This window comes from Schistocerca gregaria, chromosome 3, assembly GCF_023897955.1.
Source record: "Schistocerca gregaria isolate iqSchGreg1 chromosome 3, iqSchGreg1.2, whole genome shotgun sequence".
Taxonomy (NCBI): domain Eukaryota; kingdom Metazoa; phylum Arthropoda; class Insecta; order Orthoptera; family Acrididae; genus Schistocerca; species Schistocerca gregaria.
In genome coordinates, this window is record NC_064922.1 from 945,475,796 (window position 1) to 945,587,715 (window position 111,920).

Genomic DNA, 111,920 nt, shown 5'->3' on the forward strand with positions numbered 1-111,920 from the left:
CCCTCCACGCTACCCTACAATACTACATTGGTGATCCCTTGATGCCTCAGAATATGTCCTACCAACCGATCCCTTCTTCTAGTCACGATGTGCCACAAACTTCTCTTCTCCCCAACCCTCTTCAACACCTCCTCATTAGTTATGTGGTCTACCCATCTAATCTTCAGCATTCTTCTGTAGCACCACATTTCGTAAGCTTCTATTCTCTTCTTGTCTAAACTATTTATCATCCATGTTTCACTTCCATACATGGCTACACTCCATACAAATACTTTCAGAAATGACTTCCTGACACTTAAATCTATACTCGATGTCAACAAATTTCTCTTCTTCAGTAACGCTTTCCTTGCCATTGCCAATCTACATTTTATATCCTCCCTACTTCGACCATTATCAGTTATTTTGCTCTCCAAATAGCAAAACTCCTTTACTACTTTAAGTGTCTCATTTCCTAATCTAATACCCTCAGCATTACCCTATTTAATTCGACTACATTCCATTATCCTTGTTTTGCTTTCGTTGATGTTCATCTTATATCCTCCTTTCAAGACACTATCCATTCCATTCAACTGTCTCTGATACAATTACAATGCCATCGGCGAACCTCAAAGTTTTTACTTCTTCTCCATGGATTTTAATACCTACTCCGAATTTTTCTTTTTTTTTCCTTCACTGCTTGCTCAATATACAAATTGAATAACATTGGGGAGAGGCCTCAGCCCTGTCTCACTCACTTTCCAACCACTGCTTCCCTTTCATACCCCTCAACACATATAACTGCCATTTGGTTTCTATACAAATTGTAAATAGCCTTTCGCTACCTATATTTTACCCCTGCCACCTTCAGAATTTGAAAGAGGGCAATAAAGTCAACATTGTCAAAAGCTTTCTCTAAGTCTACAAATGCTAGAAACGTAGGTTTGCCTTTCCTTAATCTAGCTTCTAAGATAAGTCGTAGGGTCAGTATTGCCTCACGTGTACCATTATTTCAACGGAATCCAAACTGATCTACCCCTAGGTCGGCTTCTACTAGTTTTTCCATTCATCTGTAAAGAATTCGCGTTAGTATTTTGCAGCCGTGCCTTATTAAACTGATAGTTCGGTAATTTTCACATCTGTCAACACCTGCTTTCTTTGGGATTGGAATTATTATATTCTTCTTTAGGTCTGAGGGTATTTCGCCTGTCTCGTACATCTTGCTCGCCACATGGCAGGGGTTTGTTAGGACTGTCTCTCCCAAGTCCGTCAAAAGTTCTAATGGAGTGTTGTCTACTCCCGGGGCCTTGCTTCGACTCAGGTTTTTCAGTGCTCTGTCAAACTCTTCACGCAGTAGCATATCTCCCATTTCATCTTCATCTACATCGTCTTCCATTTCCATAATATTGCCCTCAAGAACATCGCACTTGTATGGACCCTCTATCTGCTCCTTCCACTTTTCTGCTTTGCCTTCTTTGCTTAGAACTGGGTTTCCATCTGCGCTCTTAATATTCATACAAGTGGTTCTCTTATCTCCAAAGGTCTCTTTTATTTTCTTGTAGGCAGTATCTATCTCACCCCTAGTGAGATAAGCCTCTACATCCTTACATTTATCCTTTAGCCATCCTGCTTAACCATTTTGCATTTCCTGTCGATCTCATTTTTGAGATTTTTCTACTCCTTTTTGCCTGCTTCATTTACTGCATTTTTATATTTTCTCCTTTCATCAATTAAATTCAATATTTCTTCTGTTACCCAAGGATTTCTAGCAGCCCTCGTCTTTTTACCTACTTGATCCTCTGCTGCCTTCACTACTTAATCCCTCAAAGCTATCCATTCTTCTTCTACTGTATTTATTTCCTCCATTCCTGCCATTTGTTCCCTTACACTCTCCCTGAAACTCTGTACAACCTCTGGTTTAGTCAGTTTATCCAGATCCCATCTCCTTAAATTCCCACCTTTTTGCAGTTCCTTCAGTTTTAATCTACAGTTCATAACCAATAGAGTGTGGTTAGAGTCCACATCTGCCCCTGGAAATGTCTTACAATTTAAAACCTGGTTCCTAAATCTCTGTCTTACCATTATATAATCTATCTGAAATCTGTCAGTATCTCCAGGCTTCTTCCATGTATACAACCTTCTTTTATGATTCTTGAACCAAGTATTAGCTATGATTAAGCTGTGCTCTGTGCAAAATTCTGCCAGACGGCTTCCTCTTTCTCTTCTTACCCCCAATCCACATTCACCTTCTACGTTTCCTTCTCTCCCTTTTCCTACTACAGAATTCCAGTCACCCATGACATTTAATTTTTGTCTCCCTTCACTGTCTGAATAATTTCTTTTATTTCGTCATACATTTCTTCAATTTCTTCGTCATCAGCATAGCTAGTTGGCATATAAACTTGTACTACTGTAGTAGGTGGGGGCTTCGTTTCTATCTTGGCCACAATAATGTGTTCACTATGCTGTTTGTAGTATCTTACCCGCATTCCTATTGTTTCATTCATTATTAAACCTACTCCTGCATGACCTCTATTTGATTTTGTGTTTATAACCCTGTAGTCACCTGACCAGAAGTCTTGTTCCTCCTGCCACCGAACTTCACTAATTCCCACTATATCTAATTTTAACCTATCCATTTCCCTTTTTAAATTTTCTAACCTACCTGCCGATCCATAGAACGCCAGTTTTCTTTCTCCTGATAACAACATCCTCTTGAGCAGTCCCCGCCCAGAGATCCGAATGGGGGACTATTTTACCTCCGGAATGTTTTACCCAAGAGGACGCCATCATCAGTAACCATACAGTAAAGCTGCATGCCCTCAGGAAAGTTATTATAAAGTGAAATTCTTAAGATAACAATTTTTTGTGATGCAAAATTATCACACAGAAACATGACAAAATGTTGTTATGTAATGGATAGATTTGGAAAGATATTAAATTACATGGACACACCGACATTTTGCTTAATTGTGTGAGAAATATGAATTTCATACTTTGTAGCCGAAAATCGGAATAAACATTATAGAAATGGGGGTGGGATCACAAACTCGGTTAGTAGAGGAAAGTGTCGTAAATCATGGTTTGTTATATAACAGAGCTATTATATCAGCATCCTCTGAAAGGAAACTAACTGATATACAATCTGGACCAGAAGTTGTCTTTATTGAGTGATTTAAGCTGCTCCACTTGACAAAGGATAACTAATTGTTCATGTTTCTCATGTTGGCACCTGTACTTCATTCGAATTGTGGATATTTACTTCATCTTCTTTGGTGAAGAAGTTTCGGAGAACTGTCTGTGATAACTCTGCTTCAGTAGCACTGTCATCAGTAACATTGCCATGCTGTCATGCAGTTAAGGTGTACTTTAGATTTGACGAGAATCTGTTTGGAGTTTCAGCAAGATTTCCAATCAGTGTTTCCGTGTGGAAACTATTAAAATCATTTCACATTTTAGTCCATACTAAGTAGGGAGCTTCAGTAAAACATCACCAATGTTTGGCATGCTTCTTTCATTGCTTCTGATCTGTATTGTGTACCAAGAGGAATCAGTTCCATTAATCTGATGTAAACAAACAGTTGCCATCAATATTAGTTCTTTAAATTTAAGCCACATCTAGTACGTGGTTCCACAAACATCCTGTTGAACGAACATGTGTAACTATGCACCATAGAAATGGAGATAAACTGCTTCAGTTGTAAAAGGCTTTTACTTTCCCAAATCCATGATTGGTTCCTGGCTAACAGATGCACGTCATCAGGTGTAATATTACCAAAAACAAGCAAGAAAAAAAGAAAGCTAAAGACTTTTTTTCAGAAATGCTTGTAAGCATACAGCATTGGGTACTAATAATAACTATTTCATGTAAAATTACATCTACAGTCAGGCTAACTGAGGTAAGAAACATAGGTAACGTCACAGAAAATTGGTGGTTGGGGAACCAAGTATGGAAACAGCCCACATACTTAGAATGGCATAATACAGAATAACAGGTTTAAATTTAATCACTTGTTGTGACCCCATGTACCATGGGACTGAGTAGAGCAGAGGCGACCACCACAAGTTAAAGCAGGGCATGGAGTGGTGCAAGCTGAGAAAGAAAGGAAACAGGTAAACTAGTAAATCGGTGAGGTTACACTACAGCCATCTATTAGGATGACTAGGAAGTGTCACATCTGCATTGTTAGTACCTTAATCGCCTCTGTTCTGTGGTGTTTCTCATATTTTTCCCCGCAACTGGCCTCACTACAGGTAGAATTTTAGATAATATTGAAAGATGGCAGTGCATCCGAGCAGGCCACTGCAGTGGTAATACCTATTGGGCACTTCTCCTTTTTTATTTTGTTTCAGTGATTATTATACAATTTCATTCGCCTTTGGTGTATCTAAATTTCCCTTAATTGGTATTAATCTGATGGACTATTAGGGTTAGGGTGAACCACTGATTGATCTCACAGTACCTGTATGACTTGAGTAGCAAAAGTAGAATTAAACTTGGCTATAGAGATAGATTTTTGTACGCTGGAGGTGACCATTGCATTAGGGGCGGCCTTAGAACTAGCAGCGAGCGAGCCCGCCAACTCCTTTGTTGTCACCAAAACGGCAGGGCAGTTGTTTATGGGCCACCATTCTGGTGGATGGCTTTGTTCCGATAGCTGGCAAGCAAGAGGGTGGGACCGCTGTGGCTGACTGTAAAATGACACTTCTTTAGAAACTGGTGGCGCCAGGCATCCTGGCGCCAGTCTAACCGCTTTACTAGCGAGTGGACGTGGTATGGGAGCCTCGTCTCCTTATCGCGTGTGCAGGTCCATGTGAAGTGCCATCAAGCTGGCGCCCAGCAGTGTTTATTATAGTGACAGAGTACCTTGTGAGTCGGGACGATGAATTTCTCCAGATGTCGCGCTTCTTAGATGCCGCCGCACCTCGCCAAATCGACGCCCACTGAGCCGTTTTATGGACGATATGAAGCTTGTTTTCACTAGGAAGCTTCGCTAATCTTGTGAAATGCGCCAGAGTTTGGCTGAGGACCTCCAGACACTGTGTGCTGTTTTTATGGAGAACAGAAAGTGTACTGCACTGCAGAGATTTGTTGAGAAAGATTGGGTCTCCTTCCTAGAAAACATGATTGGCACAGTAACCACTGCTGGGGCATGATAGGTTTATTCGAGAACATTGGGGGGAACGCCTGTTTTTCAGAAGGTTTTGAGAAACGGGAGAGGCAATGACTTGCTTCTCGATAGTCGCGGAGCACAGTGGCTAGAGCTCTTCCGTTTCTATGGAGAGAGCAGTTAGTTGTAAAGACATCCGAACACCCGGGCGAAACTTTATATTTTCGCAGATGTGAGACAATCACCCGCAGACGTAGGGGTCATCTCCTGCAGTACGACGCTTCGGCAGCGCCTGCACGCAGACGACAGAATCTCATCTTTCACCAGCTATATCGGTAACATTGCGCAGCTTCGGCAAATTCAGAAGCCTCGCAGTAGTCAAACCCAGTGTGCATTGCATGCTTAATTATATTTTGATGTGTGAGACCATCACACATCAGAGTGTGCTTGCCTAGACTGGAGGCCTTCAACTCGGTAGCCAGTCTCATTTATACGTAAATTCCAGTTCATCTACATCTACATTTACACTCCGCAAGTTAGCGAACGGTGTGTGGCGAAGGGCACTTTGCGTGCCACTGTCATTACCTCCCTTTTCTGTTCCAGTCGCGTATGGTTCGCGGGAAGAACGACTGTCTGAAAGCCTCCGTGCGCGCTCGAATTTCTCTAATTTTTCATTCGTGATCTCCTCGGGAGGTATAAGTGGGGGGAAGCAATATATTCGATACCTCATTCAGAAATGCACCCTCTCGTAACCTGGCGAGCAAGCTACACCGGGATGCAGAGTGCGTCTCTTGCAGAGTCTGCCACTTGAGTTTGGTAAACATCTCTGTAACGCTATCACGCTTACCAAATAACCCTGTGACGAAACGCGCCGCCCTTCTTTGGATCTTCTCTATCTACTCTGTCAACCCGACCTGATACGGATCCCACACTGATGAGCAGAACTCGAGTATAGGTCGAACTAGTGTTTTCTAAGCCACCTCCTTTGTTGATGGACTACATTTTCTAAGGACTCTTCCAATGAATCTCAACCTAGTACCCACCTTACCAACAATTAATTTTATATGATCATTCCACTTCAAATCGTTCCGCACGCATACTCCCAGATATTTAACAGAAGTAACTGCTACCAGTGTTTGTTCCGCTATCATATAATCATACAATAAAGGATCCTTCTTTCTATGTATTCGCAATACATTACATTTGTCCTTGTTAAGGGTCAGTTGCCACTCCCTGCACCAAGTGCCTATCCGCTGTAGCTCCTCCTGCATTTCGCTACAATTTTCTAATGCTGCAACTTCTCTGTATACTACAGCATCATCCGCAAAAAGCTGCATGGAACTTCTGACACTATCTACTAGGTCCCCCAAGTCTATTGCGACCAACCTGAGTTCATGTTAATGAAATGTTATACAGTTGAAGTTTCTGTTTATATGTTTGTTCTCTCTTGACCTTGATATTAGTTAATAAATCTCTTTGTGATACCTTAGGTCCTTGTCATCAATTTTTCAATGACACCCTTTCTCATTCCCTATGACGTCATGTATTTTGTTGTGGATTTGAAGTAATTAAATTAATTTTCTGTCGAGTTAGCCAACTCAGAGGTGATCCACACTGGGGCCACTAGTCAGATTTCTTTGCGCTATTGATAAATGTAGCACCTCTTGGGTGTGGGGGTTACGACATTTTAGTCATTTGGCAGAGAGGGAACTGCCGCCACCACAGGCTAGCTTGCAAGGTAGTTCTTATTTGCATACGTTGCCTTATAGCTTACAAGTATTTGTGAAAACAACTTTCCTTAGCGTTTTCTCTCGCTTGTTTTCAGTAATATTACACCTGATGATTGGTATGTTAACCCAAACCCAGTCTTGATATTGGAAACATAAAAGCCTTTTACAACTGAAGCAGTTTATTCCATATTTACTTACATAGTTGAAGAGTGGAAAACGTCTCTCAGAAAGGTACAACCGAATTTTCATCTGCTTTTTGAAATAGATATATTTTGCTTTTATTTTTGATGGAACTGGATGTTACAGTATTCAGTCTCAATACAATGCCCGTCCGGTCACTTGTCCCTGTATCCCTCATGATGCTCTAATTTGCATAGGAATACTTGTTGCTAAGAGAGCAAGTATGTTTTTTATGACCATTTACACTTATAGAGAGCTCTTGAACTAACAGTTCAAATTAATCTTTGGAGACAGCATTTAGTACAGTTTCAGACTATGTTTTATGCCCACCACCGACTTCAAAAGTGTATTTTCGCTAACATATTGAGGGTAGACCGAATTCGCCTCTATCGTTAATTTTATCAGTGGGAGACCTATTCAAAATGACACACAAGATTTCTTATAACTGTGCGGTAATGGAATCATCTGAGCAAAAGTAACCGATTATTAGTTTATTTTGGTTGTCAAGCATAACCTCTACCGATAGTAACTCACAGGAGCTGCCTGCTTCGATTTAACTACGAGAGAAACTACTGCTAACCGTAACAAATACGCCACCATCAGCTGTATACAGCGTGAAAATTAATAAGACCGACAAACTGCAGGGATGGATTCCTTATAGGAAATTTTGGAGGAAAGGTCCTGTGAATATGTGTCTGGAAATGCACCGTTGCCACAGTAGATGGTGCTGACTAATGACAGATTCTCTGACCACGTGCTATGTGTATTTGCAAGGTCACAGAGTATTGTAAGTACCAGAATGGTCCGGTATTCGTGTTGGGAACAAGCAGAGATGGTGCTTGTTTATAGCCAAGCAGTTGGAAACTGTAACAAAACAACTACCCTAACGGACACCAACCACAACACATATTTTAAGCCCTTGACGGGCGTTTGTGTTATCATGGGTCTCTTCAGACAGACTAAAGTGCAGGGAAGTGGAGGACTGTTCATACACCAGATATGGAGCTTATACTAGGGTTCGTCTCACTATCCTGTAGAACCTTGCCGTCCAAATCTGACGTACGCACATCCCGCTGCTCCCTCCACTTTCGTCTGTTAGAAAGATCCCCTGATCATATAAATGCCGAAAAAAAGGGTTTGAAACGTTGTGTGATGTGGCAAGTGACTGTGAGAGTACTTATTTTGGTATAGCCGTACTGCCTCTCGACCGTTTCCATAGGCTTGGCTCTACACAAACACCATCTCGGCTTTTTGCCGACATGAATACCAGACCATTCTCAGAGGAACTGTCATTCGTCAGCGTCAACTACCACGACAATGATGCGTTTCCAGACACATGTTCATAGGACCTTTTTTTCCCTCCCTTTCGTCAGGAATCCGATCCTCCAGTATGTCGGTTTTATTGATGTTCACAATGTACACACTATCAGTTCAGAACTGTATTAGATCCTTACCAAATATTTCACATGAAATTATCTCCAGATTTAGCCAGCTTTCAGTACCTATAACGATTTGAACTTCAGTGTTTTCTGTTTGTGCTTGAAGCTCTGGTTCTTTCCATAGTAGATCCATGATCTGGGAATTGAGTTTAATGTGTCATCTACATCGATGTCATTAGAGCAAACCACCCACTGTATTAAATGAGCCCTAAAACACACTGCCCTGTGGGAGTGCCGAGTGGAGACACCTCTACATTGTCAGAATGGTGTTGCTGAACTTGTAGAGCGTCGTTCTACGCCAATAAAACATGATTAACAAGTTGATATTTATTCATTCAGCTTTACAGTTCTGCATCTTGTCGTCAGCATAGGCTGACGCCATATGCCATTGACGTGGAGGAATTCTGCTGACTCCTGTTGTTGGTTCAGCTCTGCTAGTACCAGTCCACTACACCAGCAGTTTGGCTGAAGTCTTTTGGGCTGTTGTCTAGCAGGCAGAGCTGTAGCTCGAGATTATGTCCCCGCACTACATTAGAGCGTCCTCTATTCTGCTCCAGAAGACACTGATCCACTGGGATGAAACGACCTGTCAGAAGTTGTCTGGTGGGCTGATCCTGGCACCGCTTGACAGTTTGGCCCTAGCATCCAGAAGTGCATGCAGCAACGATCAGGGACAGAAGCCCGAGATGATCCTCTCAGCCAGCAGTGACTATGATGTTAGTGGTATGTACACCACAAGATATACTGGTGTTGGAAGAAACTCAGTCTCCACTCGGTGATGTGGTAGGTGACGGACATGAAGTCCCTTGAGTGGCAGGTCATGCTTACTTGGATGTTGTCGTCTCGAGAATGGCAAACAGCATATTCACGAAAAGTGCTGCAACATCTTGTACATGGATGTCACTACGCCAAAATAATTATTAAATCGTGTGTTTCGGTATGAAAGACATTAATCCTAATAACAATCTGAAGTCAGAGATAGAAAACTATGGTATTTATGAAGACGATTGGGAGACGACGACATGTTCTGTTCATTATGATCGAATGTGGCCAGTTTTCTTACTAGTTATCAGTGGTCCTCATTCTTCTGTATTTGGTTATCAGTTTGGTACAGACTCTTAACTGAAATGTCTAAGCTCTGATAGGTGTTACTGAATCGATGTACGGCTTGTTGCTCCATGCAACAAATGCTAACGAATACATCTCTGACTCACTCTCCCTCAGTGGACGTTCTGGTGAATGTGTAGCTTGTACCTGGTGAATGTTGCTGATGTTGCAACTTGTAATCAGGCACACGACCGACTTACAGTGTTATTTGTTTCTTTCTCCTACATAGCTATGTCACACCTGTAGCTGACTAGCATGAACTTAAGAAAAAAATTAATTTCTTCTCATTTCCTACTCTATAGTGTGACATTCCCATCTTCTTTAGAAAATTTGTTCTGAATTTTACTTTCTCTATCTATTGTTAAACTAGTCTATACATGTTTTGTATTGCCGGCCGGAGTGGCAGAGCGGTTCAAGGCGCTACAGTCTGGAACCGTGTGACCACTGCAGTCGCCGGTTCGTATCCAGCCTCGGGCATGGAGGTGTGTGACGTCCTCAGGTTAGTTAGGTTTAAGTAGTTCTAAGTTCTAGGGGACTGATCACCTCAGCAGTTAAGTCCCATAGTGCTCAGTGCCATTTGAACTATTTGTTTCGTATTTACAGTTTAATATGGCTCCAAGTTCAAGCTCTTGGTTGTTTCTTGAGCTGAACTGTAATGCTCTTAATTTTAGTCTGTGTTAACTTGATTATCTAACTTTATATTGTCTTTCTCGTCTGTTTTTCTACTATTAATACTCTTTACAGTTTCTGGTCCTAATTCTTATCACTAGTATATATCTGTAGGAGGTAAGCCACCATTAGAGACGAAACACCCTTATCATGAGGATATTATTCATTAAAGAGAGCACTAGTACGGAGGAACTAGTCAATCACAGTGTTGAATTCTCACTGAACTCATGTTGGCTGTCCCAAAGTGCTTCCACACCGCTTGTACCAAAGATGTTCGATCGCTCTAGGATGAATGTCCCCACAGAGCTTCGCTTGGAGTGCAGACAATGTGGGATGTGGCGACCAGTTTGTGTAAACAGGTGTAGGAGTGCCAGGCGCATTGCTGTTTGCGGTGGTGCAGATGTATGTGACTAGTTAGTCTGTGTGTGAGAACTGCAGAGGGCCTGACCAGACCATTTCTTGTAGGGTGTGCAGGAGCGTAACTGTATGGATGGTGCTTGCGTGTGGCGTGATTGGACCATTTCTAGGAGAGGATGAAGTAGTGTGGCAGATGCTATAAACATGCTAGTGGGGTTAGGTTTTGCAATGTTCATCTGATGCAGTCATACTGTGAAGTCAGAGGTGTGGGCCGGTCAGTCGGCTCATACGGAAACGTGGCAGAGCCGCATAGCTCTTGTGGTGGCTGAAGTACCATGTATGTATCAGGATTGTGGCTGTTGAGGTGGGTGTATTCGTCGTCCAGTGATAATGGAGGGTTTTCATCTTGCAGCGTCCACGCTGGTTTGAGACTGTTAAGCAAGGCAGGGATCAATCAAAATGTCAAAAGTATGGGTTCCATATTTCAGCACTTTGGAGGGTCTCAAATGAGGAGGTTGCAGTGCAGGACATGTTGTGTTATCACACAACATCGTTTGGTCACAGTGTTGAAGACCTCTATGAACGAATACCTCCAGTGTGGAGTGTGGTGGCGGTGGAGGGATTCATGTGTCGTGTATGTGATTTTTGAAGCATTCTACCAATATTGGAAGACAGAACTCAGCAACGTCAGTTGGGGTGAGAGTATAATCTACAGAGAGTGCAAAGGGTTCTCCATACACCACTTTGGCGAATGAAGCCTGGAGGTGCTCTTTATATGCAGTCTGTGTGCCTAGTAGCACCCATGAAAGGGCCTCAATCCATGATTCCCTGTAACACAAGAGTGCTGCTTTCATTGTTCCACGTCACTTCTCCACAAGCTCATTGCTTTGTGAGTGGTAAGCAGTGACGTGGGAATGGTTGATCCCAGAGAGGCAGCAAAGAGCGTTAAAAGAGGCTGACTCGAATTGTTTGCACTGGTTGGTCGTAATATGGTCAGGTATGCCAAAGTGAGCAATCCACAGTTCGACAAAAGTCCATTAAGTGGTGGCCGTCGTGATATCATAGAGGGGGTCTGCCTCCACCCAGCAAGCGGTTCTATCAATGGCAGAGAATGTAACGAAATCCTTCAGACTCAGGCAGTGGCCTGTCGATGACGATGCGGACATTGCGACCGAGCCTCCGAATCCTTCCGTCAGTAAATGGGGTATGTTCTCAACTGACTCGCTTGTTTTAACCCCCTCCCCTGACGGAATGACCCACTTCCTAATTCCATATGTATGTCACGAATACGGACTTGTAGCTGTCACGCCTTTGCGCTTACTGCTACGTATTTTAACAGTAAATAGCTCAGTCCTAATGGTAAGAGGTAGTAGTGAATTCACATTATTAATATTTGACGACAGCACAGCTGCCACAAGCTCAGTTCACTTTTACTCCACTCCTACCCTCGCCATTGCACGACATTAACTATGTGCTACGTGGACCTTGCTAAGCTATTAAAGTCACTTGCGTGTACATTTTGACCGTTACTCGCCAGTATTTACCTAATGATTAAAGCACACTCCTAATCAGACTATTTCCCCAAGAGCTGTGACGATTGAACGGGTTCGATCCACGGCCTACAGTGCCCTACAGTTCACACGGTAACACTGCCTACCTGACCCACTTAACTTGGTAGTGAGCTTGTGTATCCAATCATCACTGCTAGCAGCAGTGGATAATCCTATCAGCACAACGAGAGCTGCAGACTTACCGTCGAATCCTCCTGAAATTACTTATAACTACGGTCGCCAGCTCTGAAGGAGCAAAAGAATAAATCAATTTTTGGCTCATTTCAAAGTGGAACGGCTTGAGTTGAATTTAAACTTAATTTTGAATATTACTATTTCTGAACATTCAAGGTCATTCTACAAAGCAAATACTCTTTAAATTTCGGTGTGTTGACTTGGTAATTGCTACCAAGACTATTTATGCAACTTGGGTTAACAAAATTCTATCCTTCAACTTTATGTAATTATTTTGGATATTACTCTTTGAAAAACTGATGTAGAATTACTTAAGTGACATTACTTAAAAAGTTGTTCAGATAAATTTAAGTTAACTATAAAATGGCGACTCATTCTGCTCTTTTCAACATTCTTATTCGCTAAAGTATTCTACAACAAAAAGAATTGTAAATGAAAGAGGCGCTGGTGGCCTCGGTCTGATTTCAGTATACTATGTTTGAGGTTACTACACTCTACAATGAAGAACATGTGTCGTAATTTTTACTCATTACTATATTCTGTCCTCTGTACTTGCATAAAAGAAAACTGGAATTCTCCTTTTACATTTATACAAAGTTCGAATTAACAATTGCAAGTTGTCTTGCCTTGGGTAGACGTGTCTGTGCTGGTGGTGAGATGTATGTGGCTAACGCAGCTCTTCACACCTCATGTCCTTAATGGCAGCTGGAACCACGAGCTGTAGCACTCGTATAAGCTACTGCACGTCCGCCATAAAATCAGGGCACAGCAACTCTTACAATCAGCACCAGTGGCATAGAGGCGCCTTCGATAACCATTCGTCGCGTTTTACTCCACCAACAGCGACGATATTCGCCTCTTCGCTGTTGCACCATCACTTTTGCGTGAGCGTAGTTACACACGTCCGATCACGCCAACACTCCCCAGGCTATTCCCTTGTTCTGTCCCTGTGCCTCCAGCTACCACTAGCGACGCTCGTATCACCAACAGTGGGGGTCTTCCCCTACCACATTCTGACTGAAATCATTTGGTGTTTAAGAAATTTTATATTTATTACCCTGGAGTTCATACCAGTCATAATAATTCACTACTACCGCTTTACAGCATTAAATTATACAGTAATAACTTATAATTGCCAAGAAAAAGAACACATTTGAGTCCCAGAGCTTAGTGCATTGTCTGACAGGTAGCGCTAATTCCCGGTTTCGTCAATAGACGGCAGCAGGGTGCACTCCCTGGCAATCTCACACCAGCGCGCCCGTTTCCGACGCGCGGGCTCGAAATTGCTGGCACCATACCATCATTTCAGTTCCGTTGCAACATGTTTGAAATTTGCTGTCAGGATGGAAAAGTTACATAAGAAAAGTTGAGCATGACATCCAGTGTTTCTTGTTTGGAAGGGTAAACAACACCATGTCCAATGGAGACTGGCATGTTTCACATTACACCACACAAAATGGTCTTTAATCAGCTGTGTCTTTGCCCTGGCCCTAAGCTGGCTGGGGTAGTGAAGCCTGTCCAAAACTTCATGTCGCATGTTGAGGGGGACAAGTGGGCATGGTCTCAAAATGATGTGGTGGTTGTCAAAGACAAAGTGTGTCGTTCAGTCTGAAGGCTCATATGTCCCTCAGTGAGTAGTTGTGTGATGGCGGGGTCGTTTGCTTGTTATTGTGCCACATATGCGTAATCTTATTGTAGGGAGACTGCAGAAAGACGTGAGAAATAATCGACAATGATTTTATCGGCTCGTTGCACGTGTCTTTTGTCTGTCATGCATTGGCTCCACAGTCGAAGTGAGTGAAATGTTTGGGGCTGGCGTCTGTGGATTGATTGCAAATGGCATCGACCATGGGCTTATGATCTGAAAATATTGTTACATGGCGACTTTTGCTGTCTTCATTCAAATAACGAATGGTGAATTAAACTGTTAGCAGCTCATGGTCAAATGATGACCATTTCGATTCTGCGGCCGACAGTTTCTTGGAGAAAAGTTGAAGCAGTTGTGGTACCCCATTAACAATCTGTTTGAAGAACTGCCTCAATTGCAGTGTCGCTAGTGTGTGTTGTGTCAATTACCTATCCTGTTGTGGGTGTGTCCATGTAACAGCTTGAACCAGGCAGTTTTTGGAGAGGTGAAATGCTTCAGTCATTTCTGGGGTCCAAGGTAATTTCCTTTTCCTGCGTTATCCTTTCAAGGCATTTGATAGCACAATTTGCAACTCAGCTTCCTGTGGGAGATATCGGTGGTAAAAGATTAGAATCCTCAGGAATCGTCGTAGGTTGTGGCACGTTTTTGGGCGAGGAAGGTCTTGCATCAGTAGTGTATGTTCAGTTGTCAGTTTGATACCAGCAGCATTAAGAATGTGCCAGAGGAAGGTGACCTCTGTCTGATGAAGTTGTGATTTCATATCGTTACTGACCATTTCGTCCTCCAGCAATGTGGCTAGAACTTGTTCTTGGTGTTGTGTGAGTGCTAGCCTGCAGAATACCAACATGACAAAATGAGTTCATTGTTGAAATACATATAGTAGATGGGGAAGCGGAATAAGAGGCTCCCAATAAACTTCTGCCAAGGCTGTGCAGCATTTTAAACCTGTTTGGCAAAAGAGATATTCAAACAGTGTGAAGAGAGTTATAGTGGCAGTGTTTTGGATGTCATAGAGGTGCATCGGTATTTGTGGGTAGACACATTTGCAATCAATCATACTGAAAACTGTAGATGCTCAAGTGTGTGTAAAGTCCTGCGTGTTGGGAAAGGGGTAGCGGTTACGGTCGAGAGTTGAGATCCCTGTAATCGCCACCCAGTCTCAAAGCGCCACCTTCATTAGGAACAAGCTTGATCCTGCAAGCCCAGTGAGTACATGGACGACAAGTAATTCCTGCTTGAAGAGGTTCGTCAACTGTGACTTTGGCAAACTGTAGATCTGGGGGTACTAACTGTCATGGTTTATGTCAAACTCGGGGTCCACCCATGGTTATTATGCAATGCACGTTTCTGTCGTGGACAGCACAGGTTGTGTCCATATGTGTGAGGCGACAGGGTTGGAAGATCTGTTAATAGAAAATGTGCACTGTTGTTTTCTGATCTTGGGGTGGCCATCGGTGGCTGGCGACGTCTGCATTCGGATGGTGTGTGCTGGGAGGGGATGTGCCCACACGAGGGAAGTGGGGCCATGTCCAGGTGTCTGTTGTCTGCCATGCGCAGCTGCTCATATTCTGCTGCTAGGGCTGTGGTGGAAGCAGCAATGGGTCATCAACGCTCATCGTTTTCTGTTCAGAGTGATTATGTCTTCGTGCTGCAAGCAGTATAGCGCTGATGTGAGTGGAGATTGTGCACTGAAAGTTTGGTGCATTTGTAGAGAATGTCATGGATGGTGTGATCATGGAGTGTGTCAGGTGCCAGCTGTGGAGACATGGAAGAGGCAGAGATAGCTTGCACTCGTTTGCCTGAGATGTGCATAAATTGTAAGACATCAGGCAAGAGCTGATGATGTCGTAAAAAGTCGATTCCAATGACAGGTTCTACCATGTTGGTAACCAACGAGGTCCATGGACACTGGAGTGTGTCTGAGAAGTGCAGAGTGTGTGCAACAGTGTCATATACACTACTGTTGGAGTCATTGGCAACCTGGAGCGTGAGGGTTCAAAAGTCAGATAGGAGAAGCAATGAAGCGAACGTAGATCGGAGCTCTTGTCGATTAGTGTATGTTGATCTGATGTTTGTCCAAAATGAAAAGACATCCATGGGAAACATCTGAGGCAGACTTGTCTGTGTATTAGATATTTTGGTGGGTTGGTGAGGTGTCGCATGCTGGAGCGCCAATTGCGACCCTATTGTTCAATTTGGGTAGCTGCAAGGATCCCAATATTTGTGTGCAGTGCCGACAAATTCTGTGTGATACAAGCAGTGAGCAGGACCTCAAGCCAGTGTGAGTCACATGATGGTGTTGGCATGCGTAGCTGTGTGCAGTGGTGTGTGTTTCTGTGCAGGCGGCAGGATTACTTTGGTCTGCCATGGTTGTGGCCCTTTGTGATTAGTCAGCTGTGTTTGTGCAGTGCCAGAGATATTGCCTGCCACACGTCACTGAGTTGAATCTTGTGATGCTGTTACATTTTGCCTACAGTGGATGACAGCGATCATTCTGTCAGCTGTAGCCAAGTGCCATTCAACTGCCTCCTTCTCATTCGCGATCATGACGAGTTGGAGGTCTGTCATTACCTTCATCAAATACAGGTCTCACAGCATGGCTTCTGATATAAGAGTGGGGTTTGCTGAGGGACGGAGATGGCGCCAGAGGTGTGATAGTGTACTATCACCCAGTCTGATCTGGTACATGACATCTTGAAGTTGTTGTTTGGGTGTGCGGGATTGTCTCTGTAACCACTGTAACCACTCTGATTTGGGCATCTCGTATCTGCTCTCCTCTGGGGGCAACTTGAGGATACCATAAATTAGTTCTGAGGAGCCAAACAGGTAGCTGAACAGATGCATGTACTTTGATCAGTCATCAAAAGTCCCGATTGAATAAAAAATGCACTTGAAGATCATGATCCACCAGCTTGGAGTCTTGGTGTTCAAAAGTCAAAGTTTGAGCTCGACGTCGCCTGAAAATTTCAATTTACATGTGGTCACACTATGTCCATGAAGTTTGTGAGACAAGGTGGTTTCCAGTTATTCAAATGTAGTTGGTTATTGCATGGTGAATTGCGAATGTTGAAATACATTGCGCGGTGTGGGAGACATGGGTGATGCAAACATGGCGTTGCTGAGAAGGTTAGAATCGAAAAGGCACTAGGATGAGCCTTCGAATTCATTGCATTTCAATCATTTAACGTGTTCAGCGTGTGCCACCATTGTTGATGTGACATCAACAGATTATTCGTTCGCTCAGTTTTTACAGTTGGATTCACACACTGTCCACACCGATCCTGCACTGAATTCATGTGAGAGGCTTCCATTGGTAAAGGTATGGTGCCCCTTCCATACAACTGCCTCATTGTCACTAAGTAGTAACCACAATCGAGTTTGGAGACGAAATTGCACACATTTGCGGTTGACATTGAGTTATCAGTGTAGGACGTGAGAGACTACAGTGATTGTAAGCCACTGACAGAGATAACACACCTGGATCATGAGAATACTGCCGGCCGTGATGGACGAACGGTTCTAGGCGCTTCAGTCTGGAACCGCCCGATCGCTACGGTCGCAGGTTCGAATCCTGCCTCGGGCTTGGGTGTGTGTGATGTCCTTAGGTTGGTTACGTTTAAGTAGTTCTAAGTTCTAGGGGACTGATGACCTCAAATGTTAAGTCCCATAATGCTCAGAGCAATCTGAGACTACTATTTATTAAACAGAGCACTGGTACAGAGCGTCTAGTCAATCGCGTTGTCCTGCTCACATTTAAGTCACTTTTCCGCTGTCCCAAAGAGCTTTCACACGTCATGCTAAAGATGTCTGGTCGGTCTGGCACGAATGTCTCCATATATCCATTCCGCAGATATTTGATTGGTCGGTGATTTGTTTGAATGGGGTATTTTGCATTTTAAGCAGATTGTGCAAGTGAATAACATTTGTTGTGGATACGCTGTTATTAGGTTTTACTTGCAATTTCATGATGTTGCTTTACATGTTGTAGCGTCTAGTCAACTGATATTCGTCCATTTTCTGAGACAGGTAACATGCGAAATGGATTCTCTAGAGCAGGCCGCGGTGGCGGAGCGGTTCTAGGCGCTTCAGTCAGGAACTGCGTGACTGCTATGGTCGCAGGTTCGAATCCTGCCTCAGGCATGGATGTGTATGATGTTCTTTGGTTAGTTAGGTTTAAGTAGTTCTAATTCTAGGGGACTGATGACCTCAGATGTTAAGTGCCATAGTGCTCAGAGCCATTTGGACCATTGGATCCTCTGGCTAATATAACATCGGTTGAGAAAAGGTAATCCATATTATTCTTGTGATAGTAACTGAAATATGAAACCATGTCCCTGCTACGTCGCACTTGATTCCATTGATTAGTAATCCGCTATTTCGCAATTTAAATTTCGTCATCCCTGTTCATTTTCCGTTTCTCTAACAATTTACAATCACTCTTTCCAGTGTAAATGTGGAGTAGGCCCTAAATACAGTGGTCTCCAGTTTTCTGGAAATATGGCTGCAGGTCTAGAACTTCCATGACAAGTTGAAAAAGAGAGGGAGGGAGGGAGAGAGAGATAGAATAATATATACTTGCGTATGATAAATCACTTCTCTCGAAAATTTCTCTCCTGTGTTACCACAGATGACGTGTCACTGATCTCATTTGTACTAGGATTGCGGTACACGCAAGGTGCCAATTTTTTCCACCGCTCTGAGTGGAGTACATAAGTTCTAATTAATGTTCACCAACCTACAGTCTGCTTCAGTTGTTGTTCCCTGCACAGAAAACAACACGTAGCTCGTGAATCCGTAGTTTTGACGTTGTAAGAAACTCTTAGTGAGGAATTTATATCATCTGAATAATTTAATTTCCAATTAGTTTGTTTATATTGGATGCCATTAGCTTTTTATTGGCAGAACACGAGAAACTGCACAATTACATTCCACTTTAGAATCACAAATAATTTCTATTCTTCCACAAATTAATGAACTGCGTATTTTCCGTAAATACTATCACACTGTTATCAACTACATGTCCACACAACCATACATTGCTAATAAAGTCTTGGCACTGCCTGCAGCAGACAAGATGTCTGTCCTCCGACACTGGCGAACCAGCTCTCACGTTTACAAACAACACTTTGGAAATTGTCTTAAGTGATACTTCGCCGAACAAGATGCCCGTCCTCCAAGACTGCACAATCAGCTCTGATCTTACCGCCGACCCACATCGCCCGCCATCCAAGTTAGATGCTATCCGAAGATCACCAAAGTGGCTTGTATGCCTTTTCGTTTATCAGCTGTTTATTATTCTGCTGGTTATTAATGCTTGTGAAATAATGGAATGATAACACGCTATTGAGAGATGCTTTAATTTGAAATGCAAGTAAATACGCTCTTTAGTTTGTTTAATATCAATAACAGAAGATACTCATTTTGGCGCGCAACTTCCAAACGCATCAGCCAGTCATGGAGAAGGACCACAATTTAGGCGCTTTTCCTCCCGATACCCGCTGTGAGCAGTGCCGCACTCAATAAACTGCCCATGGGTGGCGTGATGAACTGCAACGCTCCAATTTCGATCCTTGTAACCCTTGAACTGACCGCTAATGACCGAAATTACTTCGTTTCACCATCCTTTCATCACATGTACTTAGGTGACTTCAGAAGCTCCTTTAAATCACTATTCAGAGAGAATAGGAATTAGCATCAATACCCTCCATCCTTAAGATCAGTGCATATCTATGGAATCAAAGACCAGCAAATGAAAAATAATGTTAACCGAATTACCATAACATATATTCCAACATAACCCATGTACACCTAAACTATAAAACATGTACACTAGCCCAATTCTCCCTTCGATTTAAGTTCATACAGTAACTTATGTGTATCTTTTCCTTTCTTAACCAACTTCCCTTTTTCTGGAAATGGTGAAGGAACCTGCAATAATGCATCAATCGCTCCTTTAAATGGCTTCTCTCTACTGATATGGACAACAAATATCTTAGTTGGTAGTTGTAGTTCTGGTGAAGTCATTTCGATGATTTGATATGCTCCTTGAAACTTCGTTGAGAACTCTTTTTTGTTTTGCCCTTTGATGATAACGGTTAGTTAGTGATACCCACAGCCCTATCTTGTATTGTGGTAGTTTACTCACAGATTGCCCAATAAGTTCATGACTTTCCAAAGCCTTAGTGTTGGCACATTTCACCCTCTGCCAAAGTTCTCTTAAACTGTTTTGCAATTTCTTTCACCAGTTCACCTAGTGTCGCTGATTTTCGTTGAGCTGTATCAAAATGTGGTGTTGTCTTCTGCCCATACACTACTTTGTATGGTAAAAGACCTGCTCCTGTGTGGAGGTTTGAATTATATATGCTGACTACAAAACTTAGATAGGTATCCCCACCTACATTTGGCTATTCATGCAATGTCTTAACATTTTCGATACTGTGTGGCGAACTCTTTCTGTTCGTCCATTACCTCGTGGTCAGAATGAAGTTGTACATAATTTCTTGATTTGCAATAAACGGTATAACTGTATCATTAAATTGGGCACAATGGTAGTGCCTTGATCTGTGATTCTGCTCTCTGGTACGCCAAATTTTAGTAACCAGTTCTTTACCATTGCCTGTGCAATGGTGTTAGCTTCCTGACCCAGAATTGTTACTACTACTACATCCCTCAAAAAATGTGGGTACATATTTGTTACTGTCTGGAGTTCTGATGTAAGGTCCTCATCCATCACATCCTACCATTTGGAACGGTTTTTCAACTACTGATAACCTCTGCAATTGCGTTTTCTGATGATTTAAATCCGTTCTCTCCATATACAAGATGCAGTTTTTGACATACTACTGTACATCTGTATGGCGTGTTTTCCCCCCACAATCTTTCTGCGACTCGTTTATCAGTTGTCCTCTTACACCAATGACCTGATAATACATGGTCATGTGCTGGTTGTAATATTCCGGTTTTGAACTATGTGGGAACCACAATGCGTGGATCGTACTTTGTAGACCTGCACAGTTAACCACTATGCATTAAAAACTGAGGTTGCGTTTTATACAGTTGATATTCACTATCAGGTGCCTTTACCTTTTTCCACACCGCTTGACTCTTTGCAAATTCCTGTAATACTGCTATTTTTTTCACTTAAAACGTCCACGTTCATACGCTTTACTTCTGGCTTGTGAATCACTTTGTAATTAAATTCAAGCAATTTGGGTGTCCATGTTGTTAACCGACTCAAAACGTCTTTTAGGTCTAACAAGCACTTCAAGGATGAATGCTCTGTTATCACTTTAAATTTCGAACCTTAAAAATAAAAACGAAAATACGAAATTCCATATATTACTGCCAACAACTCTTTTCTAGTTGTTGAGTAATTTCGTTCAACCTCATTGAACTGTCTATACCACTAATCTGAAACTTCCTGGCAGATTAAAACTGTGTGCCGGACCGAGACTCAAACTTGGGACCTTTGCCTTTCGCGGGCAAGTGCTCTTGCACTAGCCCTCAAAAAGCAAAGGCCCTGAGTTCGAGTCTCAGTCCAGCACATAGTTTTAATTTGCCAGTAAGTTTCATATCAGCGCACACTCCGCTGCAGAGTGAAAATCTCACTCTAGACCAGTGGTCGACAAACATTTTTGCTCAAGGGCCAAAACTAACAATTTGATGTGGCACCTAGGGTAGCAGACTTCCAGGTCTTTCTATTAACTGGAAAACCATGCAAATAGTGTGTTATGAATAGGGCCCAGATTTTAATTACCTAAAGAACAGTGAAATATGCCAGCATTTATGACCTAAAACTTACATAAATAAGACCTTAAAAAATAAAATATGACTTAATTGAAGTTTATTTAAAGCATTCTTGTTTTGTATTTAAGTTTTTATTCACCATAAAGTAATGCAAAATTCACTTCTCAAAATACTGTAAGTATAGTTCTTTCTTTCTGTAGGGTATGTGGCTAATTTGCTCCTAATTTTTGAATGTTTGAATGTTTTATTTTCTAAACACAAAGTACAGTGAAAGAATCATCTACCGAGACAGTGAAACAATGTTTTTATTTCTACATACTATTTAAAGCGTTTCACATTATTTGACACTGTATGTCAATCTTCAGCATCTGCAAATTTGCACTGCATCACAAGATGCATTTTCAGTTTTTTCGTTGTCACAGATCTACAGTTGCCGCAGAGGATAGTTTTGTACCTGAAAAAGCTCCTCTCCACAAGACGTCACTGGAGCGTATTTGAAGGCAGCCAGGCCACTGGAGTTCAGCTTTGTTTCAGTATCTTCAAATGTTGCGGCATTCCCTGAAAGACTGTCATTAATTTTGCATAGTGTAGAATATCCAGGATTCTGTTGGAGAACACTTTGCAATTTGGCTTTCACTTTGTTGGCCACATGACCCTGAGCTCGACCCAACTCACTCTGCACATGTTGCACAATACTCAGGGTCTCACAGAGCTGAGTGCCAACAGCTTTCAGTCGTTTGATGGCTTTTGATATCACTGAAAAATTGGCGTTGATGTGTCACAAGTTTCGAGTCAATGTATCTGTAAAAACTTCTTTCACAATTTTGATTGAACTTGATTCATCGCTATCAAGCTCACAGAAGATTGTCTTTATTTGGGTGTAGTTGGTGCAGTAATACTCATCAGCATTAAGCCAAGAACCCCATTGTGTAAGAACAGGTTTAGGAGGGAGTGATGTTGAAGGTGCTTGTTCCTTTAATTTCTGCACTTGTAGCGGAGCTTTCACATAGATTTTCTTATCACAGGAAATTAATTTGTCCACGTGAGGGTAATTTGATCGCACCTCTTCGGCAATACTGTGCAACGCATGTGCAAGGCAAGTGGCGTTCACCATACTAGGGTAGAGAATCTGAAGCCTCTCTCCAGATGTCGCACCATCTGTTACAAGCAGCAAAAAGTTGTTTCCTTTCACACCATCTGGCCACAGTAACTTCAGAGAGTTGTCAAACAAAATAGCAAAGGTCGAATTGTTGACTCTATTGAGAGCTTCACACGTTAGTAGGAACATATCTCCAGGGCCATCAACTTTTAGATTACCAACAACAATATTTGCAATATATCACTCACTAATATCCGTAGTTTCATCTATCGACAGCTAGATCTTTTTCTCAGCAATAGTAATTCTTATTTTGTTGAGCACATCACTGTAGCATACGGATAAATAGTTCTTTGTCCGTGTAGATTCATCTGAAATTGGATGTGTTGTTTACTTCTCCAAGAACCGTCTGAAGTGTGGATTATTCAGCTTTTGCAATGGGATGTTGCAGAACATCATCATCTCACACAAATCCTTGCAGAATGATTGCACAGCTGACGATTGACCTATCTGTGCAAATAACAGCGTTTGGCTGCTGTTATTTTCAGCACTTCGTTTCACACAGCTGCTGTGTTTAGCGGTATTAGTGTTGTTGCACATTAAAGCGCTTTTCTGCACTAACTTTAACTTCACACAGTTTACAAAATAATATTTTCCAATCAGCACTAAAGAACTTCTCTCCATATTTTCGAACATATCCTTGCAATTTCACGCTGTCAGAGCACTTTGCTTTAGGCATGTTGAACAAGGCAAAGGCTGTATTCAAACTGGTTACTGGGAACACCTGTGTGACTGCGATGGTTATTGCGGCAGTAACCGCCTTTGTTGACTCTGAGAGCGTATTGTCGACTCTGTGCAACAATGTTTTGTTGTTGTTGTTGTGGTCTTCAGTCCTGAGACTGGTTTTATGCAGCTCTCCATGCTACTCTATCCTGCGCAAGCTTCTTCATCTCCCAGTACCTACTGCAACCTACATCCTTCTGAATCTGCTTAGTGTACTCATCTCTCGGTCTCCCTCTACGATTTTTACCCTCCACACTGCCCTCCAATGCTAAATTTGTGATCCCTTGATGCCTCAAAACATGTCCTACCAACCGATCCCTTCTTCTAGTCAAGTTGTGCCACAAACTTCTCTTCTCCCCAATCCTATTCAATACCTCCTCATTAGTTACGTGATCTATCCACCTTATCTTCAGTATTCTTCTGTAGCACCACATTTCGAAAGCTTCTATTCTCTTCTTGTCCAAACTAGTTATCGTCCATGTTTCACTTCCATACATGGCTACACTCCAAACAAATATTTTCAGAAATGACTTCCTGACACTTAAATCTATATTCGATGTTAACAAATTTCTCTTCTTCAGAAACGCTTTCCTTGCCATTGCCAGTCTACATTTTATATCCTCTCTACTTCGACCATCATCAGTTATTTTACTTCCTAAATAGCAAAACTCCTTTACTACTTTAAGTGTCTCATTTCCTAATCTAATTCCCTCAGCATCACCCGATTTAATTGGACTACATTCCATTATCCTCGTTTTGCTTTTGTTGATGTTCATCTTATATCCTCCTTTCAAGACACTGTCCATTCCGTTCAACTGCTCTTCCAAGTCCTTTGCCGTCTCTGACAGAATTACAATGTCATCGGCGAACCTCAAAGTTTTTACTTCGTCTCCATGAATTTTAATACCTACTCCAAATTTTTCTTTTGTTTCCTTTACTGCTTGCTCAATATACAGATTGAATAACATCGGGGAGAGGCTACAACCCTGTCTCACTCCTTTCCCAACCACTGCTTCCCTTTCATGCCCCTCGACTCTTATGACTGCCATCTGGTTTCTGTACAAATTGTAAATAGCCTTTCGCTCCCTGTATTTTACCCCTGCCACCTTTAGAATTTGAAAAAGAGTATTCCAGTCAACATTGTCAAAAGCTTTCTCTAAGTCTACAAATGCTAGAAACGTAGGTTTGCCTTTTCTTAATCTTTCTTCTAAGATAAGTCGTAAGGTCAGTATTGCCTCACGTGTTCCAACATTTCGACGGAATCCAAACTGATCCTCCCCGAGGTCCGCATCTACCAGTTTTTCCATTCGTCTGTAAAGAATTCGCGTTAGTATTTTGCAGCTGTGACTTATTAAACTGATAGTTCGGTAATTTTCACATCTGTCAGCACCTGCTTTCCTTGGGATTGGAATTATTATATTCCTCTTGAAGTCTGAGGGTATTTGGCCTGTCTCATACATCTTGCTCACCAGCTGGTAGAGTTTTATCATGACTGGCTCTCCCAAGGCCGTCAATGTTTTATGTTCGCAAAATGGCTTTTGTGGTACACCGATTGACGGAAATATGACTTATTATATTAAAAGTTAGACGCAATATGTCCTATTACTAAAATTTGTTGAAATATGACTTTATATGCACAATCAAAATACATTTTTCGACACTAAAATGCCTAGATTTGTGTGTACATTGTTCTAAAATTCACCCTATAGTTCAGAAAAAAATGTCTTCTCATTAAAATCCGGGCCCTAGTTATGAACCTCCAATAGACTAGCTATAGTAAAGAAGCAAGTGATTTACCACTGACTCTCTAGCACTTATCGTTAACATCGATACCATTCGGACCACTACACTTAGAATGTTCTCTTTCTCAGATTCTTCCTACCCTCAAGGAACCATAAATTGTAACACTGCCTGACGAAATGTTGCTGTGTTGTCTTTGTGAACAGGTGGTTAATAACAGCAAATGGACTTATACCTACATGTATTATGTAACATGAGACACGATCACAACTGTTTTCTACATGTTTTGAAAGTCATTTTTTCAACTCACTTGACTGAACTACAACAGCCTTAATTATATTTCATACTAGATGAGGTGTCTGCCTTTGGCTAGATATGTATTTGTTCCAATTATATGTTATTCTGTTTGTTCCTTCCCTCACTCTCTGTCGTCCATCTCGATTTTCCCCTCACTCACCATCTCTTCACTCCTTTATCTGACCATTTCGCACTCCCTCTGTATATGTCCATGTCCTCCTCCTCCTTCTCCCTCCACATTACCATCCCTCTACCCAATAAGACGTTGTCTTTGCTTACACCACAATATTTCTTTACAGATTGAAAATACCATGTGTATCAGTGTGGTTGAAATCGATCCAGGGATTTAGGAGGAGAAGTGGAGGATAAACACACACACACACACACACACACACACACACACACACACACATTTTAAGAGCTAATGTCTAATTATTTGTTTTAACAAATTTGTACCACATATGTCTGTCTCTATAAATTGTCTCCATGAATCCCCTACACTTTCATTTGAGGTTGATAGAACAGCAGATAATTGGTATAAGGCATATTTTTCATTTGACGAAGAAGACAGGTACAGCCGACAGCTGCAAACCATTTATTCTTTACCGGATTTGGATATATCATTTATCGTTCTTCAGAAACTATAAGCATTAGCACCTGTTAAAATGAAATAGTACTTTCAGAAATCAACCACTCGCAACTGTAGAATCTATGTGACTCCTTCGCCAAATGACATAGCTGTGTAGTTGCTGACAACAATAAGTTATGTTTATGACACTGAAGTTCTGCAATACAGGGAGAAAGATTTTTAAATACCCATCCGCCAGTTTGACTACTATTAGATAATTAGAGATATATTCATAGGAGACTTACGAGTAGTTGTGTCACGTTGTCAACAATTACATTTTTAGGTAGTCTTCACAGGAGTCGAGTGTTGAGACCAACTGGAATAACTGTTGTGGTAGTATGAGTCAGTGATGACATGTGCCATTCACAGACTTTCAAAGAATGACAGTCACCATGTTTACAAGTGTTGAAAACTGCATAAAATGCTACCGATCAAATTTCAATAAACTGGAAAAAAGCATACAGTGCATCTGACTAATTCATTCCAGTTTAATTATCTCTATGAAAATAAAATTCACATGACTTGCATAATCTTACAATATTCTTGTAGCTAGGCAAGAGCATATGACGGGTGAAGGGAAGGAAGGGAATCATTAGTAATTTTGAGCCACTACCAAAAACGAATCTGGGATCAGTGTATCTTGTTCCTGAAATTTATTGTAAAGTACTTTAATGCATGATGAGATACATGTATTCTTAAAATGTTATATTACATTATTGAAATGGCAACAAAAACCTTATTATAATTGCATTAATCTCAACCTTTCGAAAAAATGTTGAAATAAATAAGACATTTAAAAATAAGGAAAGGACAGATGCTCTGCACATGCAACAGGCTACATAAGAAAGCTACAGGTCTCTTATTGACACTAGTTTTTATTCACTATAATTTCAAAACAAACTTAAATACAAATATATAATTTTTCATTAATGCGAATTGTGATGTTGAACTTTTTTGGCTATGTCGTCTATATCTGCATCGTTTGGGCTGCATGCAATCCTCATTGTGTCTTCTAAATGACTAGACAACCGATTATGACATTTATTTTTCAGGTACTTTCTTTTTGAAAATGCAGCTTCGCAAAGGTAAGTGGAAGGAAACAGTGTTAAAATGAACTATGCACAGTCTCATAAATTTTTATAATTGTTAGGCACATATTACTAAAATTCAGCGTACTGTTGTGTTTCATGATGTTCTATAAACAGACCTTTAAGCTGTGTGTCATGCTGAAGTTCGATTATTTATTTAGCTAATTAGTTTTAGGAAATCCAAAGTGGCAGAATAATTTGAGATCATCATGTCCAACATGCCAAGGGTTCTCTACGAGAGTGAAACAGCTCTGAATATTTTAACATCTTCAAATCTGTTTTTTTATTTATTCCAAATATTTTTCATGTTTTGATAAAATAGTCTCGGCAATAATTAAGTATGATCAGAGCATAGCAACAGTTGGAAAATTAGGCAGATCTTTTACTTCGAGTTCATTTATATATAATTGCAGGTTGGCATCAAATGCAAATATTTTGTTAGTCATTTGCCCAATTATCTTGTTTGGTCCTTGTAATTCCAAGTTAAGTGTGTTGAATTTTTGTGTAATATCGCTCAAAAAAGCTATAAGTATCCACAATTCATCAACATCAAGTTCAGGATAATTTTTACCACTTTGTTGTAAGAATAAAATAATCTCAGATTTCAAATTGACAAACCGTTCCAGCACTTTTCCTTTGCTTAGCCATCTGACAGCAATATGTAGGAGAACATCACTGTAACAAGCTTGCAATTCCTGCAGAAGTTCTTTAAATTTTTGGTGATTAAGTTCACAGGCACAAATGAAATTTATAGCGCTTACAACCGTTTGCATAACATTCTTCAATTTGGTATTTGTAATTTGACATGCCAAACTTTCTTCTGCTGTAAACAGTGAATGGAGAGTAAATTTGGCAAATTCCATTTTTTCTTAATCAGTGCTATCAAACCATTGTTGACACCCATCATTGATAGACAACCATCTGTACATACTGATATAAATTTGCTCATAGGTAAGCCATTTTTTTTACAAATTCTCTAATTGCATCCACAAAATCAAAATTCATGGTTAAAATTGCTAAAATATCTTCCTCTATTAACCCACTATTTGTGCAGTAACGCACAAATAATGAAAACTGAGCCATCGAAGCTAAATCTGTTCTGGAATCACATGCAAGACTGAAGTATTTGGATAGTTTGGCTTTATTAGTTACTGCCTCAAACATATATTTTGAAATATTTTCTATACGACATCGACAGGTAGATTCTGAAAGTGTGAGCTTATTTATTTCAGCTGATATTTGTTTACTATTATAGAAATTTTGAAACAAAGTTTCAGAAACAGTCATCTTACATTGCTTCACTAATTCAGCATCAGTGAAAGCTTTCATATTTTTTGTCAGAATATTACATACTTGGTATGATGCTCTTGTGACAGCCTCGCTTTGCCCAACTGCTGCTAACATAACGTTTTGTTGACAACGAATGATAGATCTTAGATGAGCAATTTTCTTTCTTTCTTCCATTTGAATTCAAAGGAAAAGCTACTGTAAATGAATTGTGCTTACTTGTGTAGTGGCGAAATAAATTGTGTCTCTTCAGTCCCACAATCTTATCCCATAATGTTAAGCAAGTAGCAGTACCTTCTTTGTATCCGCTTATAAAGCAAAACTCTTCTTCCCATATCTCTTGCAAACTTCTTTTCTCTTTATATATTTTCCTCTTAGACACTGTTCTTGAGGATACATCAGACATTATGTATTCCACTAATAATTATATCACCAAATATGAGCACAAATAGACGCAATACGCGACGAACGCTCAGGGACACCGAAACTTAGTTCACGACTGACATACTGACACGAAAAAGCTAACAATGAGGGGGCTGCGGGACGGGACAGGCCGTCGCCGACAAACGAGCGGTCGTGGGCGCCGGCGCATTTGATGCACGGCTCACACTGTTGGCTAGCAGGCCCATCACGCCTTTAGCACTGTGGAACACTGGCAAGTGGCGCGTTAAATGAAAGTGGTGGACGGTTTTCAGTTACCTAGTTACTTCCCCACTTTAATCAAAATTCTAAGCAGTTTCCGTCAACAAAACACCGCTACGCCAGACAAGTAATGCTACCCGTGCGAAGCCGAGGAGGGTCGCAGGACGCACGTAAACACGATCTGGGCCGCAGGTGGCCCTTGGGCCGCAGTTTGACTACCACTGATCTATAACAAAAATAATAAGTCAAAAAACCAAACTCCCTCATGGCGAGGCTACATTTCTCAAACCAGATACCATGTCTAATGGAACGCCAGCTGTTTTCATGCCAACACCATCACATAACATCACATAAATGGGTCCCTGGTCTGAGACGCAGTAATTCTGGCCGGCTACATACGGTATTCTCACCGAAGTGCTCCATCTGACAACCTCCTCAATAAGACCAAATAGTGCAAGAAATTAATAACCAACGTTATCTCCTCCCCATGTCAGCCCGCAGTGAAGCACTGTTATATTTCACTCATATCCATACCCAACAACAGTAAACACACAGTGAATTAAATTAATTACTGCACAACAAAGACCAAACCACTAAAAACCTCAAAAAAAGCCAAACCCATGAACCAAACTAAAGCTTTAATAACTCCCTGAGAACACTTCCTATGCACTATACTTGACCAACAGCTAACACTCCCAGCAACATTAAACTGTAAACACGAAACTTCAAACGAACCCAATACAGCATGTTGCACTCCGCACATATACATATACCATATGAGGGCACTATCAAACACACCAACACGACATCTACAAACAAAGTCAACTCAAAAACTTAGCACCATAATGACGTCACACACAACATTACTGTTATGTCATGGATAGAAACAGATGGGTAGGATCAGATACTTCTGTTGAACCGAGCAAGTTGCCAATCGCTGCATCATGTTGAAATCTTGTCACTGACTGAATATCACTGACTAAATATTTAAGCAGCTTCTCTCAGATAATAATTCAATATAGATAATAGTATCATCTTCAGAAAGCCTGATTTTTCTGCAAATATTGCCCACAAGGTCATTAATATCCAACTGAACAGCAAGGGTCCCAGCAGACTTTCCTGGGGCACAGCTGCAGTTGCTTCTACAACTGATGATGACTCTCCATCCAAGATAATATCCTGTGTCCTCCCTGACAAAAAGTCCTCAATCCAGTCACAAATTGCACTTGATACCCCATCTCACCATACTTTTGACAAAACCGTAGGTGTGATACTGAATCAAATGCTTTTTGGTAATCAAGAAACACTGCATCTATGTCGTTGCCTTGATCCAAAGCTTTCAGTATTTCATGTGAGAAAAGTGTCAATTCACATGATCGATGTTTTCGAAAGCCATGTTGGTTGGTACTGACGTAATTCTGTTTAAGGTACCTCGTTATGCTTCAGCTCGGCATATGTTCTAAGATTCTACAACAGATCCATGTCAAGGATATTGGATGATAGTTTTGTAGATCACTTCTACTGCCCTTCTTGTGCATGTTGTGATCTGGACATGGTTTTTTTGTTCGAGTGATCTACGATGGATTATAGTGAGAAAAGGGGCTAACTCAGCATCGTGGATTAAGCAGTTCTCAGTCTACAGTATCTTCAAACGGACGGTTTTGCGATCTAAGACGAAAACAACCAAGTGAGGACGCTATTTCTGCAGACGACGACTATGTAAATATAAACTGACGAATACACGAGAGTACCCTGCATGCTCTTCAGTTGTTGCCAGCTTAACTAGACGAAAACTCTTTTCCGGGAATAATTAACCAGGGATTAAAATGGGGTCGACGCATACTCTTATCTCCAAGTTAACCTGTGGTTAGCCTAGTTCTGTAGCTGGATTTATCCCGAGATTGTACAACTGGCTGTAAGAGGAGCATCTTTGTATGCATGGAGTAGAGCCACATACAACTCTGTCACAAATATTTGGATGTTTATATCCTAGTGTGTGCAAAGATGATAAATAGACAGATACATCACACGGTAGAAAATAGCCCTTCTGCTTGGTACATTCCTGTGCTAACTTAATGTCTGTAGTAAGACTATTTGTGTCACGGCTGGTAACTCATATTCACAGTTTGACACTGGGCTAAGCGAACTGATGTGACGGACAGTGTGAGTACATCATTATGTGACTGTGGCGTCGCGTGGCGTGACGTAATGACCTAGTGCAAAATTTAAAGATATTGTAGTACGTTCTTCACCAGCAAAAGCTATGGAACTGACGTGGCGAGATATGAAGGAAAAGACTTCTTGTTATCATTAAAGAAGAAACTGCAGGCACTACAAAATACGAAAATCCTTATCTTTTCAATAACATTTCGGCGTGATCTTCCATCCCGGTCTTGTGTGAATTTTGAAGTGAGAAGAGCAAATGAAGAAACGAAGAAAATTTGTAAATACTTTAAAAATGACTGTCTTGTAAACGTAACTACCTTAGGTACAAGATTCCACACTGCTCATGGTCTCCATCTGAATCAACTCAGAAAGAAGTATGTGAGTAATGAAATCATAAACGTAGCCAATGAGTTAGGCATAGCAAAAATCGATAGCTCTGAGTTAATACCGCTTAGATTTAGGGAAAACTCTTTTTTTAGAGGTAGTAAAGAAGGGCCGAGACTAACAGGTCTGCCCAGATTCACACTGGATGACCAGATTAAAGATAAGAATAATATAATAAATGTCGGTAACACTAAAGAGAAATATAGCAGTAATGACGATTCCCCGCATAAAAAAATTACTCACCAACTTTGTCTTTCAAGACAGGTTATCTCAATATTGAAAGTATAAGAGGAAAACACGTAATTTTAAATGAATTTGCAAATTAGAACTTATTTGATGTATTATGCTTAAGTGAGCACTGGTGTAATGGAAATGAAATATATTTTCATGTACTAGATGATTTCCACTTAGCAAACAACTTTAGCGGAGAGCAGAATATTCATGGGAGTGTATCAATTTACATTAAGAAAGGATTAATAAATTGGAGTAATGAACTAGATCTCAGATTTCTGTGCAGTGAGATACATTTTGAAGCCACAGTTGTATATCTGGATCATTTAAAAAGTGCTATTATATCTCTTTATAGATCACCAGACGGAAGTTCACTAATATTTTTAGAAAAACTTGAGAATTTACTAAATTTCTTTCTTAGTCCTCAGTGGAAGAAACATAGTATAGTGATTGGTGGTGACATCAATGCTGCATTTAATGTAAACAAAGACATGCACACTGTAGATGAATTTAAAAACATCTTACGACAACTCAACTTCACTTTTATGAACTGCAAACCCACAAGATAGTCCGCTTGTCTCGACAACATACTTACAAATGTTAATAGAGAGTTAAGGCCTTCAGATGCAGCTGTCTTTGATTTCTCGCACCATGAATCAGTTTGGGTAAAAATAGGCACAGATAGGCCTAATGTGGACTATAAGCTGTTTAAAGAACCTAAAATAGTAATCACAAGACCAACAACGCAAGACTGGTCACATGTCGTTGTTGTTGTTGTGGTCTTCAGTCCTGAGACTGGTTTGATGCAGCTCTCCATGCTACTCTATCCAGTGCAAGCTTCTTCATCTCCCAGTACCTATGGCAACCTACAGCCTTCTGAATTTGCTTAGTGTATTCATCTCTTGGTCTCAACCTACGATTTTTTCCCTCCATGCTGCTGTCTAATACTAAATCGGTTATACTTTGATACCTCAGAACATGTCCTACCAACCCATCCCTACTTCTAGTCAAGTTGTGCCACAAACTCCTCCCTAATTCTATTCAATACCTCCTCATTAGTTATGTGATCTCCCCATCTACCCCCCTCCCCAATGAACCATGGACCTTGCTGTTGGTGAGGAGGCTTACATGTCTCAGCGATACAGATAGCTGTACCATAGGTCCAACCGCAACAGAGGGATATCTGTTGAGAGGCCAGATAAACGTGTGGTTCCTGAAGGGGGGCAGTAGTCTTTTCAGTAGTTGCAGAGGCAACAGTCTGGATGATTGACTGATCTGGCCTTGTAACATTAACCAAAATGGCCTTGCTGTGCTAACTGCTGAAAGCAAGGTAAAACTACAGCCGTAATTTTTCCCAAGGGCATGCAGCTTTACTGGTCACCTATGTTTAACAATAATGCTCAGGGCTCTGCCAATACATTATTCGATAGATTTTTTCATTCTTTCTTAAACATATTCGAGACAAACTGCCCTCAATACATATGTAAAGTTATCCCAAAAAGTAACAGTAATAGACATAGGGATAAGAATCCATGGTATACCACTCAACAAGCCAATATGAAAAGGAGGTTGTTGTTGTATAGAGATGCTTACAGACTTCAGAAAACTGATATGGTAAACAAAGGTACTCAAGAGCACAAAAGGAATACAAGTATGCTTTAAATGAGGCCAAAAAACAACAAAACCTAGTCAGCATTAAGTCATCAAAAAATTAATGCAAAAAGCACGGCCAAAAGCAAGCAGAAGCTTGAGGTAGAAATTTCAGCAGATGAATTTAATATCTACTGTATAAAATCTGTTAATCAAATTAGGGAAAGCATTGGGAGGCCCTAAGAAACTGTAGCTGATCTCATTAAATATCATAATGTAGAACACACCCTGAAAGATAAATTCCTTTTAACAGAGGTCACACCAGATGTTGTTTTAACAATCATAAGTAATTTTAGGCCCTCTGATAGTGAAGATATATATGGCATTTCTTGTAATATGTTAAAAAAGATAATTTGGCACATAGTATATTCTCTTAGTAAATGTACAAAAAGATGTCTGATTGAAGGAGCATTCCCAGATGTATTAAAATTACCCAGGGCAGTGACCATTTACAAGAAAGGAGACAAAAATTGCCCATCTAGGTACTGCCCAAAATCTCTGTCATCTATTTTATGTAAAGTTTTGGAATCCGTCATCAACTCCCAGTTGTGTGATTATCTGACATGTAACAACATTATCACTGCAGTACAATTTGGCTTTAGGAAGGGCAAATCCACAGTCCATACCATTGACTCCCTGATTAAAAAAGTTCTTAATGCTCATGAAAAAAAAATTTTGCTCAGGCCACCTTTTGTGATCTTAGCAAAGCCTTCAGTTGTGTGGAGCATATTTCACTCCTCAACAAACTAGTTTATTACAGAATCTCAAACAGTGAAGTTGACAACATTTTCGAATCTTTATTCATCAACCTTAAACAAATTGTTTGTATTGGTAAACAGAGATCACAGCTAGCTGAAGGTAAGTGTGGTATGCCACAAGGCTCAGTATTAGGACCTCTGCTATTTATCCTAATGAAAAACGATCTACCATCTTACATAAATACTCACTTCATTCTCTACGCAGATGATACCACTTTTTTCAATATCGGCTCAGACCTGGATATGCTCCAAACTGTGGCAAATGACACAATATCACAGGCATCAGTCTGGTTTCGAGCTAATGAGTTCCTGCTTAATGGGAGTATTTAGTGTAAGAGATCTGCCAGTAGATTTCATGGATAGTATTAAATTCTTAGGTATTGTTACAGATAGTAAATTGACTTGGGAGTTACATATTAAATACATTACTGCAAGGCTGTCTAGAGTGGTGTATTTGTTAAGGAATTTAAAAAACAATGTACCTGTGGCCTATGTAAGATCGGCCTACTTTGCTTATACTTTATGGGCTTTTACTATGGGGCAATAGCTCACACCTTCAGGACGTTTTGGTACTTAAGATGAAAGTAATTCGAATTATCACAAACAGTGATAAACTGGTCCACTGTTTATCAACATAAAAATATTAACTGTTATGAACATGTATATTTACACTGTCCTACTGCATTCTAAGAGCAATTGCCATTTCAGAAATTTCTACAAATCTCCTAACCAACTCTTCAAATACTGTTCACTCTCCTCTCGCAAATCTCCTGACTAACTCTCCAAACACTGCACACTCTTCTCTCAAAAATAATACTCCTCTGAACTCGTTTTTCCTATCTCCTACAACACTGTATGAAATTGAAGATATTATTAAAAAAGTATCAAAAAATTTATTCTGCTGGGCATGATCTGATATCCTGCTTCTTACTTCATAAGTGTTCAAATTACATCAGTGGACACCTGTCAAATATCATAAATACCTCATTTCTAGAGGGAACATTTCCAAACCGCATGAAACTTGCTAAAATTATACCTCTCTACAAGAAGGGAGAGAAAACGGACATGACAAACTATATGCCAATTGCTATACTGCCTTCTCAAAAATATTTGAATTCCATATGTTAACTAGATTAGAAATATGTTTAAATTCTAACAACATAATCACATCTCCCCAATACGTATTTCAGAAAAATGGTCCACCACACATGCTCTGTATGCATTTATAGAAAAGTGCTCAAGTTTCATTGACCATAAACAACCTGCTGTCGGTTTATCTCTTTATCAGTCCAAGGCCTTTGATATGGTCGACCATAAGCTGCTGCTTATGAAACTCCATAAGTATGGAATTAGAGTTGTAGCCCACAATTGGTTCCATAGCTACCTTATTCAAAGAAAGCAATATGCAGAAATGAGAAAATCAGAGACATTCAGGCACTGCAGGTCAGATATACTACATACAACAAATGGCGTCCCTCAGGGATCTGTCCTTGGCCCTGTTCTTTTCATATTCTTCATAAATGATCTCCCAGAATACATACCAATTGCCAGCTCCTTTCTGTATGCAGACGACACAAATATTTTGATAACTAGTAGAGGTGACACATTGCAAGATGCAATTAATGAAACTACTTGATATTTACAAACGTGGTTTGAAGAAAATAGACTACTCATAAATACTCAAAAAACTGTAAGTATGAACTTCCATACTAGATAAAATGTAACCCCCTTCAATACAGTTATAGTAATCGGCAAATATGACATTACGAACAGACAGGACAATATTGAGGCATTGTCACAAATGCTTAGTAAAACCTGCTATCTATTATGATCATTAAAAGCCACAGCCAGTGTAGATACCTTGAAGCTAGTGTACCATGCCCTGTTTGTGTCTGTCTATGGCGTAATCTTCTGGGGAAAGAGCTCTATCAGCATTTTCAAGTTACAAAAACAAGTAGTAAGAATAATGAAATGTAAAAAAAAAGAACTGAACACTGTAAATCACTATTTCAACAGCTAAAAATCTTGCCACTGTCATGCCTCTATATACTGAAACTAGCTTGTTTTACAGTACAGCACACGACGCCCTTCACAGAAATGCAGACCGCCACACCCATGACACTAGAAACAAAACACAGGTACGAATTATAGCCCACAACACAAAATTATATGCGAATGGGGTTAAATGTATGGGCATTAAAATATACAACCAGCTCCCAAAAGACATAAAAACAAGCAAAAACCTAAAAATAAAGAGAATTAAATTCAAGGAATTGCTACTAAATCCCTGTTTCTATTCCATACATGAATTTCTTGAAACAAAATTTTAATTACTTGCAATAACTTGTTTATTAAGTTGAAAATGTTTCTACTTAGTAAGATAATTTAATTATTGTATCTTATCTATATTGAGTCTGTATCTCATATATGTATTCTGCTATGTGAACTATGTACCACAATATTGTAATTACTTGCAATAAGCTGTATATTCACTTGTAAATATTTCCACTTAGTAAGATAATTTAATTATTGTTTGTTACTCATATTCTGTCTGTACCTCTTATATGTATTCTGCTATGTTCAGTATGCACCACCGTCATCTCTCATTCACACACCTTCTTTTAATGTTTTGTCTATATATCCTATATGTATTCTGCTATGTGAGTTATGTGCCACTACTGTCATCTCTCGTCATATACCATCTTAACATAATGTTTCAAGTTGACCTGTCCTATATCATGATGTGCTTTGCTGTACAAATTGTATAATCTACAGGACCAATAGTAAATTAAATCAAAACTTACCAGAATACTAGCATAGAAGAGATGTACACTCTCAAAGAAATAGTAGCCATCTTGACATACCTGCTACAGATTATCCAAGTCACTGGGTATGAATATGTTTAACAAACTGCCACTAGAATGGGTAGAAGCTCCATTTGATTTAATTAATGACAAATTATTCAATTGGTTAGCTGCAAATCCTTTCTACTTACTTCAGGAATTTTTTGACTGTAATATATCATAGTGGTACCGTTTTGGAGAGTGCAGCATAATTTATTTAACTGTGTAATTTATGATACAATGTTTTATTTTTATTTCATTTTAAATATTGTATTTTATGGCAAACCAATAGTGAGATAGTGATCTTGAGCCCATGTATATATGCTGTATAACTTGTATATATGTAACTTGACTTTGTCAATTGCTGTGATAGCTAAACGACCGTAAACATTCATTCAATTCAATTTAATTCATTCATTCAGTTCAATTAGATTAAATTCAATTCAGTATGATTTGGTCACAGTCTAACATGACAGTCGCGACACTCACTGCTGTAAAAGTTGTTGCCGTTTGACAGATGGAACTACAGTAGCCCTCCAAGCGGCAGGTAAGGTGAACGTCAGACGCGTCGTAAGTATAATGTTTGTTTACACCCATTTCCTACGTCATTTCCGAATTATTCGAGTTATTTTCTTGCCTCCAAGAGTTTGTGTAGTATCAGAAGGCATATACGTTTCCAAAAATGATTCTAAAATATGCGCAAGTATAGACAAAAACCATGAATAGAGTGGCAAGCGACAACACATTCGTGAAGAAACACTTGTGACATTGGACAGAATTGCAGCTTACCACGTTGATATCAAAAGAATATAAACACGCAGATTCACATGTAAGAAGCACAGACATGTACCTCTACATGCAAAAGCGATCGACAGCTCGTTTATCGTTCTGTAGGCTTACTGTGTTTGTCATTGTCGCCTGTTGCCACAAGTACGACCTTCATCTTTATATTATTCTAAGTGGGACAAGCAACTGCCAAATAGTGGGAGACATATGCTGAAAACATTATAATGAGGTGATTACATTTCACGAAAAACCAAATATTTTAATAATTTTCAAACAATCTGTCTGTAGGCACTTTCTTTGTCCCGTAATAGTTTCGCTTCTGCACATTCTGACACTTCGCACCCTTTTGTAAGACACGAACAGCTGCATTAAATTTAACCACTTCATCATCAAAGCAGGCCTGTGTTGATGATTCACACGAATCTGGCACTGATACATGGAGAGTCGAACTGGCTGCTTCTGTGTCACAGGACTGTTTTACAGCTTTAGACTGACTGTCGAATCTTTGCGGCAGTTTCTCCTTCTCCGTCGCCAGTTGAGGGGGCTTATTTGGAATGTCAGACAGTGTGGGTACTGCATTCCAAACGAGTTTGTTATTGTCTGCGTTCATGAACTGGTTTTGTTCGAAATGTAGCGAACAAAACCTAATGTTATTATACAGGTAAACTGGGTATTTCTGCATAAGGTCTTCTCGTCTGCTATTAACTAACCATTTTCTGCTCCTAAAACGAAACATTTATCATTTATACACATATAGTTTGCAAGTGAATTCTGACGATACAGTTTAGTAACAATATGGTATATACCTCCCAGGATACTTAGGAAACCTAAAAAAGACAGCTGTGTTGTTGCTGCAATTTATTGCGCTACAAACGCTCCCGATGGTAAAAACCATTGTGTAAATCAAAATAAACAATCACTATTCGCTTTCACGATCGCTCCGAACTCACAGTTCAACCTGCCGGCCGCTTGGGGCACTGTAGGCAACGAAATAGAGGCGAAGTGCCGCGTCTGTGATTTGGTTTATCCATAATCGATTATGAGAATAATAACGATTAATCGATTAATTGCAATGTATCGCCCATCGCATGTGCTGTGTTCAAAACAAAACATGAAGCGGGTTGCGGCACTAGTGTGGTACTGAAAATATTTATATTGTGGGGTGTATATACTTATGCGACGAAGTCGTTTCATAATTTGTGACTTCCCAAATGAAGATTTTGTTTACATCAATGAGTGACGATTTATCTGAAGATTTTGTTTCATTTGCGAGGACGTCTCAGTTGCAATCGAGCCCAATTCGTAAGGATGTAACAAGGACCAAGCTTTCTTTTTCACAGCAGAAAGTTCGCAGGCAACTGAAAGCTTCTCAGAGTAGTCTTGACACTGCAAATGCGAAGTTTTCCGATTGTGCTAAGAAAGTAGACAAAAACTTGCAGAAGGGCTGTAAAAAGAACCGTGCACAAAAGAGAGAGACTCCGGATGACGAGCAGCAGTTTTGTCCACTGTGCCAGATGCCTTTGACGTCACTAAATATTTTGCCTGAAGTTCATGTTAGTACATGCTCAGTGGTTTGGGATGATCTCAGAGGTAAGATATACGATTGCCCTCTAAATGTAATAAGATCGAGAAACGTATTTCTTATAAGAGTGGCAATCAGTGTTTTCACTGTTCAAGATAATTTATCTTACAAATATTGCGGAATCCTTGGGATTAAAAAATGTGAAGAAGAATGTATCAAACATTTAACATTAATACAGATACAGTCTCAAAATAAAATGGAAAATTGTTGTTCCAGAAGGCTTTTTTTCTGCCACAAATTGTCGCTAATGGTACACGTTTTACAGAAACAGATGTTTTGAATTATCATTTACAATAATAATTCTTGCATAGTTACGCCACATATTTCATATCTCTCAAATGCAATGGCAGATAACTGAAAAGATTATTACAATCAAGTTAGCGTCCATTAGGAATGTAGATGCACTCAACGACTCTGATGTGTCTTTAGAAAACTATTTCATAGTATTAGTGCATGTCCTAGTACGTCATGCTCCTGTTGTTCAGGCTTCTGTCACAGTTTGTTTCAAGACTACTGCATCTCTAAGAATGTAGTCTTGAGCAAACTGTGACAGATGTCGGAGCAATAGGGGACTCATGTACTAGAACATGCATTGATACTTTGAAATAGTGCATTGATAATGACTAGTCACTAGCCGAAATCTAGATTTGCTTAATAATATCGTGAACCTGTTTAGCTGTATGGTACATGCTTGCCTCCCATGCAGCAGACCTGGTTTCGATCCCCGGCCGGGTTGGAGATTTTCTCTGCTCATGGACTGGGTGTTGTGTTGTCCTCACCATTTTATCTTCATCACCGGCACACAAGTTGCCCAATGTGGCATTGATTGAAATAAGACTGGCATTTGGTGGCCGAACTTCCCTGGATGGGAACTGCCGGCCAAGAATTCAATGTGCTCATTTCATTTCATGAAAGTAAAAGACGACTGATTGCTGTGCTCCATCATTTTGAAATCTTATTACCAACTCGTAAATATTCCAACTAATTGCTGTTTTCGAGATAGTAGTCTTCCTTGGAGACCTATTATAAACGTTAAGCTACATATATTGCCTCTCACAGTTAATATCGGCTGGAAGAAGATTGCTTTCAGTAACAAAAATATAGTGATAGGGCTATCATCTTCAACAAAAGATTGTCACAAGCCCATAATCTTTAAAGCAGATATTTGAAATTATTGATGAACCTGATATACTTTAGTCAACAACCTTTGGATCCTTGTGCATTTTTAGGGCTGTAGTTTGTTTGTTAGATTTGATATTATCTTAAGCCGGAAAGGAACCAAATTTAAAATATACTGGGTGATGCCTAGCACATAGGTCCACGGGTCTTTCAGTGACATAGCTGTGCTAACTGTGACATAAAATGTTCTGAAGCTTTTGCTGTAGTCAGTGTCTGACTTATTGTCCACTTCATGACTGGTTGTGTACCAGCAGACCAAATGTAATGAAACCACTGAAGATGCATGCTTGATTGTTGTTAGTGTTACTAACATAGTTTATTTATCTGAGGATCATTGTATGATGTTATAGAATTAGTAAATTTAATACAAGAGAAACATAAATCATATGTGTGTATATGACTATATCTGGAGAAGAGAGATGGAAAACAGTGTAAGAGAATGCTCAGTCTCGACACAGCAGGAGTAGTGTTTAATTGATCATGGAGATAAATTGGAAGAGTTGTTGAGGACCAGGGTAGAAAGATATTTTTGAGATATGTGTTTGGGTCAGGCTCCTTATACTTGAAAATTTACTAAAATGGAAAGGTGGGGGGCCAGAGGGAAGTAAGCAGTGTGTGTGAGATGAACGATGGGATAAAACTCCTTGTAGTCCCTCTTCTTATCTCCCCCCCCCCCAAACCAACGAAACCTCGAGTCGACAGAAGCGTTCGATCCCACGCGTAGGTTTGGACCCGTGACGTATGGGTGTTGTCGTGTGTGACGTATTGACGGCGCAGAGTTTGGTTTGTGAGTGTGGCATGTTTGTAGATGTCCTGTTGTGGTTTGTTGTGCTCTCTGGTGGTATGTTCAGGGTTTTTGTTTGTGTGGTGTAATGGGCTCAGTTTGCTTTTGCTCATTATCCAGAATTGTTTGAGTGTTGGCAGTGTTTGTAATGGAATTTGTTTCAGTGAGTTAATGATTTTGTGTGGAGGTTAATTTAGTGTTGTTCACTGTACAGCATGTGGTAATTTTAGTAAAATTAATCGGTTGTTGCTTTTGTTCAGGAATGGATATGACGGACAAAATTAACAGTGCGCAGGTCAAGGGAAGTGTTCGATCCCAATGTATGGCTGTGTATGTTGATATTGGTATCGGGAGATGTTTTTTAGCTATATAGGCCACGGGAAGTGTTTGATCCTAATTTATGGGATTGGGAGCTGCTGTTGAGCTATATAGCTCAAGGGAAGTGTCCGATTCCAGATGATATTGTGTTTAGTGGTATTTGGGAGTTTTGTGATGTCGGTTTTTTTCGTCGTTTTGTGTGGTTTTGTATGGGGGTGGTTGTCTAAGTTTGTTTATATTTATTTTGCCCCCCACCCAAAAACACCCCATTTCCCGCGCTTGTCCCGTTAGTGTCATTAAGCTTTTTGTGGAAAGTGTGTGTGTGTGTGTTTGTTTTGTGATGTATTTTCGTCCTCATAATGTGTATGTACCGACTTTATATGCACCATATAGGAATTGTGGTTTATGGTCGTTTCCGCCATATTTGTGACGTCATGGGTCAAAACATATGGGCGGGATCGGAGGCTTCCGTATTTACCAAACCTCACCACCACACACACATTCATACACATGTTTGATACCTCTCTCCATTCCCACTTTGGTTTCATTGTTTAGGAGCATTTGACTCCCTCGCACTTTTTGCTCTTTTCTTGATGGTCTCCTGAATTATACCACCTCTGTACCTCCATGAACAGTTTTCATTTTCCTGCATCACAGTGGTCCCTTTTTTTCTAGTGATGATTTGCTACATTGTCCTCTACCTACTAATAGTCATTGTCCCATCTTTACCCTTGCCCTTCGCTTCCTAACACCATTATCCACCTTACCAACTACCACCAAGGTAAACACTCATACAATGATTGCACAGCACGAGGACTGAGTGAGTGAGTGTGCATGTCGCTGTTAGACAAAGCGTACAAAGTAGCTTGTTGAAATTTGTTAGATTGTTCTTCACCCAGATCTAGTGGTCATTTTATCTTGAAATGCTAGATACATACCCCTCAAGTTGCTCCATCGCTTGGATGAAATACTCAAATTTCTGATTCATTTCCAGTTAACAGTATTCGCTATTTGAATATGGATAGTTCAGGAGATCCCAAGGGAGCATCTAGAGACTCTCATCTGGTATGTTCAGTTTTTTCTTATGGACATATTCTATGTGTACATTTTCACCATTACAGAAGAAATTGAAGGCACAGGATTTTTAAGACTCTGTAGTTTTGTCTAAATCCTTGGGTGTCCTTTTAGCTTGGACCCAAGCTTTCTGAATGTATTACCTAATAATAAAATAAATTTCAGAGTTTTGGATTTATTTTGTTTATATTGAACAGATGAATGATTGCCAATTGTTCCTTTGCTTAATGTGAATATCCATTTCATACTTGTTTGTTGTTCCAAAATACTTAATGGCAAAAATTGATATCAATATTGTGAAATTTCAGTCACTATATTAACTTTAAACTTTTTTGTTTGTTTGTTTTCAGTTAGTCAAGTCGTAATGTATCAACCTGTTGATACCATCCCTTTGTTTTACTCTTTTTCAGAATGTCCCCAAGGAAAGGAGTGTAGTGAAACAAGCATTTTTCACTTTAAAGACTTTTCCCACAAATTATTGGCAGAAATTCGAGCAACAGTCATTGACTACAATCGTCGCCTATCGAAAGATGATTTGTGCGATGTGGGCAGAAGTCAGTTGTCGGCCAGTAAGAGGATAATATCAGAGACCAGTACTGAGAGTTCTTTAGATTTATTTTCGGATGAGGGAGATGAAGGAGGCTGTATTGAGCAAACAACTTATCGAGCTGCCTGTGTAAATGCTGCTTCAGATGGGAGGAAAGAAGTATCAGTTTCTTCTTCATCACAGTCAACATATTTTGAAGCTGATGTTGATAATGGCAATGTCGATACTAGTGAATCAGTAGCAGATTTTAACAAAACAAATCATACAAAAAGTATCTCGTCCAAGCATTTTGAAGGAAATAGTTCTACTAAAGTGCCCTCAGAACGATTTATACACCATAATGACCGAACAACTAGCAGAACAGATGTTTTTTCGGGTTCTGATGAATCGTCCAAATCTGTTTCAATTCTCAAAGTTTCTTCACCTGTTGAACAACTTTCCAAAAACCCATTCAAAGTTAAAAAGCCTAGTAACATCTTGAGAAACTTGAGTGGTGGTAAGGACAATCAGTTTTCAGGTAATCTGGAAGATCATCAGTCAGTGGAAGCTGCATTGGTGGATACTGAAAAAGAAATTTCAACTTGCGACAGTTCCAATAGTCTGAAATCAAATACAGTGGGCCTGAGCTGTGATGAAGACAGTGGTAGTTCTGCAATAACTGATAAAACAGAAATTTTTGTTCAGAAAAGTCTTCAGTTTAAAGGTAGCATTAAATTTAAAGGCAAATGTGACAGTGCTGATACCACCAATGTTAAAAGTCCAGTTAAGTCTAAGACTATTCCATGCAATTGTGTCCATGAGATCACTTCTGAAGTACCTTCTGTAGAAATGGAGATTAATTCACCAAAGAAGTCCCTAGTAAGTCCTGTCAAAGTTCATCTTACTTACAACAAAACTGGGTGGCAAGGTCTCGGCATTGATACTGTCCCTGGAACTTTACTTGATGAGGTAAGACAACATTTTTGACAAACAAATCTAAGTTTTGTTATTTTTAGATTGATCGGAAAACTAAAATAGAGTGTGTGGGCATGTAACAGATGCGCATTGCCATAAAACTGTGTGTGCGGTAACTTAATTATGTGTTAGTTTGTTGTATTACTGTGTTTTTATGCTTTTTGTGACTATTCTTTGCTCATTATGAAACACTGATATCTCTAGTTAATTGAACTGTGTACATAAACAGTACTACACCATCCACCCTTATGGAATTTATTCGAGTTAAGTCAAGTTTCACTTTTGCTGCAATCCAGCTCATTTGTGATATAAAGTATATTATTGGGAAGTAATTAAAAATGTGACAAGTGACAATATGTAGTATAAGGAAACAAAAGAAAGTGAAAAACAGTATTTGCTAAAACAAAATACCACTGTCTTAATGAAATTCACTAGACTGTTGTGCATCATGCCAGCAGCTACAGTCCTGTAAAGTCAACAGCAATTCCCTTATTTGTTAAGTGTGTTGATTCACTTGCTCATCAAAGATTAAGGATATGTTAAAACTTCCTAAATTTTGAAAGATGGATGATTAAATTGCAGGTCACAACTTACCAAATAACTGGTTAGGAAACTGATACAACAAAGTGTCATGCTATTAGTTACAAAAGTATATTGTTATTAGGCTGAGAAATAATCAATGTGACCACTATCTGAAGCTACAGAATTTGAGAGACAGGGAAGTCATTTGGAAGTTACTTTCTATTTTATTTATACCATTTATGTGTTTAATATATTAGGTTGGTGGATAAGTTTGTTGTGTTTTTCCCTAAGTTTAATAAACACAACAGGTAACACATAATAGAGACTTTAGTCATAAATAATATATTCTCCTTCACTATTTACAACAGTCTGCCAATATTGGGGTAACTTTCCAATTCCATTATTGCAGAAATCACATGGTTTTGAGGTGAAGAACTTGTCAAGCCATATTAGGATCAGATTTTCATCTGGAAAAGAAGTTCCTTGAAGGTTGTTAGACAAAGAGCAGAAAAAGAAAAAGTCTGAGGCCTAAAAATCAGGTGAATAAGTTGGGTACGGAATGATTTCCCAACCCAGCTCCCGTATAGTGTTTTTTTGTCAATCTAGCAGAGTGTGAGAGGGCGTTATTGTGGAGTAGCATCACTTAGTGCAGCCTTCCTGGTCATTGTTCTTGGATTCCATCTGCAAGACGTCTCAGCTGATTACAGTAAATGTCAGCAGTGATAGTTACACCTCGGGGAGGCAATTCGTAGTACACCACACGATCCCCGTTCCATCAGATGCTTGACTACATCTTTTGAGGATGTGTGTCCGCCTGCTTAGCTGGGTGGTAATGTGCTTGTCTCCAATGCAAGCGGGAATGGGTTCGATTCCTGGCCAGGTTGGAGATTTTGTCTGCTCGTGGACTGGGTGTTGTGTTGTCCTCATCATCATTTCATCCTTATCACTGGCACACAAGTCGCCCAGTGTGGTGTCGAATGAAATAAGACTTGCACTTGGCGGCCGAACTTCCCCGAGTGGGGCCTCCCGGCCAACGATGCCATAAGCTCATTCCCATTTCCATTGTGGATGAGTGCAGTTCTATGTAGGGGAAGTTGCTGATTTGTTGGGGCTCAACCGTTCCTTTCTTTTTGTCATGTTAGCATAAAGACACCATTTCTTGTCACCAATAATGATACAGGGTAGGAATGGCCAGTGTTGCTCATGAGCCAATTGATAACGAACTAGCAGAGATTTACATATGGCCACCTGCTGACTTTTGTGATTTTGGCTTAGAGCATGTGATACCCTTATACCCGATTTTTGAACCTTCTCCGTTGCATGAAAATTTGTACAATATTGGAATGATTGCAATTCATTACATTTACCAGTTCTTGGGTACGGTGACGCAGATCATTGTGGATTAGTGCATTTAAATGAACGTCATCAAACTGCGAAGGTCTTCGTGAACGTGGAGAGTAACTGATGTCAGAACGACCCACCTTAAAATGAGAAAAACACTTTCTTGCCATGCTGTGTCCACCGGCATTATCTCAATACAAGGCAAAACATTTCTGGCTGCTTCCGCTGCTGTCACTCCACTGTTGAACTCAAACAGAAGAATATGTCGGAAATATTCTGGTTTCTCCACTTGGCTCTTCATTTTCTAGCATCTGTCGCTCTACTCACATCCCAAATGACAAAATGACAATATGTAAACTCAAACATCAACTGTGAACTACAAATAAAAGTGACAGTTGATAAATAAGCTCATAGCAACTGGAATACCACCATGCAAAGCAAAAAACACTATGAACTTACGCATCAACCTAATAATATTGGCAAGCTGTGGGTGGAATGAAGGTAAATCACTCACATTATATAGTTGAACAATCAACATGAACATGAGTATGACTGAAATCAAAGATTGCCATTAAACTTTGAACGATGTTTTTTATGTGCTTGTTGACCATTGGCTGAACTGAAGAATGTGGTACCACCCGATGGCCTTGATGCCTGATGTCATCAAGATGGTGGACACCACGAAACTTACACAATATGGTGAAGATCACTCATTACAGACAAGGATAATATGAAAAATATTTGTTTGCAGAAGTAACATCAAACTTACGGGACAACTGCGGGAATTAGAGAGTTTTGAGTGGAAACAAACTAAGTATACATCATTCCTAATAATGAAGACATACCAGAACAAATGTTAATGCAAAAAACAAGCACACAAAATCCTTAACAATCAAAAAGACCATAACTCAAAACCAGAACAAAAACTAGTATTGGAAGTTTCCATTGATGTAGTCGTGCAAGGCATCTCTGCCACTATTCTTCATTGCTGCTGGCTCTGCTGTCCCCCTATCCACAGGGCCCCCCTAATCATCGGCCACTACTGTGGTGGACCGAGGATGTTGCAGTTACTGACCAGGACCACCAATGGGCGCTGCAGCAATTTAAGTGACACCCGTCACAAACCACCCTCCTCACTTTTAAGTGTCTCCGTGATAAGGCTCATTACCTTATTAAGTGGAGGAAAAGAGGAACGCTGGGAGCGCTATGTTTTCTCCCTGGGAATGTATGCCTCTTCATCGCAAGTTTGGTCAAAGTTCCCTAGCCTTCTGGGCCACCAGCAACAGTCAACTGTTCAGGGTCTGAACCTCCAAGGTGCTTTGTGCACTGATCAATCATTCCTTGCAGAACATCTCGCGACACACTTTTGTGATGGCATCGTCGTCCTCTTCCTACTCTACTACCTTTCTCCGGCAGAAACGCAGAGTTGAAAAGACCTCCCCTCTGTTTCATACCGCACCGTGTTGAGTCCTATAATGCACCTTTCGCTGAATGGGAATTGGTGCAGGCTCGTAGCTCTGCACGAGACACAGCCTCAAGGCCGGATTCCATCCACAAACAGATGGTCCAACACTTGGACGTTCCCAAAGGCCACAGTTCCTTAGGGTCTTCAACCACATTTGGCTCATGGGCGCTTTTCCGTCACAACGGCGAGACAGTAGAGTTGCCCCAACTTTAAGCCTGGGAAAAACTCAACATCTCGCGACATCTACCGCCCCATTTGCCTTACGATTGTACTTTGTAAACTGCTCAGAAGGATGGTCAACTTCAGATTATGTTGGTTACTCAAATCTCGGGGCCTTTTGTCCGTGTTTCAGTGTGGCTTCTGGGCAGGGCGATCTCCAACTGACCATTTACCCTGATTGGACTCAGCCATCCGACGGGCTTTTACTCACCGGTGGCACCTCGTCGCAGTCTTCTTTGACCTCATAAGGCATATGACATGGCTTTCGTTACCCTCCATGAATGGGTTCTGTGGCCCCTTCCAATTTTTATCCACGAGTTTTTATCTTACCAGCTCTTCCGGGTTTGAGTTGGCACTTCACTTAGCGTCCCTCAGGTTCTGGAGAATGGTATCCCACAGGGTACTATGCTGAGTGTCACACTCTTCCTCATTGCCATCAATGGCCTTGCAACCTCTATTGGGCCTCTGGTTAACCCGGCGTTGTATGCTGACGATTTTTGCATCTGTTGCGGCTCCCACTCGGTAGCGTCTGCTGAGTGCCAGCTCCAAGGTGCTATCCGACGGGCCTCTGCGTGAGCCACCACCCACGGCTTCCAGTTTTCTCCCTGCAAAATGCGGGTTATGCAATTTTGTTGTCGACCCACAGTACAACCTGACCCAGAACTTTATTTAGGCAACCAGCTTCTCGATGTTGTAGCACAGTCCTGTTTCTTGGGCCTTATTTTTGATAACAAGCTGACATGGCTGCCCCACATTCGCCACCTAAATACCACATGTATGCAGAAGCTTAATGTTCTCTGCCTCCTGGCCTGCACATCTTGGGGTGCAGACCATTCCACTCTTCTCCTTCTGTACCATGCTCTGGTCTCGTCTAGACTAGATTACGGTAGTCAGGTTTATAGCTCAGCAACTCTTTCCGCTTTTAAACTCCTTGACCTTGTCCGTCATTGTAGGATGCGTCTGGCTGTTGGTGCCTTCCACACCAGTCATGTCGATAGTCTCCTCACAGAAGTCGGGATTCCCCCTCTACACATACAATGGAGCCCACTCCTCGTCCCTTACGCAATCGCCATTCGCCAGTTCCCTGACGATCGTGTGTGCCCTGTGTTCTTCCCGAATGAGGGATGTCTCCCTCCTAACACCCACCCGTGGGTGGCATTGCCAGTTGGCATGCATCTCACTTACCTCTGTCAGGGTCTCCATCTCCACTCACTGGACTGCATCCGGTGTCTTTCCTCATCCCCCCCCCCCCCTCCCGCCCTGCAAGTTGGATGGTGCCTAAACCACAGATTAGAACTGATCTATTCTAGGGTGCGAAGGTCTCTGTTGCTCCTGTGGTTTGTAGTTTACCGGTGTCTTATATGTGCTGTCCTTGCAGAGTTCCAGGGTGCCACCATCCTTTACACTGATAGTTCTAAGACTATTGATAAGGTGGGATATGCTTTCACATCTCCTACTGGCTTCGAGCACCACTTAATGCTGGGATCTGCTATCCATGACCTCCTGTCAGCCCTTCAGCGTGCCGCCTATTCAGTCATCTTTCTCTGGGTCTCAAGTCATGTGGGCATCCCAGGGAATGAATTGTCTGACCCTTTGGCTAGAGAAGCAGACACTTACGCCCCATTTACTTTCACGATTCCAGCTGCAGATCTACATCAAATCTCTCTTTGCCCAACAGTGGAATGCCATCTGGACTGCTACTGCTCATAGTAACAAACTCAGTAATAAACTCAGCACAAACAAGGAGTCTACTGCAGTTTGACGTTCTTCTTTCTGCTCCTCTGGGAAGGAGTCCACGGTTTTATGCCATTTACGCATTGGTCGTACCTTTCTCGCCCATTGTTTGTTCCTACGTAACGACCCACCCCCACAGTGTGGTTGTGGAGCCAAACTGATATCTCACATATTGGTGGAATGTCCCCTTCTTTCGGCCCTTCATGTTAAGTATGGTCTTTCCGAATCCTTAACTTTAAGATTAGCATTCGATCCACGGATGGTTGACCTGGTCCTCAGTTTCCTCCGTGAAAGTGGTTTTTTATTTCCAGATATAAGGTTCTCCTTTAGTTTTGGAGCGTGGGTGGGGTGATTGCGATTCGGACTCCTTTTGCAGTCTTCTCGGTCTGTGGCCCATGACCACCCCCCACCCCCCTTTTTTTCCTCTTTGTCGATTTTGTTTCACCTTTTATGCTTTTGCTGTGTGTTTTTAATGTTCATTATTTTATAATTTGACTTCCCTGACTGGATCCGTCCACTTTTAGCAGACCCTCATTCTTCGGCAATTCACTTTGAAATTGCGGGACTGATGACCTCGCCATTTTATCCCATATCCCTCTCAATCTATCAATCGATCAATGAATCAGCCTCTTGTCATGCTGATGATGTTGAAGATGTTAAAGCAGTTTTCTTCAATGACACAGCCTGTCCTCCAGTGTGTGTCTGCCTGCAGCCACACATGATTCACCAAGCACCTGCAGTATGCCATTTGTGCATGTCCCGTATCTAGCACACTTATTAATTTTTATGTATCCTGGATCCACACAACAGCAATTAAGTGGCAGTATCACTGCACTGTACGAAAATCGCTATGCCTTGTATATTTGAACCAACGATCTCCATCTTACTGCCTTAGTTCTATGTACAACAGGGGGTAGGCCAAACAGACCTTTTCCCCTTATTTAGACATATAATTCTTAAAGAAACTTACCTTGGACACATGCCTGCTGTAGATCCTTATAACTGGCATTTAGCAACTGTACAGTTATTTGTTAAAAATTCAAGCAAGTTTCTTAAGAACTAGTTTACAATTTTTTTATTCTGTGACACACACAGACACACATGAACTAGCACAAACTCAAGGCAAAATCATCAGTTTCACAGGTGGTATTTGAAAAAATGTCGTAGTGCCGTGGCCCACTTAGCCTCCACAAGCTTGGCTTAAGGGCAGACCTAAAGCAGCAAGAATTTTTGATTAGATCTTCCTTAGTCTGACACAACTACCACTCCTTTTGATGTAGGTATAAACGTTGCTTCTTCCCCAAGCATCGGCATAAGAATGGCAACCAGAAATCATGTCTCTGGCCGTCAGTTGCAGTTACTCACTGAGAGCATTCATTTCATAACAGAGTCATTGCTCTGGTTGAAGATAGTGGGTTTTCAGCTAGAGTAGTTGGGAGGAGATATGGTGTGCCACCTACCTTTGCAAAGAGTTAATGGAGGAATTATTTTGAAACAGACAGTGTCAACAGAGTTCTTCCTCAGGCAGGAAGAGACTGAAAACACACCAGGACTGAGAGCCTGTGTGTAAGAGCCGACTGTTCCCCTTCCTAAATATGAAGGAGTTACAGCAAGAGAGCAACTTCCTCAAGTACAGTGACAGAGTTAGCCAAAGGCTGAGGGAAAATGCACTGCACACACAAAGATCTTCTGTGTAACAGGAACTCTGAGAGAAAAGTATTTTATACCAGCTGGCATTTGTGGATCTCTTCCTCAATGCAACATCAAAAGCTGATGAGAAGGTTTTCCAATGCCCCAAGAGTGATTTAAAGTTTGGGAGGGACAAGAAATCATGAAGAATGATGGAACTCTTGATAGTGGGCAGTACACCCTTGTAGTGAAGAATGTGATGCTTCTTTCAGTGTGAATGCTATACACTGTAGGAAAAAATGATTTTTTGTTTAGTATTATTGACCGAGAGATCCCGTTTGGGATGTTTGGCTGTTTGGTGCAAGCCATATTACTTTATGCCACTCCGGCAATTTGTGTATCTATGATGAGGACAGAACACGCGCCCCCTCTCCCCTCCCCCCTTTCCACATACACACACACGGCATCTGGAATGGAGAAAAGATCTCTCTTGTGAGTGTAGTTCTGCATTCATTCAGCAGCAACTATCCAACAAGGGCTTCAGCATCATCGACTGGCTGCCAAAGGCTGCTGATATGAATCCAGTGGCGAACATTTGAGATGAGGTAGCACGAAAACTGTCAGATAACTGGCCACAAAACCAATGAGCTACATCTGATTCCCTTTGAGATTGTGTTCTTGAAGCATGTGAGCTAGTTGTCTCTTCTAGCAATTATGTTTGACTCCTCGTGGAGTCCATGTGAAGACACATGGTTAAAGTCAGAAATAATGGGAGATTCTAGACAAGATAGAGCATTTTCTTTATTTATTCTCGCAACCCATTTTCTGTCAGTGAGAGCTGGTGAAGATTACTTGGTGATACAGAAGTGTCAAACCTGAGATGATTAAATATGAGTTAGTTTCCCTTTAAGTTATCTTTTTAATTGAAACAAATTTCTTTTAAATATGTTTTAAAAATATATTATTAGGTCTACAACTTTTCTTCAACCGTTTTGCAGTAGGTGACAATAGCTGCACGTGTTAGGTTGAAAGCATCATACTGTAAGGCATTTGTAAACTTAATACCATCGAAGTATTGATGCAGTAGTTGATAGACTTTACTGTTTTGGAATGCTACAAGGGTTTAGATCAAACAATGAGTGGTACCTAATTTTGCAAACTTCTACATAACGTAGCTATCTGCTCTAATAATTGTGCCTCGATGATTCCCATGTCAGCATTGTGATGACCTAGTAGAGAAGTTAACATCAAACCATTAGGTAATAACTAAAGAAAAAACAACACTGACTGTGAGGCATTACTTTGCAATATGACTCACACTCAACGAGATAAGCCCCTTATTACTATTTCTCTTTCTTTTTTTCTCATAACCATGCTGCAAATTGAACAGTTTATTCACAAGAACGTTTTCGCTTTTATGAACATGGTGTCAGCAATGATTGTTTTGTAATTACATGGGTAGAAGTTAATTTGCATTCTTCTGATGATTATAGACTGAGTGACAGCTTTACTTTTGAATTACATATTAAAGACTGTGCTGACAGGGCATTGTGTTCCCCTTTACATGCTCTGCTTTAATTTCTGTATGTCTTTGGAGCACACTTTTCTTGTATTTGCAAATACTGTGCTTTGTTTCTTTGCCCAGTTAGCTTACTGATTTGAAGCTTTATGTTACTTGTAACTTATTTAATTTCTTTGTGGATGTTTGCCTTTTGCAATCAGTGTTCTGTTTTTGTCTTTTCATTTGTGCCCCTCCATTTTGGGGTTATGCCAATGACAGTGTTCTCAAGGAATATCTTCTTTAAGTCTATAAAGATCAAAAATGTGTTAAACTTAACCAGAAACAATCCAAAAAAGGAATCATACCTGATGAATGAGCTTTTCACTTTGCAGTATGCTTAAGAAAGAAAAACAGTGAAACTTCCTGGCAGATTAAAATTGTGTGCCCGACCGAGACTCGAACTCGGGACCTTTGCCTTTCGCGGGCAAGTGCTGCACTATCTGAGCTACCGAAGCACGACTCACACCCCGTCCTCACAGCTATACTTCTACCAGTACCTCACCTCCTACCTTCCAAACTTTACAGAAGCTCTCCCGCGAACCTTGCAGAACTAGCACTACTGAAAGAAAGGATATTGCGGAGTTATTAATCTGCCAGGAAGTTTCATTTCAGTGCACACTCTGCTGCAGAGTGAAAATCTCATTCAAGAAAAACAGTAATAACTGTGACAGCTATTAATTTAGGATTTTCAGCTTCCCATCAGAGTGTTATTAGTATCTGCACTCTATCCCCTAAGACTAGTTACAAAAATGAGAGTAGAAGCCATTGGCTAATACTGTTGATATTTTGGCGCTACATACTGCACTGCTGAGCCCCCACAGGAAAACCATTTGGTCTATAAAAATATTATTCCTGTGACTAGTAAAATTGGCACCATTGCATAATGTATTTGGTTATTTTATGACCATCAATTTACTTCCAGGAATGCCATAAATTTATCCTGCTAAATTCACTTGATATTTTCTTGTCAGTTGCTTGAAATAATCTGAGTGATTTTCAGGTAAGGTGTGACGTTGGGTTGTCAGATTTATGGTTTTGAATCCAGAAAGGTTATTCCACAGAGAAAATAAAACCACTTACATATTTTATATCACAGAGTATCTTTGTTAGCTAAACTATGACAATGACAGAGAATGGACCACAGCATTGGCTCGCCAGTGTAGTGGTAATGTGATCACTGTCTGAAGCAATGGCTGTTTTTGCTCTGGGTTCAAAGCTCACTGGAGGACTTTTATTTTCATGTATTTTTACATTTTTTTAAATTGTCAGACCAAAAGTCAGCAAGGATATTTTAAGGAACTGTCTGCATCGTAAGCCTTCTCATAACCTTTATTACTACATTTTAGAGCTGAAGGTAAAAAGCTTATGAAATTCCTGATTACACACTTAGTAATACCAGCATTTTTCTGCTTTAGCCAACATTATTCCCAAAAAAAGTGTGAATTTTGAATTTTTATCAAATACTGAAAGCCACTTAACAATTTGTTAAGTAAGTAGACAGCACAGTTTTGGCTGTAGTAGATTGAGAGCTTCCTGTGGTGAAGATAAGCAGTAGTTTCAGATAATAGACCCACAGCATATGGGTGGAATGTAAATTATGTTTCTGGGTGTAATCTGATGATGTGCATAGACTGTTCAGTGTTTCAGCTAAACCCTCTGTTCAGAGAGATGTAGCTGAAATGGTAAACAACAGATAAACAAAATCGTATCGTTTGAACCTGTATCATGTTCAGCATGTCTTAAACCAGTTGAAATGCGTAGAGAATATTGTAAAGGTAGACTAACGTCTTCAGTATAGGTCCTGGGAAATCAACCTATCTCCTCATGCTATTGCTCATCAGGTCTTGCTTAAATGAAAAATAATGTGCGTCTCATATAACATAATGGAATGACAAATAGGTATCAAGACATTCAGCCCCACAGTTGGAATTGCCATGCAAGAACTTGATGATATAGTCATTGAGAAGGTGAAAGAACCATAAACCAACAGTTTTAGATGATATGAGAAGTGAATAGATTAAAAATTTATGCACCAAAGGAAGTTCATTGCTATCTTTATTTTTCCCCAAATGACGAAAGAACACCTAACAAACATCATACACTCCTGGAAATGGAAAAAAGAACACATTGACACCGTTGTGTCAGACCCACTATACTTGCTCCGGACACTGCGAGAGGGCTGTACAAGCAATGATCTCACGCACGGCACAGCGGACACACCAGGAACCGCGGTGTTGGCCGTCGAATGGCGCTAGCTGCGCAGCATTTGTGCACCACCGCCGTCAGTGTCAGTCAGTTTGCCGTGGCGTACGGAGCTCCATCGCAGTCTTTAACACTGGTAGCATGCCGCGACAGCGTGGAAGTGAACCATATGTGCAGTTGATGGACTTTGAGCGAGGGCGTATAGTGGGCATGCGGGAGGCCGGGTGGACGTACCGCCGAATTGCTCAACACGTGGGGCGTGAGGTCTCCACAGTACATCGATGTTGTCGCCAGTGGTCGGCGGAAGGTGCATGTGCCCGTCGACCTGGGACCGGACCACAGCGACGCACGGATGCACGCCAAGAACGTAGGAACCTACGCAGTGCTGTAGGGGACCGCACCGCCACTTCCCAGCAAATTAGGGACACTGTTGCTCCTGGGGTATCGGCGAGGACCATTCGCAACCATCTCCATGAAGCTGGGCTACGGTCCCGCACACCGTTAGGCCGTCTTCCGCTCACGCCCTAACATCGCGCAGCCCGCCTCCAGTGGTGTCGCGACAGGCGTGAATGGAGGGACGAATGGAGACGTGTCGTCTTCAGGGATGAGAGTTGCTTCTGCCTTGGTGCCAATGATGATCGTATGCGTGTTTGGCGCCGTGCAGGTGAGCGCCACAATCAGGACTGCATACGACCGAGGCACACAGGGCCAACACCCGGCATCATGGTGTGGGGAGCGATCTCCTACACTGACCGTACACCTCTGGTGATCGTCGAGGGGACACTGAATAGTGCACGGTACATCCAAACCGTCATCGAACCCATCGTTCTACCATTCCTAGACGGGCAAGGGAACTTGCTGTTCCAACAGGACAGTGCACGTCCGCATGTATCCTGTGCCACCCAACGTGCTCTAGAAGGTGTAAGTCAACTACCCTGGCCAGCAAGATCTCCGGATCTGTCCCCCATTGAGCATGTTTGGGACTGGATGAAGCGTCGTCTCACACGGTCTGCACGTCCAGCACGAACACTGGTCCAACTGAGGCGGCAGGTAGAAATGGCATGGCAAGCCGTTCCATAGGACTACATCCAGCATCTCTACGATCGTCTCCATGGGAGAATAGCAGCCTGCATTGCTGCGAAAGGTGGATATACACTGTACTAGTGCCAACATTGTGCATGCTCTGTTGCCTGTGTCTATGTGCCTGTGGTTCTGTCAGTGTGATCATGTGATGTATCTGACCCCAGGAATGTGTCAATAAAGTTTCCCCTTCCTGGGACAGTGAATTCACAGTGTTCTTATTTCAATTTCCAGGAGTGTAGATGGTTTCTTACTTTTGCAGCTTGTGGTGACAAACATAAACACAGAGCTAGTGCAATAAGGCATGCAGGCTCACTGCACGGGGCAACCTTGTTACATTAAGTTAAGTTGCAGATTACTCCCACAGAACCAGAAACATACATTGCTACCAGTCTCCACTTAACTGACTCTACTTAACTCCCAGCTAAAACACTGCATGGTGACAAAAAATCTGAACAAAGGAAATTTCCAGTACCATTTTCAAGGTAAAGAAGATCCAACAGTTACAGGAAATCAGGCACGTCAGATCTCACAGAAACTTTAGCCACTTGAATAAAAAAAGATTTGAATTGTAGCAAAGTCAATATGCAGTAAGGCCATCTATTTCGTTACTCTCATACTCAATTTCATAATTTGGGTAAACATTGGCCAGAATTTTGCTGTCTTTTTCATTCCAATGTATTCATACAAATGATAAAAAAAATGGAAACAAGTAGCTTTGAATTCTGCACCTTCAGATAACCACTTCAGCACTCTAACCATTATGTCGTGAGAAAGACCTCAGAGCAGTCACCTTGAATGCTTGAGTCCATATACCCATCGAAGGTAATTTTGTAGTATTTATCTTCGTTATAAAACAGGTGAAGGTGTCATTTCAAGCTGCAAATGATGAAGATAAGCGATTTTAGAAGAAAGAAAAGTGAATGTTGGTAAAACTGGCTTTCTTTCTTTGTTAAGCCGTGATGGTAGATAGTAAGCCATTGTAAGTGCCTTCTTAAAGCTTGTATAGCCTCTGTGCTTCATATTTCTACATCTACATACATACTCCGCAATCTACCATACAGTGTGTGGCGGGGGGTACCTCGTACCACAACTGGCACCTTCTCTACCTGTTCCACTCCCAAACAGAATGAGGGAAAAATGACTTCCTATATGCCTCTGTACAAGTCCTAATCTCTCTTATCTTATCTTTGTGGTCTTTCCGTGAAATATAAGTTGTACTGCAGTCAGCTTCAAATGCTGGATCTCTAAATTTCCTCAGTAGCGATTCACAAAAAGAGCGTCCCATTTCCTCTAGAGACTCCCACCCGAGTTCCTGAAACATTTCCGTAACACTCGCGTGATGATCAAACCTACCAGTAACAAATCTAGTAGCACACCTCTGAATTGCTTCTATGTCCTCCCTCAATCTGACCTGATAGGGATCCCAAACGCTCGAGCGGTACTCAAGAATAGGTCATATTAGTGTTTTATAAGTGGTCTCCTTTACAGGTGAACCACATCTTCCCAAAATTCTACCAATGAACCGAAGACGACTATCCGCCTTCCTCACAACTGCCGTTACATGCTTGTTCCATTTCATATCGCTGTGCAATGTTACGCCCAAATATTTAATCGACGCTACACTACTAATGGAGTATTCAAACATTACGGGATTCTTTTTCCCATTCATCTGCATTAATTTACATTTATCTATATTTAGAGTTAGCTGCCATTCTTTACACCAATCACAAATCCTGTCCAAGTTATTTTGTATCCTCCTACAGTCACTCAATGACGACTCCTTCCCATACACCACAGTATCATCAGCAAACAGCCACACATTGCTATCCACCCTATCCAAAATATCGTTTATGTAGATAGAAAACAACAGCAGACCTACCACAGTTCCCTGGGGCACTCCAGATGATACCCTCACCTCTGATGAACATATATCACATATACATATAGTAGTACATGCACATATATATAGCATATTTGATGGTATTCAGATGCTGTCATGGTAATTCAAACACCATTTCGGGTCCGTAATCAGTGCGATGAATCAAGCAATCCTTAGCACAAGTAGCATAGGCGAATACTGAGTGAGCGTTGTATTTCTTACACATCCTGTTTCTGACATCACACGCTGGCCCAGTTTCATGCTTTTACTGCCAAATGGTCTGATTTTTTCTGTCATTTTGTCTATAGTGAACTGGTTTAGTTTCTCTGCTGTTAAGTACACACTCTTCAAACTTAAGCAGTAGACCACATGGTGATGCATAATACCTCTCTTGCAGTGTCTTCAACGAGATTTGGAGGAGCATCTTCATGACGCTTACACACTTACTAAATGAAGCTGTACGTTTCCTGGTGTTTCTTCCAGTGAATCTCAGTCTGGCATCTGCCTTACCCACCGTTAATTTTATATGATCGTTTCACATCAGATCACTCTGTACACATGTTCCTAGACATTTTATGGAAGTAACTGCTTTCAGTTGTTGTTCTGCAATTGTGTAGTCATAAAATGAAGGTCTTTCTGATTGCCACTCCCTGCGCCAAGTGTCAATCCTCTGGAGATCTTCCTGCATTTCAGTACAGTTTTGTAATGCTGTGACTTCTCTGTATACAACAGCATTATTTACAAAAAGCCTCATGGAACTTCCAACATTATCTACCTGGTCATTTATATATTACATTAAACACAATGATCCTATAAAACGCCCATGGAACACATCCAAAGCTACTTTTATGTGTGAAGACTTATCTCCAGTGAGAATGACTTGCCATGTTCTCTTTGCTAGAAATTCTTCAATCCAATCGAATTGTTGGTCTGATACTTCATACACATGTATTTTGTTCATTAGACAGCATTGCAGTACTCTATTGAACACCTTTTTATGTATTTATTTACATGTCAAGTTCCGTAGGACCAAGTTGAGGAGCAAGTCTCCAAGGTCATGGAACATGTCAGTACATGAAATTACAACATAAAAGTAATAACAGATAAAAATAAAATGTTTATGAAACAAAACAAAAAAAAAAATAATCAAGCTATAAGTTCAGGTAAACACAATCAACTATACAACATAAGAATCAGCTTAATTTTTCAAGGAACTCCTCTACAGAATATAAGGAGTGACCCATGAGGAAGCTCTTCAGATTTGATTTAAAAGCACATGAATTACTGCTAAGATTTTTGAATTCTTGTGGTAGCTTATTGAAAATGGGTGCAGCAGTATACTGCACACTTTTTTGCACAAGAGTTAACGAAGCCCAATCCAAATGCAGGTTTGCTTTCTGACGAGTATTAACGGAGTGAAAGCTGCTTATTCTTGGGAATAAGCTGACATTGTTAATAGGAAATGACAGTAAAGAATATATATACAGAGAGAGGCCAGTGTCAAAATATATAGACTGGTGAACAGGGGTCGACAAGAGGTTCACGAACTTACACGACTTATTGCCCAAACCACCTACTTCTGAGCCAAAAATATCATTTTAGAATGGAAAGTGAAGGAGCACAGCACATACCTGGGTGCCTGTATCAACTGCTTTCTGGGTCTTGTGGTCAAACAGAGCAAGCTGGGTTTCACACAGTTGTTGTTTCTGGAGTCCATGTTGATTCCTAAAGAGGGGATTTTCAATCTTCGGATATTTCATAATAAAAGAGCATTAAACTTGTTGCAAAACTCGACAACAGACCAACTTCAGAGTACAGGCATACAGTTTTGTGCCTCTCTTCAGTGACCCTTCTTGAAAATGGGAATGATTTTTTCCAGTCATTAGGAATGCTTTGCTTCTTAAGGAGCAAGTTGTTTTTCATGGTCTTTGTAGAACCAAATTGGTATCCCATCAGGTCCAGCGGCCTTTCCTCTGTTGAGGAATTTCAGTTGCTGTTCTGTTCTGTGGCCACTTATTTCGATGTCTGTCATTTTGTTCATCATGTGACTATTTAAAAGAGGAACTGCAGTGCACTCTGCCTCTCTGAAACAGTTGTGGAAAAAGACTTTTAGTATTTTGGCCTTTTCTGTCTCCTCCTATGTTTCAGTGTGTTTGGAGAGGTGGCTTCAACCCATCTGTATCAGAAATCAGTTATGTACCGATTAAAGTGCAACACACGATGGAAGGTGTGACTGGAAAGCTAGTAGAACATTTGATACCCAAGACAAAGAGCATAGAAACACAGAATAAACCACTCAACTCATACACCAGCATCACCATAAAATGATCACAAGGAACAGGGACATGCATATCATAATTGTAAGAGACAAGAAACATCTCATCCTGCAGAAAAAATTATCACAGTCATGAGATAACAGAAAAGTAGCAATTCTTAAATGATCAGACCAGTATGGCAAACCACACATTTAATGAATTAATAGACAATACAGTACAGTATTAAATATAACCATAGGATCCTTCCTCTCTCCACATTAGATTTCACACCCCAGTTGCCTTCTTCTACTACACCTTCTACCCTCGTCACCCAACAACTTACTTTCTCTCTCTGTGTGTATTCCTCTCCTTCTCTCCCTCCCTCCCTCCTCCCTTACTCCATCTTCCTCACCATTCCACATCCCTGAATCCAAAAAGAGCTAGCAGTGAATGTGATATCAAGCTTTTTTCCAGTTGCAACCACCATCAACAAGGAGAAAAGTAACCAGCTGTCAGCAAAGCAGATAGAAAGTGATAAACTCCATAAGTAATGTGTACAAAACATCAACTACACTGTATTGAATTCTGTAGTAATTCAATTGTAAAAATGTGCTATGTATGCAAAGTGTTCACGGAATCCCAAATGATGATGTGAACAACAATAAAATACACCCAACACTCTATAACATCATAACAACTAACAAAAGTCAGGAATGAAGAGGTGTTTCCAAAAGCTGCATAGCTGTACAGCTATTATTTACAATGTCTCTAAACTGTGGTTGCCCTCCCCAGAAAGTTGTTTGTAGCAACTGATGATGTTTGACCAATATTAGTGAAACATAGCCAATGAAAAATTTTCATAATTTGCAATATAGCTACTAAAGGAAAAGCCAAATACTAGTTAATGTAATTTCAGCTGTAGTTGTTCACAGCATCGTATTAGAAACGTCCCTCACCTTCCCCTGTACAAATATGTGTCATATTGTACAGTCGCAGATAGGCACAACAAAAAGACAGTTTTCGGTCAAACAGGCCTTCATCACACACACACACACACACACACACACACACACACACACACACACACACACACACGACTGTCAAAGCCAGAAGGGGGAGGTGGAAGCAGTGAGGGAGAGTAGTGTCAGGGTAGGGGTGGGGGACAGTAAAGTGCTGGTTGTGGGTGCAGTCAGGGATGAGGTCGGAGGAGGGTAGGGCAGCTAGAAGCAGTAAGACTGTGGGTGAGTTGGTCGAGAGGGCTATGTAGTGATGGAACGGGAACAGAGAAGGGTATAGCTGGGTAAGGACATGACTAATGAAGGTTGAGGCTGGGATGGTTATGGAAATGTAGGTCATATTGCAGGGAGAGTTCCAACCTGTGCAATTTGGAAAAGCTGGTGTTGGTGGGAAGAATCCAGGTGGCATAGGCTGTGAAGCAGTCATTCAAATGAAGAACATCTTGTTTGGTAGCATCCTCAGGAACAGGGTGGTCCAGCTGTTTCTTGGCCACAGCTTGTTGGTTGTCATGCCCACGTAGAATACAGTACAGTGGTTGCAGTTTAGTTTTTGACAGGGCTGGAGTCAGTAGTGGAGGAGGATGTATGGGGCAGGTCTTGCATCTAGGTCTATTAGGGGGATACGAGTCATGATGCATTTTACACGAGCATGATAACCAACAAGGTATCTGTCCGTATTAAAGGCCGCAGATGAATTGTGCCCAAGAAACAGCTGGACCACCCATTGCTGAGCATGCTGCTAAACATAATGTTCTTCATTTCAATGATTGCTTCATACCCTGTACCATCTGCCCTTCCCACCAACACCAGCTGTTCTGAATTGTGCAGATGGATCTCTCCATACAATATATTCTACGTTCCCTTAACCCTCCTGGCCTCAACCTTCTTTAGTCATTATCCTCACCCTTCCCTGTTCCCATTTCAGCACTATACAGACCTCCATTCCACCAACACACTCACAATCTTTTTACTTCCCTCGTTTGCCGTTTCCCTACCAGTCCCCCCCCCCCCCCCCCCCCTCCCCAACTGCCCTCTGTCTAACGTCCCGACGCACCCAGCTGCCCTACCCTCTCCCCACCTCATCCACCTCGTCCTTGTATGCTCCCACAACCAGCACTTTACTGTGTCCCACCCCTACCCTGCAATCCCACCCCAGCTTACTCCTTCCTCGCACCACCTCTTAGCTTCTCCCATCATGCGCTGCTGCTTGCAGTCTGGCCTTGGCAGCTGGAGAGGTTGTGTGTGTGTGTTTCTTTTGTGCTTTTGTGTGCGTGTGTGTTTTATCTATTCTGACGATGGCCTGTTTGGCCAAAAGCTTTGTTTGACAGTCTTCTTATTGTGTTTGTCTGTGACTCACTGTCTCCAATACATGCTAAGTAGCAACTATTCTTTTTGTAATATTGTCATTATTCCATCCTGAAGTTTCCATTGTCATATTGTAGATTTTATTAAAACCTTTATTTGGCCAAGATCGCAGTGTAGAAAATAGTTTTGAATGCTTAAATGGCCATCTTCAGATTAGGATATAAACATGTGGTGTATACAGCAAGAGAATTTGTAAGACACTTTATCATTATGGTATTACCATCCTTAATGAAATTTCAACTTAAAGAGTTGCATTTACAGTACATATTGCTGGAAAAAAAATAATACTCCTCTTTAGAGATTTCCAATTCATTCAAGATTTATGTTGCAACAGTGCATATGGATTATGTGAAATGATTACATTTACAGATCAATAGCAGAAGTGGTTCTGAGGTACCAGGTACTGACCTATGTAGAGACATCCGTATTAGTACATGGTGTAGCTCCATGAGTGGTAGTGCTATCACTGACTCTGACATCTAGTCCTAGGATATGTTATACCACACCTGATCGACCCGTCCATTTAGTTCTACAAGAGCTGTTGGTTGACAAGTTGCATCATCGCTTCTCGTCCCATGATATCTCACACGTGCTTGATTGGAGACAAGTTTGGAGATTGTGCTGGCCAGGGGAATTGCTGCAAGTCTTGCAGAGCATGTTTAGTTTCACAGGCAGTGTGTGGACGAGCATTATCCTGATGAAACAGCACATCACCATCATTTTGCAAGAACGCCAGAAGAATGGGTCTAACAGCATTCTACATGCACCGAGCACTGTTAGTGGCCCTTGAGAAATACCAGAGGTGAATGAGAGTTGTAGCTTATTGCACCACAGACCATAAGGCTTGGTTTGGGGCCAGTGTGACTTGGATGAACGCATTCTATGAGACAGCATTCAACAGGTTTATGTTGTATGTGAAACGACCCTCACTTGTTCGCAGCAGAATTTGCTTTCATTGTTGAAGTCCACAGCATGCCTCTCTTTCTTCCAAGTGATCCACTGATGGCACGAGTCAGGCAGTGCAAGTCGTCGCTGTGGCGAGAGCGGAAGACAGTCTAGAGGTGTGCATGCTCGCAGTCCCACTGTTAATAACTGGTTGGCAAAAGTTAATGTTGACACATTTGAGCTCACAAGCCCTCTTATTTGTGCTGAGGTTGCTGTATGATCTGCCAGTGTTTCCATTACAGTTCGATAATCCTGGTGGGTGTCTTGTGCTGCATGGACATCCAGAACCTCATCCATAGGTGTGAGAATGTTCATGTGATCACTGATACAAGCATCGTTGCACAACTGATGCAGCACCTCCAACTTGTGTGGCAATTCTCTGAAAGGGCCATTCCACGACTGGGAAGGCCCCAGTGTGATTCCTTTCCAACTCGCTCATTTGGCTGTAGGACTCAAGAATGTATTTCCATGGTATGGTTGCCTGTTTGCTTCACACGTTTGCAACACACAGAGGCTTCTGGCTGTGAGCATTCCTTATTAAAGGGTAAACACTGATGGCACTCTGCTAGCTATGCCACTACATTATCTGTTGCGGGATGATGTTGAAATGATTATCAGTACATTTACTTTCTTCCTGGTAGCATATGCCATCATCGGATCAAAATTGACATTGTATTTTCAGGTGTTCTAATTTTCTCCTGCCCTCAGCAGTGTACATATGTGCAGCAGATAGACTGTTTGCTATCTTGGACTGGAAAATTTTGACTTATGTTGTGATTGGGCGTTATTACTTTATCTTTTGTCATATTCAGATTACTAAAAAGATGTTTGTACTTCACGTACATACACTCCTGGAAATTGAAATAGGAACACCATGAATTCATTGTCCCAGGAAGGGGAAACTTTATTGACACATTCTTGGGGTCAGATACATCACATGATCACACTGACAGAACCACAGGCACATAGACACAGCCAACAGAGCATGCACAATGTCGGCACTAGTACAGTGTATATCCACCTTTCGCAGCAATGCAGGCTGCTATTCTCCCATGGAGACGATCGTAGAGATGCTGGATGTAGTTCTGTGGAACGGCTTGCCATGCCATTTCCACCTGGCACCTCAGTTGGACCAGCGTTCGTGCTGGACGTGCAGACCGCGTGAGACGACGCTTCATCCAGTCCCAAACATGCTCAATGGGGGACAGACCCGGAGATCTTGCTGGCCAGGGTAGTTGACTTACACCTTCTAGAGCACGTTGGGTGGCACGGGATACATGCGGACGTGCATTGTCGTGTTGGAACAGCAAGTTCCCTTGCCGGTCTAGGAATGGTAGAACGATGGGTTCGATGATGGTTTGGATGTACCGTGCACTATTCAGTGTCCCCTCGACGATCAACAGAGGTGTACGGCCAGTGTAGGAGATCGCTCCCCACACCATGATGCCGGGTGTTCGCCCTGTGTGCCTCGGTCGTATGCAGTCCTGATTGTGGCGCTCACCTGCACGGCGCCAAACACGCATACGACCATCATTGGCACCAAGGCAGAAGCGACTCTCATCGCTGAAGACGACACGTCTCCATTCGTCCCTCCATTCACGCCTGTCGCGACACCACTGGAGGCGGGCTGCACGATGTTGGGGCATGAGTGGAAGATGGCCTAACGGTGTGCGGGACCGTAGCCCAGCTTCATGGAGACGGTTGCGAATGGTCCTCGCCGATACCCCAGGAGCAACAGTGTCCCTAATTTGCTGGGAAGTGGCGGTGTGGTCCCCTATGGCACTGCATAGGATCCTACAGTCTTGGCGTGCATCCGTGCGTCGCTGTGGTCCGGTCCCAGGTCGACGGGCATGTGCACCTTCCGCCGACCTCTGGCGACAACATCGATGTACTGTGGAGACCTCACGCCCCACGTGTTGAGCAATTCGGCGGTACGTCCACCCGGCCTCCCGCATCCCCTCTATACGCCCTCGCTCAAAGTCCGTCAACTGCACATACGGTTCACGTCCACGCTGTCGCGGCATGCTACCAGTGTTAAAGACTGCGATGGAGCTCCGTATGCCACGGCAAACTGGCTGACACTGACGGCGGCGGTGCACAAATGCTGCGCAGCTAGCGCCATTCGACGGCCAACACCGTGGTTCCTGGTGTGTCCGCTGTGCCGTGCATGTGATCATTGCTTGTACAGCCCTCTTGCAGTGTCCGGAGCAAATATGGTGGGTCTGACACACCGGTGTCAATGTGTTCTTTTTTCCATTTCCAGGAGTGTATATTGTATTGTATTGTGATGACAAACTGTGATAACTCTTCTCTTGATGTAGACACTGCATGTTTGTATTCTGAGGTGAAGATGACAGTTAAAGCAGTTGCAACTCGTAAACACTGTATTCCACATTTGATCATAGCCAATTAAAGATTTTAATGAAATCTACAACATCCAAGTATAGAGGGCAATGTCTTCATGCTGATATATCAGGTAATTACAAAATATGTGACAGTTTGCAAGCTTTACACAGTTTATACAATATAATATAAATCCTTGTAACTTCCATCCTGGAGTTTCCATTAGTATATTAATTTCTTGTAATTTATTGAGTCGGTTAAATCAGATACTGGACTATGCGAATGACACATTTTTACTGTCTGTCTGTACCCATTTAATGCCTTTGTAGCATTTTTCATGTCATGAAATGTAGTTGTAATGTTTGCAGGTAAATGTAGAAATGTGCAACTGCAGGAGTGCTATGCATGTAGAATGTACAGTAGCAAATCAAAGAAGTACAGTTAAAACACCATCACCAAAGAGGAGGTGCTTGGAGCCAAGATTTGAATCATCTCTTGATGGGCTGGGATTTTCTGGGAAACAAGCACTTGTACAGCCTATGAAAGAAGTATCTGTTGTGTCATGTGTTAGTTCAGGAGGCACCTACTCTACAAATGTTTCATATACACAGAAACCAGTTGTAGCTGATGATAAAGAGAGTAAGTGACAAAAATTTTACTTCTAGCATACTCTGACTGTAGCAATTGTAGTAAGTATCTTCTAGACACAATATCAATAGGTGTGTGTGTGTGTGTGTGTGTGTGTGTGTGTGTGTGTGTGTGTGTGTGTGTGCGTGAGAGAGAGAGAGAGAGAGAGAGAGAGAGAGAGAGAGAGAGAGAGAGAGAACACTAAACACTGCAAATACTTTAAGAACAAAAGAGACCACTGGGAGGAGTGGCAGGTGTGTGGTGCAGGTGGGTGGGTGTCGCAGCCGTTGGGGAGTGGCACACAGTGAAGGTGACTTGGATTGGGAGAGGGTGATACGACAGAGGAAGGGGAAACTGTTGGATGGAGGGTATGGAAGCTGTGGGTTAATGAAGATTAAGGCCAGAGTTACAGTAGTGGAGGACGTGTTAACAAAGTTCACCAAATAGTTAAGAAAGCTGGTGGTGGAAGGAAGGATTCAGATGACCTGAATTGTGAAACAACCATTGAAATCAAGACAATTGTGCTCAGCTGCATGTTATGCCACCAGGTGGTCCACCTTGTTGTTGACCACTGTTTGGCAGTCACTATTCATTCCGATGGACAGCTGATTTGTAGTTATACGGACATGACAAGCTGTGTAGTGATTGCAGCAACAGTTGGAAACTGACATGGCTTCTTTCACAGGTGGCCCTCCGTGTGATGGGGTAAGGTAAGCGCGTAACAGGCCTGGAAAAAAAAAAGTGCTGGGTGTGTGGGTAAGCATGTCTTGCATCTGGGTCATCCACAGGGATATGATCCCTGTGGCAATGGATTGGGAGCAGGAGTTAGTATATGGATCGACCAGGATGTTGTCAAGTTGGGTGGGCTGCAGAACCCTGCTTTGGCAGGGGTGGGAAGGATCTCGGATAGGATGTCCCCCATTTCAGGGCACGATAAAAGATAATCAAAGCTCTGGCGAAGAATATGGTTCAGTTCGTTCCAATCCAGGAAGGTATTGGGTGATGAGGGTCAGGGGTCACTTCTTTGCAACTGATTCTTGGGGATGCTGGGAGGATTGGGGGAGCTTGAGAATACTGCACAGGAAATCTGTTTGCGGTTGGTGTTTTTCTTTTTTTGGCGGGCGGGGTGGGATTATAGGGAGATTATTAAGATTTCATAGTGAACATGAACCAAACAAGGCTAGGAAGTTTTGGAAGTTTTCCTGTAGATGGCCCATCGAAAGGTTGGCAGGGGGGAGGGGGGGGGGATGCCCTGCATGTGTCTAACGCTGTGCTGCATATATTTGTGTTTATATCCGTTTCCCTCTAAGGAGAAGTAGTTGTGTGACACAATGTAGTTGGTAAAGTGTATGAGGAATTAGAAGTGGTTTTAGAATGTAGAGGATGTTAGGAGAGGTAGTGTTTGGTAGCAGCAAGACCTTGGGAATGAGGGGTGTTTGTGTATAGGGAGATCAGGTGGCATTAATAGTGGTGAGTGGGGTTTAAGAAGGTAAAGAAATGGGATTGGTGGAGATTTGGTGAAAGAACTTGTTAGTACCTTTGATTTTTTGGAGTTTTGAGCAATTGGTTGGAGGTGTTGAACAAGAAGGGTAGAAATTCTTTCAGTAAAGGTACAATAACAACCTACAGTAAGGTGTCCGGAATTATTGAGTGTATTGGTTTTGGAGAGCATGTAGAAGTTGAGTGTGAAAGGTTTTCATGGAAGCGAGGAGGGAGGTGGACCTGGGTGAGAGATTCCGGGATAGGTCTGAGGACTTCAGTAAAGATTGGGGGTTATGTTGGACTTCTAGGATTGGATCATTGTGGCAGAGCTGGTAGGTGGAGAAGTCAGACAGCTGCTAGAAGCCTTTTGTTAGGTGGTCACTGCCTTTCATCTTGACAGTGGTGGAGTCTTTGTCTCCTGGGAGGATGAAAATATGGAGCTTCAGTGAAAGATAACAGTAAAGATCTCTCCAAAACTCATCTTTACCTCTATTTTTCTGAAGTGTATGTTTTCTATGTAAAACCTTTACTGTTTTATATGTTGACCATAGTTAAAACAATACACAAATTTGAGTTGGCTGGTTATGAGTATGGTGGAAACTAGATTTAAAAAAATGCAATTGCCCCTTCTTCCCTAAAGAAAAATCTGAGTCAGTATTTAGATCATCTTTTTATGTTCAAATCAGTAAAGTCAGTTCTCGGAATCAAAATTATCAGTAAGCAGTAATTTTAGTCTTAGGTTTGGTGTCTGTCTGTGCACTAGTGATGTTCAGAGACAGTGTTCAACTGTCTGTGATGAATATTGTTTTAGATATGTTCCTGGCCTGTGAATTTCTTTTTGTAGAGGGAGATGAAGTGTTTGGTGTATTAGATACTCCAAAGAGCTAGTTGCCCATTTGGCTGATACTGCAGCCATTATTTGCAAAACATCTGGTTGATTTGAGTGTGTTAGACAATCATTAGCATGTAGATGCCAGTTTTGCATTAATGTAAGTGGATAACATTTTCGGCAGATTCTGACAGCAGCTCGAACACCATCTTAAAACATCACTAGTGTCAAAGCCTTATGGATCCCTAGTGCAGAACGGTGTATCTGTGACATTTTTGTCACATAAAAAAAGTATTTCCTTTATCTTCTTGAACTACACTAAAATTTTGTATATGTAGTTTTTTATAGTTTGTATTTCATTTATACTCATGGTGCTTCATATACAGTGGGAACTGCTAGCATTATATTCTAGTGAAATCTCAGTTGACGAGACAGATCAAATGTCTGAGTAAAACAGTACAAGTTTCATTGTTTTGTAATGGTTCATTTTACTTTTACTACTCATCACTATTAAATGCTGTACTGATTTGACTTTTACGTTATTGAATATATTTAGTTTTCTGTTGCAAGGCCTGGTCTGTATGAATTTTCAGGCTAATGGTGAATTGAGCAAGGTGCCCGGGTGTTTTAAGATATTGAGCATATATTTGGCAGCTGAAGGTTTAAATTCCTGTTCTACCTTTGACATTTAGCTTTCCATGGTTTCTCTCAGTCACATCAGGTAAATGATAGGATGGTTCATCTAATTTTATGACAAAATAATATATAATGCAGAGAATAAAAGCAAAGCAGTCTGGGATGTTATAAAAAAGGAAACGGGGAGAGGCAAACAAACGCAGAATAACATACTGCTAAGGGAGGGGGATAAGGTAATAAATGATCCACAACACTTAGCAAACTATGTAAACGAGCATTTTTCAAGTATTGCAGAGAAGTTACAGCAAACTGCTTATTTGCTTCTGTCTCGGGTTCTTCGGCCGACGTTCGTGTGATGATTTTGCTGACGTTTCGCCAGCACGAGTGGCTGGCATTGTCAAAGCTTCACCCTCCATTGCCGGAGGTGAACTGGAGCCGGGCTCGCGGCCGCAGACTATATGTACCTTGCGCGCCAACGTCCGAGGGCTTCTCCGCGGTCATTTCCGGTGCGTTTCTCCTCTTGCTACCTGCTACGGTCGTTCTCTGCAGTACGGGAAGCCAGGAGCCGTTTACCTTAAGGCTTTCTTCTTTCTTGTTGAAGCTGTTCCCGTGTTTGTGTATTTCTACAGCTTCTCTGTACAAGCGGGTGTGATAGTGCTTCTCTACAGCCAGAACTTCCGTGTCGGTGAATTTTATTACATGTACCTGGTCGGTCTCACTCAGTGCGTGTTCTGCCACGGCCGATTTTTCCACCTGTCCCAACCTGCAATGTCGCTTATGTTCTTTGATCCTGGTGTTGATTGATCTTCCAGTCATTCCGACATAAACTTTCCCGCATGTGCATGGTAAGCGGTATATTCCTGACATTGCAAGTGGGTCCCTTTTATCCTTTGCCGATCAAAGAATGTCTTAGATCGGCAAAGGATAAAAGGGACCCACTTGCAATGTCAGGAATATACCGCTTACCATGCACATGCGGGAAAGTTTATGTCGGAATGACTGGAAGATCAATCAACACCAGGATCAAAGAACATAAGCGACATTGCAGGTTGGGACAGGTGGAAAAATCGGCCGTGGCAGAACACGCACTGAGTGAGACCGACCAGGTACATGTAATAAAATTCACCGACACGGAAGTTCTGGCTGTAGAGAAGCACTATCACACCCGCTTGTACAGAGAAGCTGTAGAAATACACAAACACGGGAACAGCTTCAACAAGAAAGAAGAAAGCCTTAAGGTAAACGGCTCCTGGCTTCCCGTACTGCAGAGAACGACCGTAGCAGGTAGCAAGAGGAGAAACGCACCAGAAATGACCGCGGAAATGACCGCGGAGAAGCCCTCGGACGTTGGCGCGCAAGGTACATATAGTCTGCGGCCGCGAGCCCGGCTCCAGTTCACCTCCGGCAATGGAGGGTGAAGCTTTGACAATGCCAGCCACTTGTGCTGGCGAAACGTCAGCAAAATCATCACACGAACGTCGGCCGAAGAACCCGAGACAGAAGCAAATAAGCAGTTTGTCAACAAGTGGCCACGAAAGTCTTAACAATTTTGTAGTTACAGCAAAAATTCCCCAAAACAAATATAACACCTGCAAAAATTGTTGCACTAGATACAATGATGTTACTTCCAACCACAGAGAATGAAGTCAATAAAACTGTTCAAAAGCTAAAAAATAAAAAGTCAGAAGGCTTAGATGATGTACCAATGTGTGTACTGAAACAATGCATAGGGATTATACAAGGCCCATTAACAAATATAATAAATGAATCCTTCACATCAGGGACATTTCCAGAGCAGCTAAAACAGGCAAGAGTTGTACCTTTGCTTAAGAAAGGTAATGCAGAAGACATAGAAAATTACCGGCCCATTTCCCTGCTGTCAGCATTCTCAAAAATAATAGAAGCAATTATGAAAGACAGATTAATGAATTATCTGAATAAATACAATCTTTTAAGCAAATCACAGTTTGGTTTTCGAAGTGGCAAAAATACGGAGTCAGCCATAGTAGAATTCACAAAAGTTGTACTTAATGCTCTTGATAAAGATGAGTGTGTCACAGGCATATTTTTGGATCTTTCTAAGGCTTTTGATACAGTCGACCACAAGATTCTATTAAATAAATTAGAAGCATTAGGAATAAGAGGGGTAGCTAATGACTGGTTTCGATCATACCTAACAGATAGGGTACAAAGAGTAGAGATAACACATACTTCAAATAGATCTAAACATTTAGTAAAATACTTATCAGAACCAAAACATATTAATATAGGGGTTCCACAAGGTAGCATATTAGGACCAATACTATTCCTGATATACATCAATGACTTTCCCAGTAGTGTTACTCATGGTGAGAAAATTCTCTTCGCTGATGACAGCAATATTATAGTCACTGAGAGAACAAGAGAACTCCTTACCGAGAAAGCAAATGAAACTCTCAAGGAAGTTTACGATTGGTCAATAAGCAACAAATTGACATTAAACATAAAGAAAACTAATGCCATGAACTTCAGTTTGAAGAGGAAAAATGACAATGTTAAATTAAATGTAGATGGCACCTCTATAGACTGTGTAACAAATGCAAAATTTCTAGGAATGAATATTGACTCTCAGCTGAAGTGGTGCGAACACACAAAGGTACTTGCAAACAGAATGTCATCAGCATGTTATGCCCTTAGAATTCTATCATCTGTGTGTAACATGCAGTGTCTTTTAGTTACATATTATTCATATGTACACTCAATTCTTAGCTATGGCATTCTTTTTTGGGGAACAAATCCACAAAATATGAACACAATTTTCAAACTCCAGAAAAGAGCCATAAGAATAATAACCAGAAATAGTAGTCGAGCTCATTGTAAAGATCTGTTCAAAACACTGGGAATTTTAACTGCTCCATGTGAACACATTTACCAGTCAGTTGTACACATCAAAAGTAACATTGGCAATTACTGCACAAACAGCTCTGTCCATGACCATGCAACAAGAGATAGACTCAACTTACATTTACCAAGAAAAAATAAACATAAAACTCAAAACAGCATTTTCTACCAAGGAATAAAACTGTACAATAAATTACCAAAAGAGATTAAAGAAATTTAAAAAATACACTTATTTAAGAAGGCAGCTAAAAAGTACCTGTTATGCAATACATTTTATACATTGAAGGATTACTTAGATAAAGCAGAGTAGCGGTTTGATAAAAAAATGTTATACAAACAAATAATAATAATAATGATGATTATAAAACATCCAATATTCCACATAACACCTTCACTTTATTATTTTTCTTCTTTTTTCCTTTCTAGAGACACTCTCCCCTCAAGCTATGCATAGCACAATACTAACACCTCTTCCTCTTTCTGAGCTCAACATCTCACTCATTATGAAGGGATGCTGACTCAGTTTTTCAGGATAGCAAATGGGAACTTGCAGTACAGAAAATGGCCCAAGGATCACCTGTGTGTGTGTGTGTGTGTGTGTGTGTGTGTGTGTGTGTGTAGTGAGTGAAGTGTTATGAAACAATGTGTGTATAGTGTGTGCAGTGACTGATAGTGAAATATGAGTGAATAGTGTGGCATTACATTATTTAATGAGTTATTTGTAAATAAATTATTGTGTACCAGGAGTAAAATCTAATGATTGTCTCTAACTAGAAGTCTGTAAATATATGTGTATACGAATTAGCTTATTGTAAATTGATCTAAGCTTGTAAATACTTTGACATGTCCTATATCCTTGTAATAAGAGATCTACGGATGAATAAAACTACTACTACTACTACTACTACTACTACTACCAATTTCCCTCACAATCCATATCTAGTCATAGCAATTTTCTATACATATTGGATTCCACACTGTTTATGCTCCAAATGTTCCTTCATTGCTTAATGGCAGAGAAAATGCATATTGCCTTTTGTAAGCCTCATTGTTTACTATTCTGCAGGAAAAAAGTCAGCAAAAGATGAGTGGAAAAAACTTATGGATCGTATGAAGGCAAGAGGGTATGAAGATATGCAGGTCGTTTCATCAGAAAGTGTGTCATCAAGTAGCGAAAGTATTGCTCCAAGAAAGAGTGCTCCAAGAAACATTTCTGGAAGAAACAATGTGTCTGATACTTCAAAAGAGAAGAAATGTCCTTTTTATAAGAAGATTCCAGGTAATTGCTGTATAATGTTCCCATTCGTAAGTGGGCCTGCATGTTATATTATTAGACAGTAGTTTCAATTGGCAAATTGTAGTTCATAATGGGGGTATTACCAGTGAAATTCAGATTTTAATACAGTAAAAAGATTTGATTAAGCAATGGAATGTAGCAGTTTTAAACAAACATAGAAAATTTTAGTACTAAACAAAATAACAGTTGGCCTTAGTCTCTAGCATGATGTACACGTAACATATGCAAATATTTTAACCTGTGACTCTTGTTACAGCCTCTACCCATGGGCATTTGCTAGTGAGCATTCATTCTGAAGCATGATATATGTAATTTGGCTACCGTATTTACTCGAATCTAAGCCACACTTTTTTCCGGTTTTTGTAACCACCTGCGGCTTAGATTCGAGTGCAAAGTAAGTGGAAGTTCTGAAAAATGTTGATAGGTGCCGCCACAACTAACTTCTGCCGTCGAATATTATGTAGTGCTATGCAGGCATGCTTTAGAGGCACAAAAATAAATACTGTCGCCAAAACCTGTGTGTGAGTAAATAAATTAATAGAAAAGGTAGAAAATAATGTAAACATTATGCCAGGTATTCTTTCGTGTTTGCTGCTGTCATTTAAATCTTGTTTGCCTAATAAACCATGAAACTAGAATGAGACAACCGCAAACGCAGAAGAATATACATATCATGTCATGTTTATATTCATATTATTCTTTTGCTGAATAGTGATACAGTCAGGAATGAAGCACAGCAACTGACTAGATTTTTAAATCTAAGATGACTCTAATTTGTGTGCAGAATGTAATGTACTAAAGAGATTTTCAAACGGAGAAAAATTTTCGCTGAACTCTCAGAACATCATCTGTCATACGCAGTCTATTATTTGGTTCTTGTTGATCATTATCAAAGAAAGCAGCAGTGTAAGTAACAACAAATAGCAGTCTCTTGCCATTGTCCTGCTTATGAGACAGTTCCTCTTCTTTTTAAAAATAAATAAATAAGTAAAGCGGCGGTAGTGCACACAAAAGCAAGCCATGCGGCGAGCAGTGACAGGTTGTAAACACTTATTATCAGAATGCGACAAACAATGCATGATACAGTACAATAATGCATTTTCAACTTAGAGTGACGTAAACACCTCTAAGAAAGAGAACGGCACTTAACAGATCAAAACAAAAAAAAAGTAATCCATTCAAACCAGATGAAGCATCTGAAAAAGGAAGGGTACCCGTATAAATACGGACGGAGCGCCCGGCATATACCAATGGCTAATTGGTAAAGCTTAACTGTTAAAGATTATGACTCGAACCAAACTACTGTAACTGTATCTTCACCCATTCAACCTAAATTGTGTCCCATGTTACAATGGACTAACTTTGTTTCAATTTGGAGATGCGGTCTAAAGCTTTTCCTTTCCCTTGGATTTCGAGTCTCAAATATCAGGTGTGGCTTAGATTCGGGTTTTTTTTTTTTTTTTTTTTTTTTTTTTTTTTTTTTTTTTTTTTTCCCCCCCCTTGATTTCAAGTCTCATTTTTCAGGTGCGGCTTAGATTCGAATGCAGCTTAGATTCGAGGAAATACGGTACTATCTAAAGCCATGGCTTGAGATAATTCTTGCTTTGTTAAATATTATATATGATGGGAGCCACTCAGCTTCATCAAATCTAATGTACCATCATATGATGTAACAACCTCTTTAAACAAAATAAGTTGTGTATAGTTTCATAAATCTTCTGGATTCTACATGTTGACAATTGCACTATCTGGCTTCAGCTAGCCATGGACTGTTGGCTTGTAGCACTGTTGACTGCGAGTCACTGCTATTGAACCATGATCATGGCATCAGAATAGTGACACAACTAATCTTATGGACATCACTGTCAAAATACTGTTCCTAGTGAAGCCCATGTAATTATTATGAGTTTGGGTCATTATTAAACTTGGTCTGAGTCAGTGAAACACTTGGATCTTGTCATTGCTTATAAGGTATTAAACCCTGGCAAAAAAGATATCAACAGGATCTTGTCATTGCTTATAATGTATTAAACCCTGGCAAAAAAAAGATATCAACAGAGGTTGGAAGGCTTTCTTTTTTGAGCAGGCAGTGAGACTACTAGAAAATGAATGCTTGTGTGGCCGGGGGGAGCCATTTGGTTTTGATATATCCAAAGGAACTGCTTCAGTTTAGGAATACTTAGCTTTCACTGTGTTGATTGGGATTGTAACTGATCTAAATGAACAGAAGTTGTCTCATGAAATTATCCTCTCATACTTGTAAACTTTAGAGTTACAGTATCCATTCCATAGTTAAGTTTCAAATGGCATATCTGGTATTACAGTGTGTCTTACGTGCACTGCAGATATCTTAATGAAAGATATTTTGCTCATTATGTGTTGATTCCTGCTACATCCGTTTTGAGTGTGTTGTAGTCCATCTGTTACTTCTTAGTTTGTTTCTCATTTGCTAATATTTAGACAGTTGAAAAATTTCTGTAAAATTCGATTTAGTTTGGTCAATAATTTCCATTGTTTGTGTGTATAAATTTCATTGATTTTTATTAACATGAACCGAGATGTAATTCTGTCTTTCTGTGCATTCTTCTTTCAGATACAACATTTGTTGTTGATGCATTCCAGTATGGGATCATTCCAGGCATTACTTCATACTTCCTGACACATTTTCATTTGGACCACTATACAGGTCTTCGTAAAGGCTTCAGTAAACCAATCTACTGCAGTGCAGTTACAGGCAAGTTTAGGAATACCTGTTGAATATACAGGAAGTATAATTATGTAAATGATATTATTTCATAAATACACATATGAACAGTTGAATTAGATATAGCCATTGCGATGGAAACTCAGCACTCTTATCATTATGGCAGTCTGAATAGTTTGGTATGACTTTTAGTATCATCAGACCTTATATTGTCAAATAGGGTGACAGTCAAATTCAGGAAGGGCAAAATTCATCATATCTCATTGAGTTTGATTGTTGCCAGATTGTGGACACAAGCAGTATGTGACTCTTCATAATGGAGGTCATACAGGCCCTGGGGCTTTTTATAGCTGCTTTATAAAGGATGTACCACAAATTCCTCTGTGTGTGTGTGTGGGGGGGGGGGGGGGGGGCAGGCACTGCCATGAGAATGAGCTGCTCTGGTCTGTAATGTGTTGATGACAGGGATCACTGTTAACTCTTGCAAGTTGTAGACATGTTACCCAGAAGCACCACTGCACAGCCTCTACCCCACATGTATACTTCTACTTACTGTTCATCACAGAACATCGAGATTGCCATGTGTAAAGGAGTGTTACCATTGGATGCTTAAAATATGGAAGCAGCACAGCTGTACTGATATGTGGTACCTATTATCACCTAGTGATGGCAAAGTATTAGCACATCATAGTTACATGAGCGGTATATTCCACCTCTCAACAGAGCAATGTTTGAATAGGTGGTGAAAATGTCCTTAAATGAGGGATATGTAATTAAGGTGAATACTGAATATTAGATCCCTGGTTTGTCTGACATTGTTTTTAACTGGTGAACAATGTAGGAACCTATTGCCTGAGCATCCATTGATTTGCCTAAGCACCTCACAGGTGACCTGCGTCTTCAGAAAACCAATGTACTTCATCTCATTGCTACTGAATTGTTTAAGAAAACCTGACACATGGAAAGGTCTTTGTGTGGCTTCCAGCTCACGTGGTTTCAATACTATTGAACACACTTGGGATGCCATTAAAGGAGTCGTGCTCACTTTGCAAGACCAACTGAGGTGACGCGATGGCTAGCACACTGGACTTTCATTCAAGAAGACAAGAGCTCAAATCCACATCCTGTCATACAGATTTATGTTTTCTGTGGTTTCCCTAAATCTCTCCAGGCAAATGATGAGATGATTCCTTTGAAAGGGTGTGGCTGATATCTTTCCCCCGCCTTGAAATAGTCCAGGCTTGTGCTCTGTCTCTAATGACCTCGATGTCAGTGGCACATTAAACTCTTAAATCTACATCTACATAGATTCTCTGCAAGCCACCATATGGTGTGCGGCAGAGGGTACCATGTACTAGTATTTGTCATTTCCTTTCTCGTTTCACTTGCAACTAGAGAGAGGGGAAAATGACTGTGTCTATGCCTCCATCGGAGCTCTAATTTCTCATATCCCATCATCATTGTCCTCACCAGTCTTGCTGAAAGAAATGTATTGATACAAAAGAGTCCTATTTTGAAGAACTTTAATGAATTGTACCATTCTGATCAATAAATTAGCTTATGCGGACATAGTGACATTACTTTCCAGATAAATGTTATACTAACATACAGCTCATGATGAAAATTCAAAATAGTGTCATGCTTCCCTTCCTTGATGTAGATGTGTTCAGAAAACCTGATGGCTCACTCAACCACAGAGTGTACAGGAAACCAACCAGTACCGATATGCAGGTGCACAGCAGCTCCCACCATTATGCAGTAATAATTACAGTAATAATTATTATAATAATAATAATAATTATTATTATTATAGTAGTAGTAGTAGTAGTAGTAGTAGTAATTCTGCACTACGCACTGGTGTACTGATTGAGGACACTTGAAGGTAAAGCGTAGAATCACTTCATCCTCCTACTGTATGTGCAGGGTGTCAGCGAATATGTTGGAAAAGTTGTCTGCCAAGCGGGTGGCAAGCCAATATACTGAGGCAGCAACTAAATGGGGCATACTAGGATCTCCACATCCGGACTCTATAAAGTTAACTTTGAGAGTGTTATAGTATACACTGTGAGATCTAGTGTCCAGTTAATACATCTCTTATGAAAAACAAAGGCACATATGGCTCACACAACACAGGAAGGCAGCAGTGGTGGAACATTGCCACAGTTATATATTATACGGTTTCCATTAGCTTGCATGCTGGCTATCAAGCCTTACCTTCAAGAGAGAGATGTGAGAGGTGATTGGAATTGTGAGGCAGCATGCCAATATGAATTGTAAATGACAAATACAGGCTCCGATCATGTTGACTGACAGCCATAACTGACCTTTGGGCTGAAATTGCTCACATGGCTTCCCCAGCCAAATGTGACAATAAACGTAAAGACGGAAGGCTCAGAATGCACTCAGTTGTCTAGACTGCCACTGTGGGAGTGAAATGGCTTGTTCCTCACTCACTGATATGAGCCAATGGAAATTAAAATAAGAACTACTATTAATAAAGGATGTCAGTCTCAGCTTCCTCCTTGAATCAGAATAGAGTTCAATGATGTTCAGACAAACTGGCACTAGGAGCAGGATGAAATTGACACTATATAACATCTTAAGACAGGAATGACCAATAGTATGAAGAATAGCTCTGATGAAGACCGTTTGCAACAGTGGTCTTCAAAATAACATGACAGTGTGACCATACACATAGAAAGGTGGGCATATACTCGGAAAAGTGTTACCGAATAAGAACAATAGTGCAGATGCAAGTGAAAACCAAAATCTGAAAGCATTGCATTGCTGATAGGACACCAGCCCCTTCAAATTCCTTATAAAATCAATGTTATTTATTGAGCTAGAGGCTTGAGACAGCTTAATTTTTTGATGGAACTAAGCATAATACCAACATTCCTCAAATTCACGCAATAATTGGAATAATATAGGGAAATTTTCCCTGTCTTGAAAGAAACCATCCAATCAGATCAGATGATTAATTAAAAAAAAAAACTAATTTATACTGTGTAAGATGAAAATCCAGGACATTTTACTGTCCACAAAGAGTGCCTGGGGATATCAGGACAATTCGTTAAAAATAGGAACTGTTGTGAGAAAATAAAGAGGGACTGGAATGCAAAATGGAGGCAAGGTAACATTTATAGTCTATTGGTGGTGACAACCACATTACATGTTGTGTAACTGTATTGTAACGACAATTTTGTGGCTTAAAATTTTGTTTAACATTCAGCTTTTTTAAACCAAACCTATTGTGTCAAATTGCAGAGAATATTATTGTGTTATTGAAAGTGAATAAAATATATGATTGTTAATTTTTATGCTTGCTAGCTGCCCTTGTCAAGAAAAAAATTGGTGTGGATGAGAAGTACTTGACTGTCCTAGAACTTAATGATGAAAGAGTTATTGGAATGGTTCGGGTTACAGCATTAGATGCAAATCAGTAAGTTGACAAATTTGTATCTCCAATAAAATATAGTTATAGATGTGACTTAAATTTGACACCACTACCTTTCTAAAAAGTTAAAGTATTTTTGTTCAGTAATATTACTAATATCAACAAGTATAGAATAAAAATTTCAAAATGTTGAAAAATGTTGTGTGTATTTTCTTTTGTTGCTGTTTTATTTACACTGAGGTGACAAATGTCATGGGATAGCAGTATGCACATGTACAGATGCCAGTAGTATCATGAACACGGTGTATAAAAGAGCAGTGCACTGGCATTTGTACTCAGCTGATCCATGTGAAAATGTTTGTAACATGATTATGGCTACACAGTGGGAATTAACAGGCTTTGAATACAGAACGGTTGTTGGAACTGGACACATGAGATGTTCCATTTCAGAAATCATAAGAGAATTGAATATTCTGAGATCCACAACGTCAGGAGGGTGCTGAGAGTACCAGATTTCAGGCATCACCTCTTACCACGGACAACGCAGTGGCCGACGGCCTTCACATAATGACCAAGCGTAGCGGCACTAGTGTAGTCTTCAGTGGTAACAGACAAGCACCAAGCCTTGAAGTAACCGCAGAAATCAATGTTTGACGTACGACGAACGTATCCGTAAGGACAGTGCGGCGAATTTTTGGGTAAATGGGCTATGGTATCACACGACTGACACGAGTCCCTTTGCTAACAGCATGAAATAGCTTCCAGTGCCTCTCCTGGGCTGTTGACCATATCAGTTGTGCCCTAGACGACTGGAAAACCTTCAGATGAGTCCCAATTTTCAGTTGACAAGAGATGACGGTAAGGTTGAAGTCTGATGCAGACCTCATGAAGCCATGGACCCAAATTGGCAATAAGGAGTTGTGCAAGCAGGTGATGGCTGCATAATGGTGTGGGCTGTGTTTACATGGAATGGACTGAGTCCTTTGGTTCAACTGACTGGAAATGCTTATGTTTGGCTGCTTGGAAAACATGTGCAGGCATTCTTGGACTTCACATTCCCAAATAATGATGAGGTTTTTACGGATAGCAATGGACAATGTCACTGGCTCAGAATAGTTGCTTTGAAGAACGTTCCTGACAATTCGAGCAAATGACCTGCCCATCCAGATTGCCCAAAATGAATCCCATCAAACATTTATGGAAGAGAGCATGTCATGCACAAAATCCTTTCCTGGCTACACTTTTGCAATTATGGTCGGTTGTAGAGGCGACATGGCCAATATTTCTGCCGGCAACTTCTAAGGACTTGTTGAGTCCATGCAGTGTCAAGTTGCAGCACTATTCTGGGCAAAAGGAGGTTAGACGCAATATCAGGAGGTGTCCCACGGCTTTCGTCATCTCAGTGTACACTTATGTCTCTTGCGTAAAAATTACGAACATTCAACTTGCTAAGGAATGAACTGTATAATCTAGGAAAACCTCATTTCACAGTATTCTTAAATTTAAGAGCATTGTTGTAAAAAAAAATGTAATTCTAGCATAAGAATTTTAGTAGCAATAATTGGGATTACAAATAATGGAAGTTTTTACTGACTTCGTGATATTTTTTCATAACATGTATTCTGTTTTACTTTTGCAGTTGTCCTGGTTCAATTATGCTGCTGTTTCGGCTACCTGATGGTAGAAATTTTTTACATGTAGGCGATTTTCGTTATCACGGAATCATGAAGTCATTTCCAGCCATTCAACACTGCTCTATAAACAAGCTATTCCTCGACACCACGTAAGCAGTTTTTTTTGCGTTTTTATTCTCATCCTGTTTCTGTAAAATATTTCTTCATCTTTTTTGAGTATTTTCATCACATACTTTTGTCCAGCTCTCTTGATAGATGATGCCCTGCTTAACTGGCGTTTGGAACCGTGGCACCAACTACTGTTTTTCATTTTCACTACTTAGTTAACACTGTACTCATTAAGAATTTAGAAACTGAAATGAAACATGCACAGAAATTTGAAAGAGTGTTGAATTAAGGTCAGCTCTAACAGTAGGAGACAACTGACAAAAGAATTCTAATGGTCTGTGAAGTTGCAAGTATGTATGCCAGGAGGATATTTCACATTAAAAGTGTGGGGTAGACTGAGGCTTGGCACTGTCATTGTTTATGGGAAGTGCTGTTACTAATCGTCATCTGCACACTAAAGGTTTGGGTTTGAATCTTTCTTGCTTTAAGTATTTGGATTTGCATGTTGCTGTGGCATGCCAGGAAGTTACGTTTAAGTGTGTACTCTTAATTCGTTGTGAGAGATTCAATGTGGGAAAAAATTCTGATGCTATGTTGAAGCCATTCTTCTGCCATTTCCTCGTACCATTGATGTTTCTCCATAAATTTACAAAGGAAAAAGATGTGTGTTGGCAACACATAGAAAGGTAAGGATACTGGTGTAGATGATAAAGTTTGGCATCTATCAGGGTTTCATCTTATTTGTTTGCATTTCTGATTGATCATGAATCCCAACCACAAATTCTGAGAAACTTTGCAAATCATCTCTAAGGAAAGTAGAACAAAGATTATGTAATATGTATTTCAGTCAGCTTTTATTGGTTTTTCAAAACATGCGCACGCGCGCGCCCACACACACACACACACACACACACACACACACACACACACACACACACACTTAAAGAAAAATAACCCCTAGATTTCAGAACCACAAGCTCCCTCTTCAGGGCAAGAAAAGACGAAGAACAGAACACACATGTGAGGTGAGATAAATAGGATAGCAAGCTTTTGCCAGACAAAATGTAATAGAACAGAGAAGGAAGAGCTTAGATAGACAAAGAAATAAATACATGAGTAACAGATTGAAGTGACAAGTGGTAAGTACCAAAAAGGTGGTAAGAAGTGAGGAGGGGGTGGGGGGAGACTAGGAAATCAGATGCAAGGAGTGTAGTGGAAGGAGGGGGGGGGGGGGGGGGGAGGTGTAAGCGAGTGTAGAAGACTGATGTAATTTGAAATTGGGAGGTAGTAGGGTGGAACAGTGTGTCGAAGGGAGGCCGCAGATGAATCCAGTGTTGAATTCTGCTGTTGTGCGTATTGAGTAACTGAATACTAGAGTTACAGACAGTTTATCTGTGATTGTTCATTTTTTCCACTACTTTTGTGTGAGTTATTTGTACATAGATGACAGGCAAATCTGGTAAACCAATAAGAAAAGTTAAGAAATGGACCTGTGATACACAGCTCGTAGAGGAATTTTAATGTCTCATATTTTGTATGAAATCTGTGCTAGCAGATGACAGTAAGTTTCAGAAGGATTCTTACAGCCAGAAAGAGCTCAGCAGTACCACATTCCTAACACGTGCATCTGTCCTTTCCCTCGCAGCCATTGCCACCCTTCCCCTCACTCCTTGCGTCCTTTTTCTCGTTGCCCGCTCTATGTGCCACAACCCATCATCCTAGTTGAGCTGTGCAGTTGGCACAATTTAGTCAGCCAGAAAAAGGCAGGTGCGTGTGTGTGGGGGGAGGGGGGGGGGGGGGGACACTGATTTAGCACACTCATTTGGGATCATGCTGTGCCATCGATAAAGCCAGAGTAAAATATTTATAACATTCCAGACTTTTTTCATGAGAGAATGTGATTTTTAAGGACCATCAATAGCTAGTGAAATGAGAAATGCTACGGGTTTTGGAACAACATATGTGAAGACAATACACATTTAGTTTGTGCCAAGGACATGCTTTTTCATAAATTACTGACTTTACTTGCCCTCGGTTCCTCACTTAATAAACTTAGTAAACCACTGTTTTAGAATTCTCTCACAATTGTGTCTGCACAACATATTAGTGAGGTGATACAGTGTAAATTTCCCTGTGTTTTAGCAAAAGAAGCAAATTTCAACATGGCAACAAGAGAAATGTGTAGGTTTTACCCAAAATTCGCCACTCGTGATGCTTCTCTGAATGTTCCAAATGGTTATCAAACCAGGCAAAAATAAAATGCTGCATTCTCAGCAGGATTCCTTTTAGATAGTAACCAAAGCAGGAGTGACAGATCTTTTTGAATGGTCACCATGCAAGTGTGGGCATGGATGGGCTCCACTTAATATTTACAAAAAAATGTTTAGAACGGCACTCACAGTCCAGCTCTTGGCATCTCCCTTACAGCACTTGCCCATTAATCCCCACCACTACTGCTCTCCCCACATGTGCCCTGCTGACTGTGCATCTACTGGCCATGTTATTCTGTGCTGACTCTATCTTTACTCTTGCCAGTATCTGTATTCCTGCTTAAGGGCTTTTCATGCCTGTGGTGTACTATAAGGTAAGCATAAACTATCGAAGGGCACTTACAAGTCATATAATACTCTACAGAAAGTTAAAATGTGGGAAAAGATAGACTGCTACTCACTATGTAGATAAAACACTAAGTTGCAGGCAGGCACAATTAAAAGACATCTACACGTAAGCTTTCGGCCATAGCCTTTGTCGGAAGAACAGAAACACACACCATTCATTCACACAAGCAAGCACACCTTATGATCACAACACCGTCAACTCCAGCAGCTTGAGCCAGAATGCAGTTATCAAGTGGGCTGGTAGCTGCAATCTGGAGGGGTTGGGGAAGGGGAACGGGTAGCTGTGTATGGGTGGGGAGAAGCACTGACTGGCAGTGTGTGCAGGGACTAGAATGCCAGTGGGTGCAATGTCAGGTTGTGTGGCAGGGAGGTGGGGAAAACAGCAAAAAAACGAGAGAAGCAGGGAAAGATGAGTAGGTGTGTTGTCACAGGGTGATAAACAAAGGGTACAGGAGATGGGAATTGGGAGGAGGTGATAGGACAGAGGCGCTGGAAACTGCTGGGTGAAGGGTGTGGGGCAGTATGTTACCATAGGTTGAGGCCGGGATAATTATGAGAGCGGAGAATGTGTTGTAAGAATAAGTCCCATTTTTGCAGCGCAGAAAAGCTGGTGATGGAAAGGAGGATCCAGATGTCTCAGGTAGTGAAGCAGCCATTGAAATCAAGGATGTTATGTTTAGCTGCATGTTGTGCCACAGGATGGTCCACTAAGCTCTTGGCTGCAGTTCGGTGGTGGCTGTTCGTCCTGGTGGACAGCTAGTTGGCCGTCCGCAGTGGCTGAGCGGTTCTAGGCACTTCAGTCCGGAACCCTGCGACTGCTACGGTCGCAGGTTCGAATCCTGCCTCGGGCATGGACGTGTGTGATGTCCTTAGGTTAGTTATGTTTAAGTAGTTCTAAGTTCTAGGGGACTGATGACCTCAGATGTTAAGTCCCATAGTACTCAGAGCCCTTTGAACCATTTGAAAGCTGGTTGGTAGTCATATTAATGTAAAAAGCTTTGCTGCATGATTGCAGAAGAGCTGGTAAATGACATTGCTGCTTTCACAGGTGGCCCAGCCCTTGATGGGGTAGGATAAACCTGTGACAGGATTGGATTAGAAAGTGCTGGGTGGGTGGATTTGGTGAGTCTTGCACATGTGTCATCCATAGGGATAGGATCGTTGTGGCAAGGGTTTGGGATTGGGAGTGGCATAGGGATGGACTAAGACGTTGGATGATGTGGGTGATGGAACACCGCTTTAGGAGGAGTGAGAAGGACCTCAGGTAGGATGTCCCTCATTTCAGGGCATGATAATAGGTAATTGAAGCCCTGGCAAAGGATGTGGTTCAATTGTCGCAGTCCGACATGTCACTCCTTTGCGAGGAGAAATGGCATGTGAGGCCTGTTTGCAGCCTGTGTCTGGGGGATAGTGCTTGTCAGGAAGTTATGTATACCTATTAAATCCAAGGAACTTTCTGATAAAGTTAGTGCTATCTTTCCTGGTTTTCTTGTTGTGTTTTTGTCTGTGATGAAGACAGGAAGTGTTCTGCCTTGCCACTGACCAAACCACATAACACAGCATTAATGACTTTTGTAGCTGTTGTACTTTCAGTGCTACTTGTAACCTAGGAGTGTTGTGTTCCTGTATTATTTCCCTTACATTACTTAAATTCCCTCTTCATCCAGTTAATTGCATTTTTTCAGTTAACTGTCTTGTTTACTCATCTTTTTTCTTTGGCCATTCCTCTTTGGCATACACAAGTCATCAAATTATTCTCTCTCTTTGTCTTTCCTATTCTGTGTGCTCAGTTTTTCCTCTTGCTTGTCACAGCCTATTTGTCAGTGTGCCTACAATGCCGCCATCATGTGATGAAATCTTGGCGGTACATGTATTTTTGTCTATGTCTCTTTCCTTTCCCATATTACTGTTGTACTGTCATTTATCTGTTCCTGTGCTTTGCAGTGACTATAGAAACTGCAGCAAATAGTTATTGTGGAACTAGTCATTTAATTTCTTCTGCTAGCGATTAGAAATAGCTTATATAACATTCTGAAGCAATTGCTCTGTTCAGTGCTGCTTCTATTATTGTGTGTGTTGTTGTACACTTCTGTAGTATTATCAGTAATAATGTTGTTATTTGTAAACATAATTTCATTATTCCTTGATGAAATCTGACACTTTGGTAGTCTTCGGGGAAATAATTTAGCAGCTGGATTCACTTTAAGGTGTTCTGTCTTAATAGAAATGTTTTGTTTACAGATATTGTGAACCAAGGTATGATTTCCCATCACAGGAAGAAGTTATTGCAAAGGCCATAGAAATAACAAAAGCAACATTGCAAAGATGTCCTAAAACTTTGGTAGTGTGTGGAACATATCTCATTGGTAAGTTGTTCACATTTTACCTTTTAGTCACAGAGATATACTAAATATGCAACTGTATTTGCACAACCACAAAAATACAATTTTGAAGCTGGTGTAATATTCCTCACACAGAATTTTCCCGTACTGTCAATTACATCATAGTATATAATATACTTGTCTTTTTTGGCCACTGTTACAGTGAGCGTCATTGTAATGATACATTTTATGGTGTAACCTCTAATTTTTCTAATAGGGAAGTGTTACTTTCAGGAAAGGAAAAAGTTTTTCTAGGTATCAGTAAAGCAATAGGAGCAAAACTGTGGGCACGCCCTGATAAGAGAGGTGTTCTAAAATGTTTGTGTGATCCAAACATTGAAACAAGACTTGTAACAAAACCACATGAAGCTCAGGTGCATGTGCTGGCTATGAAAGAGCTCAACACCCGGGTAAGTATCATAAGTATTTTGGTTTGATTCCATATTATTAGACGCTTAAGGTAATTTTTCATTAGGGATATGACGGATGCATTAATCCTAATTTCCCTTTCAAAAGTTTGACGGATACCCTATATATTGCATTACATGTATCGGTATCATTGAAAAACTTTATCAGTGTGCCTGAAGTTGTCCTAGTAATTTATACATATATTCGACGGCAGCAGTTAGTTGTGGCGGCACCTACCAACATTTTACAGAACTTCCACTAACTTTGCACTCGATTCTAAGCTGCCGGCGGTTTTTTGGCTTACAAATACCGGAAAAAAGTGCGGCTTAGATTCGAGTAAATACCGTAGTTCTGTAGGACCAAATTGAGGAGCAAATCTCCAAGGTCATGGAACATTTTAGTACATGAAATTGAAGCATAAAAGTAATAACAGATAAAATGAAATGTTTACGAACCCAAAAAAATTCAAGCCATAAGTTTAAGTAAATACAATCAACAATATAACATACAAATTAGCTTAATTTTTCAAGGAACTCCTCAACAGAATGTAAAGATTGACCCATGAGGGAACTGTTCAGTTTCAATTTGAAAGCGTATGGATTACTGCTAAGATTTTTGAATTCTTGTGGTAGCTTATTGAAAATGGATGCAGCAGTATACTGCACACCTTTCTGCACAAGAGTTAAGGAAGTGTGATCCAAATGCAGATTGGATTTCTGCTGAGTATTAACTGAGTGAGAGTTGCTAATTATTGGGACTAAGCTGATATTGTTAACAAGAAATGACAGTAAAGAAAATATATATTGAGAGAGCAATCTCAAAATACCCAGACTAGTGAACAGGGGTTGACAAGAAGTTCGCAAACTTACACCACTTACTGCCCGAACCGCCCATTTCTGAGCCAAAAATATCCTTTTAGAATGGGAAGAGTTACCCCAAAATATAATACCATTTGACATAAGCGAAGTAGACTAATTCTTGTGTCAAACAATCACGTACTTCAAATACCATTCAAATAGTAAAAATGGCAGAATTAAGTCTTTGAACAAGATCCTGGACGTGGGCTTTCCACAACAGTTCACTGTCTACATGAACACCTAGAAATATGAACTGTTCAGTTTCACTAATCATACGCCCATTCTGTGAAATTAAAATGATGAGTTTTGTTGAATTGTGTGGTAGAAACTGTAAAAACTGAGACTTACTGTGATTTAGCATTAGTTTATTTTCTACAAGCCATGAACTTAGGTCATGAACTGCACTATTTGAAACCGAGCCAGTGTTGCACACATCCTTTACTAGCAAGCTAGTGTCATCAGCAAACAGAAATATTTTAGAATTACCCATAATACTAGAGGGCATATCATTTATATAAATAAGCAACAGGAGTGGCCACTTTGTGAGTGGTAGCAGCCCCCCCCCCCCCCAATTTTGACCATATACCACTCAGGCCCTACATCACAGCCAGTTAATTAACACATTTTTGTTTACAGGACTTGAAGGACCATCTCAACAGCTTACAGGGAATATATTCCAATGTTCTTGCCTTTCGGCCATCAGGATGGGAATTGCAAGACTCAGGATCCTCACTAACCTTCAGGCGAACAGCTGATGATAATGTCACTATTTATGGTAAGTCTGAAGCACTCTCCAATATATACATATCACAGTATGGGAGCATTTCCAGGAATGAACTGAAAGCGGCAATGAATACAGTCTCACAGTATGGGAGCATGTCCAGGAATGAACTGAAAGTGGCAATGAATACAGTCTTTGTGAACTTCGTACCAATTTATAGTTATGTTGATAACACCGGTGCAAGATCTACAAAGAACTTCTTTCCTAAGGAAATGTGTGAGAGCCTTTTACTTTAAGTAAACTGTTTAAGATGGGCTATAAGGAGATTAGTGTAGGACACAGCCCTCCTATTTCTCACAATAATAGTCTGTTTGTGGATTTGGTTTTCAAAGATGAAATTCTTATTAGAATGAGATTGATGCAAGTAGTGAGAAAGGATGTCATGATTTTGTGAGCAGAAGGACCACATGTATTTGTAGAGCATTTACTTGTTTATAGAGGTTTAAGTTTGACCTTGCAGCACCAAGTAAACATATGCTACTTTGGAACAACTGTGCAAAGGTCTTAGAATACACATAAATACTAGGTGTCAAGTAAAGAATTCTTCAAAGGCTGGTTCTCGTGGAAAATTTATCGATCAAATTGTAATGAAAGGCAAAATTGTTAAAGATAGTATTCCATGTAAGGCCTGAATGTGTGTTCAATACTAGTAGTTGAAATACACTGGTCAGTGAGGCTTTGTGTGGAGGAAAGATGGTCTGTGCCAAACAGTGGGATTAACATGAAGGGGCAGGACAGAAGGTAATAGTTGCTTAATTAAGAAGAAACAAAAATGGAAAATCCAGGGTGGAGTAATGACAATATCATGAAAAGGATAGATTGTGACTCACCATATAGTGGAGAAGTTGAGTCATAGACTGGCGCAGCAAAAACACTTGGCAGCCAGAGACAGAGGTCGTGTATGTATGTGTGTGTGTATTTTGTCTATTCCAGAAGAAGGCCTTCTTGATGAAAGTTTATATGTTTAGTAGTTTTTGTTGTACCTGTCTGTGAATCAAGTTCTCTGCTGTATGGTGCTTAGCACTCTGTGTGTTTCATAATATTGTCATTTAGCAGAAACAGGTAGATGGAAAATAAGAAATTGTGTCTGTAACTCTCTTAGACTTCCCACAACACCAGAACGTCGCGCCTTCTACCTTCAAATTCTTTCTTAAGATTCAACAGGTTCTGCTAATAATATTGCAGTATTGCTGCTGTATGGACAACTGTTGTGGTCATTTGAAGTTAGTAGATACACATAAAGATACTTACTTCCATATTTCATTTACTTCAATTTGTGTGTGCAGTATGTAGTCTTGTTGGAATCTGTGTAAGAAAGAAACACCACATATTTCATCCATAAATTGAGTTGTTAATAAGATTACATTGCTGTAAGCAGTGAGATGACATTTAGTGCAAGTGTGTTCTCAGTTGAAGTAGCATTACCTATATCTTCTTTCCACATCAAAAACATTATTACATTTTGTAAATTCTTCTGTACAAATCATCATGAATAAAGTAACTTGTGAAACACTGGTAAAACTGAAATGATTTCTGTAGCTGTGTACCTTTGTACGCATTCAGCACCCTCAGCAGGTGGTTATCTCTCTTGCATAAAGTTCACAATTACAGTAGCATCTGTTTTGTTAGTTGTAATAATCTTTATCAAACCTTTTAGCAAATTTGGTATGGGTATGTCCCTTCTATCTTGAAAAATACATTGATATTTTGTTGTTATTCTGACATACACTAAAAAGTAAAAGGCACCACGAAGGAATTATCCCCTTGGGATGGAAATTGGTAGATGTGAAGTACATGTTTAGACAAAAAGATGATCACAATTTCAGAAAAGAAACTTTGTTTTTCTGTACATGTCTATCGCACGTACCATTTTCCGTTCAATTTGGGCAATTCCTTTGTGGTTCTTTCTTCCTTCCCACCCCGCACAATGGAAATTTGTTGTTAATCTTATCTTTGTTGTTGGAAAGACTTATCTGCAATACCTGAAGCTGCTGCCCCCCTTTTGCACTCTGTGTTTGTGAAATATTCACCTAACATTTAAAGAGGCTTATGTAGTTAGTATAGATAGATATAGCAAGGAAAATTATGGCCAAATGTAAATAATTTAGAGTAAAGGACTGTCTGAAAAGCAGAAGTATTGACTTGTCAGGAGACACACAAAAGGGAATGAAAACTTTGCTAGCTGTTGGAAAAAAATCTTTTGATGAGTTAGAGTACAAACACACACACACACACACACACACACACACACACACACACACACACAGTAAATCCTTTTTACAAAAATCATTCCTGCAGTCGATTTCATAGCTTTGTACACACATGGACCAAAATTTAGATACAGTGTAAAAGTAATGATCAAGTAAAGAGGATTTCAGATTTCTACATACAAAAGCAGAGTCCTCATACATTTTATTTTTGATGGCAGACTGTTGTAAAATTAATTTTTTTAATGAGTATTTGTTACCTTCGTGCCACGATATCATTTTGTGTATAGAGTTCTCACAACAAATAATCCAATATTCTTATGTAGTTGTTAGTGGTACGAATATTTGGCAGCAAAATATATGTTGGATGCCTTTTCCTAACAAGTTATGTAATCCAAAAACATTTAAAACTACTTGCTCTCTCTTGACAGCATAACAGTTTACAAAATGGAAATACTAAGTCAACATATGTATAACAGTATTTACATTTTACCTTTACAAAATATAGAATAATTATTTGTTGATATTGCTGTATAAATGTCGTCTTTGAAAGTCATTTGACTTAAAATGTTAGTACTGAATACCAGATGGGTTTCCACTAGCGAACATTAACATCTATTGTTACTCCAATTGGTATGCAAATGGCTCTGGCACATTCCATATGACTGATTCAATTACACAATTGTTGATGGCTCTGGTCTGCATTTGCCTCACTACATTTTTCATTTATTTGCTAGAATCTCGGTTTATTACACTCCCCTGACGCCATTGATCTTATAGTTGTGTAGCAGTCATGGGATCCTGATCAACACGATCAATATTATGATGGAATGGTGAAATGTAAGTCCAGATTGTCCATGATCTGGCTGCCCTTTAATTCTGGCGTGCACTGGTAGATGTTTCTCTGTCTTACATGAGGCATAACATGACCTTCTCACAAACAGCCAGTATTCAGATGTGGAAACTCCAGGTAGGAATGTCAGCAATGTAGGAAAAGACTGTTTGCGACTTACTGTAAAGCAGACACGTTAAGTTGGAGATAGGCACAGTTAAAAGACACTTACAGAAAGCTTTTGGCCACAGCCTTCATTAGTAAAAGAGCACAGCTCATGCACACATGATCAACAACTCCAGCATCTCGGTCTGGAATGCAACTGTCACGTGGGATGCAAGCAGTGTGTGCATAAGCTGTGCTTGCTTGTGTGTAAATGGTGTGTCTCTCTTTCTTTTACTAATAAAGGCTGTGGCCAAAAGCTTTATGCAAGTGTCTTTTTAATTGTGCTTGTCTTCAACTTTAACATGTCTTCTTTACAGTAAGACACATTGACAGTATTCAGATGTGATTTATGCGTGAGAAACCCTTACGTGCAGAATGTAGATGGTGTTTCTCCTACCTTCAGCTGTGATTTTTTCCATCATGTACAAACTCTAGGATTTGATCAAATAGAGGATATGGAACAAAAAAGGTCTAATGAATTTATGTCCAGAAATGTATGGTTTCTATGCTGGAGACTTTTGTGTTGTCTCGTTGTCACTTACAGAAAGCTTTTGGCCACAGCCTTCATTAGTAAAAGAGCACAGCTCATGCACACATGATCAACAACTCCAGCATCTCGGTCTGGAATGCAACTGTCACGTGGGATGCAAGCAGTGTGTGCATAAGCTGTGCTTGCTTGTGTGTAAATGGTGTGTCTCTCTTTCTTTTACTAATAAAGGCTGTGGCCAAAAGCTTTATGCAAGTGTCTTTTTAATTGTGCTTGTCTTCAACTTAACATGTCTTCTTTACAGTAAGACACATTGACAGTATTCAGATGTGATTTATGCGTGAGAAACCCTTACGTGCAGAATGTAGATGGTGTTTCTCCTACCTTCAGCTGTGATTTTTTCCATCATGTACAAACTCTAGGATTTGATCAAATAGAGGATATGGAACAAAAAAGGTCTAATGAATTTATGTCCAGAAATGTATGGTTTCTATGCTGGAGACTTTTGTGTTGTCTCGTTGTCACTGTAGGCTTGTACCATGGGAAGCAAGGAGAGGATGTTGGTTGTCAGCCAATATCCTCTGTCTATAACACAAACTGCATGCAGATGTTAAAATAGAAAATTACTTAACTCCAGGTAGTCCAGCCGCTGTGGTACAAGCTCTTTCGTAATAGTCCACATTAGCCTCACTGCTGGTGAAGTACACATCCCACTGTGTACACTGTTCTAGTCGCTGTGTGCTGCCTGTACATTCCACTATGTACACTATTCTGGTCGCTATGTGCTGCCTGCAACTCTCTGCAACGGCAAGTGACTGGACTGCGATTGATGTCTCGGTGACTCACAGAATGATAGACTGGAATTGACTGGGCCCTCCGACCCACAGCAGCAGTCCAAATACTGGTGACACCTTTCTTGCAAGACTGTGTTTGGCCTCTGTTGATTTTCTCACAACCTCTTTGCCACCTGGTGTGTTGGCGCCAACTTACACCAGCCCAGAGACCATTTATTCAGTCATTCTGCGGTCTAATACACACTATACCATGCAGCCACCATTAAAGTATGCATGGTTTCCTCCTAGAGGGTGGTACTGTTCCTCATACCTCCTACCAAAATAATTTGTAATGTGTAATGTTGTGTGATGATTCACTTCTCTAGCTGACTCACATTGTAATGGATGTTGATACAGCATTGTACACAATGGTTCCGTATTTGAATCGAGAGCTTTCCGACATGGTGTTTACTTATGGAGAGGCAAATGGTAGCGTGCGGCGGACAGCAATGTTGTATCAGGAGGTCTATCCCCACTGACAGCAACCACAGCATTCAATGTTTGCAACAGTGTTTCACCGTTTGTCTGAGACAGGGTTGTTTCAGGAAGTAGGAAATCAGGAATGACATTCCACCAGACTTGGAGGAAAATATTCCTAACACTGTGGAAGGTGATCACCGCACCAGTACCAAGCAGTTGGCCCATCAGTACAGAGTAAGCCAGACGACCGTGTGAAACATTCTCCATGACAATTGTTACTACCCTTATCACTTACATCATGTACAGGGCTCACTAGCGACAGACTTTCCACAGCAGGAACAGTTTTGTCACTGGTTTCTTCACCAGGAAACCACGATTCCAGGATCTGTGTCATCCACCCTATTACCAGATTAGGCCACCTTTACGTGGAGTGCTATCTTCAACTTTCATAACAGTCATCTGTGGGATACTATGCAGAACCCCCATGATATGATGACAGCAAATCATCAGCTTCGGTGCAGCCGGAATGTGTGGGTCAGGATAATTCATGACTGTATTATGGGACCAGTTTTCCTTCCATGTCACCAGAACTATCAGCGTTTCTTGTGGGTGGCTTTGCCTCCCCAGCTGGAAGAAGTGCCATTGATGATTCGAAGGTTTATGTGGCTGCTACATGTCAGTGCTCCAGCCTATTTCGCCATTAATGTCTGGACATATCCCAATCGTGTCGTCCCTGGTCAATGGATCAGATGAAGGTATCCAGTTGCATGGCCTACTCGTTCACTGGCTCTCAATCTGTGCAAATTCTGGTTATCGGGCCATCTCAGAAGTGTCGTATATGCAGAGCCCATTCAACATGCGGAGACACTGGAGTGGCATATTCATACTGCCTTTGACAGTGTTTGGATGCAGCCTGGCCTATGTGGGCAAGTGAGATAGAACATGCTATGGTGCATACACACATGCGTTGGGACACATGGAAACCATTTTCAACACATACTGTAACTATGGCTGCATGGTACATCGCATATTAGACCCTGTCTCTGTAACAGTCTGTTGTTGTTGTGGTCTTCAGTCCTGAGACTGGTTTGATGCAGCTCTCCATGCTACTCTATCCTGTGCAAGCTTCTTCATCTCCCAGTACCTACTGCAACCTACATCCTTCTGAATCTGCGTAGTGTATTCATCTCTTGGTCTCCCTCTACGGTTTTTGCCCTCCACACTGCCCTCCAATACTAAACTGGTGATCCCTTGATGCCTCAGAACATGACCTACCAACCGATCCCTTCTTCTGGTCAAGTTGTGCCACAAACTTCTCTTCTCCCCAATCCTATTCAATACTTCCTCATTAGTTATGTGATCTACCCATCTAATCTTCAGCATTCTTCTGTAGCACCACATTTCGAAAGCTTCTATTTTCTTCTTGTCCAAACTATTTATCGTCCATGTTTCACTTCCATACATGGCTACACTCCATACAAATACTTTCAGAAATGACTTCCTGACACTTAAATCCGTACTCGATGTTACAAATTTCTCTTCTTCAGAAACGCTTTCCTTGCCATTGCCAATCTACATTTTATATCCTCTCTACTTCGACCATCATCAGTTATTTTGCTCCCCAAATAGCAAAACTCCTTTACTACTTTAAGTGTCTCATTTCCTAATCTAATGCCCTCAGCATCACCCGACTTAATTCGACTACATTCCATTATCCTCGTTTTGCTTTTGTTGATGTTAATCTTATATCCTCCTTTCAAGACACTGTCCATTCCGTTCAACTGCTCTTCCAAATCCTTTGCTGTCTCTGACAGAATTGCAATGTCATTGGCGAACTTCAAAGCTTTTATTTCTTCTTCCTGGATTTTAATACCTACTCCGAATTTTTCTTTTCTTTGCTTTACTGCTTGCTCAATATACAGATTGAATAACATCGGGGACAGGCTACAACCCTGTCTCACTCCCTTCCCAACCGCTGCTTCCCTTCCATGCCCCTCTAGTCTTATAACTGCCATCTGGTTTCTGTACAAATTGTAAACAGCCTTTCGCTCCCTGTATTTTCCCCTGCCACCTTCAGAATTTGAAAGAGAGTATTCCAGTCAACATTGTCAAAAGCTTTCTCTAAGTCTACAAATGCTAGAAACGTTGTAGGGTCAGTATTGCCTCACGTGTTCCAACATTTTTACGGAATCCAAACTGATCTTCCCCGAGGTCGACTTCTACAAATTTTTCCATTCGTCTGTAAAGAATTCGCGTTAGTATTTTGCAGCTGTGACTTATTAAACTGATAGTTCGGTAATTTTCACACCTGTCAACACCTGCTTTCTTTGGGATTGGAATTATTATATTCTTCTTGAAGTCTGAGGGTATTTCACCTGTCTCATACATCTTGCTTACAAGCTGGTAGAGTTTTGTCATGACTGGCTCTCCCAAGGCCGTCAGTAGTTCTAATGGAATGTTGTCTACTCGGGGGGCCTTGTTTCGACTCAGGTCTTTCAGTGCTCTGTCAAACTCTTCACACAGTATCTTACCTCCCATATTTCGTCTTCATCTACATCCTCTTCCATTTTCATAATATTGTCCTCAAGTACATCGCCCTTGTATAAAACTTCTATATACTCCTTCCACCTTTCTGCCTTCCCGTCTTTGCTTAGAACTGGGTTGCCGTCTGAGCTCTTGATATTCATACACATGGTTCACTTCTCTCCAAAGGTCTCTTTAATTTTCCTGTAGGCAGCATCTATCTTACCCCTAGTGAGATAAGCCTCTACATCCTTACATTTGTCCTCTAGCCATCCCTGCTTAGCCATTTTGCACTTCCTGTCGATCTCATTTTTGAGACGTTTGTATTCTTTTTTGCCTGCTTCATTTACTGCATTTTTATATTTTTTCCTTTCATCAATTAAATTCAATATTTCTTCTGTTACCCAAGGATTTCTAGCAGCCCTCGTCTTTTTACCTACTTGATCCTCTGCTGCCTTCACTACTTCATCCCTCAAAGCTACTCATTCTTCTTCCACTGTATTTCTTTCCCCCAGTCCTGTCAGTTGTTCCCTTATGCTCTCCCTGAAACTCTGTACAACCTCTGGTTCTTTTAGTTTATCCAGGTCCCATCTCCTTAAATTCCCACCTTTTTGCAGTTTCTTCAGTTTTAATCTACAGTTCATAACCAATAGATTGTGGTCAGAGTCCACATCTGCCCCTGGAAATGTCTTACAATTTAAAACCTGGTTCCTAAATCTCTGTCTTACCATTATATAATCTATCTGAAACCTGTCAGTATCTCCAGGCTTCTTCCATGTGTACAACCTTCTTTTATGATTCTTGAACCAAGTGTTAGCTATGATTAAGTTGTGCTCTGTGCAAAATTCTACCAGGTGGCTTTCTCTTTCATTTCTTAGCCCCAGTCCATATTCACCTACTACGTTTTTTTCTCTCCCTTTTCCTACTACCGAATTCCAGTCACCCATGACTACTAAATTTTCGTCACCCTTCACTATCTGAATAATTTCTTTTATTTCATCATACACTCAATTTCTTCGTCATCTGCAGAGCTAGTTGGCATATAAACTTGTACTACTGTAGTAGGTGTGGGCTTCGTATCTATCTTGGCCACAACAATGCGTTCACTGTGCTGTTTGTAGTAGCTTACCCGCATTCCTATTGTTTCATTCATTATTAAACCTACTCCTGCATGACCTCTATTTGATTTTGTGTTTATAACCCTGTAGTCACCTGACCAGAAGTCTTGTTCCTCCTGCCACCGAACTTAACTAATTCCCACTATATCTAACTTTAACATATCCATTTCCCTTTTTAAATTTTCTAACCTACCTGCCCGATTCAGGGATCTGACATTCCACGCTGCGATCCGTAGAACGCCAGTTTTCTTTCTCCTGATAATGACATCGTCTTGAGTAGTCCCCGCCCGGAGATCCGAATGGGGGCTATTTTACCTTCGGAATATTTTACCCAAGAGGACACCATCATCATTTAATCATACAGTAAAGCTGCATGCCCTCGGGAAAAATTACGGCCGTAGTTTCCCCTTGCTTTCAAGCCGTTCGCAGTACCAGCATAGTAAGGCCGTTTTGGTTATTGTTACAAGGCCAGATCAGTCAATCATCCAGACTGTTGCCCCTGCAACTACTGAAAAGGCTGCTGCCCCTCTTCAGGAACCACACGTTTGTCTGGCCTCTCAACAGATACCCCTCCGTTGTGGTTGCACCTATGGTACGGCTATCTGTATCACTGAGGCACGCAAGCCTCTCCACCAACGACAAGGTCCATGGTTCATGGGGGGAGGTGTAACAGTCTACGATTGAATACATGGTTTCTGTCATGGAAACCATACATTTCCGGACATAAGTTCATTAGACCTTTTTTGTTCCGTATCCTCTCATCGATCAATCCCTGGAGTTTGAGCACAGTGGAAAAAATCGCCCTGTATATTATTTGGTTCCACCTTTGCAATAGTTACATGTTTATTGCATGGTGTTGCAATTTTAGTGCTCAACAATGTATTTGCAGTTCTGCTCTAATTGTTTTTCCTTCATTCAGTTAAGTACACTACAGCTAAGTTTTTATAATAAAGTCTGAAATGTAAAGCCTTTTTCCAGAAGTTTTTACAGAAATAATAAAAGAAAAACTATTTTGTTACAAATCCTTTTATTTTCTCAAAAATAATTCCCGTGCTTGAACTAATTCTGAAAATATTCTTGTTTCACCCTCATCTTGCTACTTCAAAACCTGTTTTGAAAGAATTCAACAGCTTTTTAAGGTGATGAAAAATCGCTGCTTTTGCAGTTTTTGTTCTCTCAGGGCAACAAAAAGTAATCATTAGATAATAAATGAGCTGAATAAGGACAATGAGACATTATAATTAAATTCTGTTCTTATCAAATAATTAACTGTTTGATGTGTCATGTGACAGATGATATTTTCACAATGAAGAATGACATATTGTTTTCAGTTCTTGCTCATGATTTCATTAATGACTTGTGATACAGAAATTGTTGTATACCATCCAGAGTTAGCTATTCTTTGGTCCACAAATGCAACAGTCACTATTGTCCACAAATGCAACAATCATGAAGGGTGCAGTGTAACCAAAGAGACAAGCAATCTGTGTGTTGGAAGTGCTTTTCAAAGAAACTCATTTTGATGATTCAGTTCATCTAATTACACCCAAACAGTTGGTTGCTGGTAAGTTTCTGGCTCATACAAATATAAAGACAGTTTCTCTCCAATTACAGTGTTGTATGGTGATTTTGTTTTTCTTTAGCATAGTTTCTTGAACATTTCCTCAGACCGATTTGTTTACAGCTAAATGTTTGTGCAAAATCAAACAGACCACAGTCTTCAAAATGCTTGATGATGCCTTTTTTTCAATTTAAGTCTCAAACCAGTCCTCTTCAATCATGGAAAGAAACTGATTTTGGTTGACCATCACTAAATTCACCACTGACAGGAGCACAACAGAATGAAATTCTGCAAACCAGTCACAGACAGTCTTTTCTGATGGCTATTGATTATTATCGTTTGAATGAAGCTGTTCACAAAATTGTTGATAGGTGTTCATGAAAACTGTAAAAATTCGTCCAACAAAACTCTTTTCCTGAAATTTCCATTTTTTGACAACACTGTTTTTGTGATCATTCACTGTAAAAGGCCAACATGTCCAATTTCTGAGATGTAATTTTTTTAACAATAACAAATTTCTTAAAACAGTAGCAGTTTCATCTAGTAGCTGTTTGTAAAAGCTTTCATGCATGTCAGTTGCATAAGAGTTACTCTTAATTTGTGCCGTTAATAACTCTCTAATGTACGTCTTTACAGGTGTCCCCTATAGCGAACACTCCAGTTATTCAGAATTACGTGAGTTTGTACAGTTTCTGCAGCCAGAACAAATTGTTCCGACAGTGAATGTTGGAAAACATGCTATTTTGCAGCGATACTTTTCTTCGTGGCTGTCTCAACCAGTTTCTTCAAAAACTCAGAAGAAACTGTCCTCTTATCTCTCTGTGCAATAAATTTTATAATTTTACAGAAGTTTAAAGCAGGTGTTGCTTCAATTTACTTTTTATAAAATGTAGTAAGACAATATGATTGTTAAAGTTTTTTACAGAATTTATATGAACTTTACGAGGTTTTATTAGATGCACTATATTACTTTCCATTTTAAAAATTGTAATAAATTATTTTGTTATGTATTTAATTTGAATATTTTCCATTTTTACTTTCCTGTCTACATGTCCTGCTTTTCTTATATTTGATATTTTGCTAATGTTGTCTGTGTTGCCTCTGGATTGCATTACCTGATAATCAATGTGGGTGATGTTTTAGATGGCGAACAGTGGTGTAATAGGTGTTACAAGACATATGATATTGCCCTTGTTGAAACTGAAATTTCTGCAGGAAATTGTCATTATGTGGGTAACTTGTACTGTTATTTTTCTGAATTGTTCTCAGAATCTATAAAAAACTGGTTGTGATAGTCAGAAGACCATAAAAGTAAGCTAGAGAAGAGGAAAAGAGTAGTAATAAAGTAAGCTAGAGAAGAGTAAAAGAGTAGTAATAAAGTAAGCTAGAGAATAGGAAAAGAGTAGTAATATTCATTTGTCTTCCATGCAGAAAAAGTGCTAATGTTTGAAATGGTTCTGGACATATCCATGTAAAATACGAGCAATGGAATCATTGAAGGTAACCACTCACTATATAGCGCATATGTAGAGTGATGGTCCAGCTTATGAATCCACCTTCTCCTTCAGAGACACACATACTTTGTATCGGTATTATTACCTAACATATCTTACAAGATGTTTAACCACAGGTCTCAAACAACAGTCTAACTGCTGCCTCTACAGAATAAATGTATTGGCTGTTGATGCACTACCCCAGGAGACACAACTTTTGTCTGCAAGGGAATTGCAAATGTTTTTGATAAGCTTTTAAAGAAGTAAAAGAAAAGAAGAAGAAAGATAAGCTTTTCAATGTGCTAATTTGAGCCAGTTTATGACAATTTGGGTTTAAGTGAGTAAGTAGGAAACAAAGTGATTCTATAATGCCCTGATCATTAACAAAAATAGGTCATAATAGGTGATGTATTGATGTGGAAGGAAAGATGTGCCCTCTTAATGATTTTTGAGCTACTTTTTTCATTATACACGCCATTAAGTGGCAAATAAGATAATTCTATGTATTTTTTTCACAATATGTTTTTTCTGGTGGGCGATGCTAATACACCATCAAAATTATACTAACGTGGATTTTATTGTGTTTCTATCAAGGGCTGTGTGTCACTTTCTCTAGGTCAGTGATATTTGAAAATATACTATCTAGCTTGTAGCAGGCATATAATGGAAATCAAACAATGGAAAATCCAGGATGGAATGGAACAATATTATGAAAACGGAATTTGATATTCACCACATAGCTGAGATGCTGAGTCACAGATAGGAACAACAAAAAGACTGTCACAAATAAATAAAGCTTTCGGCCATTAAGGCCTTCACCAGCAATAGACGTACACACACACACACACACACACACACACACACACACACACAAAGGCAACTCACACACACGATCACAGTATCAGGCAACAGAAATCACTGTTGTGCGTATCTGCATACAACGGAAATATTTTTTTTCTCTATTGCCTGTTAATTATTATTGTATTGTATCACCAGTATTTTATGTGGAAAACTCTAAGAATGCCTTGCCCTTTTTTATTCTTACTTGTAATTTTCTCTACTGTTCATCGGGTATATTAATAACTCACTTACATTTTTACTTTGATCACCTCCCTCACTTGATGCATAAAGAAAAACTCAAATCTCTTACCTTGAATAATCAATAAATATCGGTATTAACCTCCATTGCCCTCGCAGTGTCAAGGTCTGCAATGTTTCCAGAACAGCAATGTACTCAAGTCACCAAGTGGTTGCTTTTTCATCAGTGGAATACCATCAGTTTATACACCAACGCAAAAAAAGTCGCCACAGCAAGAAGGAGTTGTGCGAAATAAACGGAATTTGCTAGGTGTGTTTCTACATGTCTATTCAGATTTTGTGCCAGTCGCATAAGGCTGGTGCCAGTAACACTGCTATGTGGATGTAAATTAGGTTTGCTTTAAATACACGCTGTAGCGGTTGTGAGCATTTGTTACCTTTGAGATTGGATGTGGTGAGTGGATGTTAGTCAAGAATGTGTTTAAGGTGGCAAAGACACCATTATCAACACCTCACTGAGCTTGAATGAGATTGTATAGTAGGGCTATGAGAACCCTTATGTTCATTGTGGTGATCATGAGAATCTGCAGTCGCAAGGCGACCAGGCTATGGACAGTGACGTGGCAATACCAAGAGAGCAGACCATTGTGTTCAATGTATGGCCCAGGCACATCTTAATACATCTGCAACAGCAATTTCAGCAGCACCACAATGACACAACAAACTATTACAAATCGATTACTTCAAGGACAGTTCTGATACATACGAGGGGGGACCCAAAAGAAACCGGACTCCGAGGGCGCTGCCACTCGTAGACGTAGTGCAGGGTTCTCACGCTAGATGGTGTTAGTAGAGACCTTCATGAAACAGCTGTGCAGACAGTGTCAGTGTAGAGCTGAATGTGCAAGTGTGGTATTGTGTTTCTCTGACTGTTGGCGGGTTGCCTCTGCGAAGTCGTTATGGCAACTTTAAAAGAACAAAGAGTGTGTGTGAAATTTTGTTTCCTGCTTAAAAAAACTGCAACAGAGACACACCAAATGCTTCAGGAAGCTTTCCAGGACGACGCTATGAGCCGCACACAGGTTTTCGAGTGGTTTGGGCTCTTTAAACATGGTGAGATGTGTGTTGAAGACCAAGCTCATTCTGGACGCTCTTCAAAATTACGAAATAAGGAGAAAATTGAAAAGGTCCACCAAAAGATCAACGAGGATCGTCGCCAAATGATCGACCAAATTTTAGCAGAAACATGAATCAGTTGGAGCTTGTGCCAACGATTTTGAGTGAGGATTTGCACATGAGATGTGTTGCTGCTAAATTTGTTCCACGCCTTCTCACACAGGAGCAAAAAACCATCCGCATGAATGTGTGTCAGGACTTGAAAACAGAGATTGCACATGATCCAAACTTCTTGAACAAAGTCATTACAGGGGATGAGAATTGGTGTTACGGGTATGACCCAGAAACCAAGCAAGCGTCAAGCCAGTGGGGGACTCCCAACTCTCCCACACCAAAAAAAGCAAGGTAAGTGAGGTTAAATGTGAAGATGATGACCATTGTCTTTTTTGATGTTCGTGGAATTGTGCATCGGGAATTTGTACCTCCTGGCCTGACTGTTAACCAGCACTTTTACTTGGATGTTTTAAGGCGTCTGCAAGAGTATGTGAGGAGGAAACACCCGGAACTTTGGCGATCAGGTGACTGGTTTCTGCATCACAGCAACGCTCCAGCACACACGGCCTTACGAGTGACCCACTATTTGGCATCTCAGAGGTGGTCTGTTGTTCCCCACACTCCGTATTCACCGGACCTAGCCCCGTGCAACTTTTTCCTATTTCCACGAATGAAAAAAACGCTAAAATGGGAGCATTATGATGATGTGGAGGTGGTGTAAACAGCTTCGCAAAGGGCACTGGACAATATCAAACTTGAAGAGTTCCAAACATGCTTCCAACAGTGGGAAAAGGGACTTGACAAGTGCATCGCATGTAATGGAGAGTATTTTGAAGGTGACTGAAGTAATTTTGTAAAAAGGTTCATCAATAATTTTTTTGACAACAATCTGGTTTCTTTTGGGTCCCCCCTCGTATATCTTGTAGCATGCATTTCACTGACCCCAAACCAATGCTGTTTGCAACTTTAGTGATGTCTAGCGAGAGCTCATTGGAGGGGAATATGGAGGTTTCTTGTGTTTTGTGATGAAAGCTGGTTCTGCCTGTTGCCAGAGAGGGTCATGTGTTGATAAGGAGGAGGCCATTTGAGGGCCTGTAACCAACCTGTCTGTGTGCTAGACCGAGTGGATCTACACCCCGAGTAATGGTCTTGGGTGCGATTTCGTATGACAGTAAGAGCACTCTAATGGTTATCCCATGCACCTTCACTGCAAAATTGTATGTCAATCCGGTGATTTGTCCTGTTGTGCTGCCATTCAAGGACAACATTCCAGGGTTTTTTTTCCAACAGGGTAATGCTTGCCCAGGTACCTAGGCAACATGCTGTACAGTATGCTGACATGTTGCCTAGGCCTGCTCAGTCACCATATCTGTATCGAATTGATCACATATTGGACATCATCGGATTGCAACTCCAGCATCAACCATAATCAGCATTAACCAACCATCCCTGTATTGACTGACCAAGTGCAACAGCCAAGGAACTCCATCCCACAAACTGACATCTGGCATCAACATTCTGACAGTTACACCAGCTATTAATGTGTCAGCATTTCACATTTCCGATGGCTTGTCTTGCACTTACATTAACCTGTGATCTTGCAATGTCGAACAGTAAAATATGTTACTTAGACAAAGGTATTCCTGAAATTTCATTACTCTAATTATTTTGTGGTGTTGCAAAATTTTTTCCTATCGGTGTACATGTTATGCTGAAAGCTACTTGTCAACATGCCTCCCCCAGGGGCTCAGCGTTCACTTGCTGAGTACGGGCTTGGTGACCCCGGGGTCCTGAGCTGGGGACTGGTCTGCGCCGCCAGTCTCCTGTCACCGTAACCCCCGGACATGCTTCAAAGACCACCGTACGGCGCGGCGGCGAAATGTTGTGTGCTACGGGGAATGGTAATCTTGGCTTGACCACCTGGATTGCGAGGAAGGCCAACCTCTATAAAAACCTCTCAATCTTTCGGTGTGCTCCGCGCCTAGAAGATGCATGGCTGTTGGGGTGGAACAGTCGCAAGCGGGCAACCTCTGGGGCACCTGCCGCACCCCAGTTGTATAAGGCTTACTCAGGCACGCCGGGGCTCTGTCTGAGTGGACCTTTAGTTCCCTAGCTGCTCATGGGACCGCAATGGTCCCTTCGACCTCTATATTTCCCCCTACCAGTGGCTTGGGTGGGCCACTGGTAGGAAAACACACCCCATCGAAAAAGCGGCTACGCGCTGCGAGTCCCCCAGTGCCTGGTGTTGCTAGAGATTTAACAGACCTTAGTAACGGAGCACATGCTGATAATCAGAATGTGTTTTTGATTATTAAAAGGAAGGAGGGTAGCTTTGAGAGGGTCTCTCCCTTTTACGTCCACAAGGGTCTTGAGGGAATTGCAGGAACACTGAAATCTGTAAAGCGACTGCGCAATGGGACTCTGTTAGTTGAGACTTCTAGTTCCCGTCAAGTCGCTTCCCTTCGGAAAGCAACCTGTCTAGGAGAGTACGCTATCGAGACCGAGCTCCACTCCACTTTGAATTATAGTAAGGGTGTTGTGACGTGTAGATACTTGGTGGATATCCCCATAGACGAGTTAAAATCTGAGTGGGCTGATGAAGGTATTGTTGACGTGCAGCATATTATGAAACGAGTCGATGGGGACCTCGCCAAATCTGACTCGTTTATTCTCACGTTCAGTTGCCCGAGACTCCCAGAGCATGTTAAAGCGGGGTTCTTACGTTTGCCAGTACGGCCATATTTCTCCAACCCAATGCGCTGTTTTAAATGTCAGCACTGTGGGCATACTACGTTGGGGTGCAATGGGATAGCCACTTGTGGTAAATGTGGTCAGCCTGCCCATGACGGAGCCGATTGTTCATCGCCTGTGAAGTGCGTGAATTGCTCTGGGAGTCACCCTGTCTGGAGCCGGATCTGCCCCATCTATCTCGAAGAACGGAATGTACAGGAGATTAAAACATCTAAGTGCATCCCCTATGCTGAGGCCAAGAAGCTCCTTAAGGCCATGCAACCTCCTGTGTTTTCAACATCTTTCGCTTCCGCTCTCAAAAAACCGGTACAACTGGCCACTGTTGCTACGCAAATGGAGGTTGCTAGTGTTAGCACTAATACCTGCGCTTGCCAGTGCACTTGTGCTGCTGCGGTTGTTTTGCAACCTGCGGCTCTCCCCGCTACGTCGGACAAGGTCGTGTTTGCTGACATTGGGGTACTTCCTGCCTCTCCCCATATGGCGCCTTCTGCCCAGGCGAGTAAAGCTCCAAATGTTGACAAGGCTCTGCATTCTAAGCCCCCCAAGACAAAGCCTCAGAAGGTGAAGGTTTTGTCACCTGACGAGACTAATCAGCGTCGGTCCGATGACGAGGCCATCGTACTGTCTGACATCTCCCATGGGTCGTCATCGGAGCTTATGGACATTGATGTCGACTGGGGGCGATCTTCTCGCCCCAGGAATAAATCTGCGGCCAGTACGGGCTCACCTCCAAAGCACAGAGGCAGGGTGAAAGTTCAGCCACCCTGATCACTGGCTCCCATATTACAGTGGAACCTGAATGGGTTCAGGACGCATGTGGCCGAATTACAACTCCTTATACGAGAGTGCCCCTTGTGCTTATGTCTCCAAGAGACACATTTTCGGGCCACTGATGCTCCTTCTTTACCGTATATCGAAAAGATGATCTGACGGGGGAAAGGGCAAAGGGTGGTGTTGCGGTTTTTGTCCGTGACATGCACCCCTCATCTGAGCTCCCTCTCGTCACCAACTTGCAAGCAGTTGCAGTTGACATTCTTGTGGGTCGGAGGCTCACAGTCTGTTCAGTTTATTTACCGCCTCAGGATGCGATAGACTCTGAGGCTCTCACGGACCTTATTAGCCAACTCCCCCGCCCATTTCTTCTTCTGGGGGACTTCAACGCTCATAATGTCTTATGGGGCTCCCCGACTACTTGCCCCAGGGGTCGCATTCTGGAAAGCCTCATGATATCTGAAGAACTGTGCATCCTCAACTCTGGTGCTCCCACTCATTTCTGTACTGCTTCTGGGTCATCATCGGCTATTGACCTTTTCTTTTGCTCTCCAGCACTCGCGGATTCTGCTCTGTGGGAGGCTGCAGCTGACCTCCATTCTAGTGACCATTTCCCCCTTTGGATTCGCCTCCTGGATGAGGCTGTGGCATTACCAGTGCCGCCCTGGTGGCACCTCTGCAGAGCTGACTGGACACTTTTCAGCCAACCGGCTGTTTTGGAACACCGTGCCAGCATCCACGAATGGGTTGACCATGTCACAGTTGTGATCTCCCATGCTGCTGAATTGTCTATCCTACGGTCATCCCAAGAGGCGTCCTGTCCCTTGATGGACCACTGAGTGCCGCTCAGCCATCCGAGCCCGCCGTGCAGCTCTGCGCCGCTTCAAGTGCCGTCCCTCAGCTGACAGTCTTGCGGCCTTTCGGGTGGCAAGGGCCAGAGCACGGCGAGTGATTAAAGAGAGCAAACGGCAGTCATGCCAATTGTTCTTGAACTCCATCTCTCGTTCCACTAGTTCTACGAAAGTATGGGAAGCCATCAGGAGGATTTCCGGGAAACTCAGCCAGCTACCTGTCACGGCATTGCTGCAACAGGGATGTCTCCTCACGGCGCCGAGAGACATTGCCCAGACACTGGCCATGCATTTTGTGGACTCTACCGCCACTATTAACTGTGATCCAGATTTCTGCCGCTACTACACTGCCATCGAGAGGGGTTACTTGGACTTCCGGTCTCTAAATTCTGAACCCTACAACTCCCCCTTCACAATGTGGGAACTGGATTCTGCGCTGTCTGTGGCTCATGATACTGCGCCTGGTCATGATCAAATCCGGTACAGCATGCTGCGGCACTTGTTGCTGCCATCCAAGGAAGTTCTCCTGAACTATTTTAATATGATATGGTTATCCGGCACGTATCCTGACTCGTGGAGGGAGGCAATTTTGATTCCTCTCCTCAAACCAGGGAAGGACCGAACGCAGTAGTTATCGCAGTATTGCTTTGACGAGCTGTGTTGGGAAGACGTTGGAACGCATGGTCAACCGCCGCCTGGTTTGGCTGCTCGAGACCAGGCAGCTCCTTAGCCCCTCTCAGTGTGGTTTTCGGAGACGTCGTTCCACTATAGACAACTTGACCCTGCTTGAGGCCGCCATCCAGCAGGCCTTTCTACGTAACCAGCATTGTCTAGGTGTATTCTTTGACATTAATAAGGCGTATGACACTACTTGGCGCCACCTTATCCTTAATCAACTCCATCAGTGGGGCTTTCGTGGCCGTCTCCCCATCTTCATTCGGTCCTTTCATTCCCGCCGCCTATTTCGATATCGGGTTGGTAATGTGCTATCTGATTTGTACGTGCAGGAGAATGGTGTTCCTCAGGGCAGCGTTTTAAGTGTCACCCTCTTTGCCATCGCTATTAACAGTATCACGTCCACTATCCGGAGTCCTGCCCAATGCTCCTTGCTTGTGGACGATTTTGTTGTTTTCTGTTCTTCCTCCAGTCTTGTCTATGCTAGTCGGCAGTTGCAGCTTACGATAAAGCGCTTAGAGGTATGGACTGCAAAGACGGGTTTTACCTTTTCTGCAGACAAATCTGTGTGTGTTCATTTTAATCATTCTCGGCGTCCTTTTACCTCCCCTGAATGCGTCTGAGGGACACCGTTCTTCCTTTTAGAGACACTGTGAGGTTCCTGGGCCTCACTTTTGATTCCAAGTTGTCGTGGTTGCCTCACCTTAAAGACCTCAAGGTGCGGGCCCTGAAGGCACTGAATATTTTGAAGTGTCTGAGCCATCAGTCCTGGGGAGCAGATCGGGCGCGTCTGCTGCAGTCTTATAGGGCTTTCGTCCGATCGCGTCTTGACTATGCTTGCACCGTGTATGGGTCAGCAAGGCCTTCGTATCTGAAGATCCTTGACGCAGTACACCATGAGGGTATCAGGCTGGCCACTGGTGCCTTCCGTACCAGTCCCATCCCCAGCCTGTGTGCTGAGGCAGGGGAACCGCCACTCGCCATCCGGCGGAAACTCCTCATGGTGCGACGGGTTTGTCATTTCCTTGCCTGTCCTACCTCCCCTGCGTATCCTACTGTTGTCCGACCGCCTATGGAACGTCTCTTTTCCAGTCGTCCCAGGGCAACGAGACCATTTGGGATTCGTGCCAAGCATTTGCTTGAGTCCCTTGGTGTGGAGCGTGTGGCCCCCCAACGACAAGGTTTTACTCGCCTGCCTCCCTGGTTGCTTCAGAGGCCCAGCATCCTTCTAGACTTGTCGGAGAACCGGAGGAACTGCACTCCAGTGTTTGTTTTTACCTCCTTATTTTACGATATTTTAAACCGGCATCCGGACCATGTACCTGTATTCACAGATGGCTCTAAACAGGGGGAGTCTGTTGGTTGTGCTGTTGTTTTCCCTGATCGAGTCGTCAAGTTACGGCTTCCTGCGGCGTTTACCATCCTTGATGCCGAATTGTTTGCAATCTTGCAGGCATTGGAGTAGATGAGATGTGTTCCCAGTCTTAAGTTCCTCATCTGTTCTGACTCCCTGAGTGCCCTTCAGACCATGCAACACTTGTGCCCAGCGGATACTGTCGTCCAGAACATCCATGATGCCCTACTCCACCTGCAACGGCAGGGGAAGGAGGTTTCTTTCTGCTGGGTGCCGGGGCACGTGGGTATTAGGGGAAATGAACTGGCGGATGTGGCTGCCAAAGATGCATGTTCCCTCCCTCACGTTGTTGAATGTGCCGTCCCCCTCCATGCTGTAACCTCCCTTTTGCGTTTTCGTGTTATGCATCAATGGGAAGAGGAGTGGCTGACAGTTTCTGACAATAAGCTGCATCTGGTAAAGGCCACTACGCGACCATGGCGTACGTCCTACCAGTCATACAGGCGAGATGAGGTTCTCCTCACTCGCATCCGCATCGGGCACAGTCCCTTAACACATGGTTTTTTACTCCGACGGGAGGACCCCCTAATCTGCAGTGCTTGTGGCGTCCAGATTACTGTCCGCCACATTTTACTTGACTGTCTTTTATTCTCTGACCAGAGGGCGGTGGTTTCTTTGCCACCGGATTTGCCCTCTATTTTGCAAGACGACGCAGCGACTGTGGTTAAGGTCTTACGGTTTTGTGTCCTGTCCAATCTGTTGCCTTGGATTTTAGGGAGAGGGTTTTAATGTGCTGCTGGGTGACTGGCTCACCCAGGTTTTAGGTAAGAGGTCCGCCAGTCACGATTACCTCTTTGTTTCCCTTCAGTTTCTGTTCTCTTTTCCTTGTGTTTCCTTTCCTTTTTTAGTGTGTTCCTTCTCCTCTTGTTTTGCCTCTGTATGTGGGGATTTGGAATTGCGTCAGGTCTGCGTCTTTTAGCCATTCTCCTTGATCGCTGTTCGTCTTAGTCTCTTCACTGCATGTGTTCCTGTTTTTATGTGCTTGGGCGCTGATGACCACGCTGTTTAACGCCCGTAAACCTCAAACACACACACACACACACACACACACACACACACACACACACACACACACACCTCGTCAACATGCCAGTCACTGTAAGCACTAATTAATTAATTTTATTGTTATTTATTTATTTATTTAATTCATTTACGTATTTTAATTTTATCTTCTATGAATTTGTCTTCTACATCTTCAACCATTCGCTACAAGCCACCTTATGGAGTGTCGAAGAGGATTCTTATCTTCCCACTATCATCCCCCCTTTTTTTCTTTCTTATTCCATTCAAATGATGATTGACTGTCACCAAGGCCCTACATCAGCTCAAGTTTCTCTCATGTTTCCTCTCCTGCTGATTTTGTGGGATATTTATTGGAGAAAGTTTATATTGCCTGACTCTCCTTTGAACATACAGTGTCTGAATTTTAGCAATAAACCTCTCCACAAAGCACAATCCGTCTCTTGCAGAGTTTGCCATCGAGTTTGGCGGTCATCTCCACGATCGTCTTTTGCTTACTAAATGAAACCAAAATAAAGTGCACTGCTTTTGTTAGACCTTCTGTATCACTTCTATTAAACCTACCTTGCAATGGTCCCTGAGTAAAGCCTTCCACAGTGCCGGTTTCAACCTGTACACCGCAGCCTGGCCTGTAAAGGCTCGTCAGACTCTGCAGTAGAACACAACCCACTGGGTCATCTCAGCCAATTTGGAGTACCAACTTTCCCAGTATGTCTGGGTGGTTAACCTCCTGGGCAGCTCTGTCGTTATGTGTTGTGTCTGCCTGCAAAGCCTTGTACTTATCCTCCATTATTGTTATTCTGATTATCCTGCAGGAGAAGTAATCATGTGTTCCGGTGCATTGTGACGTAAAATCTTTTTCCTTTTCACTTTGTCATTTTTCTTCCCACTTTCCATAAGGTATTGCTGGCATTGAAAAAGCATATTACCATAACCGTCAAGAATATTGTATTATGCGTATTAAAACTTGCTGAATATGTGACTACAGTGTGGACACCTGTCTTATTAGACGTGATTACATACTGAGCTCACATTGAATTTACTCAAAGTCATTGTCTAAACTTCAGACTTAGCTCTTTGAAGTGTTTTTAAAGTAATTTATTTGAGTTTAGAATTAGTGAAGGTAAAGTCTAATCAAATCAGACCCCTTCAGGGGCTCAGCATTGATTTGCTGGGTACGGGCTTGGCGACCCCGGGGTTCCTGAGCTGGGGACTGGTAAGCGCCACCAGTCCTCTGTCACCGTAAGCTCTGGGCATACCGTGTGGCACGGCGATGGAACGTCGTGTGTCTCAGGGAGTGGGGATCTTGGCTTCACTGCCCGGATCATGAGGACACACCATTTCAAGGTCTGCTGCACACTCATGGAATGCATGGCTGTTGAGGTGGAACTGTCGTTAGTGGGCAACCTCTGGGGAAGCCGCCGCACCTCAGTTGTGTAAGACTTACTCAGCCACATGGGGCTCTGTCTGAGTGGATCCTTATTTCCCTAGCTGCTCGTGGGACCGAGACAGAACCCTCGAAATCATCTTCTTCTCCTCCCAACGGGATTGGTTTACCACATGGGAGTATTCACACTCATTCTTCCAAATCAATGAGAGAGCCTAGTCCTCCTGATAATAAGAATACTTTGGACTGCAGGAACTGGGTTCGTGGAGTCATGACTAACACTTTGTTACTGGTGATAAAGAGGAAGGAGGGGACATTTGAAAAAGTGTCCTCCTTTTATATCCATAAGGGTTTGGAAGGCCTTGCTGGAACATTAAAATCTATAAAATGATTGTGTAATGCCTCATTGTTGGTCGAAACCAACAGGTCAAAGCAGGCAGACCTTCTTAAGAAGTCGCGGAAACTGGATGATTATGATATA

The 111,920-nt window shown here is 41.3% G+C and overlaps 1 protein-coding gene across 1 annotated transcript; it reads left to right on the forward strand.

The window, feature by feature from the left end:
• Positions 1-39,144: 39,144 nt before the first annotated feature.
• Positions 39,145-99,884, forward strand: LOC126355876 (DNA cross-link repair 1A protein-like). Its single transcript, XM_050006376.1, has 11 exons — positions 39,145-39,677; positions 43,435-44,519; positions 66,453-66,723; positions 73,605-73,817; positions 76,429-76,569; positions 79,870-79,981; positions 81,576-81,719; positions 86,538-86,662; positions 86,912-87,087; positions 88,579-88,717; positions 99,506-99,884. Exons 1-11 carry the CDS (start codon positions 39,299-39,301, stop codon positions 99,697-99,699), a joined length of 2,979 nt encoding a protein of 992 aa, XP_049862333.1. The 5' UTR covers positions 39,145-39,298; the 3' UTR covers positions 99,700-99,884.
• Positions 99,885-111,920: the final 12,036 nt, after the last annotated feature.

Bases quoted from the DNA above. Each gene is read 5' to 3' on its own strand.
- LOC126355876 (XM_050006376.1), top strand. From the start codon at position 39,299: ATGAAGATTTTGTTTACATCAATGAGTGACGATTTATCTGAAGATTTT. The intron at 76,570-79,869 runs GCAAGTTTAGGA...TATGCTTGCTAG, and splicing joins CTACTGCAGTGCAGTTACAG to CTGCCCTTGTCAAGAAAAAA. The intron at 88,718-99,505 runs GTAAGTCTGAAG...ACGTCTTTACAG, and splicing joins TGATAATGTCACTATTTATG to GTGTCCCCTATAGCGAACAC.